General features: G+C 44.5%; 2 protein-coding genes across 4 annotated transcripts in view; both read left to right on the top strand.

Annotated features, from left to right (window-relative positions):
- Window positions 1–4,646: 4,646 nt before the first annotated feature.
- LOC121542609 (neurobeachin-like protein 2) lies at window positions 4,647–108,776 on the top strand. 3 transcript variants are annotated; one of them, XM_045226220.1, is made up of 59 exons: window positions 34,610–34,784; window positions 38,360–38,448; window positions 39,344–39,937; window positions 40,481–40,562; window positions 41,748–41,860; window positions 42,322–42,404; window positions 44,973–45,058; window positions 45,181–45,402; window positions 46,023–46,119; window positions 48,475–48,581; window positions 49,141–49,233; window positions 50,539–50,622; window positions 51,089–51,187; window positions 53,092–53,433; window positions 54,174–54,502; window positions 57,105–57,237; window positions 57,911–58,030; window positions 59,966–60,302; window positions 60,932–61,014; window positions 62,594–62,686; window positions 62,843–63,020; window positions 66,808–66,941; window positions 70,168–70,327; window positions 73,121–73,223; window positions 76,924–77,077; window positions 77,642–77,797; window positions 78,634–78,793; window positions 79,430–79,518; window positions 79,981–80,159; window positions 83,384–83,897; window positions 85,137–85,321; window positions 87,429–87,585; window positions 89,021–89,164; window positions 90,323–90,448; window positions 90,770–90,970; window positions 93,473–93,622; window positions 93,963–94,120; window positions 94,548–94,672; window positions 95,087–95,204; window positions 95,501–95,658; window positions 95,918–96,051; window positions 96,403–96,510; window positions 96,764–96,859; window positions 97,103–97,227; window positions 97,589–97,729; window positions 98,271–98,401; window positions 99,118–99,227; window positions 99,372–99,489; window positions 99,849–99,946; window positions 101,648–101,761; window positions 102,010–102,096; window positions 102,493–102,602; window positions 103,275–103,447; window positions 104,551–104,645; window positions 104,829–104,945; window positions 105,210–105,371; window positions 105,541–105,689; window positions 105,788–105,923; window positions 106,417–108,776. In XM_045226220.1, the coding sequence occupies exons 1-59, from the start codon at window positions 34,755–34,757 to the stop codon at window positions 106,522–106,524; spliced, it is 8,877 nt and encodes a 2,958-aa protein (XP_045082155.1). In that variant the 5' UTR covers window positions 34,610–34,754; the 3' UTR covers window positions 106,525–108,776. The 3 variants fall into 3 exon arrangements, with proteins under 3 accessions (XP_045082156.1, XP_045082155.1, XP_045082158.1); XM_045226221.1 differs by lacking the exons at window positions 34,610–34,784; window positions 49,141–49,233 and adding an exon at window positions 4,647–5,272; XM_045226223.1 differs by lacking the exons at window positions 34,610–34,784; window positions 38,360–38,448; window positions 39,344–39,937; ... (6 more) ...; window positions 48,475–48,581; window positions 49,141–49,233 and adding an exon at window positions 48,870–49,089.
- A 12,284-nt stretch (window positions 108,777–121,060) lies between these two features.
- The window catches only part of LOC121542610 (tumor necrosis factor receptor superfamily member 16), a 14,281-nt gene continuing 13,445 nt past the window's right edge, over window positions 121,061–121,896 (top strand). Inside the window, exon 1 of the mRNA XM_041852047.1 lies at window positions 121,061–121,580. Coding sequence (XP_041707981.1) covers window positions 121,539–121,580 — 42 coding nt within the window. The 5' untranslated portion in view covers window positions 121,061–121,538. The remainder of the gene's footprint in view (window positions 121,581–121,896) is intronic.

Here is a 121,896-nt window from a genome sequence, read left to right as displayed (position 1 = left end):
AAAGTCAAGGTATTGGAGTGGCCATCACAAAGCCTTGACCTCAATCCTATAGAAAATGTGTGGGCTGAACTGAAAAAGCGTGTGCGAGCAAGGAGGCCTACAAACCTGACTCAGTTACACCAGCTCTGTCAGGAGGAATGGGCCAAAATTCACCCAACTTATTGTGGGAAGCTTGTGGAAGGCTACCCGACACGTTTGACCCAAGTTAAACAATTTAAAGGCAAATGCTACCAAATACTAATTGAGTGTATGTAAACTTCTGACCCACTGGGAATGTGATGAAAGAAAAAATAAAAGCTGAAATAAATCATTCTCTCTACTATTATTCTGACATTTCACATTCTTAAAATAAAGTGGTGATCCTAACTGACCTAAAACAGGGAATTTTTACTAGGATTAAATGTCAGGAATTGTGAAAAACTGAGTTTAAATGTATTTGGCTAAGGTGTATGTAAACTTCTGACTTCAACTGTATGTACATGTAGGTAGGGATAAAGTGAAAATGCATAGATAATAAATAGCAGCGTAAAAAAGGGGGTCAATGCAAATAATCCGGGTAGCCATTTGATTAACTGTTTAGTAGTCTTATGGCTTGGGGGTAAAAGCTGTTTAGGAGCCTTTTGGACCTAGATTTGACGCTTCGGTACTGCTTGCCGTGCGGTAGCAGAGTGAACAGTCTATGACTTGGGTGGCTATAGACAATTGTTAGGGCCTTCCTCTGACACCGCCTGGTATAGAGGTCCTGGATGGCACAAAGCTTGGCCCCAGTGATGTACTGGGCCGTACGCACTACTCTCTGTAGCGCCTTGCGGTCGGAGGCCGAGTAGTTGCCATACCAAGCAGTGATGCAACCAGTCAGGATGCTCTCAATAGTGCAGCTGTAAAACTTTTTGAGGATCTGAGGACCCATGCCAAATCTTTTCAGTATAGCCTGTGCTCCTGAACTCTTAAAACATAATTATATTATTACACTGTCAGTCTATAATCAACACGTGAGTGAGGGTGCTTTTGTGTTCATCCTTCATATAGAGAGAGAGGCCAAGCTAGGTCACACAGAGGGCCACCCAGCCAGCACTGGGTAGTGGGTAGGTCATGTTGTGGAATGTAGGCCATTGCCATGGCAATATTACAGCTGCCTGCCTGGAGGTTCTGTTGTGGCCATCCTCCTGTTGACCAGTGTTGGCCCCATAGAATTAGGAATTAGAATACACATTTAATAGGATCTCTATGGTTGGCCCTGTGTTAAAAATTCACCTTCACACACAATCACTAACTTGTATCATACAAGAAAGATAGTTTTTGTAATGTAATAAACACAGACATTTGAATCTTGAGTCTTTATCAAAATAAATTGCTATCCAATCCTATGTATATCAGTTATTATCAGCCTCTGGGGTAGAATTCACAGTTCCTCAACAAAGATACAGTTTATGGGACAGAGAGAGGAAATTGACTGTATGATGGGTTAGATTGATTATCATAATGTAACAAGTGTAGGGTCATTGAGAGGCAGTGTTATGGCATAACATTGGCTTGAGGAGGATACCGGCCCGGGATACCAACCTCAATCCCTTCCAGTTCCCAACCCGTTTCAACAGTGTGGTTTCCCCGAAACTCCACCTTTGACTGAACAGCTTTGAGTTGGTAAGTTAAATTATCAGGATCTCTTTGAAAATCTGACCATTAAAAACACTACAAATATTGACTGGCTGAAGTAAAACTATTACATTCTTTGTTGTCTGTCTTTTGTCATTTGTTTTATGAACCATAAAGTAAGGAACCATCTGTACTGACACAATAAGGAAGCTTTTCCCTTCACTCACTGTACATGTTCAATGATATACAGTACCAGTCAAAAGTTTGGACACACCTACTCATTCCAGGGTTTTTCTTCATTTTTACTATTTTCTACATTGTAGAATAATAGTGAAGACATCAAAACTATGAAATAACACATATGGAATCATGTAGTCCCGCTCAGCCCAGTCAAAACTGTTCGCTGCTCTGGCACCCCAATGGTGGAACAAGCTCCCTCACGACGCCAGGATAGCGGAGTCACTCACCACCTTCCGGAGACACTTGAAACCCCACCTCTTTAAGGAATACCTGGGATAGGATAAAGTAATCCTTCTACCCCCCCCCTTAACCCCACAAAAAAAAAAAAAAAAAAAAATAAATTGTAAAGTGGTTATCCCACTGGCTATAAGGTGAATGCACCAATTTGTAAGTCGCTCTGGATAAATGAGCGTCTGCTAAATGACGTAAATGTAAATGTAAATGTAGTAACCAAAAAAGTGTTAAACAAATCAAAATATATTTGAGATTTTAGATTCTTCAAAGTAGCCACCCTTTGCCTTGATGACAGCTTTGCATACTCCTGTCATTCTCTCAACCAGCTTCATGAGGAATGCTTTTCCAACAGTCTTGAAGGAGTTCCCACATATGCTGAGCACTTGTTGGCTGCTTTTCCTTCACTCTGCGGTCCAACTCATACCAAACCATCTCAAACGGGTTGAGGTCAGGTTATTGTGGAGGCCAGGTCATCTGATGCAGCACTCCATCACTCTCCTTCTTGGTCAAATAGCCCTTACACAGCCTGGAGGTGTGTTTTGGGTCATTGTCCTGTTGAAAAACAAATGATAGTCCCACTAAGCCCAAACCAGATGGAGAAGGCTGTGGTAGCCATGCTGGTTAAGTGTGCTTTGATTTCTAAATAAATCACTGATAGTGTCACCAGCAAAGCACCCCCACACCATGACACCTCCTCCTCCATGCTTCATGGTGGGAACCACACATGCGGAGATAATCCGTTCACCTACTCTGCGTTTTACAAAGACACGGCGGTTGGAACAAAAAATCTTAAATTTGGACTCATCAGACCAAAGGTCAAATTTCCACCGGTCTAATGTCCATTGCTCGTGTTTCTTGGCCCAAGCAAGTCTCTTCCTCTTATTGGTGTCCTTTAGTAGTGGTTTCTCTGCAGCAATTCGACCATGAAGGCCTGATTCACGCAGTCTCCTCTGAACAGTTGATGTTGAGATGTATCTGTAACTTGAACTCTGTGAAGCATTTATTTGGGCTGCAATCTGAGGTGCAGTTAACTCTAATGAACTTATCCTCTGCAGCAGAGGTAACTGGGTCTTCCTTTCCTGTGATGGTCCTCATGAGTGCCAGTTTCATCATAGCGCTTGATGGTTTTTGCGACTGCACTTGAAGAAACGTTCAAAGTTCTTGACATTTTCCGGATTGGCTGACCTTCATGTCTTAAAGTAATGATGGACTGTAGTTTCTCTTTGCTTATTTGAGCTGTTCTTGCCATAATATGGACTTGGTCTTTTACCAGATAGGGCTATCTTCTGTATACCACCCATACCTTGTCACAACACAACTGATTGGCTCAAACGCATTAAGAAGGAAAGAAATTCCACAAATTAACTTTTAACAAGGCACACCTGTTAATTGAAATGCATTCCAGGTGACTACCTCATGAAGCTGGTTGAGCCATGCCAAGAGTGTGCAAAGCTGTCATCAAGGCAAAGGGTGGCTAATTTGAAGAATCTAAAATCTAAAATATATTTTGATTTGTTTAACACTTTTTTGGTTACTACATGATTCCATTTGTGTTATTTCATAGTTTTGATGTCTTCACTATTCTTATACAATGTAGAAAATAGTAAAAATAAAGATTAACCCTGGAATTAGTAGGTGTGTCCAAACTTTTGACTGGTACTGTATATTTTTTTCAATGATATAGCCTATGTACACACAATCTCTCATGATGCAATTATGCAAGATTTTAGTTATTTGTTTCTGAGATTAATGTGTCTTTCTACCCCTCATTTGTTCAAATACATAAATTAACAAGATCCAGTACAGGAAATCCATACAGTTCCCTGCTGAAGAGATATTTCACTGTAAGCCTGTACCTGTCAAGGTTCTATATTTGTTTAATACCTCTGCTTTTATGGCTTTAGTGCTCTGTATTTCTTACTGTCAGATATAAACATGGGAAAGGGGAGGGATCAGCTTGGATAGCTGTGTTTATAGAGGAGAGAGATCCACAAGCCAAGTGGGCAATGGGCAAGACTGAAGAGAAACACGCTATGGGGTGGTTTCCCGGACTAAAAACCAAGCTCGATTAAGAATCCCCATTGAAAATGTTTTTTTGTCCAGTATTAGGTGTAATCTGTGTCAGGGAAACAGCCTCTATATGTCTGTTTACAGCATAGAAATGGATTTCTAGCTCCATTCCAATTAACCATAGGCTGATTCAAGTAATTAGGACAAATCCATTTGGAACATTTGGCACAGAGTATAGTAATTTCCCAGAAATCCCCACATTGCCTGTCAGTTCAATATGGACATTGTTCTCTCTTTTGAAGTATAATGATGCTGTTATTTATCTTTGTTTAGTTTGATGGGGCTGTTAAGAGTGTATTTTGTGAGATGCCAGTGTTTTATTATGTTTGGGCTTCAGCATCATCATATTCTATTTGATAACATAAATATTATAACATACAACACATGTTATAACCTTTGTAAGTAATGTATAAATGTTTTCAGAACCAGATAGCCTACAGTTAGAACTTCCATATCGGATTTTTTAAAAGGTGGATGTATCTTTAAGAATATTACCTGTCAATGCCACAGTGCGCTCCCTGTCTGTTGCGAGGCCAGAGCCACAGGGTTTGTTTGAACGTTCCAAAAAGTGGATGTTTAGGAGACTTCTGCAGAACGGCGTGAAGTCAACGTTCCGTCGCTTCACTGCGCCGACACTTTAATGTAGATATGGAAGGAGATGAATAACTGTATAGTGAGACGTAAACCTTATTATAACCAGATACCATCTGACTGCTGTGTCCGTTGGAACTACTCTGTAATTGGGTAATCATCATATCCATTCGGACATGGGTTTCTTTTGCTTTGGAATTCCTGATCTGTTCTTGCTCTTGACATGATATCCACGGCAGATTGTTTTTTAACCATGTCTTTTTTAATTAATTTGGCAATCTGCTAAACTTTGGGGAGAGCTTAAAATATTCTGTCTGTCGATCACTTTGCTTTGGATACTGCGAGCTATGCTGCCAAGATGTTACAAGAGACCAATGTTTCGTCCTTTATTCTGGAAACAATCCTAACGCTCTTATCGCAAACAAATGTAAAAGTACAATGATACATTTATACTGAAACCAAGGGACTATTCATAGAAGGACGGAGGAGAATGGCTTCGAAGGAAAGGTTGAATGAGCTGTGGATTTTATATTACACCAAGGTAAGTTAAATAGGAGGGAGGAGGGGGGAGAGAGACCTGACACCTGTTGTTGATTTGCAATTGTTCTATATTAGCTTGAAAGATTTATTCGGAGGTATCAACGGAAAACATGACTGCAGTGCATGCTACAGCTGGGCAACCATATTTGAAAATGCGTGTTCTGACAGTAGGCAGGCAGAATAGTATGAGGAAGTATTTGGGATTCATGCATGATATATTTTGAGCGTGTCGACTCGTAATTTCACCTCTGTCCATAAACAGGCAGTTTTATTCAGCGATATGCCAGCCCTATCTACGGTTTAGTTTGTCTGATTTTGTGTAACATTGCTCTAATTCTATGCTAATTTAACTTGGCGTCTACATGTAGAGAGTCAGTCAACGACTCTGCATATGGGTCCTTTACCTGCTGACTGCAACCATGGTCAGGTCAGAGACGGAAGAGGAAGCGAGACACCCCACTCGTTGTTTCTTTCTGGTTCAATTAAAGTCAAAGAGCTAAGTAGACCAGACCCAGCTGCTACTGAATAAGTGTCTATGGGAGATGCACCCCGTTAAGTAGACCGGTACTGACAATTATTTTCAAATGGCTTGAGTGAACTGTCTTTATTTATCCACCATCTTTGGTCAGGTGCTTCTACTTCCTGAATGTAGTTCAGACTTGTCACATTGATGTTGTTCACTTTAGCAGAGTTGTAGGCCTATAGATGTCTATGCCTCTCTTATTTGTTTAACAGAGATGATTTATAGGCTAGCCTTTATTTGTTTCGGGATAGGGCTCATAGCATAATTTATTTGCAACATTGTATTGGCAGTGGTGTAGCACAGTTTCGCGGCCACGCGTAAGCCCTGTGCAATGGGGCATAGAGAAAAATGTGCCGTTTTATAGCTTATGTCATGGTATTTTACACATTTTGCAATGAGGCTGAGAGAAAATGTTGCAGTTTTAAAGCTAATTTCTCCAGAACTCGTGGGCCCGACATGCCAGTGTGTATTGGTATGTTCATGTGAGTGTGATACATTGTAGCCTACTGCACCAGCAAGTGCGTGTGACACATTGTACCCTACAAGAATACAACTGTTGCAACAAGTAGTAGCATTTTTATCAGCATCCCAAGACTTCTTGTCAGAAATGTCCCGACAAATTAAAATGTGAGTTTTTCTTGATATAGCCTACACACCCTAGTGGTCTGCATTGCAACCCTGAAAGATTACACCCAGGTAGGCCTAAATCAAACATTTCAATAATAGTGGTCTAAAAATACTTGTCCTTGGTTTATTTTAGATTAGGGTGTGACTACTAACTGGTCAGTCAACCATTCTTTTTCATACCTGTGGGAATCCCCTTTTCGTTCAAAACATATTGCCTGGGAATTAATGAATTATACTAAATTATTAACTCGATTTTGCAATCTGTTTCAAATGCCTAAGGAAAAGTTGCAATGAAGTACTGCAGTCTTTTCTCCTTATATTATATGCCTATTTTGAGGTGCAGTTGGTTACATTCCCTTCTACACCCACACAACCATACCTAGGCCTTTCTCTCCTCTCCCTCTTCCCTCCTCTACCTCATTAAAGGGTTAAACGTGGCAGGCATTGAGGGGTTAAACATGGCAGGCATTAAGGGGTTAAACATGGCAGGCATTAAGGGGTTAAACATGGCAGGTATTAAGGGGTTAAATATGGCAGGTATTAAGGGGTTAAACATGGCAGGCATTGAGGGGTTAAACATGGCAGGCATTGAGGGGTTAAAAATGTAGGCCGTCATTGTAAATAAGAATTTGTTCTTAACTGACTTGCCTAGTTAAATAAAGGTAAAATAAATAAATAAAATAAAAACATGGCAGGAGGCAAAGCAGATGGACCAGTTCTACTGATGACCTGTTTCAGCAGGCAGACAGAGGAACGCTCCTCCCTCACTAGGCCTACCTCCTGTCCTGTTGGTCCATTAACAGCTCATATAGGCTGCATCCCAAATGGCACCCTATTCCCTATGTAGTGTATTGCTTTTGACCATGGCCTGCATAGGGAATAGGGGGTCATTGAGGATGCATCCTCATTGCTGTTGGTTTAGATGCCCATATACAGTACATCTGGGTGGGGTCACATTTAGGGCTGGGACAATAACAGTATCGCAATATTTTTTCCATGGCAAAAATGTAAACACGAAGCAGACCCAACTCTTTGGTCCTTTAAAAACCTGCTGTATGTAAAATATTGTGTGCTATAGTTTGGAAAATAAATAAATGTGACTCTGGATGACAACAAAATGATGTTTGTTTCCAACATTAGGGCTGTTTTGCTAAAGAAGTTAAATCCGCTTTGTATTTCGTTTCCTTGCCGCGATACTAACGAGTATCGCTATTTACTGGTATCGTCCCGGCCCTAGTCACATTGGTTGACTGCATTTGTTTTCAAATGGGACATTGTTATTGTTTAATAAGTATCTGCATGCAGAATGGGTGCCAGTGTTTGAATATTATCTGATGCCTCATTCTTCTAAGTCAGTGTTTCCCAAACTCGGTCCTGGGGCCCCCCTGGGTACACATCTTGTTTTTTGCCCTAGCACATCACAGCTAATTCAAATAATCAAAGCTTGATGACGAGTTGGTTATTTGAATCAGCTGTGTAGTGCAAGGGCAAAAAACAAAACGGGGGGCCCCAGGACCAAGTTTGGGAAACCCTGGTCTAAGTGAGGCCTCATGACTCATGGTGTTTATGGTGACCCCATTCTGTCTGCAGGTAAAACCTTTTACTGGGTGTTTTTAACAACTACTGTTAGATGTACGTAGCCTATTTGACTTGTTCTTTAGACTGGCAAAACAACAAACATGATCTGATTAGCCCGTGTGAGACAAAGGTAGGCTATGCCCAGAAACATTTGATTTGATTTAGCAGACGCTTTTATCCAAAGCGACTTACAGTAATGCGTGCATACATTTTACATATGGGTGGTCCCAGGAATTGAACCCACTACCCTGCCGTTACAAGCGCCATGCTCTACCAACTGAGCTACAAAGGACCACCAGAAAATACTATTGACTAGTGTGTTCCAGACTGGGCATTGGACAATACTATTAACAGACTAGTGTGTTCTCTCTCTCTCTCTCTCTCTCCACTGTCTCAGTTGGACTACTGCTGAGCTCAGTGTTGTGTCTGCCCATCTGTGTCTAGCATCAGGTCATGACAGTCACCGCTGTACCACGTCAACCACTTCCTCCTGATCTGTCTCTCTGGTTGTGTCTCAAATGGCACTCTATTCCCTATATAGGGCACTATTTTTGACCAGGGCCCATAGAGCTCTGGTCAAAAGTAGTGCGCTATGTAGGGAATAGGGTGCCATTTGGGACAGTCGTTCTCTCTGCATTTTGGAGGACAACTGTGATGTCATCGAGCCACTTCCTTTCCTCAATAACCTTTCAGACTGACAGAGATGACTGTATTTACTCTGTTAAGCAGGGTTTTACAACACACACCCACACACACACAGGCTGGGCATCAGGTAGTTTTGCAAGGTAGTAAGATTACGTTTTGCATGTGTAGAATGGCTTGCAAATGAACAGAATCCAGCCAACACGTTGTGGGTCTGAGTCCCAAATGGCACCCTATTCCCATATAGTGCACTACTTTTGACCAGAGCCCTATTGGCCATTTCAGTATATGTCATCCAAAGTCTGTTACACTTAAATCCTTGAGGTAAATGAGGACTGACACTGACAATATGGCCTTCATTTCGCCATGGAGCAACAGAACGGTGTTCACTCACCGATGATTTCACAACATTACACCGTGTGGTGATAATCACCTGCTGTGACTGTTTCAACTCAATGAATGGACTGAGGTGAGGTAGCCTGAAAGGACAGGTGAGGTGTCACTCTACAACAACTTAACAGGTGACTTAACATTCACCAGCCCCTCCTATAGTCTCAATGAGAATGCCTTGTTCTAGGTCTTTTGTTCAGTACCTGTAAGTCAAGTTAACATCAATAGTATAATCTTTAAACTGGATGTCTGCCTACGTACCTGTGTCTGACACTCACATGTCACGCTCTCAGTATGGTGTCACTGTATGCACGAAATGGAGCATGAAGACATCTGAAACAATTAAGAAAGTATTTGAAAACCGCTGCGTCCCAAATGGTGCCCTATCTGTATATAGTGCACTACTTACTTTTGACCAGGCCCATAGGGTTCTGGTCAAAATTAGTGCACTACATAGGGAACATGGTACCATTAGGACACACAGTGTTTGAGCTTGAATTCGATTTGCACTTCAATATCAGGAGTTGACTGTATTGAAAAAAGGCTTTCTGTCAAATGCACACATGCTGAATGCATGTGTCCTAGCCATCTCTTTGCTTCTACAGAATCAGGAATAGAACATCCAACTTGCACTGGCATGTCAGTGACTGGAGCCGTGCGTCCTCTGATTGTGCAATACATTCTTTACATACAGTGCATTCGGAAAGTATTCAGATCCCTTGACTTTATCTACATTTTGTTACGTTAAAGCCTTATTCTAAAATTGATTAAATAAATGTTTTTCCTCATCAATCTACACACAATACCCCATAATGACAATGCGAAAACAGGTTTGTAGAATATTTAGCACATTTATAAAAAATAAAACACACAAATAGTGCTATGAAAAAGTATTTGCCCCCTTTCTAATTTTCTCTACTTTTGCATATTTGTGATACTCAATGTTATCAGATCTTCAACCAAAACCTAATATTAGATAAAGGGAACATAAGTGAACAAATAACACAACAATTACATATTTATTTAATTTATTTAATAAACAAAGTTATGCAACACCCAATTCCCCTGTGTGAAAAAGTAATTGCCCCCTTACACTCAATAACTGGTTGTGCCACCTTTTAGCTGCAATGACTCCAACCAAATGCTTTCTGTAGTTGTTGATCAGTCTCTCACGTCGCTGTGGAGGAATTTTGGCCCACTCTTCCATGCAGAACTGCTTTAACTCAGTGACGTGTGGGTTTTCAAGCATGAACTGCTCGTTTCAAGTCCTGCCACAACATCTCAATTGGGATTAGATCTGGACTTTGACTAGGCCATTCCAAAACTTCCAATTTGTTGCTTTTTAGCAATTTTCATGTAGACTTGATTGTGTGTTTTAGATCATTGTCTTGCTGCATGACCCAGCTGCGCTTCAACTTCAGCTCACAGACGGATGGTCTGACATTCTCCTGTAGAATTCTCTGATACAGAGCAGAATTCATGGTTCCTTCTATTAAGGCAAGTCGTCCAGGTCCTGAGGCAGCAAAGCATCCCCAAACCATCACACCACCACCACCATGCTTGACCTTTGGTATGATGTTCTTACTGTGGAATGCAGTGTTTGGTTTTCGCCAGGCATAATGGGACCCATCTCGTCCAAAAAGTTGACTCAAGTTTGCCAAAAAGCACCTGGATGATCATCAAGACTCTTGGAAGAACGTTCTATGGACAGATTATTCAAAAGTATAACTTTTTGGCGAAAACCAAACTCTGCATTCCACAGTAAGAACATCATACCAAAGGTCAAGCATGGTGGTGGTGGTGTGATGGTCTGGGGATGCTTTGCTGCCTCAGGACCTGGACGACTTGCCTGAATAGAAGGAACCATGAATTCTGCTCTGTATCAGAGAATTCTACAAGAGAATGTCAGACCATCCGTCTGTGAGCTGAAGCTGAAGCGCAGCTGGGTCATGCAGCAAGACAATGATCCAAAACACACAATCAAGTCTACATGAAAATTGCTAAAAAGCAACAAATTGGAAGTTTTGGAATGGCCTAGTCAAAGTCCAGACCTAATCCCAATTGAGATGTTGTGGCAGGACTTGAAACGATCAGTTCATGCTTGAAAACCCACACGTCACTGAGTTAAAGCAGTTCTGCATGGAAGAGTGGGCCAAAATTCCTCCACAGCGACGTGAGAGACTGATCAACAACTACAGGAAGCATTTGGTTGGAGTCATTGCAGCTAAAGGTGGCACAACCAGTTATTGAGTGTAAGGGGGCAATTACTTTTTCACACAGGGGAATTGGGTGTTGCATAACTTTGTTTATTAAATAAATTAAATAAATATGTAATTGTTGTGTTATTTGTTCACTTATGTTCCCTTTATCTAATATTAGGTTTTGGTTGAAGATCTGATAACATTCAGTATCACAAATATGCAAAAGTAGAGAATTAGAAAGGGGGCAAATACTTTTTCATAGCACTGTACCTTATTTACATAAGTATTCAGACCCTTTGCTATGAGACTCGAAATTGAGCTCAGGTGCAACCTGTTTCCATTGATCATCCTTGAGATGTTTCTACAACTTGAATGGAGTTCACCTGTGGTAAATTAAATTGATTGGACATGATTTGGAAAGGCACACACCTGTCTATATAAGGTTCCACAGTTGACAGTGCATGTCAGAGCAAAAACCAAGCCATGAGGTCGAGGGAATTGTCCGTAGAGCTCCGAGACAGGATTGGGTCGAGGTACAGAACTGGGGAAGGGTACCAAAAAACGTCTGCAGCATTGAAGGTCCCCAAGAACATAGTGGCCTCCATCATTCTATAATTGAAGAAGTTTGGAACCAGTCTGTAATTGCTGCCAAAGGTGCTTCAACAAAGTACTGAGTAAAGGGTCTGAATACTTATGTAAATGTCATATTTTAGTTTGTATTTATTTATAAATTTGATTAAAAACCTATTTTTACTTTGTCATTATGGGGTATTGTGTGTAGATTAATGAGGGAAAAAAACAATTTAATCCATTTTAGAATAAGGCTGTAACGTAACAAGATGTAGAAAAAGTCAAGGTGTCAGAATACTTTCCGAATGCACGTTACATCTTAAAAATACTCTTAGATAATCAGGCTAGATTCAGCACTTACATAAAACCTACCAATCCTTTGTACATGTACCTGCACCTTGCTGTGCATGCAGTGTCTGTGTGTCCCAAATGGCCCGTAGGGCTCTGGTTAAACTAAGTGTGTTATATATAGAATAGGGTGTCATTTGGAATCAGTGAAATATCTCACTTGTTTAGCTTGGAGGGGAAACAACAGATTTAGGCTATTTGCTGCTCTTCAGTGCTGCATATCTCAAACCTATTTTAAAGGGGAAATCTGGGATTCAAACAACAGCAAAGTGTACACCCCAATATTGTTTTGGGTTCTGATGGGGTAAAACAGTTGAGCTAAGCTGATGAGGCAGTTTTTAAACTATTTCAAGGTATCAGCACATCGTCAGTGTTGTCGTGCAGGTATGGACATACTTTGCCTTCAGAAAGTATTCATACCCCTTGACCTATTCCACATTTTGTTGTGTTACAGCCTGAATTCAAAATGGATTGAATATATATATCTCCTCACCCATCTACACACAATACCCCATAATGACAAAGTGAAAACATGTTTTTAGAAATGTTAGCAAATTTATTGAAAATAAAATACAGAAATATCTAATTTACATAAGTATTCAGACCCCTGAGTCAATACATGTTAGAATCACCTTTGGCAGTGATTCCAGCTGTGAGTCTTTCTGGGTAATAAGTCTCTAAGAGCTTTGCACACCTAGATTGTACAATATTCGCACATTATTATTTTCAAAAATTCTTCAAGCTCTGTCAAGTTGGTTGTTGATCATTGCTAGACAGCCATTTTCATGTCTTGCCATAGATTTATCAAGCCAAAACTGTAACTAGGCCACTCAGGAATATTCAATGTCGTCTTGGTAAGCAACTCCAGTGTATATTTGGCCTTGTTTTAGGTTATTGTACTGCTGAAAGGTGAATTTGTCTCCCAGTGTCTGTTGGAAAGTAGACTGAACCAGGTTTTCCTCTAGGATTTTGCCTGTGCTTAGCTCTGTTCCCTTTCTTTTTATTCTAAGAAACTCCCTAGTCCTTGCCGATGACAAGCATACCCATAACATGATGCAGCCACCACCATGCTTGAAAATATGAAGCGTGGTACTCAGTGATGTGATGTGTTGGATTTGCCCCAAACATAATGCTTTTTTGCAGTTTTACTTTAGTGCCTTATTGCAAAGAGGATGCATGTTCTGGAATATTTGTATTCTGTACAGGCTTCCTTTTTTTCACTCTGTAATTTAGGTTAGTATTGTGGAGTAAATACAATGTTGTTGATCCATCTTCAGTTTTCGCCTATCACAGCCATTAAACTTGTAACTGTTTTAAAGTCACCATTGGCCTCATGGTGAAATCCCTGAGCGGTTTCCTTCCTCTCCGACAACTGAGTTAGGAAGGAGGCCTGTATCTTTATAGTGATTGGGTGTGTTGATACACCATCCAAACTGTAATGAATAACTTCACCATGCTCAAAGGGATATTCAATGTCTGCTTTTTTTTTTACCCATCTACCAATAGGTGTCCTTCTTTGCGAGGCATTGGAAAACCTCGCTGGTCTTTATGGTTAAATCTGTGTTTGAAATTCACTGCTCGACTGAGGGACCTTACAGATAATTGTATGTGTGGGGTACAGAGATGAAGTAATCATTCAAATATCATGTTAAACACTTATTGCGCACAGAGTGAGTCCATGCAACTTATTATGTGACTTGTTAAACAAATGTTTATTCCTTAACTTTAGGCTTGCTATAACAAATGGGTTGAATACTTATTGACTCAAGACATTTCAGCTTTTCATTTGTAATTAATTTGTAAAAAAAAAAAAAAAAAAACTGAATTCCACTTTGACATTATGGGGTATTGTGTATAGGCCAGTGACACAAAATTGTAATTCAGGCTGTAACACAACAAAATGTGGAAAAAGTCAAGGGGTGTATATGAATATTTTCTGAAGGCAAAATAATGATCTGATCATTTAAAAGAGAGATTGTCGACTAGTCAGATCTTGTCAGATGGCTGTGTAGAGTTATGTGCATTCCCAAGCCTCCTTAGAGGCTGCTGTCTGCTATTGGACCCCAAGGGTATTGATCGTTCTTTGTCTCTCTTCATATAGCACCATGCCATTACTGTTAGTGTACTGTAATAACAGGTTGAAGCGTTCATGAAAGTCTGGACTGTTGCATCAATAGATAGCTATTTGAGAGAACATATAAAAATGAGGGTGGGTTCATAACCTGAGGGAGTACTCACCCACCTAAAAGCACATGTAGTCCTAAATGTTATGTACAAGACCGGAGCATAGTGATACTGACCTGAAGGTTATTTATAGTGCCTTCGGAAAGTATTCAGACCCCTTGACTTTTTCCACGTTTTGTTACGTTACAGCCTTATTCAAAAATGTATTAAATAGTATTTTTTCCCTCTTCAATCTACACACAATACCCAATAATGACATAGCAAAAATAGATTTTTATCAAATGTATATAAACAACAAAAAAAACGTAAGTATTCAGACCCTTTACTCAGTACTTTGTTGAAGCACCTTTGGCAGCGATTACAGCCTTGAGTCTTCTTGGGTATGACGCTACAAGCTTGGCACACCTGCATTTGGGGAGTTTCTCCCATTCTTCTCTGCAGATCCTCTCAAGCTCTGTCAGGTTGTATGGGAGCGTTGCTGCACAGCTATTTCCAGGTCTCTCCAGAGATGTTCGATCGGGTTCAAGTCCGGGCTCTGGCTAGGCCACTCAAGGACATTCAGAGACTTGTCCTGAAGCCACTCCTGCGTTGTCTTGGCTGTATGCTTAGGGTCGTTGTCCTGTTGGAAGTTGAACCTTCTCCCCCAGTCTGAGGTCCTGAGCGCTCTGGAGCAGGTTTTCATCATGGATCTCTCTGTACAATGCTCTGTTCATATTTCCCTCGATCCTGACTAGTCTCCCAGTCCCTGCCGCTGAAAAACATCCCCACAGCATGATGCTGCCACCACCATGCTTCACCGTAGGGATGGTGCCAGGTTTCCTCCAGACGTGACGTTTGGCATTCAGTCCAAAGAGTTACATTTTGGTTTCATCAGACCAGAGAATCTTGTTTCTCATTGTCTGAGAGTCTTTAGGTGTCTTTTGGCAATCTCCAAGCGTGCTGTCATGTGCCTTTTACTGAGGAGTGGCTTCCGTCTGGCCACTACCATAAAGGCCTAATTGGTGGAGTGCTGCAGAGATGGTTGTTCTTCTGGAAGGTTCTCCCATCTCCACAGAGGAACTCTAGAGCTCTGTCAGACTGACCATTGGGTTCTTGGTCACCTCCCTGACCAAGGCCCTTCTCTCCCGATTGCTCAGTTTGGCCGGGCGGTCAGCTCTAGGAAGAGTCTTGCTGGCCTTCCATTTAAGAATGATGGAGGCCACTGTGTTCTTGGGGACCGTAGATGCTGCAGAAATGTTTTAATACCCTTCCCCAGATCTGTGCCTCGACACAATCCTGTCTCGGAGCTCTACGGACAATTCCTTCGAACTCATGGTTTGGTTTTTGCTCTGACATGTACTGTCAACTGTGGGACCGTATATAGACAGGTGTGAGCCTTTCCAAATCATGTCCAATCAATTGAATTGACCACAGGTGGACTCCAATCAAGATTGATCAATGGAAACAGGATGCACCTGAGCTCAATTTCGAGTCTCATAGCAAAGGGTCTGAATACTTATTTAAATAAGTTATTTCTGTTTTTTATTATTAATAAATTTGCAAACATTTCTAAATATATTTTTTTGCTTTGTCATTATGGGGTATTGTGTGTAAATTGATGAGGAAAAAAATGCATTTAATCAATTTTAGAAAAAGGCTGTAGCTTAACAAAATGTGGGAAAAGTCAAGTGGTTTGAATAATTTCCGAATGCACTTTACAAGATCAGAGCATAGTGATACTGTAGCTGATGACCTCCAGAGGTAGTGATGTGGTGATGTCAGCCCTTCCACTGTTCCCCTGCCTGTGGGAGACGGAGATGGGCCCTGGTCAAAAGTAGGGTACATGGAGATGGGAAAACACCAGTTTCTGGGTGAATAGGGGTAATTATGGGAAAGTGAAGCAGGGAAGCATTGAGCTGCTGCCTGTCTGGAAAAGGAAACTGGTATAATCACTCTGTCAGTAATTATCCTGCCGACTGTTATTCTGGCTAATGACTGCCTGTGGTGTGGTGGAGCAGAGCTGTGACTGACCACGGTGACAACCCTACTGTCACTCAGCTGCTACAAAACCCTACACTACACCCTCCTATTAGACTTTACATGTGCAGTCCATAGGGCTCTGATGAGCAGAGATAAGGTATCGTACCCCCTCGACCCTCCAGCTTCATATGGCCTTCACTAGTGCTCTGGCTGTGTCCCAAATGGCACCCTATTCCCTAGATAGTGCACTATGGGCCCTGGTCAAATGTAGTGCACTATGTAGGGAATAGGGTGCCATTTGGGACACAGACTCTGATTAGGATCCCTCCTGCACTGCAGCCTCCCTGGCCAGAGTCTGTTTACCAACAAGCAGCTGAATCAAGAAACCCAAAGTTCTCTTTGTTCCCCCTCCACTGGTGCATGTCAGGAGGCCGGAGCGCCCCAGAATGTCAAGCAGTCCAGGGCAGCACAGCTGCACGGTCTGTCCCACATCCTACCAACTCCTCCCACCACCTCCCTCCTTGGCAGCCGTTACAGAGTGAAGTTTCCCCTAGGTACAGATCTAGGATCAGCTTCCCCTCCCCCAATCCTAACCTTAACAGTTAGTGGGGGAAAATGAAAAACTGACTGAAGATCAGCGTCGAGGGGCAACTTCAACCTACACCTTGGCAGCCAGATAGTAGTAGAGGGATCAGGGAGATCAGTGGAAATTAACCTTTTGATGTTAATGTCAATAGTCATGGTATACAACCGATATACTGTTGATAGTGTGGGAACAGGCTTTATAGTAGTAGTTGTGACATTCTGTTGTGAGGATGTGAAATTGGCCTACTGTTGCATTATGGGTAAGTTGTTGTCGTCTGCATTAATAATAAAGCTGTGTTTATCAAAGGTCTGGGTCAAACCAAGTCCAGGCATTGGTTCAGGGGACTTTGGCGGTGAAAAGGGAAGGGTTAGTAGGGGGACATTTTACCAGGTGTTTGGCTCAAATGACATTAACTGCTACTGTGTGGCATTGGTTGCATCCCAAATGGAAGCCTATTCCCTTTATAGTGCACTGCTTTCGATCAGGGCTCTGGTAGTGCACTACATAGGGAATAGGGTGCCATTTGGGACACCACACTGCCTTTTCTTGTACTTCTTCTACTCATTTCCCGTATCTGTAAATATAATTTAAATCACCATGTATTTGTGGTTTGTAACTTTTTGAAACGTAAGGAAGTTCTCTTTTTGTACTTCAGCTTGAAATAACGGAACTATTTGTAAGAGGAGGAGCACGGGAATATTAGGCTTTACAGTGGGGAAAACAAGTATTTAGTCAGCCACCAATTGTGCAAGTTCTCCCACTTAAAAAGATGAGAGAGGCCTGTAATTTTCATCATAGGTACACGTCAACAATGACAGACAAAATGAGAAAAAAAAATCCTGAAAATCACATTTGTAGGATTTTTTATGAATTTATTTGCAAATTATGGTGGAAAATAAGTATTTGGTCACCTACAAACAAGCATGATTTCTGGCTCTCACAGATCTGTAACTTCTTCTTTAAGTGGCTCCTCTGTCCTCCACTCGTTACCTGTATTAATGGCACCTGTTTGAACTTGTTATCAGTATAAAAGACACCTGTCCACAACCTCAAACAGTCACACTCCAAACTCCACTATGGCCAAGACCAAAGAGCTGTCAAAGGACACCAGAAACACAATTGTAGACCTGCACCAGGCTGGGAAGACTGAATCTGCAATAGGTAAGCAGCTTGGTTTGAAGAAATCAACTGTGGGAGCAATTATTAGGAAATGGAAGACATACAAGACCACTGATAATCTCCCTCGATCTGGGGCTCCACGCAAGATCTCACCCCGTGGGGTCAAAATGATCACAAGAACGGTGAGCAAAAATCCCAGAACCACACGGGGGACCTAGTGAATGACCTGCAGAGAGCTGGGACCAAAGTAACAAAGCCTACCATCAGTAACACACTACGCCACCAGGGACTCAAATCCTGCAGTGCCAGACGTGTCCCCCTGCTTAAGCCAGTACATGTCCAGGCCCGTCTGAAGTTTGCTAGAGTGCATTTGGATGATCCAGAAGAGGATTGGGAGAATGTCATATGGTCAGATGAAACCAAAATAGAACTTTTTGGTAAAAACTCAACTCGTCGTGTTTGGAGGACAAAGAATGCTGAGTTGCATCCAAAGAACACCATACCTACTGTGAAGCATGGGGGTGGAAACATCATGCTTTGGGGCTGTTTTTCTGCAAAGGGACCAGGACGACTGATCCGTGTAAAGGAAAGAATGAATGGGGCCATGTATCGTGAGATTTTGAGTGAAAACCTCCTTCCATCAGCAAGGGCATTGAAGATTAAACGTGGCTGGGTCTTTCAGCATGACAATGATCCCACACACACCGCCCGGGCAACGATGTAGTGGCTTCGTAAGAAGCATTTCAAGGTCCTGGAGTGGCCTAGCCAGTCTCCAGATCTCAACCCCATAGAAAATCTTTGGAGGGAGTTGAAAGTCTGTGTTGCCCAGCGACAGCCCCAAAACATCACTGCTCTAGAGGAGATCTGCATGGAGGAATGGGCCAAAATACCAGCAACAGTGTGTGAAAACCTTGTGAAGACTTACAGAAAACGTTTGACCTGTGTCATTGCCAACAAAGGGTATATAACAAAGTATTGAGAAACTTTTGTTATTGACCAAATACTTATTTTCCACCATAATTTGCAAATAAATTCATTAAAAATCCTACAATGTGATTTTCTGGACTTTTTTTTGTAATTTTGTCTGTCATAGTTGACGTGTACCTATGATGAAAATTATAGGCCTCTCTCATCTGGGAGAACTTGCACAATTGGTGGCTGACTAAATACTTGTTTTCCCCACTGTATATGGATGGAACATGGACGTTTCACAATATGTGTATGATATTACCAATATTCATATGGTCAGTATTCACCCATGCAAGATGGTTTGACTGTAGTTTAAGTCTGAATCACAGTGCTGTTTCAGTTTGTTAGTGTTTGTTGATAGGATGTCCCTGGTGTACAGTACAGGACCCTGTCCATCTGAGGATCTGGGTGACCCTGTCCATCTGAGTGACCCTGTCCATCTGAGGACCTGGGTGACCCTGTCCATCTGGGTGACCCTGTCCATCTGAGGATCTGGGTGACCCTGTCCATCTGAGTGACCCTGTCCATCTGAGGACCTGGGTGACCCTGTCCATCTGGGTGACCCTGTCCATCTGGGTGACCCTGTCCATCTGAGGACCTGGGTGACCCTGTCCATCTGAGGATCTGGGTGACCCTGTCCATCTGAGGATCTGGGTGAAAGGAGCATAGCCAGACATGATGTGGCTCCTCAGATCTACAGTATGTTCAAATATGAATTTGTGGTTATTATCACCTAATCTGTGTGCCCTGGTTAAGCAGAAACCTTGTGCTACCCAAATGTACAGTATGTTCAAAAGAAGGCTGTTATCACCTGATCCGATATTTTGGTTTCCACAACAGCTCATCAAAGACACTTTGTTCAAATACTTTGTGTTATCATTGAATTGAGTTGAATGATGACGGTGCAGATGTTATCTTACTTGATGTGTTTATCTTTGTCATCATTATTCAACTCAGGGCTCACCTGTAAAATAGACTTTGGTCTCAGTGTGACTCCCTGATAAAATAAAGGTTTAATAAATTAATACAAACACCAGTTACAGTATCTCATGAGAAAGGCCCTAAACTAAATATAGCCTATTCACGTCGCAGTTGGAGCGGCTATTGCGCATGTTGTTAGAAGACCAAAGCGAAAGTAATATGAAGATTGGGACACACAAGTGAAGCAATATGATAATCGTAGATGGATTTAACGTGAGCATTTCTGTCCAATAAACAAATTACTTTCATGGTTATGTTTAGGAATTTTTGTTTGACATTTGGCAATGTGAAACCAACCAGACCAGATGGGGAAAAAAAATACAATGTAACAAATAATCAAACTTTGATTCGAACTAGGCCTATAGCTCAAAACTATGTGTGAAAACTCCCTAATTCCAGGACTAGTCATGGTATGACTCCAAAGCTTTTTACAGGAAATCTGTTGTGTATAAAGCCTTGTCTTTGTCATATCATAGCTAAGTTGATTAGGCCGTGTGTCTCATACTGTAACACAGTAATCTGTGTTGTAAATCCCAGGCTTGCTTCCTACTGTTGTGGCCCAATCCAGACCCTGTAATACTTTGTTTTGGTTTCAGAAAAGCTTTGCCGTGAATAGAGCAACAACACTTTCATAATTTCCTTTGTGTCAGTTAAACCCAGAGAACACAGAAAAAGCCATTTGTTTATCAAGGCTTTTGTCATAGCAAGGTGAAGACTTTCATCCTGGAAATTGAGACACAGACAATGGTAGTAGTCATTTATTCTAGAGATTGAGAGACTTGTAAAACCAGCATGATGAAATCCCATTCAGCAGTGGGTGTGTAGAGATAATTTATGAATACAGAAAGACTGTGTTAAGTTATAAAGGAGCTGCTCCCTCTGTAATCACTCTGTAATTGCATCATAATATCAGTCAGCCAGTCTCTAGTACCATTAGTCTGACTAGTCAGCTGTGGATTTGTGGAAGGCCGTCTGTCTTACTATTGGACGGCCACTAGACTAGATACTGAACAGCTTGAGGTACGGCAGATGTAGCCTCAGTGCCAGTGTGGAAGGCCGTCTGTCTTACTATTGGACGGCCACTAGACTAGATACTGAACAGCTTGAGGTACGGCAGATGGAGCCTCGATGCCAGTCTTTTGGTGCTATTATTATGCCAACTCCTTGATGTCAGTGTCAAGCCAAACATGACAATGAGTGACAAGGGGTTGTCATGATAGCACAAACAGACTGGCACTCAGGCTACATCTGCCGTACCCAGACTGGATGCCCACTAGATACAGAACAGTTTGAATATAACCCCACTAGATACAGCACAGTTTGAATATAACCCCACTAGATACAGGACAGTTTGAATATAACCCCACTAGATACAGGACAGCTTGAATATAACCCCACTAGATACAGGACAGCTTGAATATAACCCCACTAGATACAGAACAGTTTGAATATAACCCCACTAGATACAGAACAGCTTGAAAATAACCCCACTAGATACAGAACAGCTTGAAAATAACCCCACTAGATACAGAACAGCTTGAATATAACCCCACTAGATACAGAACAGATTGAATATAACCCCACTAGATACAGGACAGCTTGAATATAACCCCACTAGATACAGAACAGCTTGAAAATAACCCCACTAGATACAGAACAGCTTGAAAATAACCACACTAGATACAGAACATATTTAATATAACCCCACTAGATACAGAACAGCTTGAATATAACCCCACTAGATACAGGACAGTTTGAATATAACCTCAGTAGATACAGAACAGCTTGAATATAACCCCAGTAGATACAGAACAGCTTGAATATAACCCCAGTAGATACAGAACAGTTTGAATATAACCCCAGTAGATCACAGTAGACTCTCTATTCTGAATCCAGGTTTAGAGTAAATGGCTCTCCATCCCAAGTGATGTCAGGTTTATTTTGGACTATGGATTGAGGGCTGCGTCCCGCGGGACCTGCGGGTCCCGACAGAGATTATAGCGGCGCGGTCGACATTTTTCATGCTGCGGACGGGAGCGGCCGGTCAGACAGACGACTTTGGGATGAAAATATTTTTGTTGTCCCGCAGATTATTTGGAAACGGTCATCTTTCTGCTTTGTATGCGTTAGCCTATCTATGGTATTAAACACACATATTTTTCACATTATTCAAACACTCAGAATTCACTGCTTCAACTTCAGTAGCCTGCCTGTCCTCTCCTAGTTGGGCGTGCGAGTTCAAGTGCGCCTAGTGTGGTCTCATTGAAATAGAGTAGGCTGCCTACATGGGCGGAGAATCACGTGGCAGTTAACTTAACAGTAGTGGTACGTGGGTAAAATCACTTTGGAAGCAATATTACTACAGTGAGGGAAGAAAGTATTTGATCCCCTGCTGATTTTGTACATTTGCCCACTGACAAAGAAATTATCAGTCTATAATTTTAATGGTAGGTTTATTTGAACAGTGAGAGACAGAATAACAACAACAAAATTCAGAAAAACGCATGTCAAATTTTTTATAAATTGATTTGCATTTTAATGAGGGAAATAAGTATTTGACTCCCTCTCAATCAGAAAGATTTCTGTCTCCCAGGTGTCTTTTATACAGGTAACGAGCTGAGATTAGGAGCACACTCTTAAAGGGAGTGCTCCTAATCTCAGTTTGTTACCTATATAAAAGACACCTGTCCACAGAAGCAATCAATCAATCAGATTCCAAACTCTCCACCATGGCCAAGACCAAAGAGCTCTCCAAGGATGTCAGGGACAAGATTGTAGACCTACACAAGGCTGGAATGGGCTACCAGACCATCGCCAAGCAGCTTGGTGAGAAGGTGACAACAGTTGGTGCGATTATTCGCAAATGGAAGAAACACAAAAGAACTGTCAATCTCCCTCGGCCTGGGGCTCCATGCAAGATCTCACCTCGTGGAGTTGCAATGATCATGAGAATGGTGAGGAATCAGCCCAGAACTACGCGGGAGGATCTTGTCAATGATCTCAAGGCTGCTGGGACCATAGTCACCAAGAAAACAATTGGTAACACACTACGCCGTGAAGGACTGAAATCCTGCAGCGCCCACAAGGTCCCCCTGATCAAGAAAGCACATATACAGTGGGGAGAACAAGTATTTGATAAACTGCCGATTTTGCAGGTTTTCCTACTTACAAAGCATGTAGAGGTCTGTCATTTTTATCATAGGTACACTTCAACTGTGAGAGACGGAATCTAAAACAAAAAGAAAGAATTCCGGCTCACAGACCTGTTAGTTTTTCTTTAAGAAGCCCTCCTGTTCTCCACTCATTACCTGTATTAACTGCACCTGTTTGAACTTGTTACCTGTATAAAAGACACCTGTCCACACACTCAATCAAACAGACTCCAACCTCTCCACAATGGCCAAGACCAGAGAGCTGTGTAAGGACATCAGGGATAAAATTGTAGACCTGCACAAGGCTGGGATGGGCTACAGGACAATAGACAAGCAGCTTGGTGAGAAGGCAACAACTGTTGGCGCAATTATTAGAAAATGGAAGTTCAAGATGATGGTCAATCACCCTCGGTCTGGGGCTCCATGCAAGATCTCACCTCGTGGGGCATCAATGATCATGAGGAAGGTGAGGGATCAGCCCAGAACTACACGGCAGGATCCAGAAAATCACATTGTATGATTTTTAAGTAATTCATTTGCTTTTTATTGCATGACATAAGTATTTGATACATCAGAAAAGCAGAACTTAATATTTGGTACAGAAACCTTTGTTTGCAATTACAGAGATCATACGTTTCCTGTAGGTCTTGACCAGGTTTGCACACACTGCAGCAAGGATTTTGGCCCACTCCTCCATACAGACCTTCTCCAGATCCTTCAGGTTTCGGGGCTGTCGCTGGGCAATACGGACTTTCAGCTCCCTCCAAATATTTTCTATTCGGTTCAGGTCTGGAGACTGGCTAGGCCACTCCAGGACCTTGAGATGCTTCTTAAGGAGCCACTCCTTAGTTGCCCTGGCTGTGTGTTTCGGGTCGTTGTCATGCTGGAAGACCCAGCCATGACCCATCTTCAATGCTCTTACTGAGGGAAGGAAGTTGTTGGCCAAGATCTCGCGATACATGGCCCCATCCATCCTCCCCTCAATACGGTGCAGTTGTCCTGTCCCCTTTGCAGAAAAGCATCTCCAAAGAATGATGTTTCCACCTCCATGCTTCACAGTTGGGATGGTGTTCTTCGGGTTGTACTCATCCTTCTTCTTCCTCCAAACACGGCGAGTGGAGTTTAGATCAAAAAGCTCTATTTTTGTCTCATCAGACCACATGACCTTATCCCATTCCTCCTCTGGATCATCCAGATGGTCATTGGCAAACTTCAGACGGGCCTGGACATGCGCGGGCTTGAGCAGGGGACCTTGCGTGCGCTGCAGGATTTTAATCCATGACGGCGTAGTGTGTTACTAATGGTTTTCTTTGAGACTGTGGTCCCAGCTCTCTTCAGGTCATTGACCAGGTCCTGCCGTGTAGTTCTGGGCTGATCCCTCACCTTCCTTATGATCATTGATGCCCCACGGGGTGAGATCTTGCATGGAGCCCCAGGCCGAGAGTGATTGACCGTCATCTTGAACTTCTTCCATTTTCTAATAATTGCACCAACAGTTGTTGCCTTCTCACCAAGCTGCTTGCCTATTGTCCTGTAGCCCATCCCAGCCTTGTGCAGGTCTACAATTGTATCCCTGATGTCCTTACACAGCTCTCTGGTCTTGGCCATTGTAGAGAGGTTGGAGTCTGTTTGATTGAGTGTGTGGACAGGTGTCTTTTATACAGGTAACGAGTTCAAACAGGTGCAGTTAATACAGGTAATGAGTGGAGAACAGGAGGGCTTCTTAAAGAAAAACTAACAGGTCTGTGAGAGCCGGAATTCTTACTGGTTGGTAGGTGATCAAATACTTATGTCATGCAATAAAATGCAAGTTAATTACTTAAAAATCATACAATGTGATTTTCTGGATTTTTGTCTCTCACAGTTGAAGTGTACCTATGATAAAAATTACAGACCTCTACATGCTTTGTAAGTAGGAAAACCTGCAAAATTGGCAGTGTATCAAATACTTGTTCTCCCCACTGTACATGCCCGTCTGAAGTTTGCCAATGAACATCTGAATGATTCAGAGGAGAACTGGGTGAAAGTGTTGTGGTCAGATGAGACCAAAATCGAGCTCTTTGGCATCAACTCAACTCACCGTGTTTGGAGGAGGAGGAATGCTGCCTATGACCCCAAGAACACCATCCCCACCGTCAAACATGGAGGTGGAAACATTATGCTTTGGGGGTGTTTTTCTGCTAAGGGGACAGGACAACTTCACCGCATCAAAGGGACGATGGACGGGGCCATGTACCGTCAAATCTTGGGTGAGAACCTCCTTCCCTCAGCCAGGGCATTGAAAATGGGTCGTGGATGGGTATTCCAGCATGATAATGACCCAAAACACACGGCCAAGGCAACAAAGGAGTGGCTCAAGAAGAGGCACATTAAGGTCCTGGAGTGGCCTAGCCAGTCTCCAGACCTTAATCCCATAGAAAATCTGTGGAGGGAGCTGAAGGTTCGAGTTGCCAAACGTCAAAATCGAAACCTTAATGACTTGGAGAAGATCTGCAAAGAGGAGTGGTACAAAATCCCTCCTGAGATGTGTGCAAACCTGGTGGCCAACTACAAGAAACTTCTGACCTCTGTGATTGCCAACAACGGTTTTGCCACCAAGTACTAAGTCATGTTTTGCAGAGGGGTCAAATACGTATTTCCCTCATTAAAATGCAAATCAATTTATAACATTTTTGACATGCGTTTTTCTGGATTTTTTTGTTGTTATTCTGTCTCACTGTTCAAATAAACCGACCATTAAAATTATAGACTGATCATTTCTTTGTCAGTGGGCAAACGTACAAAGTCAGCAGGGGATCAAATACTTTCTTCCCTCACTGTACCTACACTGTATGTGTTTCGATAATTGCGTTGCTTGCTGTTAATTCAAATGCCTTGCGACCGTGATGTATAGGCCAGACAGTGGCAGAATAAATTCAACCACAACTTTTGTTTTATCACAAAACCGGATAGCAACCTCTGTCCGGTGAAGTCCACTACGCATATTGCATGTAACAGACAGTTACATTACCTACCTACAGCATGGTTAAGCAAGTTAATGTTTCCGACATTTTCGGACCACTAAACAACTATTGATTTAGAACCACAGACAGTTACCGCAAGTCACAAAGAAAACAGGAGCTGCCTCCACTATTCCAGCACCATTTCAACTTCAACATTATCAAATCACCTCTGCTTAGTCTAAAACAGGTACAACTAAAAGATACCAAAAACAATTTAGTCCAATAAGCTAAATATCATGTGGCTGTCCATGTTTCTGATTTCTGTTTTCGCGTGTGTGTGTGCGCACGCGTTCGTGCAAGTAGAAAAACATGTTGACTCACCCTACTTGTAGAGAAACGCCAATGCCATCCTCCTCTCTTTCATGTTGACGATACAGTACACGCTTTTATTTTTTGTTATCCTAGGCTACCTTGCTAAAATGCTTGCTCGCTTGTCTAACTTCCATTCATGGGTAACGTTAGCTAGTTAACATTAGCCTTCTACATTTAGCTACATATTGAACTTCCATCCTCTCAGGCTAGGTGCACAACAATGTATGAATTAACAACCTCTCCCTCAATGTGATCAAGACAAAGGAGATGATTGTGGACTACAAGAAAAAAAAGTGGACTGAGCACGCCCCCATTCTCATCGACGGGGCTGTAGTGGAACAGGTTGAGAGCTTCAAGTTCCTTGGTGTCCACATCACCAACAAACTATCATGGTCCAAACACACCAAGACAGTCGTGAAGAGGGCACGACAAAGCCTATTCCCCCTCAGGAGACATTTGATTTGGCATGGGTCCTCAGATCCTAAAAAAGTTATACAGCTGCACCATCAAGAGCATCCTGACTGGTTGCATCACTGCCTGGTATGGCAACTGCTCGGCCTCCGACCGCAAGGCACTACATAGGGTAGTGCGTACGGCCCAGTACATCACTGGGGCCAAGCTTCCTGCCATCCAGGACCTCTATACCAGGCGGTGTCAGAGGAAGGCCCTAAAAATTGTCAAAGACTCCAGACACCCCAGTCATAGACTTTTCTCTCTGCTACCGCATGGCAAGCGGTACCAGAGCACCAAGTCTAGGTCCAAAAGGCTTCTTAACAGCTTCTACCCCCAAGCCATAAGACTCCTGAACAGCTAATCATGGCTACCCGGACTATTTGCATTGTCTCCCCCACCCCACCCCCTCTTTTACGCTGCTGCTACTCTGTTTATTATCTATGCATAGTCACTTTAACTCTACCCACATGTACATATTACCTCAATTATCTCGACTAACCGGTGCCTCCCTACTGTTATTTTATTTTACTGCAGCTCTTTAATTATTTTGTATTTGTTATTTTTTACTCATCAATTTTTTACTTAACAACAAACTGCATTGTTGGTTAAGGGCTTGTAAGTAAGCATTTCACTGTAAGGTCTACACCTGTTGTATTCGGCGCATGTGGCAAATAACATTTGTTTTTATTAATGGTTGGATCAGAATCGCCGTTATAATCATTGGCCAGTACGGAGAATTAAGTAAAACCACAAGTCCAAATCCCTATCTCCATCCATGGCTAATTTAGGAAAGGGATCATTTTAGATGGCTAGCTAGCCAGCCACCGGAGGACAACAACAACGAGATGCAACAATTCAAGTTGTTTCTGTTAATGAGGTATGTTCTCAAAGCAATTAGATAGGAGCCAAATCCAAGCTGGCTTCCCTTGACACTTTTTTTTTTCTTCGCCAGGACCATTCACAGTTGATCTCGCTCAGTTTAGCTCAACGCTGATTGGCTAATTTGTATACTTTTTTTGCCAAGGGAGTCCAAATGCTCGCTGGCTTCCCTTGCATTCAATGCTACGGGCGGCAAGAATGTCATACTCATTTGGACCAGACAGTATCAGATAGATGGCCTACACATAGAGAGACAGAGGGGCACTGTTTGCTCGCTCGGATGCTTTTTCCTGTGAGATACATTCAGCCTCTTGCGAATTGAAGGAAAATTATGAAACACAAAGAGATGAAAAAAAAAGTATGTATATATATATATAGGTAGGTAGGCTATATGCAAAAGTAGCTGTCATCATTCTGCTTCAAGTTCAGTAGCCATAGGCGCGAGATCAGGTTCGCATGTGGTCTCAATTTAAATAGAGTAGGCTATAGCCTATGTATGGGAGGAGAGGCACGGGGCAGTTATCTTTCCAAGGAAATGTACTTCCTAAATATGATTAGGCTATAGTTTACTACATTGCCTAGAAATAAATATTGATCACCCATAGGCTATTTCTCAGTTTGAAAATCTTCCCACTCCTAAAAGGTAGGCTCAGGGCCGGCCCTGGACGTTCTGCCGAACTCGGCAAGACAAACATTTCAGAAAGAGAAAAGCTCAATTAATAGGGATAGAATAGCAAAGTCAAAAATGATCTCCTCGAATATTATAGGCTGCAGCTCAGCTTCAGAATGTCATAGAGAGGAATCAATACATCCCCATATGCATCGGAGTCACGTCTTTCGCGGGCATTTTAGAGCTTGTTTGTACCATAAGGCATCACCGAGTTAAGCATCCTTATAGAACGCTTAATATAATTTGGATACGTTTTATGCATTTATTTCAAAATATAAAGCAAACAACAGATATCCTTTTTGCCCTTTTCTTTAACAAAGGGTAGGTGATACCCTCACTCAATTAGAGTCCTGGTTTTAACCAAACGCACCAAGCCCTTCCCAGGCACCGAGGTATTTAATCAGTGCATGCGACAGTATTGGAGTATTTGGCTATACCGACATCTATGGATAGCATAGTTGTGTCTGTCAAACAGGTAGGCTTACCACTTATTTTTTGGAATAGGAAGAAATAGGCTCCAATTATACACTGCTCAAAAAAATAAAGGGAACACTTAAACAACACAATGTAACTCCAAGTCAATCACACTTCTGTGAAATCAAACTGTCCACTTAGGAAGCAACACTGATTGACAATACATTTCACATGCTGTTGTGCAAATGGAATAGACAACAGGTGGAAATTATAGGCAATTAGCAAGACACCCCCAATAAAGAAGTGGTTTTGCAGGTGGTGACCACAGACCACTTCTCAGTTCCTATGCTTCCTGGCTGATGTTTTGGTCACTTTTGAATGCTGGCGGTGCTTTCACTCTAGTGGTAGCATGAGACGGAGTCTACAACCCACACAAGTGGCTCAGGTAGTGCAGCTCATCCAGGATGGCACATCAATGTGAGCTGTGGCAAGAAGGTTTGCTGTGTCTGTCAGCGTAGTGTCCAGAGCATGGAGGCGCTACCAGGAGACAGAACAGTACATCAGGAGACGTGGAGGAGGCCGTAGGAGGGCAACAACCCAGCAGCAGGACTGCTACCTCCGCCTTTGTGCAAGGAGGAGTAGGAGGAGCACTGCCAGAGCCCTACAAAATGACCTCCAGCAGGCCACAAATGTGCATGTGTCTGCTCAAACGGTCAGAAACCGACCCCATGAGGGTGGTATGAGGGCCCGACGTCCACAGGTGGGGGTTGTGCTTACAGCCCAACACCGTGCAGGACGTTTGGCATTTGCCAGAGAACACCAAGATTGGCAAATTCGCCACTGGCGCCCTGTGCTCTTCACAGATGAAAGCAGGTTCACACTGAGCACGTGTGACAGACGTGACAGAGTCTGGAGACGCCGTGGAGAACGTTCTGCTGCCTGCAACATCCTCCAGCATGACCGGTTTGGCGGTGGGTCAGTCATGGTGTGGGGTGGCATTTCTTTGGGGGGCCGCACAGCCCTCCATGTGCTCGCCAGAGGTAGCCTGACTGCCATTAGGTACCGAGATGAGATCCTCAGACCCCTTGTGAGACCATATGCTGGTGCGGTTGGCCCTGGGTTCCTCCTAATGCAAGACAATGCTAGACCTCATGTGGCTGGAGTGTGTCAGCAGTTCCCGCAAGAGGAAGGCATTGATGCTATGGACTGGCCCGCCCGTTCCCCAGACCTGAATCCAATTGAGCACATCTGGGCCATCATGTCTCGCTCCATCCACCAACGCCACGTTGCACCACAGACTGTCCAAGAGTTGGCGGATGCTTTAGTCCAGGTCTGGGAGGAGATCCCTCAGGAGACCATCCGCCACCTCATCAGGAGCATGCCCAGGCGTTGTAGGGAGGTCATACAGGCACGTGGAGGCCACACACACTACTGAGCCTCATTTTGACTTGTTTTAAGGACATTACATCAAAGTTGGATCAGCCTGTAGTGTGGTTTTCCACTTTAATTTTGAGGGTGACTCCAAATCCAGACCTCCATGGATTGATTAAATTTGATTTCCATTGATAATTTTTGTGTGATTTTGTTGTCAGCACATTCAACTATGTAAAGAAAAGTATTTAATAAGATTATTTCATTCATTCAGATCTAGGATGTGTTATTTTAGTGTTCCCTTAATTTTTTTGAGCAGTGTATATGTAATTCTATGATTATGGGCATAATTTTTTTTGGGTGCACCCGTGCACATACAGTGGGGAAAAAAAGTATTTAGTCAGCCACCAATTGTGCAAGTTCTCCCACTTAAAAAGATGAGAGAGGCCTGTAATTTTCATCATAGGTACACGTCAACTATGACAGACAAAATGAGAAAGAAAATTCCAGAAAATCACATTGTAGGATTTTTAATGAATTTATTTGCAAATTATGGTGGAAAATAAGTATTTGGTCAATAACAAAAGTTTCTCAATACTTTGTTATATACCCTTTGTTGGCAATGACACAGGTCAAACGTTTTCTGTAAGTCTTCACAAGGTTTTCACACACTGTTGCTGGTATTTTGGCCCATTCCTCCATGCAGATCTCCTCTAGAGCAGTGATGTTTTGGGGCTGTCGCTGGGCAACACAGACTTTCAACTCCCTCCAAAGATTTTCTATGGGGTTGAGATCTGGAGACTGGCTAGGCCACTCCAGGACCTTGAAATGCTTCTTACGAAGCCACTCCTTCGTTGCCCGGGCGGTGTGTTTGGGATCATTGCCATGCTGAAAGACCCAGCCACGTTTCATCTTCAATGCCCTTGCTGATGGAAGGAGGTTTTCACTCAAAATCTCACGATACATGGCCCCATTCATTCTTTCCTTTACACGGATCAGTCGTCCTGGTCCCTTTGCAGAAAAACAGCCCCAAAGCATGATGTTTCCCCCCCCCATGCTTCACAGTAGGTATGGTGTTCTTTGGATGCAACTCAGCATTCTTTGTCCTCCAAACACGACGAGTTGAGTTTTTACCAAAAAGTTCTATTTTGGTTTCATCTGACCATATGACATTCTCCCAATCCTCTTCTGGATCATCCAAATGCACTCTAGCAAACTGCAGACGGGCCTGGACATGTACTGCCTTAAGCAGGGGGACACGTCTGGCACTGCAGGATTTCAGTCCCTGGCGGCGTAGTGTGTTACTGATGGTAGGCTTTGTTACTTTGGTCCCAGCTCTCTGCAGGTCATTCACTAGGTCCCCCCGTGTGGTTCTGGGATTTTTGCTCACCGTTCTTGTGATCATTTTGACCCCACGGGGTGAGATCTTGCGTGGCGCCCCAGATCGAGGGAGATTATCAGTGGTCTTGTATGTCTTCCATTTCCTAATAATTGCTCCCACAGTTGATTTCTTCAAACCAAGCTGCTTACCTATTGCAGATTCAGTCTTCCCAGCCTGGCGCAGGTCTACAATTTTGTTTCTGGTGTCCTTTGACAGCTCTTTGGTCTTGGCCATAGTGGAGTTTGGAGTGTGACTGTTTGAGGTTGTGGACAGGTGTCTTTTTATACTGATAACAAGTTCAAACAGGTGCCATTAATACAGGTAACGAGTGGAGGACAGAGGAGCCTCTTAAAGAAGAAGTTACAGGTCTGTGAGAGCCAGAAATCTTGCTTGTTTGTAGGTGACCAAATACTTATTTTCCACCATAATTTGCAAATAAATTCATTAAAAATCCTACAATGTGATTTTCTGGAATTTTTTTTCTCAATTTGTCTGTCATAGTTGACGTGTACCTATGATGAACATTACAGGCCTCTCTCATCTTTTTAAGTGGGAGAACTTGCACAATTGGTGGCTGACTAAATACTTTTTTCCCCCACTGTATAGGAGGTCCCTTACCAGGCAGAAGGGAATTTTACTTTAACCCCTGCATCAGAGAGTTACAATGTTGCTATCACATTGCTTACCTATAGTAGGAAACCGAGTTTCTTACCTGTTATCCCACATGGAACGATCCCATAATTGTTACAATTACAATAAAAATAACACTATTATATAACATATTTAACATATATTTTAACTGTAAAAAAGAGTGAGATCATTTGAGCTTTAGAAACAAGTGCTTTCATAAATGCATGGTGGGCCTCGTTCGCTGGAGCAGTGTTTTGCTTGGAATAGACAAGCCATGGGTCTCCACTCTCTCTACGTTCGCCATCCTCCTATTGTAGTGGGCCACCAAAAACTTTAGTTGTCCCTCATCTCTTGGGAAATTCCCCTCTTTATCCTGATGTGGCCCAGCCTGCACTAACATATCCCGTAAAGATCCATTCATATATTTTGGCCACTCACCGGGATCCTTTATATTTTTTGTCTGGGAGTTGGATTTAGCAGCAGCACCACCACTGTCATCGGGGACGGGGAGCGACGAATCTGGGTCCGGGTCCAAGATAGTAGGGTCTTCGCCGGCGTTGTTTGGAGGTGTGGCTAGGCCTGGTGCAACCACCTGTTCTTGTCCAGCCAGAGAGCTGTCATCATCAGTGGAAGTGCATGGCTCGGACTCCTCTGGTTTGCCCTCTTCGCTGCTAGAATCAGCGAACGGGGGCTCGTTGTTCTCTGCGAATGAATGGCCAGTCCTCGGAGGCTTGTCATTCTCCACACTGGCTGATGGACATTGCTGCACGCTGATACAGTTCAGCAGCGAATCTCTTTGGTTTGGAGACTGTGCCTCTTTTCTCATTCGTTTATTTTTTAAATATTCGCTTCCTGATAGTTTTTTTAGACATGGTAGCAAATTGTTTCAAATCTATAGTTTACTTTTAGCTAAAATGATATCCACTAGTAGTAGCTAGCTAACATTAACAGGTTAGGCTACTGACTTCATTACTAATCGTCTTCGTCATACACAAACATAAAAAACAAAACAATCATTTAATTGGCAGATTCATTTGTATTAATGTTTCACAATTGGATAATCCCATATAAACACACAAGTCGTCGGGAACTGCAGCAACGCTATGAGCTGGTGGCTGAGGTGCCTTTGGCAGAGTAGCAGCCAATCAGGGGCGCCGGAAGGCGGCAGCCAATTGTCACAATGCCGGCCCTGGGTAGGCTATAAAAATAGCTTAAGAGAAAGGGCAAGTCTCTCCAACTCTGCTCACTTCAAACTACATCTAGCATATTGGCTGATATAGCCCAGTATTAAATACAGATAACCTAATATAATGGACCACGTGAGAATCTCTTGTAATTATACCTATTTCTTATTTCTGATATTGCCTATATGGCGAAAAATAGCTGGCAAGTGAGCTGTGTCACATACACCTAAAATAACTTTACGGGACTGCGGTTGGGTTTGGGACCAGTTCTTGCGGTAGCGGGTGGGAGTCAGACAGAAACCCAGCGGGCGTGGTGCGTTATGAAAATCTGCAGGCGGAGCAGGATGAAGAAATCAGTCCTGTGCAGACCTCTACTGTGGATAACTGACAATGATGTGACTATTTCAAGGTAATTCTATCTTCATGTCACTGAAACAGACAGTCAGGGTATGAAGTGGCTGTTGAAATGAATACAATACGCTGTGTTTATTGAGAGCCATCATGGCTAAACTTGGATCACAGATGACGACTTGAGGGCATATTATATTTGTACTGAGACTATTTACTTATTCCTTACCGTGCCGAGCAGGTACACATTAGTCAAGTACCTTGTAATGACCGTCATACTGTAGCTATAGTCAGCTTTCCAGTGAACAGATCTAACTCTTCCCAATACAAAACTCATTCAGAAACACTGTTCTTCCTCAGATGTACAGTTTGTGAAAAATACATCTATTATCACCTAGTCAGATATTTTGGGTTCCACAACAACTCATCAGACTGTTCAAACATTTTGTACACCAACTGTTCCCATTACACACATCCGAGTCATTCTGAGAAGTAGTGTGCTGAGTACATGTAGTGCTAGATAGTTGGAGGATGCTGTTGGGTCGAGCCCTTACCGACATCCCCATCTGCTTCACAAATAGCTCCAGTAACTAAAGAGGAAGAGGTTAGGCCTACTATGAGGATGCTGAGTTTGAGCGGCGCGTGGAGGAAATGTGTTTCGGTTATAGTGACTTGGCATTTCCTGGTTGCTTGACAGAAGGAGAGTGAGACGGAGCGAGAGACAGACAGACAGGCGCTAGTGCTGGTTAGGAGAGAGGGCTAGAGACACACAGGCACTAGTGCTGGCTGGTTAGGAGAGATGTGCTACTCACTACTCTAAGAGGGGCTGAAGGATCCTGTGGGCCTGGTCTGGACCTGCTGTTCTGACTCGGGACCCTGATAACCCAGGAGGGCTCACTGAGACTGTTCTGGCTCTGGACTCCCTGATAACCCAGGACCCAGGAGGGCTCACTGAGACTGGGTTCTTCTGAACCCCTTCTCCCTGCCCTACCAGACACATGCAATGAGACATGGACTGGCCCACAAATGACAGCCAACTGGTAGGCTAATATTATCATTTCATTCTAGATTGATTACAGAAAACCTGAAGAAATAAGCCTAATGTTCAGTCACACACATTGATGCACTGCACCTTACTGTATACAGTGGGGGAAAAAAGTATTTAGTCAGCCACCAATTGTGCAAGTTCTCCCACTTAAAAAGATGAGAGAGGCCTGTAATTTTCATCATAGGTACACGTCAACTATGACAGACAAAATGAGAAAAGAAAATCCAGAAAATCACATTGTAGGATTTTTAATGAATTTATTTGCAAATTATGGTGGAAAATAAGTATTTGGTCAATAACAAAAGTTTCTCAATACTTTGTTATATACCCTTTGTTGGCAATGACACAGGTCAAACGTTTTCTGTAAGTCTTCACAAGGTTTTCACACACTGTTGATGTTATTTTGGCCCATTCCTCCATGCAGATCTCCTCTAGAGCAGTGATGTTTTGGGGCTGTCGCTGGGCAACACGGACTTTCAACTCCTTCCAAAGATTTTCTATGGGGTTGAGATCTGGAGACTGGCTAGGCCACTCCAGGACTTTGAAATGCTTCTTACGAAGCCACTCCTTCGTTGCCCGGGCGGTGTGTTTGGGATCATTGTCATGCTGAAAGACCCAGCCACGTTTCATCTTCAATGCCCTTGCTGATGGAAGGAGGTTTTCACTCAAAATCTACGATACATGGCCCCATTCATTCTTTCCTTTACACGGATCAGTCGTCCTGGTCCCTTTGCAGAAAAACAGCCCCAGAGCATGATGTTTCCACCCCATGCTTCACAGTAGGTATGGTGTTCTTTGGATGCAACTCAGCATTCTTTGTCCTCCAAACACGACGAGTTGAGTTTTTACCAAAAAGTTCTATTTTGGTTTCATCTGACCATATGACATTCTCCCAATCCTCTTCTGGATCATCCAAATGCACTCTAGCAAACTTCAGACGGGCCTGGACATGTACTGGCTTAAGCAGGGGGACACGTCTGGCACTGCGGGATTTCAGTCCCTGGCGGCGTAGTGTGTTACTGATGGTAGGCTTTGTTACTTTGGTCCCAGCTCTCTGCAGGTCATTCACTAGGTCCCCCCGTGTGATTCTGGGATTTTTGCTCACCGTTCTTGTGATCTTTTTGACCCCACGGGGTGAGATCTTGCGTGGAGCCCCAGATCGAGGGAGATTATCAGTGGTCTTGTATGTCTTCCATTTCCTAATAATTGCTCCCACAGTTGATTTCTTCAAACCAAGCTGCTTACCTATTGCAGATTCAGTCTTCCCAGCCTGGTGCAGGTCTACAATTTTGTTTCTGGTGTCCTTTGACAGCTCTTTGGTCTTGGCCATAGTGGAGTTTGGAGTGTGACTGTTTGAGGTTGTGGACAGGTGTCTTTTATACTGATAACAAGTTCAAACAGGTGCCATTAATACAGGTAACGAGTGGAGGACAGAGGAGCCTCTTAAAGAAGAAGTTACAGGTCTGTGAGAGCCAGAAATCTTGCTTGTTTGTCGGTGACCAAATACTTATTTTCCACCATAATTTGCAAATAAATTCATTAAAAATCCTACAATGTGATTTTCTGGATTTTTTTTTCTCAATTTGTCTGTCATAGTTGACGTGTACCTATGATGAAAATTACAGGCCTCTCTCATCTTTTTAAGTGGGAGAACTTGCACAATTGGTGGCTGACTAAATACTTTTTTCCCCCACTGTATAGGATTTAACATCTGTTACGCTGCCACTGTTGAGTTGAAAGACCTGAAGTTACACATTAGTCAGTAGTAGTGGTCTTTAAACAGGAGGGTTTCTGAAGTGTGTTTTGGAGTGTGCCTTGGAGCCATACTGGTGCTGCTGCCTGCTGTTGACAACGTAGCTAACTTCCTCTACATGGGCCCGTGGGCGTCTTTCAGGCTGCATGCACCAACTAGGCACACTTTTCATTAGTAAACTAGTAGCAGTTGGAATCTCATGGGAAGTGCCTGACTAATTGTCAGATCATGTGCTGTCACCTGATGTTATTTGGGTGTATTGAGTCAGGCTGTCCCGTGTGGGACCTGTACTCCCTCACTCCACACACCGCCTGATGTGTGGAAAATAACACTCCTCGTTTTCTCTGAAAGAAGTCTTTGCGTCTCTTAAACCGTCAGGCTCTGTGTGAAGTCAGGGAAAGGTCTCATCTTTACCTCAACACCATGAGGTTCTTCTCTCCCTGTAGAATGATGAGCTGATGTAGCATGTCTGTATGACTGTACTGTAGCTATCAAACTAGGTGTAAAGTGTCTCTGTCTCTGTGGCGCTCTAGTTGTTTAGTGACATCAATAGTAGCCTGGGTTCCAGTCTGTTTCTGCTCTCTTGCCAACTCCTTGGCTTGACAATGACAGCAGTGGAGTAGGAAATAGCACAAACATATCTGGGACCAGGCTAGAAGAGGCTTTGTGAGAGATGGGAAACATAGTGTGACTTGATAGGAGGAGGGTAGCAGGATATGATGAGTCAGATAAGAGCTGCGATATTGACAGAACCAACAGTAGAACTATGTAAAAATGTCTCTGTGTTACAGAACCAACAATATAACTCTGATATGTATAAATGTCCCTGTTACAGAACCTACAGTAGAACTCTATGTATAAATGTCCCTGTTAAGAACCTACAGTATAACTATGTATAAATGTCCCTGTGTTACAGAACCTACAGTAGAACTCTGATATGTCAAAATGTCCCTGTCCTCCAGAACCAACAGTAGAACTCTGAGATGTAAAAATGCCCCTGTGCACCAGAACCTACAGTAGAACTCTGATATGTAAAAATGTCCCTGTGCAATAGAGTTCAAGGCCTGTCACCCTGTCCCTTTCCATTTAAAGCACAGTATTTAATAGAGTTGAGGATCGATAAGTCGATTGAGTACATGACTTAATGGGTGATTTTATTTATTTGGCCTATAAAGAAATCTATGTTGTAGCTTGTTACTTTTGTGATTAGTTTTTTTCACAAAAAAGGCTTGAATGCATTAGCTCATATGCTCCTGAATGTGCCATCACTTTCGTAAGGTTGCTGCAACTTCCTGTTGCAACAACAAGAGACGTCAGCCCCCTCAGGTTGTTGTTTTGAGTTTGAGCGCTACACACTGCATAAGTACAACCTGTTAGCACTGTGGTCAGAAAACAACAATCTCAAAACAACCACAGGGTACAATCCCTTTAAGGGAATGTTAACGTGTACTGGTCCACATGCACTGTACTTTTTCCATATTGTGACTTCAGAATCAGAAAATTGTATTGCCATGCACCAAATGTTGCCAGGAATGTCCCTTGGGATGTAGCTCAGTTGGTAGAGCATGGCGTTTGCAACGCCAGGGTTGTGGGTTCGATTCCCACGGGGGCCCAGTATGTATAAATAATGTATGCACTCACTAACTGATAAGAGCGTCTGCTAAATGACTAAAATGTAAATGTAAAATGTAAATGTGTTGTACACAGAAGCTTAAGAAGCATCAACATGCACAATCACATCAACAATCAACCCAGATCAGACTTGTGACTGGAGACTCATCCTCCATCTCTCTTCCCATCCTCTCCTCCTGCAGAAAGATGTGGGCTGCCTGCAGCAGTGGCTGGAGGCGTTTGTGGCTTCCTTTGAGAAGCTTGTTGATGTGCAGTCACTGGAGCCTCGCAGGTGAGTTGACTGATTGGCTCAAATGTATTTCATACGTCCAAAATTGCAATCTATTCCCTATATAGTGCACTACTTTTGACCAGATCCTAGATCTGTAACAAGGAGAAAATTCAGGGCTCTGGTCACACATAGGGTACCTTGTCTGATACCTTGTCATCTAAAAGGCTTAAAAGAGGAACTGAGCAATTCAATAGTTATAAAAGTACTTCATTTATTTTAAAAACTGAAAACGTAGAAAGTAAAGCACATGGCTCTTCCACATAGTCAGGAAACACCTTCCAGAAAACACAGGCCCTGATTACACATTGCAGGTACCTGTGCCAATTAGCCACTCCCACCAATTGGGCAATATAATGAACAATGCATTACAACGGGAAATGTTTGGAGATGCAGGTTATAGATTAAATGGATGAGTTGAAATAGAAAATAAATAACATTACTTCAGAGTAATCTACAGTTTCAAAATGTCAATAAAAAAAAGAGTAATTTAGTCCATAGTAAAGGGCTCTCCTTCACAGGGTGTCATTTGGGAAACACACATTGACATTTTGAAGTAACATTGAAAGTCAGATTGTAGTCTGCACATCACATTATAGAAGCATTATTAGTGTGCAGGCAGGATGTTTCTTTAATTAATCAAGATGTTACCAAATCCCTGCTGAGGGAGAGATACTGTAGGTACTGTAGGCTACAGGTGGTTTGTGTCAGACTGAGTTAGATGAACCCTGACCTTATTACCAATCCCCCTCCTCCCTCCCCTCCCCCTCCCCCTGCCTACCCCTCCACCTGCCTCCCCCTCTCCCTCCTCCTGCCTCCCCCTCTCCCTCCTCCTGCCTCCCCCTCTCCCTCCTCCCTCTTCCTCCTCCTCCCCCCCCCCCTCCTCCTACTTTCCCAGGCTGGAGGACTATATTGCGGAGGTTCCCCTAGTACCCAGGGACGTACTGGTGCTCTTCAGTGACCAGCTATGGCACAGTGCCCTGCACCTCTCTGGGGGCGACAGTAACAACAGCACACTGCACCTCTCTGGGGGTGACAGTAGCAACAGCACCCTGCACCTCTCTGGGGGTGACAGTAGCAACAGCACCCTGCACCTCTCTGGGGGCGACAGTAACAACAGCGCCCTGCACCTCTCTGGGGGCGACAGTAACAACAGCACCCTGCACCTCTCTGGGGGCGACAGTACCAACAGCACCCTGCACCTCTCTGGGGGCGACAGTAACAACAGCGCCCTGCACCTCTCTGGGGGCGACAGTAACAACAGCACTCTGCACCTCTCTGGGGGCGACAGTACCAACAGCACCCTGCACACCTCTGGGGGCGACAGTAACAACAGCGCCCTGCACCTCTCTGGGGGCGACAGTAACAACAGCACTCTGCACCTCTCTGGGGGCGACAGTAACAACAGCACTCTGCACCTCTCTGGGGGCAACAGTAACAACAGCACCCCACACCCCCTGCTGCTCATCAAGTTCTTCATCATCGTCTGCAGGTAGGCCTTATAATAAAGCCCCGGGCCTCAGTCATCATCATAAGGGTCAGGAGTTTTTCCCCTGACTATGTGAAATGACCAGGTTCTAACAAGGGCTGAGCAGAGTTCTTCCTGGTTGTGGTGAAACACCTGGCTCTGATTTTATAATCATAATGAGGGAGGAAACTAAAGTATCTGTTGTTCCTTAATGTTGTCTGTAGTGAAGAACCTGGTTAAACCGTAATCCTATAGCTGTGGTACAAGTCAGCCATGTTCTATGACCCTCAGTTCACCCCTTTGTTGAATAACTCTGCCCATCCTTTCTACCCATGACTGATGCTAGATAACAAGATAAAGAAGCTAGAAGCTGATGCTAGATAACAAGAGAATAGAAGCTGATGCTAGATAACAAGAGAATATAAGCTGATGCTAGATAACAAGAGAAAATAAGCTAGAAGCTGATGCTAGATAACAAGAGAAAATAAGCTAGAAGCTGATGCTAGAAATCAGTGAGATCAGAGAAAGATTAGTGATGATTTAATGACATGAGTCTCTGTTCTTCAGGAACATGGAAACCATTGACCAAGAGAAGACCCCAGGCTATGTCTTCGAGACCATTAAACTGTTAAACTTCTGCTTGACTCAGGTAAGACACCACCCTAGATGAATCTTTCTCACACACTTAAGCTACACATTAGACATTTTCAATAATGGATGATCTGCAACCTATACTATATCACTCATGCATAGATAATATACTGTCTATTGAGCCAGAATGATAATATACTGTCTATTGAGCCAGAATGATAATATACCGTCTATTGAGCCAGAATGATAATATCCTGTCTATTGAACCAGAATGATAATATGCTGTCTATTGAACCATAATGATAATATGCTGTCTATTGAACCAGAATGATAATATGCTGTCTATTGAACCAGAATGATAATATACTGTCTATTGAGCCAGAATGATAATATACTGTCTATTGAACCAGAATGATAATATGCTGTCTATTGAACCAGAATGATAATATGCTGTCTATTGAGCCAGAGAATGCAATGGAGATGAGGAGAATACTATCCTATAAATCCACATGACCATTTTTCCACCTAGAAGAAACAGAACTGGTTTCATGGGAATAGAGAAGTGGGTGTGTGGCTGAGCTGTGTGTTGTGGAATGTGTGTATTGTCAGTATTGTTTGTGAAGAGTGTCATAAACAGGAATGTTTATTTAGTAGAAGTGAAGAGTCATAAACAGGAATGTTTATTTAGTAGAAGTGAAGAGTGTCATAAACAGGAATGTTTATTTAGTAGAAGTGAATAGTGTCATAAACAGGAATATTTATTTAGTAGAAGTGAAGAGTGTCATAAACAGGAATGTTTATTTAGTAGAAGTGAAGAGTGTCATAAACAGGAATGTTTATTTAGTAGAAGTGAAGAGTGTCATAAACAGGAATGTTTATTTAGTAGAAGTGAAGAGTGTCATAAACAGGAATGTTTATTTAGTAGAAGTGAAGAGTCATAAACAGGAATGTTTATTTAGTAGAAGTGAAGTGTCATAAACAGGAATGTTTATTTAGTAGAAGTGAATAGTGTCATAAACAGGTATATTTATTTAGTAGAAGTGAAGAGTGTCATAAACAGGAATGTTTATTTAGTAGAAGTGAAGAGTCATAAAGAGGAATATTTATTTAGTAGAAGTGAATAGTGTCATAAACAGGAATGTTTATTTAGTAGAAGTGTATAGCTGTTTATTATTTGCTCTGAGATGTCTTTATGTCTTAAAGTCCTCTCAAGGTTAAGTAAATATAAGTGTGTGTGTTTCAGCTGAAGAAGCAGCCTGAGGATCAGTCATCCCTCCAGACAGTGATTCAGTATGGCCTGATGCTGTTGGAGAGTCTCTTTGACCCCTACCATACATGGAGGAGACGCCTGGCAGGGTAAGAGGGTGTTAGTGTGCCCTACCCATGGTTTGAAGCAGGGTGTTGACCGCCTGTTGGAATGTATGTCAGTATGTCTGTATCTTTGTGTGTGTGTGGTGAGGGACCATGTTGAGGGCAGACTGTATAAACCCAACCCTTAGAAATGACAAGGCCTTATCTCTGCATGTTCATCTGGAGTGGATGCTGGTGTTGTTGACGTAACATGAAGCTGCACCAGCTCTTATCTCCAGTCTCCTTAAGGTTGCATTCCAAATGGCACCCTGCCTATTCCCTATACAGTGCACTACTTTTGACCCGAGCCCTGTGGGGCACTACACAGGGAATAGGATGCTATTTGGTACGCAGTCCAAGTCTGTAGGCCTGCTGTAAGTGTGTGTGTGTGTGTGTGTGTGTGTGTGTGTGTGTGTGTGTGTGTGTGTGTGTGTGTGTGTGTGTGTGTGTGTGTGTTTGTGTTTTAGGGAGGAGGTGAGCATGGTGGAGAGGAGCAAGTATAAGTTCTCCCCTATCCCCTTACCAGAGGAGCTGCCTGCTCTATTCCATGGTGAGGCACCACACACACACTCTCTCACACACACACACACAGTGGATTTATCACACACTGATAAGTAACTCACATACCAGTCACAACTTCTGATTTCCTCAAAACCATACTAGTCTCTCCCCCAGACCTCCCTCCTACACCACAGTATCCTGGATAACTTCTCTCACCCAGACCTCCCTCCTACACCACAGTATCCTGGATAACTTCTCTCACCCAGACCTCCCTCCTACACCACAGTATCCTGGATAACTTCTCTCCCCCAGACCTCCCTCCTACACCACAGTATCCTGGATAACTTCTCTCACCCAGACCTCCCTCCTACACCACAGTATCCTGGATAACTTCTCTCCCCCAGACCTCCCTCCTCCCGAGTGGCGCAGTGGTCTAAGGCACTGCATCGCAGTGCTAGCTGTGCCACTAGAGATCCTGGTTCGAATCCAGGCTCTGTCGTAGCCGGCCGCGACCGGGAGACCCATGGGGCGACGCACAATTGGCCCAGCGTCGTCCAGGGTAGGGGAGGGAATGGCCGGCAGGTGATGTAGCTCAGTTGGTAGAGCATGGCGTTTGCAACGCCAGGGTTGTGGGTTCGATAAAATAATGTATGCGCTAACTGTAAGTCGCTCTGGATAAGAGCGTCTGCTAAATGACTAAAATGTAAATGTAATACACTGCAGTATCCTGGATAACTTCTCTCACCCAGACCTCCCTCCTACACCACAGTATCCTGGATAACTTCTCTCCCCCAGACCTCCCTCCAACACCGCAGTATCCTGGATAACTTCTCTCCCCCAGACCTCCCTCCTACACCACAGTATCCTGGATAACTTCTCTCACCCAGACCTCCCTCCTACACCACAGTATCCTGGATAAGTTCTCTCCCCCAGACCTCCCTCCTACACTGCAGTATCCTGGATAACTTCTCTCCCCCAGACCTCCCTCCAACACCGCAGTATCCTGGATAACTTCTCTCCCCCAGACCTCCCTCCTACACCACAGTATCCTGGATAACTTCTCTCACCCAGACCTCCCTCCTACACCACAGTATCCTGGATAACTTCTCTCCCCCAGACCTCCCTCCTACACCGCAGTATCCTGGATAACTTCTCTCCCCCAGACCTCCCTCCTACACCACAGTATCCTGGATAACTTCTCTCCCCCAGACCTCCCTCCTACACCACAGTATCCTGGATAACTTCTCTCCCCCAGACCTCCCTCCTACACCACAGTATCCTGGATAACTTCTCTCCCCCAGACCTCTCTCCTACACCACAGTATCCTGGATAACTTCCCTCTTACAGCCTATGGTCCCAATTTGACTACTCCTTCTTCAAAACAGCTTCCACTGAGTCCCACTATAGACTTCATTCAGCACCCTTGTATTCCTATATACCTCTCTCTCTATAGAACTACTCAGACTACCTTTATACTAGCCTGTTTTCCTTAGATTTTCTGTTCCAGTAATATACAGCTTTCCTCTAGGTTGCTCAAGTTGTACTTTTCTCCCTTTGGAGAAACACAGTGGGCAAGAGTCCAGTCGATATGTTCTGTCTTGATCTAAAGTTAATTATGTAATTTTTTAATTAGCAGTGTTCTCTTATAATATAATATAATATGCCATTTAGCAGACGCTTTTATTCAAAGCGACTTACTGTCATGTGTGCATACATTTTTACGTATGGGTGGTCCCGGGGATCGAACCCACTACCCTGGTGTTACAAGCGCCATGCTCTACCAATTGAGCTAGAGAGGACCACTGGGATCTTAGTTTATTAAACGCTTCTATTGATAGTGTCCTTTGATTAGCACGGTGCTAATCTCTAAACCGTGTGGGAAACCTGTCTGGACAAGTTGAGTCTGTAGATTACAGAAAGCTCAACATGACTGTTAACACCATGCTATTGAGAAAGGGCAGTGGTTGGGCTGCATCCCAATTGGCACCGTATTCCCTATATAGTGCAGTGTTTTTGACCAGAAAGTTATGCACTATGTAGGAAATAGGGTTCTATTTGGCACTCCGGACCTACTGTAGGAGTGTGGGATCAAGTGGTGTGTAATACTGCTAGCTGATGTTGGACCTATTACCAAGGCTTATGGGATCTCCATTGTCTTGATACATAGCCTTGCCTAACTAGGACTCAACCCACATCCTTCTGTTTCTCAATGCTGTCCCAGTGTGCCTTGGATTTCCACATCTATTAATGACATCACAGTATACTGGCTGTTGGTTCACAGACAGCCTGTCAAAACACCAACCATCAATGTGTGGCTCACAGACAGCCTGTCAAAACACCAACCATCATTGTGTGGTTCACAGACAGCCTGTCAAAACACCAACCATCAATGTGTGGCTCACAGACAGCCTGTCAAAACACCAACCATCAATGTGTGGCTCACAGACAGCCTGTCAAAACACCAACCATCATTGTGTGGTTCACAGACAGCCTGTCAAAACACCAACCATCAATGTGTGGTTTACAGACAGCCTGTCAAAACGCCAACAATCAATGTGTCGTTGGTTCACAGACAGCCTGTCAAAACACCAACCATCAATGTGTCGTTGGTTTACAGACAGCCTGCAGGACAGCCAGCAGATCCCAGAGGTCCTCACTCTCCGATTGGTCCATCTCCAAGGGGCCGTCATCAGTGGCAGCAAGGTAAAGCACTCCTACTGTACCTCTCTTCAGCACTGTGTGTTAACTCCTATGTATCTCCTACTGTACCTCTCTTCAGCACTGTGTGTGTGGTAACTCCTATGTACTGTATCTATGCGTTCCAGAAGAACGGCCTGCTCTCCATCACCCCCCAGTCTGTGGAGGACCTTCTCTCTGTACTCCGAGCCTGGTGCCTCCGGACCTCCTCCGACCTCAAGGACCCCAAAGACCCCAGGCTGCTACGGCTGACCCTGCAGTGCCTGACTGCAATGGTGCATATCCTCCACTCCAGTAGTCCTGCAGAGCGCCTGCTGGAGATCAGGACCGTGTTGGATGGCTACTTCCAGGTAGCAGTAGTAGTAGTAGTAGTAGTAGTAGTAGTAGTAGTAGTAGTAGTAGTAGTAGTAGTAGTAGTAGTAGTAGTAGTAGTAGTAGTAGTAGTAGCAGTAGCAGTAGCAGTAGCAGTAGCAGTAGTAGCAGTAGCAGTAGCAGCAGCTGCAGTAGTAGTAGTAGTAGTAGTAGTAGTGGTGGTAGTAGTAGTAGTAGTAGTAGTGGTGGTGGTAGTAGCAGTAGCAGTTGGATAAGTTGTAGCAGCAGTAGTAGTAGCTTGGTATTGGTGGGACAGCTGTAGTAGTAGTAGAAGTAGCAATAGGAGAAGTAGTAGCAGAATCAGTAGTAGCAGAATCAGTAGTAGTAGTAGTAGTAGTAGTAGTAGTAGTAGTAGTAGTAGTAGTAGTAGTAGTAGTAGTAGTAGTAGTAGTAGTAGTAGTAGTAGTAGTAGTAGTAGTAGTAGTAGTAGTAGTAGTAGTAGTAGTAGTAGTAATATGTAGCTGTAAGCGTCTGCTCTTTTCTATCCATTGCTTTAAGGTTGGTTTGGTGGAGGGGTTGGTTTGGTGGAGGGGTAGGAGTGTGGTTGGCACAGCGTTTGTGTTTAATAGAGGTATGCAATTGTTTCTGATACTTCCAGGTCCTGAACTGGAACCGGCCTCCAGGGTTAGGGAATGAGCAGGAGGACGGGCAAGACTGGGAGGACCACCTCATCACCCTCCAGAGTCACATGCTGAGTAAGAGGCCTCATCATCCCAAATACACTCCCCAAATATTAGTCTGGTCCACTAATGTTTGAGCCATCATGCCCATATGGAAAATAATCATGGAAAACAAATAAGAATATTGTATGGCAGAAGAAGATTATTTGTACAAAAATCTAATGTGATCTAATAAGTAATCTAATAAGTAACTGGTAAGATTTAGTATGTTTTGCCTTATGCACTATATATACAGCAGTATGTGGACACCCCTTCAAATTAGTGGATTCGGCTATTTCAGCCACACTCGTTGCTGACAGGTGTATAAAATCAAGCACACAGCCATGCAATCTCCATAGACAAACATCTACAATATAATTGTATGCTGTAGCGTTAAGATTTCCCTTCACTGGAACTAAGGGGCCTAGCCCGAACCATGAAAAACAGCCCCAGACCATTATTCCTCCTTCACCAAACTTTAAAGTTGGCACTATGCATTGGGGCAAGTAGCGTTCTCCTGGCATCCACCAAACCCAGATTAGTCTGTTGGACTGCCAGATGGTGAAGCGTGATTCATCACTCCAGAGAACTAGTTACCACTGCTCCAGAGTCCAATGGTGGCAAGCTTTACACCACTCCAGCCGACGCTTGGCATTGCACATGGTGAACTTAGGCTAGTGTGCGGCTGCTCCGCCATGGAAACCCATTCCATGAAGCTCTTGATTAACAGTTCTTGTGCTGACGTTGCTTCCAGAGGCAGTTTGGAACTCGGTAGTGAGGACAGACGATTTTTACGCAATACGCACTTCAGCACTCAGCTGTCCCGTTGTGTGAGCTTATGTGGCCTACCATTTCGCGGCTGAGCCGTTGTTGTTCCTAAACGTTTCCACTTCACAATAACAGCACTTACAGTAGACCGGGGCAGCTCTAGCATGGCAGAAATTTGACGAACTGACTTGTTGGAAAGGTGGCATCCTATGACGGTGCCACGTTGAAAGTCACTGAGCTCTTCAGTAAGGCCATTCTACTGCCAATATTTGTCTATGGAGATTGCATGGCTGTGTGCTCGATTTTATACACCTGTCAGCAGCAGGTGTGGCTGAAATAGCCGAATCCACTAATTTGAAGAGGTGTCCACATACTTTTGTGTATATGTCTTATATGACATAAACAATTCAGTACGATTGGTGAATTTCCTACGTAGATATGGGATGACATATTTGAGGCCAAATATATAAATTATAAGAGTGATATATGAATATTATAAGAAAAGTGTATGTTCTGACAATGTAACCGCTACAAAATAAATGCTTTCCTTTTATAGGTTTCACATTGTTTTTATAAGTCAACATACGTATAAAAAACATACGTATAAAAAACCATGACAGTTACTACCATTTTGTATATACATTTTCAGGTATGAGTTTCCCTGTTTAAGGCTGGGCAACACCTCCTACTGGACAGTTGATCTATCTACAGCTATGCCTTTGGTCTCCCGTCCAGGGTTTTAACCAAGCCCAGATTAGCTTTAATATTTGTCACTGACTACTACCGATGTGCTATCATGAGATTGTTGAGGGATCGCCACTTAATAACAAAATAAATTCACTGCTGTTATCGAAGCCATTCCCCCTCCTCCTCTCCCTCCTCCTTCTCCCCTCCTAAATGTTTTAATTTCCCTCTTTCTCCCCCTCCTCCTCTGCTCTCCTCCTCCTCCCCTCCTCCTTTCCTCCCCCTCTCCTCTCTTCCTACTCCTTTCCTCCCCCTTCTTCTGCTATCCCCCCTCTTCTCCTCCTCCTCCTGCTCACAGCATACTTTTCTTATCTCTTCAGTAAGAATGACAGTGGCATGACGTCAGACAGTGGCATGACGTCAGACAGTGGCATGACATTGCTTTGAAATGTGTATGTGAGACCTCAGAAGGCTTAGCTGATGTTTTTTATATAATACATGCAGCATGTCTGTGTCTAAATGTTACCCACCCATATAAGTCAGATATTACAAGAATCTTCTATACATCTTGGATGTGTATTTGCTGCAATATGTATTACTTCCAGGTAAAACATACAGGAATCTTGTTTAAGTCTTCTATATCTGTTCCATACGGAGCTGACTTCATTGGTGTCCTTCTCAAGCTAAACATGGCATGATAATGAGTGACACAGTGTTGGCATGATAGCATCAACAGACTGGCACCCAGGCTACCTAAAGGATGACATTTGTCTTTACTCCTTCTCTACAAAACACCTTCAAATTACAGCTCAAAACATGAGACATATCTCTTTTATATGAAGGGTTTATCTCTGAAGCCCAGGTATGTATTATTGTTGTAATTGTGACTAACAAGTTATTGATCATGTTGTTGATGATGAGTCGTATTGTCCTCAACAGCTTCGGTGCCTGAGATCTTGCAGTGTTCAGACAGGCCGGTGCTGCAGGCCATCTTCCTCAACAACAACTGCTTCGAACACATCCTCCGACTCATCCAGAACAGCAAGGTCTGTCTTTCTGTCTATCCATCCATCCGTTTGTCTGTCAAATGTCAGTTGTTATAAAAGGTGTGTTTCCATGCATATCCAGAACTAACTTATGACATTCAGTTCATGCAGCAGGTGTGTTCTTCATGCAGCAGGTGTGTTCTTCATGCAGCAGGTGTGTTCTTCATGCAGCAGGTGTGTTCTTCATACAGCAGGTGTGTTCTTCCTGCAGCAGGTGTGTTCTTCATGCAGCAGGTGTGTTCTTCCTGCAGCAGGTGTGTTCTTCATACAGCAGGTGTGTTCTTCCTAAGCAGGTGTGTTCTTCATGCAGCAGGTGTGTTCTTCCTGCAGCAGGTGTGTTCTTCCTGCAGCAGGTGTGTTCTTCCTGCAGCAGGTGTGTTCTTCCTGCAGCAGGTGTGTTCTTCCTGCAGCAGGTGTGTTCTTCCTGCAGCAGGTGTGTTCTTCCTACAGCAGGTGTGTTCTTCATACAGCAGGTGCTGCCACAATGGAGAGCCAAACATGGTCCTCTGTGAGTTGACATTGTGTCTGTCTGTCCATCTATGTGTGTCCTGTCCTGCAGCTCTATCAGAGTAGCAGGTGTAGGTCGGAGCGTGAGGGTGTGTGTGACCTCACCACACGTTTGCTCACAGATACAGAGGTGGAAGTGGACCAGGTACTTTCCCTTCATGATGATGTTGAAATATGTCTGACTGTCAGCAGAAAACTCAGCCTCTTCTCTCTCTCTCTCTCTCTCTCTCTGCTCTCTCCTCCCCCTCCCACCTCATAGTCTATAGCTACGTAGTATAATTGCACTACCTGCATAATTAAAAAATGAGGTTGACTATCCAGACTTCCTGTTAAAGACGCTTCCTGTTTAAGGAGCTCAGAGAGATGGAGGGTGATCTGTGTACTGGACTAGTAGCTCTCTCTTCTTCTTTTGGTTGACAATTAGTTTATAGTTTTTCTACAGAACTCAGTCTAGTTTAAACTCAGTGTCAATATACATCTTCCCCCTCCCCCTCCAAAATCTACATACATTAATTCTCACAGAGGGATCCACAAACAAAACACTAAGGCAAAAAAAACGATCCAAAACAAACTGACATTCACTTACAGAACCACAACGGCCACTATACAGAACATTCTGTAAGATGGTCCACATAGGGTTTCCAGATTCTGTCAGATATGTCTGATTTTATAATATAAATAGTCTAATGGTATGTAGCTAGATAGTTCAGTCCTCCAGTTTGTTACTGCGGTTGGATATGAGGCTCCCTCACTGTTCTTATACCTCATATTCACTAATAGAGGCTGAGTGTCCTGCTGTCATCAGTAGGTCAGATGTTGTGCACATTGTGTGTGTGTGTGTGTGTGTGTGTGTGTGTGTGCATGTGGGGTCATCTCTCCAAGCATGTATCTCATCACTGTTTCGAGGCTACTTTTGGGATCTTCCTCCTCCTGCGTGTCCGGTGGTGTGGTATCTTTCACGTCGTCTTGTGGTTGTAGATGTGTAAAGGAATCTTTGATTTGGTGTATTTATTTTTTATTTTTTTTTGGGGTCATTTAGCAGACGCTCTTATCCAGAGCGACTTACAGGAGCAATTAGGGTTAAGTGCCTTGCTCAAGGGCACATCGACAGATTTTTCACCTAGTCGGCTCGGGGATTAGAACCAGCGACCTTTCGGTTACTGGCACAACGCTCTTACCCACTAAGCTACCTGCCGCCCTAGTTAGTGTATCCTATGCACCACTCAGGTATTGTGTAACAATGGGTTTTGCTTGTGTGTCACATTCTTTTTTGGCAGAAGGCTTTTGCAATCGTATTAGTTGGGTTGGGTTCTGCATGTCAGCACCTGTCAGTAATTGACACAGTTGTTTTGGTAACTTCTGTCTTTTCCCTGTGTGTGTTTCATGTAAATATGTCCCCTTGAGTTAGTTCTGTGGTGTCATGTCTTATTATGTCCCCCTGACTGTGTAGGTTTTGGAGAAAGGTTCTGACTGCATCACAGTCCATGCCCTCGGAGTCCTCACATCCATCATGAGTAACTCCCCTTCTGCCAAGGTAAGGATTTATAGACCTGGTATGGCCTACTGGGTATTGAACCCCAGTCATCCATTAGCCCTCCCAGCTAAAACCTAGGTATTATTTCTGGGAGCTTACTCAAGTCTTCAGGTCTTAGGCTCTTCATCACACAAGCATAGTTCTAGCATCATCTTCCTCTGTCTGACACACAGACACACACACATTTTATCAGAACAGAAAAAGAGGCTGATGATGATTGACTCTATTTTCATTCTTGTTTGGACAGTCCCATTGTCCTACTGTCTGTTGTGAGGCGGTGTGGCTGTTTGCCAGGGAGGCAGTTCTTTTAATTCTATCTCTGTCCCAAATGGCACCCTATTCCCTGTATAGTGCAGTGTTTTTGACCAAGGCCCATAGGGCTCTATATAGCGAATAGGGTGCCATTTGGGAGACAGCCTGTGTCTCTGTAGATTACTAGCCTGTCTGTTTTTGTGTCTCCCTCCAGGAGGTTTTCAAGGAGAGGATCGGCTACTCCCAGCTGTTTGATGTGCTGAAGAGCCAGGGCCAGCCCACTAAACGCCTGCTGCAGGAGCTCATGAACATGGTGAGTACAACAACACTCCCTCACTTCATCTGGTTAACGGATACTAATGTAGAGTGTAAAGGGACATCATGCTGTCATGAAGATGAGAGAAGATAATGTTGTCATGAAGGGGAGAGAATATCATGTTGTCATGAAGGGGACAGAATATCATGTTGTCATGAAGGGGACAGAATATCATGTTGTCATGAAGGGGACAGAATATCATGTTGTCATGAAGGGGACAGAATATCATGTTGTCATGAAGGGGACAGAATATCATGTTGTCATGAAGGGGACAGAATATCATGTTGTCATGAAGGGGAGAGAAGTTAATGTTGTCATGAAGGGGACAGAATATCATGTTGTCATGAAGGGGACAGAAGATAATGTTGTCATGAAGGGGAGAGAAGATAATGTTGTCATGAAGGGGAGAGAATATCATGTTGTCATGAAGGGGACAGAATATCATGTTGTCATGAAGAGGACAGAATATAATGTTGTCATGAAGGGGACAGAATATCATGTTGTCATGAAGGGGACAGAATATCATGTCATGAAGGGGAGAGAATATCATGTTGTCATGAAGGGGACAGAATATCATGTTGTCATGAAGGGGACAGAATATCATGTTGTCATGAAGGGGACAGAATATCATGTTGTCATGAAGGGGACAGAATATCATGTTGTCATGAAGGGGACAGAATATCATGTCGTCATGAAGGGGACAGAATATCATGTCGTCATGAAGGGGACAGAATATCATGTTGTCATGAAGGGGACAGAATATCATGTTGTCATGAAGGGGACAGAATATCATGTTGTCATGAAGGGGACAGAACATCATGTTGTCATGAAGGGGACAGAATATCATGTCGTCATGAAGGGGACAGAATATCATGTCGTCATGAAGGGGACAGAATATCATGTTGTCATGAAGGGGACAGAATATCATGTTGTCATGAAGGGGACAGAACATCATGTTGTCATGAAGGGGACAGAATATCATGTCGTCAGGAAGGGGACAGAATATCATGTCGTCATGAAGGGGACAGAATATCATGTTGTCATGAAGGGGACAGAATATCATGTTGTCATGAAGGGGACAGAATATCATGTTGTCATGAAGGGGAGAGAAGATAATGTTGTCATGAAGGGGACAGAATATCATGTTGTCATGAAGGGGACAGAATATCATGTTGTCATGAAGGGGACAGAATATCATGTTGTCATGAAGGGGACAGAATATCATGTTGTCATGAAGGGGACAGAATATCATGTTGTCATGAAGGGGACAGAAGATAATGTTATCATGAAGGGGACAGAATATCATGTTGTCATGAAGGGGACAGAATATCATGTCGTCATGAAGGGGACAGAATATCATGTTGTCATGAAGGGGAGAGAATATCATGTTGTCATGAAGGGGACAGAATATCATGTTGTCATGAAGGGGAGAGAAGATAATGTTGTCATGAAGGGGACAGAATATCATGTTGTCATGAAGGGGACAGAATATCATGTTGTCATGAAGGGGACAGAATATCATGTTGTCATGAAGGGGACAGAATATCATGTTGTCATGAAGGGGACAGAAGATAATGTTATCATGAAGGGGACAGAATATCATGTTGTCATGAAGGGGACAGAATATAATGTTATCATGAAGGGGACAGAATATCATGTTGTCATGAAGGGGAGAGAAGATAATGTTATCATGAAGGGGACAGAAGATAATGTTATCATGAAGGCCATTAGTCATTTACTTTTCATGTCTTTCTGTGGGTTAGATATATTTAGACTTCCACAAAAGCCTCTCTCATTCTCTCACTCTTTCACTCCTTCTCCATCATTGCCCCTCTCTCCCCTCTCCTCCTCTTCTCTCCCCCCCTCTCCCTATCCTCCCTCCCTCTCCCTCTCTCCACTAGGCGGTGGAAGGGGAACACGCCCACGCCCATCACCTGGGTATCAGTAACGACCAGCCCCTCCTCCTCCTCCTCCAGTGGTTGCCTGACCTGGGCCCCCAGAGGGACCTGCAGCTCCTGGTAGCCCAGTGGCTGACTGCGGTCTGCGGGAGCTCCCTGTCCTGCCGTACGGTGGCCGTGGAGGCTGGCCTGGTGGGGGCTGTGCTCCATGTCCTCTCCCAGCCACAGAGACTGGACCGCCAGTGTGCAGACGCCCTCCTGGGGCTGTTACAGGACCTGGGGTCTCTCTGTCTGAGGCCTGCTGAGCTGAAGAGTCTGTTGAGGCTGCTCCGACCCCCCGACCAGGTATTTGATTTAAAATTGATGCTCTGTAATGCTTTCAATTTGTTTAATATACTGTACAGTGACCTCCGTAATTATGAAGCATTTAAAAAAATTATTTTGGCTTTATACTCCAAATATCATAGCCCCCAAAAATGCTAACCTCCCCTGTTATTGTAATTGTGAGAGCTTAGCATGTCTTGGTGGTATGATATTTGTGTGTCTGTAACTTTCTCACTCATCATTATTCACAATTCATTCAGGATTATCCGTAATCCTGGTAGCATCCACATTAATGTAGAAGTGTTTAGAAACATATTATATTCTTATTTACAATAATAATGACTCCAAAATGACACAACACATTATTTACCATTAATTTCTACTGGGCACAAAATAATCTGAAACACAACCAAAACAAACAGCAAATGCATCCAACAAATGTGTAGTCACAAGCTTGATATAGTCATTGTGTGCTATGAATATGGGACCAAGTACTAAACGTTTGACTACTTTAATACACATATAAGTGAATTTGACAGATATCACCCTCTATACAGATATCACCCTCCAGACAGATATCAGCCTCTATACAGATATCACCCTCCAGACAGATATCAGCCTCTATACAGATATCACCCTCCAGACAGATATCAGCCTCTAGACAGATATCAGCCTCTAGACAGAAATCACCCTCCAGACAGTTATCACCCTCCAGACAGATGGGCATGACCACCCTTAGATAAAATTCTCTCTCTTACCAGGGCCAGGATGTGTTGGCAGGGAAGGGGACCGGGACACACCCCTACTGCGCCCGCATCATCCGGGTTCTGGCGGCGATGGCGGCCAGGGAGGGGAGGGAAAGCGCCCTTCAGTACTTTGACCTGACCCATCCCCTGGCGGGGATCATGGTGCCCACGGTCCAGCGCTGGCCAGGCAGCGGGTTTTCCTTCCACGCCTGGCTCTGTCTCAACATGGACTTCCCTCCATTCCCCTCAGAGTTCTCCACCCCCAGCACACGCTCGTCTACTGGGGCACCAGGGGCGGCGACCCGGGGTATGGGCAAAGGCCCCCGCAGGAAACAGCTGTACAGGTACCAGACTGGAGAGATGGGGACACACCTAAGACCACACTACTGCTTGATGTGTGCTGGCCCAATGAGAGAGCCGGTGCTGTCCCAATGAGAGAGCCGGTGCTGGCCCAATGAGAGAGCCGGTGCTGGCCCAATGAGAATTAACAAACAAAAGCCCCCCCCACGTCTCTCAAGCACTTTAATTCTACAACCACAATAAACAATGGTTTTCAATATGGGCCGTTTGATTTTCAGGCAATGTTGTTGAAGGTAGGTAGGACTGTTGTGGGGACTGTATTACCACCACACCGGCAGTCATGAATTATGACCGCAGTAATATTCCACGTGACCGTTAAATCACGGTAATCTCCTTTTATGCACTCTGGACATGCTTTGATAGTACCCAACTTGCTAACTACCATCAGGTCCTAATGGCCTGGTACTCAGGGCTCTATTGTCCCTCTAACCACTCTGACATCAATGCAAATGCAATCGAAAATCACATCAAACAGTGACAGTATCCTGCTTTTAAAACTCACCTCACTGTGATGATCCATTTGAAGGAAGAAGTTCAACAGCAGGTTGAAACAGTGTAAAACATGGTCGTTGTGGCCAAACACAATGAAATGGACAGCACTTTCTAAGGTGATGATTAATTCAAAACACCCACACGCATATTAGAGCTTATGCATACGCTTATGGACCCAAGCCTGAAAAAAAATTCTAAATTAAAATGATGGTTGTGCCTTATACAATACATAGCTTAACACATATTCCACATGGCAGAAAAACATAAAACAAAACTTATTTAAGATGTCTTTGGTACATAATTGGTCTAGCCAATGCTCCAAAATTAAACAAATTAGAGTGTGGACTGTATCATTATGCATAGTGGATAAACTGGTTACCTTATGCTACGCTCCAAAATATCTATCCACAAGTCTGGGAGGGAACGTAGAGCCCTAGGCGATGCTGTTGGTTCATTGATTGTGCAGGGCGGCTTACAGTTAGCCTACAATTATAGTGAATTTGTATTTGATTTTGAATAGCCTAGTAATGGGGGATTATTTATATTTTCATAATTAATTGGGTGACATTACCTTTACCTTTAGCTACAGAATATCTCACCACCATGATATTTCATCTCCTCCTCTCTCTCCTTTATTCCTTTCTCGAGCGTGCAGAGGGGCTGTCAACAGTTTAATGAAATATGTTTTGTTGCGAAAACATGTTACCATCGATGTTCCCAAAACAGATTTAACTTGGTTTCCCAAAGTAAGCATTGGGTAGCTGCAGGAACAGGGTTGGAGAGCCCATGGCATACAGAGTACTGGGTAGCTGCAGGAACAGGATTGGAGAGCCCATGGCATACAGAGTTTGGGCGGAATATCAGCTGTCGCGCAGCGAAAGCATGCTCCTCAAACAGTGGTTGATGCAGGGAGTGAAATAAGTGTTTATTTCTGAGCTGCTCATATTAAACACAGCTCCGCTATAAAACCGAAGTAGCCTACCAGGCATCATTGAAAAATTGACTGGCGCGAAAGCGCTCAGCCTCCATTCACTATTAGAGTGCATACAGATAATAATAATAATAATAGTAATAATAATAATAGTCATTATTAGTATAGTTTTTTTGAATGTATGGGTGGTCCTGGGGATCGAACCCACTACCCTGGCGTTACAAGCGCCATGCTCTACCAATTGAGCTACAGAGGACCACAATGACATGTATTTTTCCCCCCTGCCCCTCCCCATTTGATAATGGGCCATTCTAAATAGAAACAAATTGTACATATTAGTAAAGACGAGATTAAATTGAGAATAGTCTGATGGGTGAAAATGAGATCACTTGACGAGAGAACAGCTGTGCAGCCTGAGGCAAGTAACAGAGCGCAAGCTTTTTTTTGCGACTTTCTCAGATCATCAATAGCCTATAGTCGCATCATGCAGCCCGTATATGTTTTGATTTCAAAGACATTCTAAGGTTTGTATCATTCACAACTAAAGTTGCGAAATAACTCTAAATCTAGCGTATAGGACCTGTTTCAAATGATCACTTTTACGCTCAACATACTAACCATATACACACTCGCTCCGGAATGGGAAAAATATCCTTTCTAGTTCAATTATATTCTTCTTACTATAAAATCATAAAATAATGGCACGGGACGTATAAGCATATCTTGTCAGCTAAATGAACAAGCCTAAAGCCTATGGCATGGAGCAAAGCCAGATAACATACAGTAGGCCAACTCATATTCTGTTCTTCTGAAATACATTTTCTTCATATAATGTTTCTTTAGACCTGACTAAAATAAATAATATATTTATTTTGATGGTGTCTATCACATTGATTTATTATTAGATGTTCCAAAGGCGTATTATGTTCATTACCGGTCAATTACCGTGAGACCGGCAGGCTTTGGCATAACAATAACTGGCTGGCAAAATGTCATGACCGCCACAGCCCTAGTTGAAGGAAATATGATTCAAATATATGACCGGCAGAGTAACTTAATATTGCTACCAGTCATCAGTTGGATCAAATTAAATTCCATTCAGTAAACTTTACTGATCCCCAAGGGGCGGTTATTGATGTGTTTCCTGTCTCCTTGGTGCTTAGCCTGTTGACAGCCAGTGGTACAGGTCTGGAGGCTTTCTTCACCTTGGAGGGAGTGCTGGTTGTGGCCGTCTGCACTAAGAAGGACTACATGGCTGTGTCCCTTCCAGAACAGCCTCTAACAGACTGCTGCTGGGTAAGGTACACACAGAGATATAGGGACAGAAGATGGGTACCTAATTGCACCCTATTCCCTATACAAGGTCAAATGTAGTGCACTATATAGAGAATAGGGTGCAATTAGTATTTATTATGGATCCCCGTTAGTTCCTGTCAAGGCAGCAGCTACTCTTCCTGGGGTTTATTATGGATCCCCGTTAGTTCCTGCCAAGGCAGCAGCTACTCTTCCTGGGGTCGAGCAACATTAAGACAGTTATATACAATTTAAAATATTACATGACATTACATTTCATAACACTTTTCACAACACATTAAGTGTGTTCCCTCAGGCCACTACTCCATTTGGGACGCACGCAGAGACCGAGACACAGGCTCTCAATACGGAGTTGTTTCCCCATCTTAACTGACAGCCCTGATGTAAGCTGGGATCACCTAGCTAGCTGCTGTGCCATCTGCTCACCACAGCTGTGTTGTAACTCTAATGAATTATAATTGTCAGGGACTGTTTAATAATGGATGTTTAACTAGTACTTCAAGACACACTCATGTTTCTAGATTCTGGAGAAAGCACAATACTCTAGAAGTAATATTTTACCTGCAGTATACTGAATAAAGACTATTTTCTCTCTCTCTCTCTCTCTCTCTCTCTCTCTCTCTCTCTCTCTCTCTCTCTCTCTTCCTCCCCACAGCACTCTGTGGACATAGTCCACATTCCCGGCCGCCGTCCCTTCGGTCAGAATCTGGTCACCATCTACATCGATGGAGAACAGTGCAAGATAGCCCAACTCCGCTTCCCCTCGCTCAACGAGGTGAGAGACTGAGACAATGGGGTGAAGGACATTACTAAATGTGGAAAGCAAAATATGGTTGGAATAGGACATAATTTGGTTGGAGTATGACAAAATATGGTTGGACTAGGACATAATATGGTTGGAATAGGACATAATATGGTTGGAATAGGACAAAATATGTCTGGAATAGGACATAGGTTGAGAGCAAAGTGCAAAAGACAGACAGAAAATTAAAAGACAATTGTTTACGATTATCAGTTCTCTCTTGTTAGATAAAAAATAAAGTTTTACAACTGTTCTGTGTTCATGGTAACTGTTGATGGGTCCATTACTGCTACATTAGCCATCCTGGGTCCATTAATGCTGCATTAGCCATCCTGGGTCCATTACTGCTGCATTAGCCATCCTGGGTCCATTACTGCTGCATTAGCTATCCAGTGTCCATTACTGCTGCATTAGCCATCCTGGGTCCATTACTGCTGCATTAGCCATCCTGGGTCCATTACTGCTGCATTAGCTATCCTCGGTCCATTACTGCTGCATTAGCCATCCTGGGTCCATTACTGCTGCATTAGACTTTGACTTTAGACTGATGACTTGAAATGATCTGGCCAGGTTTTGTAATGTTTTGCCACTCATTTTGTGCCACAGTCTATGTGGATTACTCTACAGGCAGACCGAGACAGTAGCCGCAGCATCACCCTTGCAAAACAAAAAACTGCAGCAGATTGGCTAGTGAAATGCACACTCAGCATTCTGATTGGACCAGCAGACTGTCAATCAACACAAGTCGGTATGAGCTAGCGAACAGATGGCTGATTGGCTGTACAGCTGTAGGATCGGGTGCAGCGCAAACGTCACATTGTAGAGAGAGAGGATTGCCATAATGTGGTCCTCTGTAGCTCAGCTGGTAGAGCACGGCGCTTGTAACGCCAAGGTAGTGGGTTCGATCCCCGGGACCACCCATACACAAAAATGTATGCACGCATGACTGTAAGTCGCTTTGGATAAAAGCGTCTGCTAAATGGCATATTATTATTATTATTATTATTATTATTATAATAAATAAACATGCAGCTCCAAAAATTGTTTGGTGATCAAGAATATTAACTGTTGACTTTGCAAGCTCACCAGCAATGGGGCATCAATTACTAGCATAGGCCTACTGGTCTTCTGGTAGGTAACAATAGCTGGACATTTATAATTTACTTATAAAGCTTGCATTTGGAATGTGTTGTTAAAATGAATTATTACTGTGGCGAAGACGCACCATAGGAGTGGAGAGGGCTTTTTTTTCCTCTTGTTGGTACATCTACTTGTATATTTTTGAATGATATGGCGCTTTCACCATTGGATCACCAAGACCTGTAAATAAATCTACACACTGAGCACGTCAACCTGCCTTGCCTTCTGCTGGTTTCATGCCCTTATGACTGCTACAAGGTCCATATTTTACAGTTACATAGGGTAATAAAGATATGTTGTAGACTAAATAATGAAAAGGTCAGTCTGGTAGCCTCAATAAATAGACAAAAATGTGTAGTTGGAACAAGCTGTTGCATGTATATTTTTTGTTTTTACTTGACTTGCTCTTAGAATGCACGACTTGGACTTGACTCGAGTCTTGACCCATTCAGACCTTGTGACTTGAGACTTGCTTGTGACTCCAATAATAGTGACTTGGTCCCACCTCTGGTTTCAGAACCATGACAAATAGCTGTAGAATGGGTCTGACTGGGTAGATAACTAACAGAAACACTATTATCTTATGTCTAACTTTCTCCACCCTCCCTCCCTACTCCCTCCCTCCCTACTCCCTCCCTCCCTATTCACTCCCTCCTTACTCCCTCCTTCCATACTCCCTCCCTCCTTACTCCCTCCAACCCTATTCACTCCCTACTCCCTCCCTCCCTCCCTACTCCCTCCCTCCCTCCCTCCTCCCTCCCCCTGTAGCCTTTCACCTCCTGTTGCATTGGCTCAGCAGGCCACCGCACCACCACCACCACCACGTCGCCCACCCTGCCTCCCCCCTCCCTCCCCCCGGCAGAGATGGCCTTCCCCGCCCACGCCCCCCCCATCACCCGCTCCCAGTCCTTCCCAGCCTCCTTTGCGGCAGGCCGCTGGGGGCCTGGGCCCGGGCCTCTGCATGACGCTCTCGTCCACACCATCCCAGCCGGGCTGCAGGACACGGAGTGGGGCACGCCCACCTCACTGGACGGGCTCCTGGGGACCGCCTTCATCTGTCATGAGGCCCTGCAGCCAGCGCACACCAAGGCCCTACACACTGCTGGTACATATAAACACACACACCAAGGCCCTATACACTGCTGGTACATATAAACACACACACCAAGGCCCTATACACTGCTGGTACATATAAACACACACACCAAGGCCTTATACACTGCTGGTACATATAAACACACACACCAAGGCCCTATACACTGCTGGTACATATAAACACACACACCAAGGCCTTATACACTGCTGGTACATATAAACACACACACCAAGGCCCTATACACTGCTGGTACATATAAACACACACACCAAGGCCTTAGACACTGCTGGTACATAGACACACAAACCAAGGCCTTATACACTGCTGGTAGGATTAGGATTTACTTTATTGTCCCGAGGGGTAATTGGTCTGCTTTTTATAAGAACCCCCCTTCCCACCCACACAAGGCTGTGACTTGGTGGTCAGTTCCACATGATTTAAGGCCTACTGGCCAGAATCCAGTTGTTGTCTTCTACCTCTGTCTCCCTACTAGTTAGTCCTTTTATTTACAGGGACAAAGCATTGTATACAGTAACACCCAACACTGGCCACACACACTAGGGCCCTATATTCTGCAGGTATGTACACACACCCAACACACTATATATAGTAACCTTGTAACCCTCCCTCCCTCCCAGGCCCCAACCATGTGTCCCTGTTCAAGGCGGATGGAGAGCTGTCAGACCTCAACAGTAAACTGCTTCTCTACTACACTCCTCAGGTGGGTGGCTCACAAACAGGCTCCTCCCAGACACAGGCTCCTCCCAGACACAGGCTCCTCCCAGACACAGGCTCCTCTCAGAAACGGGCTCCTCTCACAGGCTCAAAAGCAGCTTACTGCAAGTAGTGTACTTCAGAAATGGGAAAAAGTCAACATTTATGGACTGAATACCTTGTGGTCAAAAGCAGCCTACATCAGTGTAATCCAGTCACATCAAGTAGTAACACTGTAGTAACAATGGGTAGTAACGCTGTAGTAACAACAGCTAGTAATGCTGTAGTAACAACCGGTAGTAACGCTGTAGTAACAACCGGTAGTAACGCTGTAGTAACAACAGGTAGTAACGCTGTAGTAACAACAGGTAGTAACGCTGTACTAACAGGTTGTAACGCTGTAGTAACAACAGGTAGTAACGCTGTAGTAACAACAGGTAGTAACGCTGTAGTAACAGCAGGTAGTCACGCTGTAGTAACAGCAGATGGTCACGCTGTAGTAACAACAGGTGGTCACGCTGTAGTAACAACAGGTGGTCACGCTGTAGTAACAACAGGTGGTCACGCTGTAGTAACAACAGGTGGTCACGCTGTAGTAACAACAGGTGGTCACGCTGTAGTAACAACAGGTGGTCACGCTGTAGTAACAACAGGTGGTCACGCTGTAGTAACAGGTAGTAATGCTGTAGTAACAACAGGTGGTCACGCTGTAGTAACAACAGGTGGTCACGCTGTAGTAACAGGTGGTCACGCTGTAGTAACAACAGGTGGTCACGCTGTAGTAACAACAGGTGGTCACGCTGTAGTAACAACAGGTGGTCACGCTGTAGTAACAACAGGTAGTAACACTGTAGTCACACTATAGTAACAACAGATAGTAACGCTGTACTAACAGGTAGTAACACTGTACTAACAGGTAGTAACGCTGTACTAACAGGTAGTAACGCTGTACTAACAGGTAGTAACAACAGCTAGTAACGCTGTAGTAACGCTGTAGTAACAACAGGTTGTAACATGTAGTTACAACAGGTAGTAACGCTGTAGTAACAACAGGTAGTCACACTATAGTAACAGGTAGTAACGCTGTAGTAACAACAGGTAGTCATCCTGTAGTAACAACATGTAGTAACGCTGTAGTAATCCTGTAGTAACAGCATATAGTAATGCTGTAGTAACAACAGGTAGTAACGCTGTAGTAACAACAGGTAGTCACGCTATAGTAACAGGTAGTAACGCTGTAGTAACAACAGGTAGTAATCCTGTAGTAACAACATGTATTAACACTGTAGTAATACTGTAGTAACAACATGTAGTAATGCTGTAGTAACAACATGTAGTAATGCTGTAGTAACAACATGTAGTAATGCTGTAGTAACATGTAGTAACGCTGTAGTAACAACATGTAGTAACGCTGTAGTAACAACAGGTCGTAACGCTGTAGTAACAACAGGTCGTAACGCTGTAGTAACAACAGGTCGTAACGCTGTAGTAACAACAGGTCGTAACGCTGTAGTAACAACAGGTAGTAACACTGTACTAACAACAGGTAGTAACAATGTCATTAAAACACGTGTATTTTGTCTCAGGCCTTCAAGAGTCAGATCTGTGTGGACCTGTCTCCTAACCTCCAGTATGATGGCAGACTGACAGGCCACAGGGTGGTGAACAGGGACATCAAGGTGTGTTGATCCTCATTCTCCAACAGTTGCTACTGTCTTTGTTAACCAAGAGCTCAGTAAACTAGTTTGACCTGGGTCTTACAACATCACTGTGCCTTGAGTGACAAGACTTTGAGTGACTGTGTGTGTGTGTGGTGTGTGTGTGTATCCCTGTAGGATGTGTTGAACACGGTGGGGGGCATGGGGGTGCTGCTGCCCCTCCTGGAACAGGTGTGTGAGGCAGAGCAGGCGGAGGGAGGAGGTCAGGAGACATCAGACCTGCTGGGACCAGAACTAACCTCTAGCTCCTCCCGGGGGCCTGTCGACATGCTGCTGCCACTGGGCAGGTCCTCCGGTCAGTAGCCTGTACAGTGTGTGTACTCCTGTATGTGTGTGCTGGAGACAATAGAGAGACAGATATTATACTGTATTATAACTGGGTAGTTTGATTCCAGGATGTTGATTGGCGGAAACAGCATTGCAGCCGTGTGTATATCAGACAATCATAACCACAGGTATACTTGTTTACTGCTCTAATTACCTTGGTACCCAGTTTATAATAGCAATAAGGCACCTCTGGGGTTTCTGGTATATGGCCAATATACCATGGCTAAGGGCTGTATCCAGGCTGTACTCCGCTTTGGGTTGTGCCTAAGAACAGCCCTTAGCCGTGGTATATTGGCCATATACCACAAACCCCCGGGGTGCCTTATTGCTATTATAAACTGGTTACCAACATAATTAGAGCAGGAAATGTTTTGTCATACCACGGCTTTCAGCCAATCAGCATTCAGGGCTCGAACCACCCAGTTTATAATGGCCAATATATACAAAAGTATGTGGACACCCCTTCAAATTAGTGGATTCGGCTATTTCAGTATAAAATCGAGCACACAGCCATGCAATCTCCATAGACAAATATTGGCAGTAGAATGGCCTTACCGAAGAGCTCAGTGACTTTCAACATGACACTGTCATAGGATGCCACCTTTCCAACAAGTCAGTTCGTCAAATTTCAGCCCTATTGTGAAGTGGAAACGTCTAAGAGCAACAACGGCTCAGCCGCGAAGTGGTTGGCCACACAAGCTAACACAACGGGACCACCGAGAGCTGAAGCGCGTAGCACGTAAAAATTGTCTGTCCTCGGTTGAAACACTCACTACTGAGTTCCAAACTGCCTCTGGAAGCAACGTCAGCACAATAACTGTTCGTCGGGAGCTTCATGAAATGGGTTTCCAAGGCCGAGCAGCCGCACATAAGCCTAAAATCACCATGCGCAATGCCAAGCGCCGGCTGGAGTGGTGTAAAGCTCGCCGCCATTGGACTTTGGAGCAGTGGAAACGTGTTCTCTGGAGTGATTTTTTTTTTTTTTTTTTTTTTTTTTTTTTTCACCTTTATTTAACCAGGTAAGCCAGTTGAGAACAGGTTCTCATTTACAACTGCGACCTGGCCAAGATAAAGCAAAGCAGTGCAATAAAAACAACACAGAGTTACATATGGGGTAAAAAAACATAAAGTCAAAAATACAACAGAAAATATATATACAGTGTGTGCAAATGTAGCAAGTTATGGAGGTAAGGCAATAAATAGGCTATAGTGCAGAATAATTACAATAGTATTAACACTGGAATGCTAGATGTGCAAGAGATTATGTGCAAATAGAGATACTGGGGTGCAAAAGAGCAAAATAAATAACAATATGGGGATGAGGTAGTTGGGTGGGCTAATTTCAGATGGGCTGTGTACAGGTGCAGTGATCGGTAAGGTGCTCTGACAACTGATGCTTAAAGTTATTGAGGGAGATAAGAGTCTCCAGCTTCAGAGATTTTTGCAATTCGTTCCAGTCATTGGCAGCAGAGAACTGGAAGGAATGGCGGCCAAAGGAGGTGTTGGCTTTGGGAATGACCAGTGAGATATACCTGCTGGAGCGCAGACTACGGGTGGGTGCTGCTATGGTGACCAATGAGCTAAGATAAGGCGGGGATTTGCCTAGCAGTGATTTATAGATGGCCTGGAGCCAGTGGGTTTGACGACGAACATGTAGTGAGGACCAGCCAACAAGAGCGTACAGGTCACAGTGGTGGGTAGTGAATGGGGCTTTGGAGACAAAACGGATGGCACTGTGATAGACTACATCCAATTTGCTGAGTAGAGTGTTGGAGGCTATTTTGTAAATGACATCGCCGAAGTCAAGGATCGGTAGGATAGTCAGTTTTACGAGGGCATGTTTGGCAGCATGAGTGAAGGAGGCTTTGTTGCGAAATAGGAAGCCGATTCTAGATTTAACTTTGGATTGGAGATTCTTTATGTGAGTCTGGAAGGAGAATTTACAGTCTAACCAGACACCTAGGTATTTGTAGTTGTCCACATACTCTAGGTCAGACCCGTCGAGAGTGGTGATTCTAGTCGGGTGGGCGGGTGCCAGCAGCGTTCGATTGAAAAGCATGCATTTAGTTTTACTAGTGTTTAAGAGCAGTTGGAGGCTACTGAAGGATTGTTGTATGGCATTGAAGCTCGTTTGGAGGTTTGTTAACACAGTGTCCAATGAAGGGCCAGATGTATACAAAATGGTGTCGTCTGCGTAGAGGTGGATCTGAGAGTCACCAGCAGCAAGAGCGACATCATTGATATACACGGAGAAAAGTGTCGGCCCAAGAATTGAACCCTGTGGCACCCCCATAGAGACTGCCATAGGTCCAGACAACAGGCCCTCCGATTTGACACACTGAACTCTATCTGAGAAGTAGTTGGTGAACCAGGCGAGGCAGTCATTTGAGAAACCAAGGCTATTTAGTCTGCCAATAAGAATGCGGTGGTTGACAGAGTCGAAAGCCTTGGCCAGGTCGATGAAGACGGCTGCACAGTACTGTCTATTATCAATCGCGGTTATAATATCGTTTAGGACCTTGAGCGTGGCTGAAGTGCACCCGTGACCAGCTCGGAAACCGGATTGCATAGCGGAGAAGGTACGGTGGTATTCGAAATGGTCGGTGATCTGTTTGTTAACTTGGCTTTCAAATACTTTCGAAAGGCAGGGCAGGATGGATATAGGTCTGTAGCAGTTTGGATCTAGAGTGTCTCCCCCTTTGAAGAGGGGGATGACCGCGGCAGCTTTCCAATCTCTGGGGATCTCAGAAGTTATGAAAGAGAGGTTGAACAGACTAGTAATAGGGGTTGCGACAATTTCGGCGGCTAGTTTTAGAAAGAAAGGGTCCAGATTGTCTAGCCCAGCTGATTTGTAGGGGTCCAGATTTTGCAGCGCTTTCAAAACATCAGCTGTCTGAATTTGTGTGAAGGAGAAGCGGGGGGGGCTGTGATGAATCACGCTTCACCATCTGGCAGTCCCACGCACGTACCTGGGTTTGGCGGATGCCAGGAGAACGCTAGTGACAACTGTAAAGTTTGGTGGAGGAGGAATAATGGTCTGTGCTGTTTTTCATGGTTCGGGCCAGGCCACTTAGTTCCAGTGAAGGGAAATCTTAACGCTACAGCATACAATGACATTCTAGACGATTCTGTGCTTCCAACTTTATGGCAACAGTTTGGGGAATGCCCTTTCCTGTTTCAGCATGACAATGCCCCCGTGCACAAAGCGAGGTCCATACAGAAATGGTTTGTCGAGATCGGTGGGGAAGAACTTGACTGGCCTGCACAGAGCCCTGACCTCAACCCCATCGAACACCTTTGGGATGAATTGGAACGTTGACTGCGAGCCAGGCCTAATCGCCCAACATCAGTGCCCGACCTCACTAATGTTCTTGTGGCTGAATGGAAACAGGGTTCCAACATCTAGTGGAAAGCTTTCCCAGAAGATTGAAGGCTGTTATAGCAGCAAAGGGGGGACCAACTCCATATTAATGCCCATGATTTTGTAATGAGATGTTCGACGAGCAGGTGTCCACATACTTTTGGTAATGTAGTGTTCCACATCCCCTCGGGCATTATTGCTTAATTAACATCCTTTACAAGGTCAGTGGGTGTTGAAGCACAATGTTACTGGGAATACTGTCTGAACTCAATAGTTTGGACATGGGTGGGACATTTTCATTGTGGAAATGGTGCTCCGTGAATGAACACTGATGAAGCGGTATCGTACTCAATAGCCTTATTTTACATAATTGAACTTTGTGTGTGTGTGTCAGATGGTCGGCTGGAGAGGAACAGTGTAGCAGCCTTCCTGCTGATGGTGAAGAATCTGATTCGTCATCACCCTGCCAACCAGGAGAGCCTACTGAACTGCCACGGACCCAGCATTATAGGAGCCATGCTCACTAAGGTACTGGCCCATTCTAGGAGCCATGCTCACTATGGTACTGGCCCATTACAGGAGCCATGCTCACTAAGGTACTGTCCCATTACAGGAGCCATGCTCACTAAGGTATTATCCCATTACAGGAGCCATGCTCACTAAGGTATTATCCCATTACAGGAGCCATGCTCACTAAGGTACTGTCTCATTACAGGAGCCATGCTCACTAAGGTACTGGCCCATTACAGGAGCCATGCTCACTAAGATACTGTCCCATTATAGGAGCCATGCTCACTAAGGTACTGGCCCATTCTAGGAGCCATGTTCACTAAGGTACTGGCCCATTACAGCAGCTAAAACCTGGGTCACGTTATTGTGTGTAGTGGCTAATGTACAGACCAGAGCCATCATCATCCTACAGTACTGTAGTGGCTAATGTACAGACCAGAACTATCATCATCCTACAGTACTGTAGTGGCTAATGTACAGACCAGAGCTATCATCATCCTACAGTACTGTAGTGGCTAATGCACAGACCAGAACTATCATCATCCTACAGTACTGTAGTGGCTAATGCACAGACCAGAACTATCATCATCCTACAGTACTGTAGTGGCTAATGTACAGACCAGAGCTATCATCATCCTACAGTACTGTAGTGGCTAATGTACAGACCAGAGCCATTAACATCCTACAGTACTGTAGTGGCTAATGCACAGACCAGAGCTATCATCATCCTACAGTACTTTAGTGGCTAATGTACAGACCAGAACTATCATCATCCTACAGTACTGTAGTGGCTAATGTACAGACCAGAACTATCATCATCCTACAGTACTGTAGTGGCTAATGTACAGACCAGAGCTATCCTCATCCTACAATACTGTAGTGGCTAATGCACAGACCAGAGCTATCATCAGCCTACAGTACTGTAGTGGCTAATGCACAGACCAGAACTATCATCATCCTACAGTACTGTAGTGGCTAATGTACAGACCAGAGCTATCATCATCCTACAGTACTGTAGTGGCTAATGCACAGACCAGAACTATCATCATCCTACAGTACTGTAGTGGCTAATGCACAGACCAGAACTATCATCATCCTACAGTACTGTAGTGGCTAATGCACAGACCAGAGCTATCATCAGCCTACAGTACTGTAGTGGCTAATGCACAGACCAGAGCTATCATCAGCCTACATTTACATTACATTTACATTTTAGTCATTTAGCAGACGCTCTTATCCAGAGCGACTTACAGGAGCAATTAGGGTTAAGTGCCTTGCTCAAGGGCACATTAACGTCATTTAGCAGACGCTCTTAGCCAGAGCGACTCACAAATTGGTGCGTTCACCCTATAGCCAGTGGGATAACCACTTTACAATTTGGGGGGTTAGAAGGAACACTTTATCCTATCCCAGGTATTCCTTAAAGAGGTGGGGTTTCAAATGTCTCCGGAAGGTGGTGAGTGACTCCGCTGTCCTGGCGTCGTGAGGGAGCTTGTTCCACCATTGGGGTGCCAGAGCAGCGAACAGTTTTGACTGGGCTGAGCGGGAGCTATGCTTCCGCAGAGGAAGGGAGCCAGCAGGCCAGAGGTGGATGAACGCAATGCCCTCGTTTGGGTGTAGGGACTGATCAGAGCCTGAAGGTACAGAGGTGCCGTTCCCCTCACTGCTCCATAGGCAAGCACCATGGTCTTGTAGCGGATGCGAGCTTCAACTGGAAGCCAGTGGAGTGTGCGGAGGAGGGGGGTGACGTGAGAGAACTTGGGAAGGTTGAACACCAGACGGGCTGCGGCATTCTGGATGAGTTGTAGGGGTTTAATGGCACAGGCAGGGAGGCCAGCCAACAGCGAGTTGCAGTAGTCCAGACGGGAGATGACAAGTGCCTGGATTAGGACCTGTGCCGCTTCCTGTGTAAGGCAGGGTCGTACTCTCCGAAAGTTGTAGAGCATGAACCTGCAGGAGCGGGTCACCGCCTTGATGTTGGCGGAGAACGACAGGGTGTTGTCCAGGGTCACGCCTAGGCTCTTCGCACTCTGGGAGGAGGACACAGCGGAGTTGTCAACCGTGATGGCGAGATCATGGAACGGGCAGTCCTTCCCCGGGAGGAAGAGCAGCTCCGTCTTGCCAGGGTTCAGCTTGAGGTGGTGATCCGTCATCCATACTGATATGTCTGCCAGACATGCAGAGATGCGATTCGCCACCTGGTTATCAGAAGGGGGAAAGGAGAAGATTAGTTGTGTATCGTCAGCGTAGCAATGATAGGAAAGTACAGTACTGTAGTGGCTAATGCACAGACCAGAACTATCATCATCCTACAGTACTGTAGTGGCTAATGTACAGACCAGAGCTATCATCATCCTACAGTACTGTAGTGGCTAATGTACAGACCAGAGCCATTAACATCCTACAGTACTGTAGTGGCTAATGCACAGACCAGAGCTATCATCATCCTACAGTACTTTAGTGGCTAATGTACAGACCAGAACTATCATCATCCTACAGTACTGTAGTGGCTAATGTACAGACCAGAACTATCATCATCCTACAGTACTGTAGTGGCTAATGTACAGACCAGAACTATCATCATCCTACAGTACTGTAGTGGCTAATGTACAGACCAGAGCTATCATCAGTAGGACAGATGATACAGTACAAACACACCTCGGTACCTCTGATTCTCCCTACAGTAGGACAGATACAGTACAAACACACCTTGGTACCTCTGATTCTCCCTACAGTAGGACAGATACAGTACAAACACACCTTGGTACCTCTGATTCTCCCTACAGTAGGACAGATACAGTACAAACACACCTCGGTACCTCTGATTCTCCCTACAGTAGGACAGATACAGTACAAACACACCTTGGTACCTCTGATTCTCCCTACAGTAGGACAGATACAGTACAAACACACCTTGGTACCTCTGATTCTCCCTACAGTAGGACAGATACAGTACAAACACACCTTGGTACCTCTGATTCTCCCTACAGTAGGACAGATACAGTACAAACACTTCTACATCTTGTAAAACTCTTGTCGTGTTACATGGAGCATGTTATGCGAAGCAATTTTTTAGAAAGCAGAGAAAATACAATCTCATCTCCTCTACCCAACTCTCTCCCTCCCCCATCTGTCTCTCCCTCCCCCATCTGTCTCTCCCTCCCCCATCTGTCTCTCCCTCCCCCATCTGTCTCTCCCTCCCCCATCTGTCTCTCCCTCCCCCATCTGTCTCTCCCTCCCCCAGGTCCCAGGCTGTATGATTGATATGTCTGTGCTGATGGCGTGTCAGTTCCTGTTGGAGCAGGTCTCCAGTGAGGAGAACAGTCCATTGCTCCTGCAGCTCTACCAGCACCTGTTGTTCGACTTCCGCATCTGGAGCAGCAGCCACTTCGCTGTGTGTCTGGGTAAGAGCAGTCAGCCACTGGTAGCCAGTTGTGTAGGCCTTTGAACATCAGAGCAGTTGTTGGCTAAATCACAAACAGCTGTGGGAGGGTTATGTCTAGCGTGTCGTCCCTACAGTGTGCAAGACTAATCCAGTAACAACAGACTTTGGTCGGCTCTGTCAAAGCTAACTCTGCCCCTTTCATATGCAAGTAGAGGCTCTGTCAAAGCTAACTCTGCCCCTTTCATATGCAAGTAGAGGATCTGTCAAAGCTAACTCTGCCCCTTTCATATGCAAGTAGAGCCGCTGTCAAAGCTAACTCTGCCCCTTTCATATGCAAGTAGAGTCTCTGTCAAAGCTAACTCTGCCCCTTTCATATGCAAGTAGAGGCTCTGACAAAGCTAACCCTGCCCCTTTTCATATGCATGTAGACTGAGGCATAAGCCTTTGGTACAGAGGGAATATATTATCATTATCATTATTATTACCCACTGATACTGTATGAATCAATACCCTCCAGGATGTAAGTCTGTGCTCATGTAACATCATATAAATGCATGCTGTTTTCCTGTGGTACATTTTCAGACTGCATTGTCAGTCAATAACATACAGTGAGGGAAAAAAGTATTTGATCCCCTGCTGATTTTGTACGTTTGCCCACTGACAAAGACATGATCAGTCTATAATTTTAATGGTAGGTTTATTTGAACAGTGAGAGACAGAATAACAACAACAAAATCCAGAAAAACGCATGTCAAAAATGTTATGAATTGATTTGCATTTTAATGAGGGAAATAAGTATTTGACCCCTCTGCAAAACATTACTTAGTACTTGGTGGCAAAACCCTTGTTGGCAATCACAGAGGTCAGACGTTTCTTGTAGTTGGCCACCAGGTTTGCACACATCTCAGGAGGGATTTTGTTCGACTCCTCTTTGCAGATCTTCTCCAAGTCATTAAGGTTTCGAGGCTGACGTTTGGCAACTCGAATTTTCAGCTCCCTCCACCGATTTTCTATGGGATTAAGGTCTGGAGACTGGCTAGGCCACTCCAGGACCTTAATGTGCTTCTTCTTGAGCCACTCCTTTGTTGCCTTGGCCATGTGTTTTGGGTCATTGTCATGCTGGATTACCCATCCACGACCCATTTTCAATGCCCTGACTAAGGGAAGGAGGTTCTCACCCAAGATTTGACGGTACATGGCCCCGTCCATCATCCCCAAAGCATAATGTTTCCACCTCCATGTTTGACGGTGGGGATGGTGTTCTTGGGGTCATAGGCAGCATTCCTCCTCCTCCAAACACGGCGAGTTGAGTTGATGCCAAAGAGCTCGATTTTGGTCTCATCTGACCACAACACTTTCACCCAGTTCTCCTCTGAATCATTCAGATGTTCATTGGCAAACTTCAGACGGCCCTGTATATGTGCTTTCTTGAGCAGGGGGACCTTGCGGGCGCTGCAGGATTTTAGTCCTTCACGGCGTAGTGTGTTAACAATTGTTTTCTTGGTGACTATGGTCCCAGCTGCCTTGAGATCATTGACAAGATCCTCCCGTGTAGTTCTGGGCTGATTCCTCACCGTTCTCATGATCATTGCAACTCCACAAGGTGAGATCTTGCATGGAGCCCCAGGCCGAGGGAGATTGACAGTTATTTTGTGTTTTTCCATTTGTGAATAATCGCACCAACTGTTGTCACCTTCTCACCAAGCTGCTTGGCGATGGTCTTGTAGCCCATTCCAGCCTTGTGTAGGTCTACAATCTTGTCCCTGACATCCTTGGAGAGCTCTTTGGTCTTGGCCATGGTGGAGAGTTTGGAATCTGATTGATTGATTGCTTCTGTGGACAGGTGTCTTTTATACAGGTAACAAACTGAGATTAGGAGCACTCACTTTAAGAGTGTGCTCCTAATCTCAGCTCGTTACCTGTATAAAAGACACCTGGGAGACAGAAATCTTTCTGATTGAGAGTGTGTCAAATACTTATTTCCCTCATTAAAATGCAAATCAATTTATAACATTTTTGACATGCGTTTTTCTGGATTTTTGTTGTTGTTATTCTGTCTCTCACTGTTCAAATAAACCTACCATTAAAATTATAGACTGATCATTTATTTGTCAGTGGGCAAACATACAAAATCAGCAGGGGATCAAATACTTTTTTCCCTCACTGTAGAAGTGAAGGACATGCGTCCCAAATAGCACCCTATTCCCTAAATAGTGCACCACTACTTTTGGTAGTGCACTAAATAGGGAATAGGGGATAGGGTGCTATTTGGGACGCAACCAATGTGCATGATGTGTTATCTGAAGGCCATGTCCAGTACCTCATATTGATGTGTTATCTGTGAAGGCCATGACCAGTACCTCATATTGATGTGTTATCTGTGAAGGCCATGTCCAGTACCTCATATTGATGTGTTATCTGTGAAGGCCATGTCCAGTACCTCATATTGATGTGTTATCTGAAGGCCATGTCCAGTACCTCATATTGATGTGTTATCTGAAGGCCATGTCCAGTACCTCATATTGATGTGTTATCTGAAGGCCATGTCCAGTACCTCATATTGATGTGTTATCTGAAGGCCATGTCCAGTACCTCATATTGATGTGTTATCTGTGAAGGCCATGTCCAGTACCTCATATTGATGTGTTATCTGAAGGCCATGTCCAGTACCTCATATTGATGTGTTATCTGTGAAGGCCATGTCCAGTACCTCATATTGATGTGTTATCTGAAGGCCATGTCCAGTACCTCATATTGATGTGTTATCTGAAGGCCATGTCCAGTACCTCATATTGATGTGTTATCTGTGAAGGCCATGTCCAGTACCTGTCATTTGTGATCAAGGACGGGAATCAGCGCATGAGGAAGAAGTATGGAGTACAGTACATCCTGGATACCATACGGACACACTACAGGTACCTCAATAACCCTTTACACTACAGGTACCTCAATAACCCATTACACTCCAGGTACCACAATAACCCTTTACACTCCAGGTACCTCAATAACCCTTTACACTCCAGGTACCTCAATAACCCTTTACACTCCAGGTACCTCAATAACCCTTTACACTCCAGGTACCTCAATAACCCTTTACACTCCAGGTACCTCAATAACCCTTTACTATGGTAATCATCATCTTGATGACACAAATTATGAATTGTGACTTACCTATGCTTCTTAAAATGTAGATGGCAAAACATGTATGATAGATTTACAGTGGGGGAAAAAAGTATTTAGTCAGCCACCGATTGTGCAAGTTCTCCCACTTAAAAAGATGAGAGAGGCCTGTAATTTTCATCATAGGTACACGTCAACTATGACAGACAAAATGAGAAAAGAAAATCCAGAAAATCACATTGTAGGATTTTTAATGAATTTATTTGCAAATTATGGTGGAAAATAAGTATTTGGTCACCTACAAACAAGCAAGATTTCTGGCTCTCACAGACCTGTAACTTCTTCTTTAAGAGGCTCCTCTGTCCTCCACTCGTTACCTGTATTAATGGCACCTGTTTGAACTTGTTATCAGTATAAAAGACACCTGTCCACAACCTCAAACAGTCACACTCCAAACTCCACTATGGCCAAGACCAAAGAGCTGTCAAAGGACACCAGAAACAAAATTGTAGACCTGCACCAGGCTGGGAAGACTGAATCTGCAATAGGTAAGCAGCTTGGTTTGAAGAAATCAACTGTGGGAGCAATTATTAGGAAATGGAAGACATACAAGACCACTGATAATCTCCCTCGATCTGGGGCTCCACGCAAGATCTCACCCCGTGGGGTCAAAATGATCACAAGAACGGTGAGCAAAAATCCCAGAACCACACGGGGGGACCTAGGGAATGACCTGCAGAAAGCTGGGACCAAAGTAACAAAGCCTACCATCAGTAACACACTACGCCGCCAGGGACTGAAATCCCGCAGTGCCAGACGTGTCCCCCTGCTTAAGCCAGTACATGTCCAGGCCCGTCTGAAGTTTGCTAGAGTGCATTTGGATGATCCAGAAGAGGATTGGGAGAATGTCATATGGTCAGATGAAACCAAAATAGAACTTTTTGGTAAAAACTCAACTCGTCGTGTTTGGAGGACAAATAATGCTGAGTTGCATCCAAAGAACACCATACCTACTGTGAAGCATGGGGGTGGAAACATCATGCTTTGGGGCTGTTTTTCTGCAAAGGGACCAGGACGACTGATCCGTGTAAAGGAAAGAATGAATGGGGCCATGTATCGTGAGATTTTGATTGAAAACCTCCTTCCATCAGCAAGGGCATTGAAGATTAAACGTGGCTGGGTCTTTCAGCATGACAATGATCCCAAACACACCGCCCGGGCAACGATGTAGTGGCTTCGTAAGAAGCATTTCAAGGTCCTGGAGTGGCCTAGCCAGTCTCCAGATCTCAACCCCATAGAAAATCTTTGGAGGGAGTTGAAAGTCTGTGTTGCCCAGCGACAGCCCCAAAACATCACTGCTCTAGAGGAGATCTGCATGGAGGAATGGGCCAAAATACCAGCAACAGTGTGTGAAAACCTTGTGAAGACTTACAGAAAACGTTTGACCTGTGTCATTGCCAACAAAGGGTATATAACAAAGTATTGAGAAACTTTTGTTATTGACCAAATACTTATTTTCCACCATAATTTGCAAATAAATTCATTAAAAATCCTACAATGTGATTTTCTGGATTTTTTTTTCTCATTTTGTTGACGTGTACCTATGATGAAAATTACAGGCCTCTCTCATCTTTTAAAGTGGGAGAACTTGCACAATTGGTGGCTGACTAAATACTTTTTTCCCCCACTGTATGTACATGTGGATGTCTCTGTTGTTTGTATGCCTCCATATGTACATACAGTGGCTTTCGAAATTATTCACCCCCCTTGGCATTTTTCCTATTTTGTTGCCTTACAACCTGGAATTAAAATGGATTTTTGTGGGGGTTGTATCATTGGATTTACACAACATGCCTACAACTTTGAAGATGCAAAATATTTTTTGGGGTGAAACAAACAAGATCTTGAGCGTGCATAACTAATTACCCCACACACACACACACACATTGTAGAGCCACCTTTTGCAGCAATTACAGCTGCAAGTCTCTTGGGGTATGTCTCTATAAGCTTGGCACATCTAGCCACAGCGATTTTTGCCCATTCTTCAAGACAAAACTGCTCCAGCTCCTTCAAGTTGAATGGATTCCGCTGGTGTACAGCAATCTTTAAGTTATACCACAGATTCTCAATTGGATTGAGGTCTGGGCTTTGACTAGGCCATTCCAAGACATTTAAATGTTTCCCCTTAAACCACTCAAGTGTTGCTTTAGCAGTATGCTTAGCGTCATTGTCCTGCTGGAAGGTGAACCTCCGTCCCAGTCTCAAATCTCTGGAAGACTGAAACAGGTTTCCCTCAAGAATGTCCCTGAAAATTCTGACCAGTTTCCCAGTCCCTGCCGATGAAAACCATCCCCACAGCATGATGCTGCCACCACCATGCTTCACTGGGGATGGTGTTCTCGGGGTGATGAGAGGTGTTGGGTTTGCGCTAGACATAGCGTTTTCCTTGATGGCCAAAAAGCTCAATTTTTGTCTCATCTGACCAGAGTACCTTCTTCCATATGTTTGGGGAGTCTCCCACATGCCTTTTGGCGAACACCAAACGTGTTTGCTTATTTTTTTCTTTAAGCAATGGCTTTTTTCTGGCCACTCTTCCGTAAAGCCCAACTCTGTGGAGAGTATGGCTTAAAGTGGTCCTATGGACAGATACTCCAATCTCCGCTGTGGTGCTTTGCAGCTCCTTCAGGCTTATCTTTGGTCTCTTTGTTGCCTCTCTGATTAATGCCCTCCTTGCCTGGTCTGTGAGTTTTGGTGGGCGGCCCTCTCTTGGCATGTTTGTTGTGGTGCCGTATTCTTTCCATTTTTTAATAATGGATTTAATGGTGCTCCGTGGGATGTTCAAAGTTTCGGTTATTTTTTTATAACCCAACCCTGATCTGTTCTTCTCCACAACTTTGTCCTTGACCTGTTTGGAGAGCTCCTTGTTCTTCATGGTGCCACTTGCTTGGTGGTGCCCCTTGCTTAGTGGTGTTGCAGACTCTGGGGCCTTTCAGAACAGGTGTATATATATACTGAGATCATGTGACAGATCATGTGACACTTAGATTGCACACAGGTGGACTTTATTTAACTAATTATGTGACTTCTGAAGGTAATTGGTTGCACCAGATCTTATTTAGGGGCTTCATAGCAAAGGGGGTGAATACATATGCACGCACCACTTTTCCGTTATTTATTTTTTAGAATTTTTAGAATTTCACTTCACCAATTTGGACTATTTTGTGTATGTCCATTATTTTATTTTTTTACCTTTATTTAACTAGGCAAGTCAGTTAAGAACAAATTCTTATTTACAATGACGGCCTACACCGTCACCGTCATTACATGAAATCCAAATAAAAATCCATTTAAATTACAGGTTGTAATGCAACAAAATAGGAAAAACGCCAAGGGGGATGAATACTTTTGCAAGGCACTGTATCTGATTGTTAATCGGTGTGTGGTGTGTGGTGTGTGTGTGTGTGTGTGTGTGCGCGCCTGCCTGTGTGTTCTCAGTGTGGAGAAAGATGGCAGTCCTCTGTCTGATGAAAAGCAGACTGTTCAGATCTCTCTGTTCTCTCTGCTGAGAGACATCCTCCTCAAGTCTCCTACTCCTGAAGAGCTCCACAGCATCTTGGCCTACATCCTGACTATAGGAGAGGAGCAGCAGGTATGAACGCACACACATAGACAGACTTACTCCCTGTCTTTATTAAGAGGCTTTTTGGATCTATCCCTGTCCTCTCTTGAACCCTGTAATTCCACTCACATGTCCCCTCCCTCTCTTTCCTTCCCTCTCTCATGCTTTCTATCCTCTGCATCTCCCCTCTTCTCAACCTCCCACCTCTATCTCTCCTCTTCTCAACCTCCCACCTCTATCTCTCCTTTTCTAAACCTCCCACCTCTCTCTCCTCTTCTCAACCTCCCACCTCTATCTCTCCTCTTCGCAACCTCCCACCTCTATCTCTCCTCCTCTCAACCTCCCCCCTCTCATCTCTTCCCCTCTCTCCCCACCCCTCTCTCTCTTCCCCTCTCTTCCCCACCCCTTTCTCCCCCTCTCTCCCCACCCCTCCCCTCTCTTTCCCACCCCTCTCTTCCCCTCTCCTCTCTCCCCTCTTTCTCTCTCTACTCCCTGTATTCATCCCAATCACTTACTCTCACCATCCTGTTCTCTCCCCCCACCTCTCCCCCCTCCCTCCCTCTCCCCCCTCCCTCCTCTCCCTCTCTCCATCAGGTGGTGAGTGCGTTAGATGTGGTTTACAGTCTGTTGAAGAGCACCCCTCCCAGAGAGCAGGTCCAGGCTGTGCTGTTGGAGTGGGGAGTAGAACAGCTCTACTGTCTGCTGCTCAAAGACAGATTTGGAGATGAGGCCAGGGAGAGAGTCTTCAGGGTTAGTCAGTCTGCTGCATCACACCACCACACCACATCACCACATCATCACACCACCACACCACATCATACCTCCACCACATCACCACCACATCATACTACCAACACATCACACTACTACACCATTACACCACCATACCACCATTACACCACCATACCACACCACCACACCATTACACCACCATACCACACCATTACACCACCACACCACCATACCACACAATTACACCACATCACCATACCACACCATTACACCACCACACCACCATACCACACAATTACACCACATCACCATACCACACCATTACACCACCATACCACACCACCATACCACACCATTACACCACATCGCCATACCACACCATTACACCACCACACCACCATACCATACCATTAAACCACCACATCATCATACCACACCATTACACCACCATGCCACACCATTACACCATCACACCATCACCACCACCGCACCATTACAACACCACATCACACCATCACCACCATCACACCACCACCATCACCAAACATGCCACATATTAGACCCTCTGTCAGTCAGTATTTTGTGAAAGCCACTGCTGGGGTTGCAAAATTCCAGTAACTCCTGAAATAAGCAGGAAATCTGGAATCCTCCAACCAGGATTTCTGGAAAACCTGTGCATGTTGGGGAAGTTACCCAAGATACTGCAACTATACCCATTCTGTATTCAGAGTTTTACCTAGCCATACACTCAATACACAATCTCCCCATCTTTCCTAGTTTATCTGAGCCGTAGGTCAGTGTTGTTGAAATCTCATCAAACACATCTCCTGCTCTCCTCCTTGGTCATTGGTCAGGTTCTGTTCAAGATCCTGAAGAGTGAGCGAGTGTCTGAGCGCGCCAAGCAACGTGTCAAGTTGAAGGATTTTGGATACCTGGGTCTTGTCTGTTTCCTAGGAGACGTCCCCGTAACCATGTCCACCGTGCGCTGTCTGTACGAGCAGGTCCTCGCTACAGGTAGGCTTCAGATATAGCCTCTGACTGTGTCCCAAATGGCACCCTATCCCCTTTATATTGTATAGTGCACTAGTTTTGACTAGGGCCCATAGGGCTCTGGTCAAAAGTAGTGCACTATATAGGGAATAGTGTGCCATTTGGGACACTTCCTCTGAAGGGACAGACAGGGGAATACTGAGAGGAAGGAGGTATGACGTACATTATGTAGTTGCTAAGTAATGAGTCCATTTAAAATTCCAGGTCTGTTTTTGGCCTGTTTGTCTGTACAGTCATCATTTTACAATGCATTTTATTCTTGTATTGATGGCTAGTCTTCAGAAAGGCTTTAGAGCTGAAATGTCAACATTAAACAGTCTCAACTATAACCCCTCTCCTTGTTGCTCCTATAGTATGTATCCCTATAGGGGATATACTTTACTGTGTATAACCCCTCTCCTTGTTGCTCCTATAGTATGTATCCCTATAGGGGATATACTTTACTGTGTATAACCCCTCTCCTTGTTGCTCCTATAGTATGTATCCCTATAGGGGATATACTTTACTGTGTATAACCCCTCTCCTTGTTGCTCCTATAGTATGTATCCCTATAGGGAATATACTTTACTGTGTCCTGCTGAATCTCATTGTTTTGTCTAGATGCCACTCCTAACTTCAGAGACCTGCTGGCTGTGGTCTATCTGTCCCACCGTGCTGAGCTCACTGTCCGTCTGGACGTCTGTCGCAAGGTCAGTCCCTACCTACACTAGTCCTCTTTCCCCTCCGCTGTCCTCTTTCCCCTCCGCTGTCCTCTTTCCTCTCCGCTGTCCTGTTTCCCCTCTGCTGTACATCTTCACATTCACTCAGGTCATTACTAAGTATAGTACAATTGAAGCTAAAGGTATAGGCTATTGGGCAGATAAAGGTATAGACTATTGGGCAGATAAAGGTATAGACTATTGGGCAGATAAAGGTATATGCTATTGGGTAGATAAAGGTATATGCTATTGGGCAGATAAAGGTATATGCTATTGGGCAGATAAAGGTGTAGGCTATTGGGCAGATAAAGGTGTAGGCTATTGGGCAGATAAAGGTGTAGACTATTGGGCAGATAAAGGCTTGATTGTTGCCTGTTTTCCTCTCTCTCTCTCTCTCTCTCTCTCTCTCTCTCGCTCCTCTCTCTCTTGCTCCTCTCTCTCTCCCTCTCCCAGCTCTTCAACCTGATCTACAACAGTGAGGACTGTGTTCGTCAGCTGGCCCGTCAGCCAGGCTGGCAGGGTATGTTAACTAAGCTCTATATGAAGTCCTATGAGTCCCGTGGTGCCTCCCTGGCCAGCTCCAGCACCCACAGCTCCCTGGACCCCTCCTCCTCCTCCCGCCCCCCTCTCAGGTAGGGATGAGTTCCATTAGTCGATTGAGGGAATCTGTATCGATTCGAAAAGTTGGGAATCAATAATAACAAACTTAAGTGATATTTTAAATTTCTGGACAGAGTTGAAATAAACAATATTTATTTTTTGATTCAGCTGTTTACCCCTGCTATAGATCAGTTAACATGTGTTCAGCTCTTTACCTCTGCTATATATCAGTTAACATGTGTTCAGCTCTTTACCTCTGCTATAAATCAGTTAACATGTGTTCAGCTCTTTACCTCTGCTATAAATCAGTTAACATGTGTTCAGCTCTTTACCCCTGCTATAGATCAGTTAACATGTGTTCAGCTCTTTACCTCTGCTATACAGTGGGGCAAAAAAGTATTTAGTCAGCCACCAATTGTGCAAGTTCTCCCACTTAAAAAGATGAGAGAGGCCTGTAATTTTCATCATAGGTACACGTCAACTATGACAGACAAAATGAGGAAAAAAAATCCAGAAAATCACATTGTAGGATTTTTAATGGATTTATTTGCAAATTATGGTGGAAAATAAGTATTTGGTCAATAACAAAAGTTTCTCAATACTTTGTTATATACCCTTTGTTGGCAATGACACAGGTCAAACGTTTTCTGTAAGTCTTCACAAGGTTTTCACACACTGTTGCTGGTATTTTGGCCCATTCCTCCATGCAGATCTCCTCTAGAGCAATGATGTTTTGGGGCTGTCGCTGGGCAACACGGACTTTCAACTCCTTCCAAAGATTTTCTATGGGGTTGAGATCTGGAGACTGGCTAGGCCACTCCAGGACCTTGAAATGCTTCTTACGAAGCCACTCCTTCGTTGCCCGGGCGGTGTGTTTTGGATCATTGTCATGCTGAAAGACCCAGCCACGTTTCATCTTCAATGCCCTTGCTGATGGAAGGAGGTTTTCACTCAAAATCTCACGATACATAGCCCCATTCATTCTTTCCTTTACACGGATCAGTCGTCCTGGTCCCTTTGCAGAAAAACAGCCCCAAAGCATGATGTTTCCACCCGCATGCTTCACAGTAGGTATGGTGTTCTTTGGATGCAACTCAGCATTCTTCGTCCTCCAAACACAACAAGTTGAGTTTTTACCAAAAAGTTATATTTTGGTTTCATCTGACCATATGACATTCTCCCAATCCTCTTCTGGATCATCCAAATGCACTCTAGCAAACTTCCGATGGGCCTCGACATGTACTGGCTTAAGCAGGGGGACACGTCTAGCACTGCAGGATTTGAGTCCCTGGCGACGTAGTGTGTTACTGATGGTAGGCTTTGTTACTTTGGTCCCAGCTCTCTGCAGGTCATTCACTAGGTCCCCCCGTGTGGTTCTGGGATTTTTGCTCACCGTTCTTGTGATCATTTTGACCCCACGGTGTGAGATCTTGCGTGGAGCCCCAGATCGAGGGAGATTATCAGTGGTCTTGTATGTCTTCCATTTCCTAATAATTGCTCCCACAGTTGATTTCTTCAAACCAAGCTGCTTACCTATTGCAGATTCAGTCTTCCCAGCCTGGTGCAGGTCTACAATTTTGTTTCTGGTGTCCTTTGACAGCTCTTTGGTCTTGGCCATAGTGGAGTTTGGAGTGTGACTGTTTGAGGTTGTGGACAGGTGTCTTTTATACTGATAACAAGTTCAAACAGGTGCCATTAATACAGGTAACGAGTGGAGGACAGAGGAGCCTCTTAAAGAAGAAGTTACAGGTCTGTGAGAGCCAGAAATCTTGCTTGTTTGTAGGTGACCAAATACTTATTTTCCACCATCATTTGCAAATAAATTCATTAAAAATCCTACAATATGATTTTCTGGATTTTTTTTCCTCAATTTGTCTGTCATAGTTGACGTGTACCTATGATGAAAATTACAGGCCTCTCTCATCTTTTTAAGTGGGAGAACTTGCACAATTGGTGGCTGACTAAATACTTTTTTTCCCCACTGTATATCAGTTAACATGTGTTCAGCTCTTTACCCATCCTATAGATCAGTTAACATGTGTTCAGCTCTTTACCTCTGCTATATATCAGTTAACATGTGATCAGCTCTTTACCTCTGCTATAGATCAGTTAACATGTGTTCAGCTCTTTACCCCTGCTATAGATCAGTTAACATGTGTTCAGCTCTTTACCTCTGCTATAGATCAGTTAACATGTGTACAGCTCTTTACCTCTGCTATATATCAGTTAACATGTGTTCAGCTCTTTACCTCTGCTATATATCAGTTCACATGTGTTCAGCTCTTTACCCATCCTATAGATCAGTTAACATGTGTTCAGCTCTTTACCTCTGCTATATATCAGTTAACATGTGTTCAGCTCTTTACCCATCCTATAGATCAGTTAACATGTGTTCAGCTCTTTACCTCTGCTATATATCAGTTAACATGTGATCAGCTCTTTACCTCTGCTATAGATCAGTTAACATGTGTTCAGCTCTTTACCCATCCTATAGATCAGTTAACATGTGTTCAGCTCTTTACCTCTGCTATAGATCAGTTAACATGTGTACAGCTCTTTACCTCTGCTATAGATCAGTTAACATGTGTTCAGCTCTTTACCTCTGCTATAGTTCAGTTAACATATGTTCAGCTCTTTACCCATCCTATAGATCAGTTAACATGTGTCCAGCTCTTTACCCCTGTTATAGATCAGTTAACATATATTCAGCTCTTTACCCATCCTATAGATCAGTTAACATGTGTTCAGCTCTTTACCTCTGCTATATATCAGTTAACATGTGTTCAGCTCTTTACCCCTGCTATATATCAGTTAACATGTGTTCAGCTCTTTACCTCTGCTATATATCAGTTAACATGTGTTCAGCTCTTTACCTCTGCTATAGATCAGTTAACATGTGTTCAGCTCTTTACCCCTGCTATAGATCAGTTAACATGTGTTCAGCTCTTTACCTCTGCTATAAATCAGTTAACATGTGTTCAGCTCTTTACCCCTGTTATAGATCAGTTAACATGTGTTCAGCTCTTTACCCCTGTTATAGATCAGTTAACATGTGTTCAGCTCTTTACCCATCCTATAGATCAGTTAACATGTGTTCAGCTCTTTACCTCTGCTATATATCAGTTAACATGTGTTCAGCTCTTTACCCATCCTATAGATCAGTTAACATGTGTTCAGCTCTTTACCCCTGCTATAGATCAGTTAACATGTGTTCAGCACACACAACTTACTATATGTTGAACTCCTCCCCTCTCAGGAGAGACCACAACATGGTCATAGAAGACTCCCAGGACGCTCGCACAGACGTCTTCCTCCCTTACACCTCGCCGGAGGAGGAAGAGGAGGAGGAGGGAGATGGCGAGGGCCTGGGAGGGAGGAATATCTCAGAGGGTTTCTCCGACCTCTCTCAGTCTTCCCCTAACAGCAGTGGAGGCACGTTGAAGGACTTTGCCGACTCTCTCCAATTGAAGTCGTTTGACACGTTGAACACCGTGGACATCCCCTCCACTCGGTTCCAAGGGGAGGCCCCCTACCACCCTCTGTCCCCATTCGGCACCTCGCCCTTTGAGCTGGAGCTGGGGGGTATGAGGGGCGAGACGGGGACAGGGAACCACACCCCTGCAGACACCCCCTCCCCCCTGGAGCACAGCCGGCCGTTCCCCTCTCTGAGACCCAGGAAGAGCTCCAGTCTGTCCAACGTGCTGGACGACACCAACTATGGAACTGACCCCCAGGCAGCTGACACCATCTCCAACACCTCCAACCCACAGGTACTGCTGCCCTGCCCTGCCCTAACCTTAACCCTAACCACAGGTACTGAGCATTCCTAGGAGGTATGTTGCGTAGTTTTTGGATAAACTGCACCAAATGTGCCGAATATGAAGTCAAGACCTGTGTTTTGGGAAGTGTCCCATATTTATAATGCTAACCGATTTTTTTGGAAATGTGTCAGTCAGAAAACCGCAAGTATTAGCACCTTTAAGCATATTTCAGAGTCCACAGCCGCAGAGCCGTGATAGTCTGGCAGACTCTGTGACCCCCATCTGCAGGGGTCGCACAGCCCAACATAATGCATCCCAAAAACTCTCAACCTACATGGCTCCTATTCTACCAACGTGGCTCAGTGTACATGGTTCCTATTCAACCAGCATGGCTCAGTGTACATGGCTCCTAGTCAACCAACGTGGCTCAGTGTACATGGCTCCTAGTCAACCAACGTGGCTCAGTGTACATGGCTCCTATTCAACCAACGTGGCTCAGTGTACATGGCTCCTATTCTACCAATGTGGATCAGTGTACATGGCTCCTATTCAACCAACGTGGCTCAGCGTACATGGCTCCTATTCAACTGAATGTGATGAGGGATAGAGCCATTATGAGAATTAGAAAACTATGAAAACCTACAGTCCAATATCCTAGAATACGGCTGTGTTGACGTGGTTTAGTCCGTCTCCGACCCAATGTACTGTAACTGTGTGTCTAACTGTGATTATGATGCGTGTGTGTGTCTAACTGTGATCATGATGTATGTGTGTGTGTGTGTGTGTGTGTGTGTCAAACTGTGATTATGATGTGTGTGTGTGTCTAACTGTGATTATGATGTGTGTGTGTGTGTGTGTGTGTGTGTGTGTGTCTAACTGTGATTATGGTGTGTGTGTGTAACTGTGATTATGATGTGTGTGTGTGTGTCTTAACTGTGATTATGATGTGTGTGTCTAACTGTGATTATGATGTGTGTGTGTGTGTGTGTGTCTTAACTGTGATTATGATGTGTGTGTTTGTGTGTGTGTGTGTGTGTGTGTGTAACTGTGATTATGATGTGTGTGTGCATGTGTGTGTCTAACTGTGATTATGATGTGTGTGTGTGTGTCTAACTGTGATTATGATGTGTGTGTGTGTGTGTGTGTGTCTAACTGTGATTATGATGTGTGGGAGTGTGTGTGTGTGTAACTGTGATTATGATGTGTGTGTGTCTAACTGTGATTATGATGTATATGTCATCCTTTCAGCAGACACCAGAGGAGGAGCTGTGTAACCTGCTGACTAACATCGTGTTCTCTGTGCTGTGGAGAGGCAGTGGGGCGGAGGGGGGGGGGGACGCCGTGTGGAGGGAGAGGGGACAGGTCTTCTCTGTCCTCACCAAGCTGGGCTCCTCCTGCCAACTGGTCCGCCCGCCTGACGATATCAAATGCAGGTCAGCCAGTCAGTCAGTCAGTCGGTCGACAGCCAGCCAGTCAGCTATTCAGTTAGTCAGCCAGCCAGCCAGTCAGTCAGTCAGTCAGTCAGACAGTCAGTCAGTCAGTCAGTCAGTCAGTCGGTCGACAGCCAGCCAGCCAGCCAGTCAGCTATTCAGTTAGTTAGCCAGTCAGTCAGCAAGTCAGTCAGTCAGCTATTCAGTCAGTCAGTCAGTCAGTCAGCCAGTCAGCTAGCTATTCAGTTAGTCAGTCAGTCAGTCAAGCCAGTCAGTTAGCCAGCCAGCCAGCCAGTCAGTCACTCCCACTGTCATTGATATGCAACTCCCTCTGTCTTATGTCAGTATATAGATTCATTAAGGTGACTTCAAATCCAATTGTATTTGTCACTTGCTTGGTAAACAACAGGTGTAGCCTAACGTTAAAATGCTGACTGACAGGCCCTTCTCAACAGTGCAGAGAGATAAATAATAATAAGAGGAATAAATACACAGTAATGATAACTAGGCTATATACACGGGGTACCAGTACCGAGTCCATGTGCAGGGGTACGAGGACATTGAGGTAGCTATGTTCATATAGGTTAAAGTGACTAGGCAACAGGATAGATAATAAACAGTAGCAGCAGCGTATGTGATGAGTTAAAAGAGTTAGTGCAAAAAGGGTCAATGCAGATAGTCCGGGTAGCTATTTGGTTAACTATTTAGCAGTCTTATGGCTTGCGGGTAGAAGCTTTTCAGGGTGCTTTTGGTGCATTGGTACCGCTTGCTGTGCGATAGCAGAGAGAACAGTCTGTGACTTGGGTGGCTGGAGTCTTTGACAATTTCTAGGGCCTTCCTGTGACACCGCCTGGTATAGAGGTCCTGGATGGCAGGAAGCTCGGCCCCAGTGATGTACTGGGCCGTAGGCACTACCCTCTGTAGCGCCTTGCGGTCAGATGCAGCCAGTCAGGATGCTCTCAATGGTGTAGCTGTAGAGCTTTTTGAGGATCTGAGGGCCTATGCCAAATCTTTTCAGCCTCCTGAGGGGGAAGAGGCGTTGTCGTTCTTTCTTCATGACTGTGTTGGTGTGTGTGGACCATGTTAATTCCTTAGTGATGTGGACACCAAGGAACTTGAAGCTCTTGACCCTCTCCACTACAGCCCCGTCGATTTGAATGGGGGTGTGCTCGGCCCTCTGTTTCCTGTAGTCAACGATCAGCTCCTTTGTGTTGCTGACGTTGAGGGAGATGTTGTTGTCCTGATACCACACTGCCAGGTCTCTGACCGCCTCCCTATAGGCTGTCTCATCGTCGTCGGTGATCAGGCCTACCATCGTCGTGTCGTCAGAAAACGTAATGATGGTGTTTGAGTCGTGCGCGGCCACGCAGTCTTGGGTGAACAGGGAGTACAGGAGGGGAGTACAGTACCTGAAGGGCCCCTGTGTTGAGGGTCAGTGTGGTAGATGTGTTGTTGCCTACCCTCACCACCTGGGGGCGGCCCGTCAAGAAGTCCAGGATCCAGTTGCAGAGGGAGGTGTTCAGTCCCAGGGTCCTTAGCTTAGTGATGAGCTTCGAGGGCACTATGGTGTTGAACGCTGAGCTGTAGTCAATGAACAGCATTCTCACATAGGTGTTCCTCTTGTCCAGGTGGGAGTGGGCAGTGTGGAGTGCAATAGAGATTGCATCATCTGTGGATCTGTTGGGGCAGTATGCGAATTGGAGTGGGTCCAGGGTGTCTGGGATGATGTGAGCCATGACCAGCCTTTCAAAGCATTTAATGTCTACAGATGTGAGTGCTACGGGGCGATTGTCATTTAGACCGGTTACCTTGGCGTTCTTGGGCACAAGGACTATGGTGGTCTGCTTCAAACATGTAGGTATTACAGAATGGGTCAGGGAGAGGTTGAACATGTCAGTGAAGACAGTTGCCAGCTGGTCAGCAGGCTCTGAGTATGTGTCCTGGTAATCCGTCTGACCCTGCGGCCTTGTGAATGTTAACCTGTTTAAAGGTCTTACACACATCAGCTACAGAAAGACTTGAGGAAAGTGAAAAAACTTAACTTAACTATTTTGCTGTTTTGGGTGAGGAAAATGTAGCCCTAAATGTTAACTGTCTTTTTGTCTCTCAGTCTGTTAGAGATGATGCTGGAGTCTTCTCTGTCAGACCTGAGGGACTCCCAGGGTGTGTTTCTGCCATTCTTCCCCAGTCTGCTCCGCCTCCTCAGGCTGCTCCAGGACTTCCTCTTCTCAGAGGGAACAGACAACCAGGCACTGTGGAGCGAGAAGGTACAGTACTGCACCATGGTCCAAACGTTGTCTGCATCTCAAATGGCACCATATTTCTATGTAATGCACTACTTTTGACCAGGACCCATAGCGCTCTGGTCAAAAGTAGTGCACTATGTAGGGAATAGGGTGCCATTTTGGATGCAGACAATATCAACCATGCACAATTATTTGGGAGTGTAAAATCTGTGATCTGGTGGTATCCTTTTGCATAGGGTTGACCTTTCTACCCAACACCTGAGAAAGAGAGACTATGGATATGAGTATGTGCCACTGAGATGAGAGTTTGTCAGTGCAAACTGTCCACTATATAAACCATAGGTTGAGGATGTCTGCACTTGATTGCAGGAAATGAATGCTCAACTCTTAGATGTAAAGTCTCCTGTTTAGGGGACCTGCGTGTTTCTGGTACCGGTTCCGACTGACATTTTCACTTAGAAATCCATCTGTGGACACCGTAGATCGAAATTGCTTGCATTGAGCATTAGCCCTGGTTCCCACGAACACAGTAGTATATTTTTTGCGCCTGTGTAACGTAGGATGTGAAATCTGAAACCACTTGAAGCTGGGATGTCCCTCCTACCATTTAATCAGGAGGGTAGCTCTCCGGGAACATGGACAATATTAATATGAGACGAAAAGCGAGTTCCTAACGAGTTCAGGAAGCCAAGCTAAAGCTCTGTTTGTCATTCACAGCGATGGGGGCAGATGTTTTGATCAAGAGAGACCTTTAGACAATATGCACATTTTCTGTAACACTAAAAATACAAATATGTGTATTTTACAGTTGTAAGGAAGGTGAAATCTTATAGTTAGTGGTTTTATAATCTGATTATACTATATTTAGAAAGCATATATGTAATTTCAAGCCTTATTCATACAGTTCTGTTGAATAAGAAATGCGTCATAAGCTTTTTCATATTTTCATATTTGTATCATATTTGTACTGTGTACTTGAGCTTGTGTCCTCGAAAGTGACTACACCTCAGCAATGTATAACTATTTTTACCAGAAAGGTGAGATTTTAACCTTTCTTGGAGTATGCAGTATTACTAGTTGTTGTTTATGGTCCTCTCATGATAAATAATACATTTTCGGGGATTACGTAGATTACATTTTAGATTACATGCAGTTACATGTATTAATGGTACAGCTACTTCCTGTTATTGTGAAGGTATGTGTGTTTAATGTCCGTGGATGTGTCTTGTCTTGCATGTTTGCTTTAGCTTGGTTACTGTTTTGAAGGGTGTTCTAGCTATATCATTAATATGATAACAGGTGTGGTAACAGGTCTTGACAGTTGAGTTATCATCTATGTTCATTGTTATTTGTTTTTTCCACGTATCTTCACTCATGCCTACATCATTGCCCCTTGTGGGAATTGAATTGAATTCAAATGTGTTGTAGATTGTTCACAGGTGTGTTGTCGTTGTAGATCTTTGAGGGGGTGGTGAATCTGCTGGACAGACTACAGGCCTGGCACAGCACCCCTGTTACCCCTGGGGGTGTGGATCTCAGAGAGATGGCTCAGATCGGCCTGCGCATCATCACCGGCTACATCCAGCAACAGGACTCACAGGTCAGTCACCTATGTTACGCTACGCCCACCTCCCTCTAACCAAACTAGACTGTCTCAAACTCTGACTGCATCCCAAATGGCACCATATTCCCTATATAGTGTACTAGGTTTGACCAGGGCCCATAGGCTGGAATAGGGGTGGAGTAGAGCCATTTGGGACTCAAGTTCTTTCTCCAAACTACATCCATTGAGGGCATTAGTCAAAGCGTGGGTTTGAAACTTTAAACTCCAAATGTTGTGGGACCAATCCCAATGCTCTGTCTGTCAGTACACATTTACTATCAAATAAAGGTTAGGTTTGATAGACCTTTTGAGGGAAAGCGTATTTACAATACCAGTCCTTCTATGGTTATCTATCAGTGCACAGAGACATAGCTAGCATTCCTCCCAGGGAGTGTTGTGTAGGATGGGGCAGCTCCTCTCTGAGTTATAACTACTGCTGAGCTGCGTCCCAAATGGTACCCTATTCCCTACCTAGTGCACTACTTTCTGGCCAAAGGTTGTGCACTATGTAGGAAATAGGGTGCCATTTGGCACTCCGGACCTACTGTAGGAGTGTGGGATCAAGTGGTCATAAATAAATGGTCCAAAGTGTTCCTTTTAAGCGCTGGGATTAAAAATATATTTTTTTGAGGATTTTTTTTCTCCATCAACTTGAATTGCTGTTGTGCGTTTTTGTTAGTATTACTCCAGTACACCACTTCAAAAATCAATCAGCTGAGGAATAATACTATTAGGTTTGTGTACTGATGAAACATTTACTGGGACTTCTGTTGAATTTAAGACCTATGAGAGTACTTTTGAAGTGGAGCATAATTTGCTTTTTGACCAAAGAATTTCTCTCTCTCTCTCTCTCTCTCTCTCACGCTCTCTCTCTCTCTCGCTCACTCTCTCTCCTTCCTCTCTCTCCTTCCTTTCTTCCTCTCTCTCTCTCTCTCCCTCTCTCTCTATCTCTCATGCTCTCTCTCTCTCGCTCGCTCACTCTCTGTCCTCTCTCTCCTTCCTTCCTTCCTCTCTCTCTCTCTCTCTCTCTCGCTCGCTCGCTCGCTCGCTCGCTCTCTGTCCTCTCTCTCTCTCTCCTTCCTTCCTTCCTTCCTCTCCCTCTCTCTCTCTCTCTCTCTCTCCCTCTCTCTCTCCCCCCTCTCCCTATCTCCCCAGGTGTCTGTAATGGCCTGCGTTAAACTCCACAGCCTCCTGCAGACTGTTCTGTCTCTGGGCTGGGATGAGGTGTGCTTCCTGCTGGGGCGACTCGGTGCCCCCCTGTGGCCCGGCGGGGTAATGGAGGTACATTTATGTTTTACATTTTGGTCATTTAGCATACCACCTTTATCCAGAGCGGCTTAAAATCAGTGCATTCAACTAAGCTAGGTAAGACAACCACATAACATAGTCATTGCAATTAAAACGTTCCTTTAGCTATTTGATAATTCAGTGCTAGTGTGAGACCTTTTATTGTAAGAACATAATGGAATTTGAGACTTAATGGGACTTTTATTTTGACATCCATTATTCTGGTGTTTCCATTCTTATCACCGGCCTTACACTAGTAAATTCAGACAAGTGTAAGAAAGACAAGTACAACAGTAAGGTGTTTATTTTTTTAAGGCGGGCACCAACGGAGGGCACACAGAGACATTTTCTCAGCTGGTGCCCATCGTGCGTACCCTCCTGGACCAACACGCTGACCCCGTGACCCTGCACGGCCTGCTGCCCAGCCTGCCAGTCACCAACGGCAGCTCCACCTTCGCCCAGGACCTCCAGAGCTACTGCCATACAGTAGAGTGGCTGGACTTCTGCCAACGCCATGTCAGTACTACTCAACCTTCATTTATGTATCTTCTTGTTTATATAGGCTGTGTCCCAAATGGCATTTCCCTATACAGTGCACTACTTTTGACCAGGGCCTTATAGACGGGTTGGTTGTTTAGCAACAAAACCAACGAGTGCGCAACTATGGGGCAAAACAGACGGGCTTGGCTTAGATTGTTGACAACATATTACAACTATATTTTGTCTCCAACGTTTATTGAAGCTGAATATACATTTGCACAATGAGCACTTTTTATTTCTAAAATCCTTCGTTACAGTTGTTGGTTAGCTAGCTAGGGAATTCGAGCCGTATTAGCATAGACGTGACATCAGTCAAAACACCTCAAAACAAAACAAAACATGGTATCAAGAACAACATAAAACTATCTGAAACGAGCCACCTACGATTCCCCCACATGGCAGCTTCTTGTCATTGTTGCTAGCCATCGGACCATCCAGAATCACAACATCACACGGCCTTCTGCCCCATTTGAAGTGTGCACATGGTTTTGGTGACGTTGTCAGCTAAGCCATCTATGGGGGTATGAAGAGAATAAGGTGTTATTTGGGACCTGATTTATTTCACACGGACAATGAATAATAATGGTATTTTCTTAAGGAGTGGGTGAGTCCCACTACTTTCTTTAATTGTTGAGTTTGTTTTATTGAAGAGATAGTAAACTGTTGGAAAGACGGAGAAGGTTGAGTCAAAGGGCAGTGGGACAGATTCGAACCCATGCCGACTCTGGCATACATGTGTGCTGTAACGGCTGGACCACACAGGCCTCGGACAATGCATTATAATCAACGTCTCAGACAGTGCCGTAGTTAGCTGGACAGCTCATTTTCATCCGTAGTCCCTTGGTCGTCCCTGGACAGGCTAAAAACATTAGCTTGTACACTTCTCTTCTTTAGTTCAGAAACTGAACGGATTCTGTAGGTGCTGCTACTGAATGCGGTGTTGCTATTTGTCTCTTGTCTCAGGCTAGTATTTCTAGACCGGCTGAGGCATCCTTCTTTCTGCCTCAGAGTGAAAACTAAACCAGGGACAGATAATCTGTCTGTTCAGTGTCATCCGCATTGTGTTCTCTGGTCCTCCTCTCACTATTTACCTCCTAGTCTACACACTGGAGGTACGTGGATGGAAGACCAGGACTTTTTTCCCAAGAGAGTGACTCCTCTCCCAGTTTAGAAATGAGAACAGAATCTGAATGCTTACCTTTTCTTTACCGTGTGAATGTAATGGAAGAGAAGCCGCCTAGCAGACCAAGAGGTTTGATGATATGAAGCCAAACAGACGTCTCCCCCTTAGTTCAGCTGAGGATTTATTATGAATGTGTGTGACAGTGTATAATCATAAATCTGTTTTGTTTAGATCTCTTGTATATAGAAATTACAGAATATATTAGCATGTCATAGATCTGGCAGTAGAGCCCAGTTTTGACTTATGCTCCCAGTCTTTGAGCAACAGTGTGTGTGTGTGTGTGTGTGTGTGTGTGTGTGTGTGTGTGTGTGTGTGTGTGTGTGTGTGTGTGTGTGTGTGTGTGTGTGTGTGTGTGTGTGTGTGTGTGTGTGTGTGTGTCTGTTCGTGCATGCTCGTGTGCGTGTGCCCGTTTATCAGCTTATGTTAGCATTATGTCCATATATAATGTATAGGTGGTATATAACATTACTGTATATAATGTGTGTATGTAATGTGTAGGTGGTATATAACATTACTGTATATAATGTGTGTATGTAATGTGTAGGTGGTATATAACATTACTGTATATAATGTATAGGTGGTATATAACATTACTGTATGTAATGTATAGGTGGTATATAACATTACTGTATGTAATGTGTGTATGTAATGTGTAGGTGGTATATAACATTACTGTATATAATGTATAGGTGGTATATAACATTACTGTATGTAATGTATAGGTGGTATATAACATTACTGTATATAATGTGTGTATGTAATGTGTAGGTGGTATATAACATTACTGTATATAATGTATAGGTGGTATATAACATTACTGTATGTAATGTATAGGTTGTATATAACATTACTGTATGTAATGTGTAGGTGGTATATAACATTACTGTATATAATGTGTGTATGTAATGTGTAGGTGGTATATAACATTACTGTATGTAATGTATAGGTGGTATATAATATTACTGTATATAAAGTATAGGTGGTATATAACATTACTGTATATAATGTATAGGTGGTATATAACATTACTGTATGTAATGTATAGGTGGTATATAACATTACTGTATATAATGTATAGGTGGTATATAATATTACTGTATATAATGTATAGGTGGTATATAACATTACTGTATATAATGTGTGTATGTAATGTGTAGGTGGTATATAACATTACTGTATATAATGTGTGTATGTAATGTATAGGTGGTATATAACATTACTGTATATATTGTGTGTATGTAATGTGTAGGGGGTATATAACATTACTGTATATAATGTGTGTATGTAATGTGTAGGTGCAGCCCACCATGGAGCAGTATGAACTGGATACGTTTGGCAAGAGTCATGACCTCATGTCTAACTTCTGGAACTCATGCTTTGATGACCTGATGAGCACTGCCATACAGCGGGACAAAGAGCGGGCCTACAGCAAAGACAAGTTCCAGGTAAATGATGCTAGTAGCATTTGTCATCCTCAGACAGACTCTTTGGTGGAACTCTTATGAAGTCATAGTACAGCCCACTGTTGTCCATTATGAAATTACCTCTATTATGACATCAATATCAAGTCAATATTATGTGGCTTGAAACTTGTTTTATTTAGCATCTAGTTCTACTGTATTCATTCTATTATGGTGATCTAGAGGTATTTTGAGGCAGTGTATTATCAACCCAGTAGAACTTGGTTTGTGCTTGTATTGCTGATTGGTAACTAACCTACAGGTATTTCTGTGTCTGCGTCTGTGTGTGTGTGTGGGGGGGGGGTCTCTGTGTGTGCTCATAAAGGAGGTGATATTGGACCCGTACCTGAGGCGGGTACGCAGTGAAAACAGTCGTTACCACAGTGGTCAGAAACAGAGCTCCGGCCAGCAGGGGGTGGTGTGGCGCCACTGGAAGTCCCTCCGCAGGCTGCTCACAAGCGAGAGAGGGGCCTGGGCACACAGGTCTGACTCTATCGTATCTGTATCTGTGGTTGCGTCCCAAATGGCACCCTATTCACTAGGTAGTGCACTACTTTTGACCAAGGCCCAAAAATAAATAAACATGCTCACATCACTTCCATTGATTTTTAGCTAGTGGTGGCTAAAGTTAGCTTAAGTTTGTAATGGCTGTTTAAAGAAAACTGAACCCTGGATTACAGTTTCTCCTGGCTCATAGGCTACTTTCAAGGTGAGGAACCATCTAACATCATGTGGTAAAATAGTGAACAACTCCTTTAACCATTAGGGGTTAAAGTGCAAAACTGACCCTAGATCAACATATAATGGAAGCTTTGCCCTAAACCGGATGGACTCAACCACTAATGTCACATTGTAAGCTTTGTTGTGGTGCTTTGTGCCTGACCAGAATCTACTGTGATTTCTACCTCAGAGTCCCACTAGAGGTGAAATGGAAGTTGTCCAGTGCGGAGACGTATTCTAAGATGCGTCTGAAACTGGTGCCCAACTACCACTATGACACTCACCTGGAAGCCAGCGCCTCCAGAGACAATATGGGTATGCCTTATGAGATGAGAAATATACATCGTATGCTAGGAGTTCATGTGCTTGCCATGTTATGACGTTGTAGTCATGTCTACAACATTTCAGTAAATTGCTTTCGTTGAGCAGAAGCAAGTTTCCAAACTTAAATTGGTAGGTGTTCTGTTTTCGTGTGCAGGTTAGCTCAGGGCACTGCTGTGTTTTGAAGATGTGTTTAAAATCTGTGTTCAGGTAACATTCGATGACATTAGATTAGAATACCTTTATTTTAAGATTGGAAAATTTGTTTGGCATTTTAAGCTTCACAACATCATAAAAAGTAAATAAATAAAAATGTCATCACGAATATCTGCTCAGGTAATATAGGTTTGTGAGAGTGTGTTCAGGTTCAGTAGAAATGTATTGTCTGTCTGCTTCTCTCCACATCAGGAGCTGATAGCCCTCGCAGTTCAGAACCCCTCCCATTGGCTGTTGCCAAGGAGGCCAAAGTGAGTGACATGGAGGACGACCAGTTAGGAGAAGAGGACATTGTCTTTCTGGACAACAAGTGAGTGACTTGATCTCCACCCCCTATCCACTCCACATATCAATCTCCGCACCTGATTCAACTAGTAAAATGATCAGCAAGCCCTTGGTTAATTGAATCAGAAATGCTAGTGGTGGAATATTCATACCCTTGGTTAGTTGAATCAGAAATGCTAGTGGTGGAATATTCATGCCCTTGGTTAGTTGAATCAGAAATGTTAGGTGTGGAATATTAATGCCCTTGGTTAGTTGAATCAGAAATGCTAGTGGTGGAATATTAATCTGATACAACAAATGTTTTGTCTATCTGTTCGTCAGGGTGGAGGGGGAGGACGACAGTCAGAAGGAGAAGCTGGTTCTGTCGGAGGACTGTGAGCTCATCACCATCGTGGCGGTGGTTCCGGGTCGGCTGGAGGTCACCACACATCACCTCTACTTCTACGACGCCAGCAGTGAGAAGGAGGAGACGGAAGAGGGTGAGGACTGAGACGTCTGGCAATGGACACTATGGGGCAGTTTCCCGGACACAGATTAAACCTAGTCTGGGATCGTAAAGCTATATCAATGGAGATTCTCCATTCAGCATGCTTTCTAGTCCAGGACTAGGCTTCATCTGTCCAGAGGATCGTATTTGTGTGTGCATCATTCTCCAGTTACATTAAAGAACAGTCACTGCTGACATCATGATACAATTTAATCTGAAAGAGTTGTTGTTGACAAACGTCTTCTATCCAGGAATTGGGTTTGATTTCAAGCGGCCCCTGTCTCAGCTGAGAGAGGTGCACCTGAGACGATACAACCTGCGTCGCTCTGCTGTGGAGATGTTCTTCATCGACCAGTCACACTACTTCATCAACTTCAAGAAGAAGGTGTGTCTTTAGTCTAACTGATACAATTCAAGGGCCTGCGGTCTTTGAAGGCTAATGAGGGGAGGACGGCTCCTAGTAATGGCTGGAATGGAGGGAATGTATTGGTATCAAACACAAAGAAACCATGTCTTTGTGTCTGATACCATTCCATTCATTCCGTTTCCAGCCGAGCCCGTCCTCCGATTTTAAGGTGGCACCAGCCTCCACTGTCTTTGTACCACAGTGTTGACCCCAATACCTGTAAAAGATGTGGAATTGTATCATTATTTGACACCAATGGTAATGATAATGTGAAGTGATTTGAAAAGGACCACTGTAAGAGACATCTATAACCTGTCCCCGACCCCCCAGGTGAGGAACATGGTGTACTCTAGGATCCTGGGGCTGCGGCCCCCCAACCTCTTCTATTTCGGCTCCCGCTCTCCTCAGGAGCTCCTCAAGGCTTCTGGACTCACACAGGTACAGCTGATAACTGCATCCCAAATGACACCCTATTCCCTATATAGTGCACTACTTTTGACCAGGGTCCATAGGGCTGTGGTCAAAAGCAGTGCACTATGTAGGAAATAGGGTGCCATTTGGGATGCAACCCGTGTGTTACAATAGAAAACTATATTACCTCAGTAATATGTTATTGAATGAGTCTCAGATGATGATGTGTCAGAAATGTCTGCTAAACTAAGAGGAAGCTGCTGTTTGTGTGTGTCATTAGAGATGGGTATGCAGAGAGATTTCCAACTTTGAATATCTGATGCAACTGAACACCATCTCTGGACGTACCTACAACGACCTGTCTCAGTACCCTGTGGTAAGTCCCTGTCCAGTAAACCAGTGAGTGAGGGAGGAATGGATGGATGGATGGAGGAACGAATGAATTAACGAATGAATGAATGAACGAAGGAATAAATGAATGAACGAATGAATGGACAGAAGAATAAATGAATGAATGAATCATTGAATCTATGAATGAATGCAGGAACAAACGAACTAACAGCATTTATGCTGTAGTCCAGTGTAATCTAATGGTGTCCCTGTGTTGGGTTGTGTCCAGTTCCCATGGGTGCTGAGTGACTACACCTCTCCAGTTCTGGACCTGGAGGACCCAGCCGTGTTCAGAGACCTGTCTAAACCCGTCGGAGTAGTCAACTCCCGCCACGCACAGAACGTCAGGGAGAAGTGAGTACTGCAGTAACCTCACACAGAGAACCGCAGAGCTCTGTCCCAGATGCCACCCTATTCCCTATGTATGTCACCATTTTTAACCAGGGAATATGTGGCTCTGGTCAAAAGTAGTGCACTATGTAGGGAATAGGGTGCCATTTGGGACGCAGACTAGATCATCTCCAGTTCTCTTAAAACACAAGCTTACCCTATTATATCTGTTGTGTTATCTGCATTTAGTCTGGTTTATTATGACGAGTATTATACACAGTATACATGCTCCACAAATACACTTTGTTACTGCATGTGTTTAATGTTTAAGTCATTGTTATTCCTATTAATGCATGGCACCATTTTCATCATCTTGTCTGATCAGGTATGAGAGCTTTGAGGACTCAACCGGCACGATAGATAAGTTCCACTATGGAACACACTACTCTAACGCAGCAGGAGTCATGCACTACATGATCCGTATGGAACCCTTCACCACCCTCCACATCCAGCTGCAGAGCGGCAGGTACAGTAACCCCTCCACATCCAGCTGCAGAGCGGCAGGTACAGTAACCCCTCCACATCCAGCTGCAGAGCGGCAGGTACAGTAACCCCTCCACATCCAGCTGCAGAGCGGCAGGTACAGTAACCCCTCCACATCCAGCTGCAGAGCGGCAGGTACAGTAACCCCTCCACATCCAGCTGCAGAGCGGCAGGTACAGTAACCCCTCCACATCCAGCTGCAGAGCGGCAGGTACAGTAACCCCTCCACATCCAGCTGCAGAGCGGCAGGTACAGTAACCCCTCCACATCCAGCTGCAGAGCGGCAGGTACAGTAACCCCTCCACATCCAGCTGCAGAGCGGCAGGTACAGCAGGGGTGTGTGGATGTGGGTGTATATTGGGTTGTGTGAAGACACAAGTGTGTATCAGGGTGTATGGAGCTGTGGAAGGGAGTGTGGTAGTCTTTGAAGTTGTATGAGGATGTAAAGTATTAATCTAACACTTCAAGGTGTGTGTGTGACTGTTCCATTTGAACAGTGTGCTTCCTGGCTGTGTGTGTTGCAGGTTTGACTGTGCAGACCGTCAGTTCCACTCTGTAGCAGCAGCCTGGCAGGCTCGCATGGAGAGCCCCGCTGACGTCAAAGAGCTCATCCCTGAGTTCTTCTACTTTCCAGAGTTCCTGCAGAACATCAACGGTGAGTAGCACTCCCTTCACGTGAGGAAGACTAAGGCTGTGTTCCCTTCACGTGAGGAAGACTAAGCCTGTGTTCCCTTCACGTGAGGAAGACTAAGGCTGTGTTCCCTTCACATGAGGAAGACTAAGGCTGTGTTCCCTTCACGTGAGGAAGACTAAGGCTGTGTTCCCTTCACATGAGGAAGACTAAGGCTGTGTTCCCTTCACATGAGGAAGACTAAGGCTGTGTTCCCTTCACATGAGGAAGACTAAGGCTGTGTTCCCTTCACATGAGGAAGACTAAGGCTGTGTTCCCTTCAAATGAGGAAGCCTGTGTTCCCTTCACATGAGGAAGGCTGTGTTAGCGAACTCACTCTGGAGTGTCACTCTGGGCATTCGTAAATTCAGAACATTGTCAGATTGTCCGTTCGTAAATTCAGAGCGTATTGCTCTCGGATTCATCAATTAACTAATCAATTATTCTGCTCTGGCACTCTCAAACCAGAGTGCTCTAAAATCTAAGTAGATTTCCAGAGTGAATTTACGAAAGCACCCTAAGTGGAATGCAACGATTTATGTTAATTCCTATTCACAAGGCATTTGTTACACAATATATAAACACAACATAAATATGGCCTATCATAGTGTTTTCATACAGCCTCGTATCCTACCAAATGTTGGATACTCTGTTTATGTAGCTGAGGAAGGATTGACTGTCTCTGTGTCTGTTTACTGCAGGGTTTGACCTGGGCAGTCTGCAGATGACCCAGGACAATGTGACTGATGTTCTGTTACCACAATGGGCCTTGTCTAGAGAAGACTTCATCAGGAAACACAGGAAGGCTCTGGTGAGGCCTCCCGCCTGGAAAAAAATATTTGGGAAACACTGGTGCAACCCCCACAGCCATGCTGCACTCTCTGATTGGACACATTTTAATCAAGTAATCAAATACATTTCCTTTTACAAATGCATTTGTCCCAATATTGTGTAGGAGTGTGAGCATGTGTCCTCTCACCTCCATGAGTGGATTGACCTGATCTTTGGCTGCAAGCAGAGAGGGGAGAAGGCTGTGGAGGCTCTCAATGTCTTCTACTACTGTACCTATGAAGGTAAGGAGAATGGCACCCTATTCCCTATATAGGTCACTTCTATTCCCTAGATAGTTCACTACTTTTGACCAAAGCCCTATGGGTCCTAGTCAAAAGTACTGCACTATATATAGGGAAAAGGGTACAATTTGAGACTCACAACATCTCCCAATGTGATATGAGGAATAGGCTTCCCTCCATCCTCACTCAGACCCTACGATGTATACCAGGTACATTTCCATATCAGAGTTGCACAATAGAGTTCTGTTATGTTCTGTTCTGTTCTGTTCTATTCCGTTCTGTTGTGTTCTATTCTGTTACGTTCTGTTCGATTCTGTTGTGTTGTGTTCTATTTGATTCTGTTCTGTTATTTTGTGTAGGTGCGGTGGATCTGGACGCCATAGCCAATGAGACGGAGCGCAAGGCCCTGGAGGGCATCATCAGTAACTTTGGACAGACGCCCTGTCAACTACTCAAGGTGTGTGTGTGTGTGTATGTCAAGGTCTGACCCCTGTCACATTGAATTTACAGTCCTGCTTGATTTGTTAAACACTCCCTCAATTTATAGTCTCCCTCCATAAGCCAGAGGGAATAGTTGTATTGAGTCTGGAGAGTAGAGTATGTATGACTCCTGCTGTCTGCCAGTGTGTGTGTGTGTGTGTGTGTGTGTGTGTGTGTGTGTTTGACTGAATGACACGGTTTATCAGTCTGTGAATCTGACTGTCTGTAGCTCCCTGACTGTGTGTCTGTAGCTAGCTCTCTGGGTGTCTGTAGCTAGCTCTCTGGGTGTCTGTAGCTAGCTCTCTGACTGTATGTAGCTAGCTCTCTGACTGTCTGTAGCTAGCTCTCTGACTGTCTGTAGCTAGCTCTCTGGGTGTCTGTAGCTAGCTCTCTGTGTGTCTGTAGCTAGCTCTCTGACTGTCTGTAGCTAGCTCTCTGACTGTCTGTAGCTAGCTCTCTGACTGTCTGTAGCTAGCTCTCTGACTGTCTGTAGCTAGCTCTCTGACTGTCTGTAGCTAGCTCTCTGGGTGTCTGTAGCTAGCTCTGACTGTCTGTAGCTAGCTCTCTGACTGTCTGTAGCTAGCTCTCTGGGTGTCTGTAGCTGTCTGTAGCTAGCTCTCTGGGTGTCTGTAGCTGTCTGTAGCTAGATCTCTGGGTGTCTGTAGCTGTATGTAGCTAGGTCTCTGGCTGTCTGTAGCTAGCTCTCTGGGTGTCTGTAGCTAGCTCTCTGGGTGTCTGTAGCTAGCTCTCTGGGTGTATGTAGCTAGCTCTCTGGGTGTATGTAGCTAGCTCTCTGGCTGTCTGTAGCTAGCTCTCTGGGTGTCTGTAGCTAGCTCTCTGGCTGTCTGTAGCTAGCTCTCTGGCTGTCTGTAGCTAGCTCTCTGGGTGTCTGTAGCTGTCTGTAGGTGTCTGTAGCTAGCTCTATGGGTGTCTGTAGCTAGCTCTCTGGGTGTCTGTAGCTAGCTCTCTGGCTGTCTGTAGCTAGCTCTCTGGCTGTCTGTAGCTAGCTCTCTGGCTGACTAGCTGTCTGTAGCTAGCTCTCTGGGTGTCTGTAGCTAGCTCTCTGGGTGTCTGTAGCTGTCTGTAGCTAGCTCTCTGGCTGTCTGTAGCTAGCTCTCTGGGTGTCTTGTAGCTAGCTCTCTGGCTGTCTGTAGCTAGGTCTCTGGGTGTCTTGTAGCTAGCTGTCTGTAGCTGTCTGTAGCTAGCTCTCTGGCTGTCTGTATGTAGCTCTCTGGGTGTCTTGTAGCTAGCTCTCTGGCTGTCTGTAGCTGTCTGTAGCTGTCTGTAGCTAGCTCTCTGGCTGTCTGTAGCTGTCTTGTAGCTAGCTCTCTGGCTGTCTGTAGCTAGGTCTCTGGGTGTCTTGTAGCTAGCTGTCTGTAGCTGTCTGTAGCTAGCTCTCTGGCTGTCTGTAGCTAGGTCTCTGGGTATCTTGTAGCTAGCTCTCTGGCTGTCTGTAGCTGTCTGTAGCTGTCTGTAGCTAGCTCTCTGGCTGTCTGTAGCTAGCTCTCTGGCTGTCTGTAGCTAGCTCTCTGGCTGTCTGTAGCTGTCTGTAGCTAGCTCTCTGGCTGTCTGTAGCTAGCTCTCTGGGTTTCTAGCTGTCTTAGTTGTCTGTAGCTAGTATCTCAGTGGGACATTGTGACTGACTCAGTGTGCCCTGTCTCTCTCTCCCTCTTGTTAGGAGCCACACCCCCCTCGTATGTCATCAGAGAGTGCCTCTAGGAGGCAGGCCCGCATGGACACTCTACCCCCCAACCTGTTTGAACAGCTCGACAAACTACGCCCTTTTATGGAGGTAGAGAGGAATCCTTCTCCTATATTTCATCAGAATCATAAAGTTTCTCTAGTAGTCTATATCATTGCCCCTACATTTAATATTACAATAGCCACTTCAGTATTCAAAATTGGATTGTGTGTGTGTGTGTGTGTGTGTGTGTGTGTGTGTGTGTGTGTGTGTGTGTGTGTGTGTGTGTGTGTGTGTGTGTGTGTGTGTGTGTGTGTGTGTGTGTGTGTGTGTGTGTGTGTGTGTGTGTGCGTGCCTAGGTGGTGTGTGATGGGCGGCCTCTGGTCCAGGCGGTGGTTCCCAGGAACCAGAACCGCTCCTTTATCATCCAGGGCTCTGACGTACTGGTAAGAACACAATCACAGACACACTAGAGAAGGGACACACTGATACCTCACTGACACCAGCCTCTCATACACTCAACACAGCTACATCAAACAACACATTCACACACAATAAGGTGTGCTAAAGGCATTTCACCTTTCTGCTTGGTTGAAGGGGTACAGAGGTTCAGCATAGGGTTGCAAAATTCCACTAACTTTCCAAGGTTAACCAGAAATCCCAGTCGGTAGATTCCTGGAATGAGGAGGAAATAAGCTGTAAGTCTGGGAATGCTGCTACCAGGACTTCTGGAAAACCTGGGGATTTTGGGGAAAGTTACCAGAATTGTTCAACCCTAGTGCATTATGGGGCTTCTTTTGACTGTCCCCCCCCTCCCCCTCTGTTCCCTTCCTTCCCTGTAGGTGACAGTGAGTTCTAACGGTCTGATTGGGACCCACAGCTGGCTGCCTTACGATAAGAACATCGCCAACTACTTTACCTTCACCAAGGACCCCACCGTGGCCAATCCCAAGTAAGTTAATGGCCCTACAGAATGCCTGTCAAGAAATGACAGATGTAAATCCCACTCTAAACACAGAGAGAAGGATAAGGAGGAACCCCAACACAGCGTGGCTGCATCCCAAATGGCACCCTATTCCCTATATAGTGCCCTACAGGACCCTATGGGCTCTGGTCAAAAGGAGTGGGCTAAATAGGGAACAGTGTGCCATTTGGGACTCCGGCTGTGTAGTGTGTCGCCAGCCCATCTGGTCCCCAGCTCAGCTGCTTGGTTTTATTAATGTGACTCCAAATCAGAAGTTTGAATTGATGGAGAAGTCTGTTTGTGTTTTATGGGACTGGAGCGTTAGAACTACAGTGGACGTATAAACATGTATCTTATTGGGATTAGTCTGAATGGGAAACACTTGAGTTACTTTTCATTGGTAAACAACATCTTTCTGCTAGAAAATGTTAAAGGACAAATCACCATTTGTTAATATTAACATGGCACAACTATATAAACATATTGGTTTCAACAACCTCTCTTCCTTCAGTTAAAGGCCCGTTATTGTAAATTATTACTAGGTTTACTCAACTCCCACCTCCTCTCTTAACTCTCTCCTCTCTTAACTCTCTCCTCCCCCTCCTCTTACATTTCTTCCTTTCTCCCTCTCTTCCTACCATCCCTCCCTCCCTCCTGCAGAACCCAGCGGTTCCTGAGTGGTCTCTTATTCCCAGGGGTAGAGCTCAGTACTCAGGTGTTGGTGGTGTCTAACGATGGCCGTCTGCTGTTCAGTGGAGGACACTGGGACTGCAGCCTCCGAGTCACCCAGCTGGGAAAGGGCAAACTGGTGGGCAAGATCTGCCGACACATCGGTGAGCTACAAGATAATGATGGGAGGGAGGACGGGGAGGGAGGGAGGATGAGGAGGGAGGGAAGACGGGAGGATGGGAGGGGGGAGGATGGGGAGGACGGGAGGATGGGGAGGGAGGACGGTGTGGGAGGGAGGACGGGGGGACGGGAATGGAGGACGGGGAGGGAGGACGGGAAGATGGGAGGGAGGACAGGAGGATGGGAGGGAGGACAGGAGGATGGGAGGGAGGACAGGAGGATGGGAGGGAGGGAGGATGGGGAGGGAGGACGGGGAGGGAGGACGGGGAGGGAGGACAGGAGGATGGGAGGGAGGACGGGGAGGGAGGACGGGGAGGGAGGACGGGAGGGAGGGAGGATGGCGGATGGGGGACGGGGAGGGAGGGAGGGAGGACGGGAGGAAGGACGGGAGGATGGGAGGGAGGGAGGACGAGGGGGGAGGGAGGATGGGGAGGGAGGGAGGATGGGCAGGGAGGACGGGGAGGGAGGACAGGAGGATGGGAGGGAGGACGGGGAGGGAGGGAGGACGGGGAGGGAGGGAGGGAGGACGGGGAGGGAGGACGGGAGTATGGGAGGGAGGATGGGGAGGGAGGGAGGATGGGGGACGGGGAGGGAGGACGGGAGGACGGGAGGATGGGGGGGAGGGAGGATGGGGAGGGAGGGGGGAGGGAGGATGGGGAGGGAGGACGGACGGGGAGGGAGGGAGGGAGGACGGGGGAGACCATGTATCACGTTTGTCAGAGTAAGAGTGCTGATTTAGGATCAGTTTGACCTTTTAGATCAAAATCAGTATGGTTACAGGGGGGGATCTGATTCTAGATCAGCCCCCAAAGAGATGACATAGTTCTATTGTATTCTGTTGGCCAGATAGAGATGAGAGTTACTGTCTGTTCTGTCTGTCCTATCTTTCCTGTCTGTCCTGTAGACCTGCTAACATGTCTGATAGTGATGAGAGTGTCCTGTCTGTCCCGTAGACCTGGTAACATGTCTGATAGTGATGAGAGTGTCCTGTCTGTCCCGTAGACCTGGTAACATGTCTGATAGTGATGAGTGTCCTGTAGACCTGCTAACATGTCTGATAGTAATGAGTGTCCTGTCTGTCCTGTAGATGTGGTGACTTGTCTGGCTCTGGACCTCTGTGGTATCTACCTCATCTCTGGTTCCAGGGATACATCCTGTATCGTGTGGCAGGTTCTACAGCAGGTAAGACTTTCCTCTTCCACAATCGCGAGTCTTAGAAAATCAGTAGCACTAGTAGAATAAGCAGCATAGAAATGATCTTGTAATTATCTTCATATTTGTACTTTCTCTGTAAAATGGTCTTCTGATGGAGAGTCAAAAAGGTTTAATCTCTCTCTCTCCATCCCCTCCTCTCCCCTCTCCCAGGGTGGGTTCTCCAGTGGTCTCTCTCCTCGTCCAGTGCAGGTCCTCTGTGGACACGACCAGGAGGTCACCTGTGTGGCAATCAGCACCGAGCTGGACATGGCTGTCTCTGGGTCAAAGGTGAGAGGTCAGGGGTCAGAGATGGTGTGTTAAAGGGGCAATCTGTGATTTGAGAGAGCCCTTCAATCCAGTTTAAGTGAAATGATCCAGGGTATAGACTGTCACATTTGGTTTCTTACTCTCTCTCCCCCCTCTCTCTCTCTCTCCCCCTCTCTCTCTCTCTCTCTCTCTCCCCCCCTCTTTCTCTCTTTCCCCCCTCTCTCTTGCCCCCCTCTCTCTCTTTCCCCCTCTCTCTCTCTCTCTCTCTCTCCCCCCCTCTCTCAGGATGGTACTCTGATAATCCACAGTGTACGTCGTGGCCAGTTCCTTCGTACCCTGCGTCCGCCCGGTGAGAGCTGCCTGCCTGCCCGGGTCACTGAGCTGCAGGTGGGCATGGAGGGGCACATCGTGGCACAGACCGCCCTGGAGGGACTCACTGCTGGGAAGGTACGGAACACACACACACATTAATTTACATGCACACAAGCACACACACACACTCAACCATATTTATATTTCATTTAATTGGATCTCTCTCAATAATCCCCTCTTCCCTCTCTTTGTGTGTCTCTCTCGCTCTCTATCTCTCTCTCTCTCTCTCTGTCCTGTATTAAAGGAGAAGTACTCCCTCCATGTTTACTCTGTGAACGGCTGTCTGCTGTCATCTGTCAGCCTGGAGGAACAGGTGACAGCTCTCTACCTGGTCCCTGATTACATCATCCTGGGAACCCAGCAGGGAAACCTACACATCAGACACCTGCACAGGTGAGACATGCAACACAGTGTGTATGGCCATCATCAGTAATACACTTCAATTAGACTACACCACCTTCCATAACATTGTGTGTGTGTGTGTGTGTCAGTCTGGTGCTGGCTGTGTCTCCCCTGGCGTTGAAGGTGGCTGTGAGGAGTGTGTCGGTGACCAAAGAGAGCAGCCACATCCTGGTGGGCCTGGAGGATGGAAAGCTCATCGTGGTGGGGGCCGGGAAACCAGAGGAGGTAACGTCTGCATCCCAAATGGCACCCTATTCCATAAGCAATTGCACCTAATTTTCTATCCCATATGTATTTCATGTTAGATGATAACAAGGATCTTTAGTTCAATAACATCCCTGATAGTTACATTCTCCTAGTTTCAACACATGCTCAGTCAGTGCTCAGAGACCTGTTGTCCTCTCTCTCTCTCTCTCTCTCTCTCTCTCTCTCTCTCTGTATCTCTCTCGCTCTGTATCTCCCTCTCTCTGTATCTCTCTCTGTCTGTCTCTCTCTCTCTCTCTCTCTCTCTCTGTATCTCTCTCTCTGTATCTCTCTCTCTCTCTCTGTATCTCTCTCTGTCTCTCTCTCTCTCTCTCTGTCTCTCTCTCTGTCTGTCTCTCTGTCTCTCTCTCTGTCTCTCTCTGTCTCTCTCTCTCTCTCTCTCTGTCTGTCTCTCTCTGTCTCTCTCTCTCTCTCTGTCTGTCTCTCTCTCTCTCTCTCTCTCTCTCTCCCCTAGGTGCGCTCGGGTCAGTTCTCCCGTCGGCTGTGGGGCTCAACACGCAGGATCTCTCAGGTTTCCTCAGGAGAGACAGAATACAACCCCACTGATACTTCTGGGAAGTGAGGGTCGCCATGAAAACATACAGAAGGCAATATTATCGTAGCATATTAGGTTCACCCGAGGCTTGGTTAGTGGTTGATGGCTGGCACCCAATTCCTATATAGTGCCTATTGGGTTCTGGTCACAAGTAGTGCACTATATAGGGAATAGGGTGCAATTTGGGACATAGACCTTTTTTTTTATTTGCCAGCAGTGGATTTGCTGGATCAGAATGAAGGGAGTAGAGACCCTGGATGTTGGTGTCAGAAAGCCCACCCAGAACTTTACTGGACTGACTGACCGTTAAATGGACTGTAATCTCCAGCCTCCCCAACCTCTATGGGTCCAAACCTCTATGGGTTCAAGCCACTGAGCTCTCCGAGAGACACACGATTAAACCAAGGCTTTTTTTTTCTACACAAGGGAAAATAAAGTATTTCTTTATTTAGGTGGTTTTATACTCTGTTTTTAAAAAGGCATCATTCCAAAGATTACTTGTGTTTTGTAGACAAGAGAGGAGACCTTGTTTTATGTGGTTCCCGACCCCTTTTACTGGGTTGTTCCAAGGCCAGTTGTGTGGCAATGGCACCTTGTCTAAAAGTCCTAGAAACTTGAAAACTATAAACGTTGCAAGAGATTCCCATGGTGAAGTACCAGTGGATCCCACTAGAGGGCTGGATTTCTCTCTCTACATGTGTGCTGGAAATAGAAAAGCATTAACTGTTTGGAACGGTCCAGACCAGTGTTTCCCAACCCTGGTCCTCCAGTACCCCCAACAGTACACATTTATATTGTAACCCTGGACAAGCACACCTCATTCAACTAGTCAACTAATCATAAAGTCCTCAATGAGCTGAATGAGGTGTGTTTGTCCAGGGCTACAACGAAAATGTGTACTACTGGAGGACCAGGGTTGGGAAACACTGGTCCGGACAGTATGTGTGGTTTGTATTGTCATATTGTCACATGATGGATGGTGACGTTCACAACAAATGAATCACTGTTGCCTTAAATAGGAGAGAAGAGATCACTGTTTTATTACGGTAAATAGCATCTGAATGTGCAGATCATATTACTGGTTTAGATTATTGGTTTGATTGGTTTTGTTTGTTCCTGATGTATTGCCTGTGTTGCATTTATTGATGACTCATTTAGTTTGTCAGTGACCTTCATCTTCACTCCTTACACAGATACTATTTTCCAGCAGAGAATACCTTATTATAACTGTTCTTATTGTTGAAAACGTGTAACTGAAAAGTGCCTTTCATCTTTTCCTCGAACACTGATTTGCACAAGATGAGATGATCCCATCTTATTTTTCAGTCTCTCCATCTGCCTGCCAGCTTTTCCCCTGCATTCCCCTCCTCCTCCTCCTGCTCTGTCCATCACTTTTACTTCTGTAGTAGGCTGGTGTTTTACAGTTGCTCCAGTCTTCATAAGGACCTACGTCCTCCACACCAAATCACTTGTAACTAACAGTCTTATTGTTAGGACACTGTTAGACAGACAGCTGTTAAAGTGTCCTCATCTGTCAGGGCTAGGCTATTTAACCTTTATACTGCTATTATCTTATTATTTTCTGAAGCACTGAACCCTTTTGAACCAGAGATGGTATGTGTCCCAAATGGTACCCTTTTCCCTATATAGTGCACTACTTTTGATCAGGGCTCTGGTCAAAAGTACTGCACTATATAGGGAATAGGGTACGATTTGAAACGCTGTCGTGGTGTCTGTAGAACACATGGGTGGAAAGACAGACTGGGCTCCCAACGACCCAGTAGAGGAATGTACTTCCTGTGAAACCCCCGCCCCCCTTGTTGCGGCTGGGTTGGAGAGAGTCTATTGTTATGCACTGTCATGATGGGATGGGAGAGACGCAAAGGGAGCGTCCCAAATGGCACCATGTGTAGTGCACTACTTTTGACCAGGGCCCATATATGGTGGCATTTGGGACTCACACACAAAGACAAAGGGAACCGTTGGGAAAATGCCATGGCAACAAAATGGCACCTACCGGCTAACGTCTCTAGTCTCTACTAACAGACTGCAATCTGTGATTGGATGGAGAGTGAGAAAAAATTTAGAATATTGCTGTAATCTTTTCCACCAGCCGGCTCTCTCAGTAGCACTTGAGCCTGGGAACGAGGTTAATGTTGCTGTAACTTTTGATGGTTGTTTTATAGCGTGTCGCTATGCTATGTGTTTAAAAGGTCAAGGGTCACAATATATGGTAATGTATTATTACATGTTTATTTTAATGATCTGGCTGTGATGTTGATAGAGTTTCTGGGTTTTATTGAAAAAGGTATGCCTGAAATGCCTGCAGAAATTATAAGTGTCTGTTTGCTTTGTCTATTGTCAATCGTGTCTCTATTGGCCCTGGTCCAAAGTAGGGCACTATAGAGGGAATAGGACCTATGGGATTCTGACTTGTTTTCATAATCAGTTCATTCGCTTTTCTTCTCCTGTCTGATCTCTCATCAGACCTGCGTTCAAATACTATGCAGAATAATAAAACAAAAATACGTTATCTGAGCTTCATTGAGCATGCCTGGTTTAATGGACCAATAAAATTGTCCCAAAACGGGAAAAACCCTGTCCGTCTGACATTCTTGGCAGGCTAGAGCAAACGCTCAAAATATTTGAAAGATTAAAAGTAGTATTTGAACCCAGGTCTGTGTCCCATACCACAGTCCCTGATCCCCAGGACACTATTGCTGTATAAAGAGCTCCAGGTAGAAGTTGCCCCTAGACACTGATCTAGGATTAGATTCCCCCCCAGATCCTAACCTTAACTGTCAATGGGGAAAATTAAAAATGTATCTAAAGGCTTCAGCAAAGCCTGGCCGAAGTCGGCTAGCCGAACCGAACGAGCATCCTCGCATATGCCCTTAAAAGACCTTCGCTTGAAAAACCAGAATAATGCAGCAATAGTACTGTTTGTCCATTTTGAGATGCCGTAGTCCGTATACACTTCCTCAAAATAGTCTGAATTAATCTAAGATAACTCAAGAAATCTGTCATTAATTTTTAAGTTTTTGCCGAGGAGATCTTAGTTAGTCGTGCAATTTTACAGTGGTGGAAAAAGTACTAAATTGTCATACTTGAGTAAAAGTAAAGATAACATAATAGAAAATGACTCAAGTGAAAGTCACCCAGTAAAATCCTACTTGAGTAAAAGTCTAAAAGTATTTGGTTTGAAATATACTTAAGAATCAAAAGTAAATGTAATTGCTAAAATATACTTAAGTATCAAAAGTAAAAGTCAAAATCATTTCAAATTCCTTATATTAAGCAAACCAGACGTCACAATTTTCTTGTTGTTTTAATTTACGGAGAGCCAGGGGCACACTCCAACACTCAGACATCATTTACAAACGACGCATTTCTGTGTAGTTAGTTCGCCAGATCAGAGGCAGTAGGGATGACCTGGGATGACCATTTTCCTGTCCTGCTAAGCATTCGAAATGTAACGAGTAGTTTTGGGTGTCAGGGAAAATGTATGTAATAAAAAGTATATTCTTTTATTTTCTTAAATAGTAAAGTACAAATACCCCCCAAAACTACTTAAGTAGTACTTTAAAGAGTTTTTACTTAAGTACTTTACACCACTGCAATTTAACGTCTAAGATGTTTGGTGCAGTATTTTTCAATGAAAAAATGTGCATGAAAATGAGTTGTTTCACATTGAATGACAACAAAGACTTTATAGAGCCTCACAGTGGAGGTGTCATAATACCCAGAAAACCTAGCGGTCAAACAGGGAAATGGTTCCAATCGTTTTTCCACCATGAATTTTTCCCATAGGGGATTTTAGAAACACTTAAAATAAGGGCTGTGTTTCGTGTAGGCTTACCCTGGCGTAACATTTTGATAACCATGTAAATCTCTCTCGGACAAGTTGACTTTTATCAATATATTCGGCTCTATTTACTCTCAGATTCAAAAATGCTAATTAGCATCAACGTAGACATCATGCAAGACTACAAATCCCTGCAAGCTCCTGCACGTCATCTCTAGCTGATACCTTTGCTAACAGGTGTGTCAATTTAAAACATACGCAAGACCGTTCACTGAATATTCCATTTTTAGAAATTTTGCCAATTTATTCATTAGTACATTTAGCTAACATTAGATAGTTCATCCAGAGATTCTTACCTTTGCCTCGATTCAGCAGTCTCGTCCAGATCATCATGGCATTTGTAGTTCTTTATGATAGCCTAATTAGCATTACATTTTGGGGGGGTAAATCACCTTGATAAAAGTAATCTTGTCCTAGAGAGATTTGCACGGTTATCAAAACATCACGCCAGGGTAAACTTACACAAAACACAGCCCTTATTTTAAGTGTTTAAAAAAAAAATGATGGGAAAAATGAATGGTGGAAAAACAATTTGGAAACATTTTCCTGTTTTGACCACTAGGTTTTATGGGTATTATGACTCATACTGTGGTACTCTATTGAAGAATCCCTACTGCTGACCAATCACAGACGAAGGGGCGTAGATTTTGGCTCCAAACTTCGGCTTGACTCCAGAAAATGTTTTGTTTGCCTGAACAGCCGAAAAAGAACCTCACCGAAGTCCAAAACTAACAAAAAACATCACAAATAATACAGTATATGCACAAACACTTCCGAACTGTTTTGGCTGAGAAGCATGCGGACGCCTTAAGATCAGCGTCTGGGGCAACTTCACCCTACTCCATGTTTACGTCCCTAATGGCACCCTATTCCCTACATAGTGCACTACTTTGGGCCCTGGTCAAAAGTAGTGCACTACATAGGGAATAGGGTGGCATTTGGGATGCATCCCATATAAATACTGTACATATCTGAGAGAGACTAAAAAAGTGTGCTCATTTGCACCCAGCACAATCCCAACTGAAGCCTGATGTGAGGTGATGTGAGGGCAGGCCTGTCTTGGTTTGGACCTGTTCTACTGCTTCTGAACTACTGTTTTGGTGTCTCTAATGTTCTTCTAAGATGTTGAAATAACAAGCTTTTCTAATCAAACTGCTTGTCTGTCATGTGTAACTTTTCAATAAGCACACAGCTCACGTCCTCAAGATGATTATCTGTGAGATTATTATTTACTCCAGTGTGATGATCCTCAAAAGCAATCAATCAAATGTATTTATAAAGCCCTTTTTACATCATCAGATGTCACAAAGTGCTATACAGAAACCCAGCCTAAAACCCCAAACAGCAAGCAAGGCTGTTAGAAAGATGTGGCATATAGAAGCAAACCGGATGGACATCATGAAAATGATCGGAGAGGTTGAGAGTAGAAGAAGTTCAGGAGCAAAAACAAATAAAATTGAATTATTGTAAAATTGAATGTGCCCATAAGGTGTAGATAGTAAGTATAGGCTGGAAGTAGAGGCCTGGGCATTGTTGTTCACTAAGTAGGGAAAGGATGGCGGGGTTGAAAAGTAATAAAGGGGAGTGTATATATATATAGTGATGCAGACAATTACATCGATGGAAGTTACAATCTATCTGCAATATTAAGCTGATCTACCCCCCCAAAAAAAAAAAAAAAAAAAAAAGCAAGGCCGTGCCGATCTGATGTTACTTCTTCAACTCAGCCCATTTTGTTGTCAATTTTATTTTATTTATTTATTTTATTTTACCTTTATTTAACTAGGCAAGTCAGTTAAGAACAAATTCTTATTTACAATGACGGCCTACACCGGCCAAACCCGGACGACGCTGGGCCAATTGTGCACTGCCCTATGGGACTCCCAATCACGGCCGGTTGTGATACAGCCTGGAATCGAACCAGGGGGTCTGCAGTGACGCCTCAAGCACTGAGATGCACTGCGCCACTCGGGAGCCCAGAAGATCATTCATTCACATGTATTCCTTCACTCAGAGAGGGAGAGACTGCTTATTCTACCACTCATCTCAACTGTTTTTCTCTTGTAGATTATTATTATTTTTTTTTTTTTGAAAAGGTCACAGCAGATAGGCCACATTTACTTACTTAAAGAGGATCCTTTGATCCAACATCCAGTCAGCTAGCCTATAAACACCTCAAGGGCACAATTCAGCAGGCCATAGAGGAAGGGGGGGATAAAACAGGCCTGTAGCCCTTCCAGTCAATTCAAGCAGAGAAAGAGAATGAGAGGGGGGAAGTCAGGAAGGAAGAGCGGGATGGAGGGGAGGAGGGATACAGAGGCTATTCTCCCTCTGATGTGGTCCTGTTGACAATGGGAGGAGGGCTTGACACCTTGCTCTCGGTTCTAGCAGGTAGATAGCTCCTCCTGTCCTATCCTGACCTCTCTAGTCCTGAGTGGAGACCGATGGTGGTGGGAGAAGGAGGCTGTATCCCAAATGGCACCCTATTCCCTATGTAGAGCATTACTTTTGACCAGGGCCCATAGTGCCATTTGAGACACAGCCCTGTCCTCTCCTGAGGAGAGACCCTCCCTCCCTGTGTCTCTCCTCTCGCTGCCTCGCTCCCTCCCTGTCTTCTTCTCTCCTCCCTCCCTCCCTGTCTTCTTCTCTCCTCCCTCCCTCCCTCCCTCCCTCCCTCCCTCCCTCCCTCCCTCCCTCCCTCCCTCCCTCCCTCCCTCCCTCCCTCCCTCCCTCCCTGTCTTCTTCTCTCCTCCCTCCCTCCCTCCCTCCCTGTCTTCTTCTCTCCTCCTTCCCTCCCTCCCTGTCTCTCTCCTCCCTCCCTCCCTGTCTTCTTCTCTCCTCCCTCCCTCCCTCCCTGTCTTCTTCTCTCCTCCCTCCCTCCCTCCCTGTCTTCTTCTCTCCTCCCTCCCTCCCTGTCTTCTTCTCTCCTCCCTCCCTGTCTTCTTCTCTCCTCCCTCCCTGTCTTCTTCTCTCCTTCTTCCCTCCCTCCCTCCCTCCCTCCCTCCGTCTTCTTCTCTTCTCCCTCCCTCCCTGTCTTCTCCTCCCTCCCTCCCTGTCTTCTTCTCCCCTCCCTCCCTCCCTCCCTCCCTGTCTTCTTCTCTCTCTCCCTCCCTCCCTCCCTCCCTCCCTGTCTTCTTCTCCCCTCCCTCCCTCCCTCCCTCCCTCCCTCCCTCCCTCCATGTGTCTTCTCTCCTTCCTTCCTCCCTCCCTCCCTCCCTGTCTTCTTCTCTCCTCCCTCCCCGTCTTCCCTCCCTCCCTCCCTCCCTCCCTACATGTCTTCTCTCCTCCCTCCCTCCCTACATGTGTCTTCTCTCCTCCCTCCCTCCCTCCCTCCCTACATGTGTCTTCTCTCCTCCCTCCCTCCCTCCCTCCCTCCCTCCATGTGTCTTCTCTCCTTCCTCCCTCTCTGTGCCCCAAATTGACACCATATTCCCTATATAGTGCACTACTTTTGACCAGAGCACTATGGACCCTTGTCAAAAGTAGTGCACTATATAGGAAAAGGGTGCCATTTGGGACGCAACCCCTGTGTCTTCTTGGCTGTAGGACAGACCAGGGTTTTATTGTGTCCTTTACACTGAGCTGCTATTTCTCACCCTGGTATGATGACCACGGCCTGACCACTGACCACCACCCCAGCCGCTGGACAATATGAGGATACTGATGGTCTGGAGAACCTAGTCATCGCTGACAAAGTCTGTGTCCAAAATGGCACCCTATTCCCTACGTATCGCACTACTTTTGACCAGAGCTCAATGGGCCCTGGTCAAAAGTAGGGTACCTCATAGTGATAGGGTGCCGTTTGGGATGCATCCCTAGTAATCACTGATATCTACACTGATTGAAGTGGATTTAACAAGTGACATCAATAAGGGATCATAGCATTCACCTGGTAAGTCTAGGCGTTCTTAATGTTTTGTATACTCAGTAGAATTCATACAGTATTTCACTGCAAAGAGTAATTTTAGAAAAAATGATTTACAGGGCTGGTTGGAAAACAGAGCTGAGCCTGAGAGAATCACACAGGTGGATGGTATCTGTTCTGAACTAACCAGTAGAGCAGATGAAGAGAGAATCATACAGGTGGATGGTATCTGTTCTGAACTAACCAGTAGAGCAGATGAAGAGAGAATCATACAGGTGGATGGTATCTGCTCTGAACTAACCAGTAGAGCTGATGAAGAGAGAATCAAAGGGCCTTCCCCAAACTGTTGACTCAAAGTTAGAAGCACAGAATTGTCTAGAATGTCATTGTATGCTGTAGCGTTAAGATTTCCCTTCACTGGAACTAAGGGGCCTAGCCCAAACCATGAAAAACAGCCCCAGACCATTATTCCTCCTCCACCAAACTTTACAGTTGGCACTATGCATTGGGGCAGGTAGCGTTCTCCTGGCATCCTCCAAACCCAGATTCGTCCATCGGACTGCCAGATGGTGAAGCGTGATTCATCACTCCAGAGAACACGTTTCCACTGCTCCAGAGACCAATGGTGGCGAGCTTTACAAATCAAATCAAATCAAATTGTACACTGCTCAAAAAAATTAAGGGAACACTTAAACAACACAATGTAACTCCAAGTCAATCACACTTCTGTGAAATCAAACTGTCCACTTAGGAAGCAACACTGATTGACAATACATTTCACATGCTGTTGTGCAAATGGAATAGACAACAGGTGGAAATTATAGGCAATTAGCAAGACACCCCCAATAAAGAAGTGGTTCTGCAGGTGGTGACCACAGACCACTTCTCAGTTCCTATGCTTCCTGGCTGATGTTTTGGTCACTTTTGAATGCTGGCGGTGCTTTCACTCTAGTGGTAGCATGAGACGGAGTCTACAACCCACACAAGTGGCTCAGGTAGTGCAGCTCATCCAGGATGGCACATCAATGCGAGCTGTGGCAAGAAGGTTTGCTGTGTCTGTCAGCGTAGTGTCCAGAGCATGGAGGCGCTACCAGGAGACAGGCCAGTACATCAGGAGACGTGGAGGAAGCCGTAGGAGGGCAACAACCCAGCAGCAGGACCGCTACCTCCGCCTTTGTGCAAGGAGGAGCAGGAGGAGCACTGCCAGAGCCCTGCAAAATGACCTCCAGCAGGCCACAAATGTGCATGTCTGCTCAAACGGTCAGAAACAGACTCCATGAGGGTGGTATGAGGGCCCGATGTCCACAGGTGGTGGTTGTGCTTACAGCCCAACACTGTGCAGGACATTTGGCATTTGCCAGAGAACACCAAGATTGGCAAATTCGCCACTGGCGCCCTGTGCTCTTCACAGATGAAAGCAGGTTCACACTGAGCACATGTGACAGACGTGACAGAGTCTGGAGACACCATGGAGAATGTTCTGCTGCCTGCAACATCCTCCAGCATGACCGGTTTGGCGGTGGGTCAGTCATGGTGTGGGGTGGCATTTCATTGGGGGGCCGCACAGCCCTCCATGTGCTCGCCAGAGGTAGCCTGACTGCCATTAGGTACCGAGATGAGATCCTCAGACCCCTTGTGAGACCATATGCTGGTGCGGTTGGCCCTGGGTTCCTCCTAATGCAAGACAATGCTAGACCTCATGTGGCTGGAGTGTGTCAGCAGTTCCTGCAAGAGGAAGGCATTGATGCTATGGACTGGCCCGCCCGTTCCCCAGACCTGAATCCAATTGAGCACATCTGGGACATCATGTCTTGCTCCATCCACCAACGCCACGTTGCACCACAGACTGTCCAGGAGTTGGCGGATGCTTTAGTCCAGGTCTGGGAGGAGATCCCTCAGGAGACCATCCGCCACCTCATCAGGAGCATGCCCAGGCATTGTAGGGAGGTCATACAGGCACGTGGAGGCCACACACACTACTGAGCCTCATTTTGACTTGTTTTAAGGACATTACATCAAAGTTGGATCAGCCTGTAGTGTGGTTTTCCACTTTAATTTTGAGGGTGACTCCAAATCCAGACCTCCATGGGTTGATACATTTGATTTCCATTGATCATTTTTGTGTGATTTTGTTGTCAGCACATTCAACTATGTAAAGAAAAAAGTATTTAATAAGATTATTTCATTCATTCAGATCTAGGATGTGTTGTTTAAGTGTTCCCTTTATTTTTTTGAGCAGTGTAGGATAATTAGGATGTCACTATATAATATTGTAACCTAGCACTTGTAATACCAGTAAGTAGGCTAAGCTCTACTGTAGTAGCCTATCGAAGCACAAACACTGACATTTAGCTTAGGCCTATTAGTTAGAATCAGAGGTCATCCATTTTATGGGTGTGACCCAGGCATGCAGAAAGTAGCAGCATTTAAAGTTAATGTTAGATCTTTTAAAGGATTCAAAGGATTTATAAGATAAACATTGGGTGAATGACACACCTTGTAAATAGTTAAGAAGACACCACATGGGGGTCCTGTGACTTCAGAGGGGGACAAATGAAGACATCTCTCAGACACAATAGCAGTAGCACTTCAAAGACTGTCTGCCTGAAAGAGACAGAAGAGAAGAGACAGCCAGGAAAGGAAAATCAACAGAGAAGGTCACTGATATGTTACAACTCTGGTAAGCTACCGTTGGTACGTCCCAATGGCACCCTATTCCCTATCTACTGCACTACATTTGACCAGGGCACTATATAGGGAATAGGGTACCATTTGGGACGTAACAATAGGCTACTGTAATGTAGCCTAGACTACATTCTAGGCTACTAAAATTAAGAAGTAACTGATAGGTAACGGAAATAATTGATGTATAGAGGTAGCTTGTCCAAAAACCAAAAATATAGAGGCTATACCATATGCCTTCCCTGAATATTTGACATCAGTTGAAATAATGTCTGGGCTACATGTATATTCCAGTCATTAGCAGAAGCTGTTATCCAAAGCGACTTACAAATAGTGCATTAATTAAATAGGCCAGACATTATTTAGGCCTTAGCTAAATGTCAGTGTTTGTGCTTCGATAGGCTACTACAGTAGAGCTTAGCCTATTTAGCGGTATTACAAGTGTTAGGTTACAATATTATACAATACCAGTCACAAGTTTGGACACACCTACTCATTCAAGGGTTTTTCTTTATTTTTACTATTTTCTACATTGTATAATAGTGAAGACATCAAAACTATGAAATAACACATCATGTAGTAACCAAAAAAGTGTTAAACAAATCAAGATATATTTTATATTTGAGTTTCTTCAAATAGTCACCCTTTGCCTTGATGACCGCTTTGCACACACTCTTGGCATTCTCTCAACCAGCTTCACCTGGAATGCTTTTCCAACAGTCTTGAAGGAGTTCCCACATATGCTGAGCACTTGTTGGCAGCTTTTCCTTCACTCTGCCGTCCGACTCATTCCAAACCATCTCAATTGGGTTGAGGTCGGGGGATTGTGGAGGCCAGGTCATCTGATGCAGCACTCCATCACTCTCCTTCTTGATAAAATAGCCCTTACACAGCCTGGAGGTGTGTTGAGTCATTGTCCTGTTGAAAAACAAATGATAGTCCCACTAAGCCCAAACCAGATGGATGGCGTATCGCTGTAGAATGCTGTGGTAGCTATGCTGGTTAAGTGTGCCTTGAATTCTAAATATATCACAGACAGTGTCACCAGCAAAGCACCCTCACACCATAACACCTCCTCCTCCATGCTTTACGGTGGGAACTACACATGCGGAGATCATCCGTTCACCCACACCGCGTCTCACAAAGACACACCGGTTGGAACCAAAAATCTCAAATTTGGACTCCAGACCAAAGGACAAATTTCCACCGCTCTAATGTCCATTGTTCATGTTTCTTGGCCCAAGCAGGTCTCTTCTTATTATTGGTGTCCTTTAGTAGTTGTTTCTTTGCAGCAATTCGACCATGAAGGCCTGATTCACACAGTCCCCTCTGAACAGTTGATGTTGAGATGTGTCTGTTACTTGAACTCTGTGAAGCATTTATTTGGGCTGCAATTTCTGAGGCTGGTAACTCTAATGAACTTATCCCCTGCAGCAGAGGTAACTCTGGGTCTTCCATTCCTGTGGCGGTCCTCATGAGAGCCAGTTTCATCATAGCGCTTTATGGTTTTTGCGATTGCACTTGAAGAAACTTTCGAAGTGCCATCACTAATACATTAGAGGCTTCTGCTGCCTATTGAAATCACTGGCCACTTTAAGAAATGGAACACTAGTCACTTTAATAATGTTTACATATCTTGCACTACTCATCTGATATGTATATACTGTATTCTATTCTATAATATTATACTGTATCTTAGTCCATGCCGCTCTGTCATTGCTTGTCCATATATGTACAGTGGGGGAAAAAAGTATTTAGTCAGCCACCAATTGTGCAAGTTCTCCCACTTAAAAAGATGAGAGAGGCCTGTAATTTTCATCATAGGTACACGTCAACTATGACAGACAAATTGAGAAAAATAAATCCAGAAAATCACATTGTAGGATTTTTAATGAATTTATTTGCAAATTATGGTGGAAAATAAGTATTTGGTCACCTACAAACAAGCAAGATTTCTGGCTCTCACAGACCTGTAACTTCTTCTTTAAGAGGCTCCTCTGTCCTCCACTCGTTACCTGTATTAATGGCACACGGGTGACCTAGTGAATGACCTGCAGAGAGCTGGGACCAAAGTAACAAAGCCTACCATCAGTAACACACTACGCCGCCAGGGACTCAAATCCTGCAGTGCCAGACGTGTCCCCCTGCTTAAGCCAGTACATGTCCAGGCCCGTCTGAAGTTTGCTAGAGTGCATTTGGATGATCCAGAAGAGGATTGGGAGAATGTCATATGGTCAGATGAAACCAAAATAGATATTTTTGGTAAAAACTCAACTCGTCGTGTTTGGAGGACAAAGAATGCTGAGTTGCATCCAAAGAACACCATACCTACTGTGAAGCATGGGGGTGGAAACATCATGCTTTGGGGCTGTTTTTCTGCAAAGGGACCAGGACGACTGATCCGTGTAAAGGAAAGAATGAATGGGGCCATGTATCGTGAGATTTTGAGTGAAAACCTCCTTCCATCAGCAAGGGCATTGAAGATGAAACGTGGCTGGGTCTTTCAGCATGACAATGATCCCAAACACACCGGGCAACGAAGGAGTGGCTTCGTAAGAAGCATTTCAAGGTCCTGGAGTGGCCTAGCCAGTCTCCAGATCTCAACCCCATAGAAAATCTTTGGAGGGAGTTGAAAGTCCGTGTTGCCCAGCAACAGCCCCAAAACATCACTGCTCTATAGGAGATCTGCATGGAGGAATGGGCCAAAATACCAGCAACAGTGTGTGAAAACCTTGTGAAGTCTTACAGAAAACGTTTGACCTGTGTCATTGCCAACAAAGGGTATATAACAAAGTATTGAGAAACTTTTGTTATTGACCAAATACTTATTTTCCACCATAATTTGCAAATAAATTCATTAAAAATCCTACAATGTGATTTCCTGGAGAAAAAAATTCTCATTTTGTCTGTCACAGTTGACGTGTACCTATGATGAAAATTACAGGCCTCTCTCATCTTTTTAAGTGGGAGAACTTGCACAATTGGTGGCTGACTAAATACTTTTTTCCCCCACCTAATATATTCTTAAATTCCATTCCTTACTAGATTTGTGTGTATTGGGTATATGTTGTGAAATTGTTAGATATTATTTGTTAGATATTACTGCACTGTCGGAGCTAGAAGCACAAGCATTTCGCTACACCCGCAATAACATCTGGTAAACACGTGTATGTGACAAATAAAATTTGATTTGATTTGAAAGTTCTTGAAAATTTCCCTATTGACTGACCTTCATGTCTTAAAGTAATGATGGACTGTCGTTTCTCTTTGCTTATTTGAGCTGTTCTTGCCATAATATGGACTTGCTCTTTTACCAAATAGGGTAAATCTTCTGTATACCCCCCCTACCTTGTCACAACACAACTGATTGGCTCAAATGCATTAAGAAGGAAAGAAATTCCACAAATTAACTTTTAAGAAGGCACACCTGTTAATTGAAATGCATTCAAGGTGACTACCTCATGAAGCTGGTTGAGAGAATGCCAAGAGTGTGCAAAGCTGTCATCAAGGCAAAGGGTGGCTATTTGAATAATCTCAAATATAAAATATATTTTGATTTGTTTAACACTTTTTTGTTTACTACATGATTCCATATGTGTTATTTCATAGTTTTGATGTCTTCACTATTATTCTACAATGAAACATTGTAAAAAAAAATAAAGAAAAACCCTTGAATGAGTAGGTGTGTCCAAACGTTTGACTTGTAGTGTACATTGATATCCTAATTATCCTATATACTTTATATACAACATATTATAATTTTATAAGCATGTACTTGTTTACCTATATACAAAAAAATATAGGTTGCTATTTGTGTTATTTATGTTAATAAGAAAGACGGTGACAGGGAGAGTATTAGCCACAAATATTAATTTCGGTAACCCCCTTGGAAAAATAACAATGGTTTTAAAAATTAAGACCGCAAAATACAGCCTAGGCTACATCAAAGTCCGACCTTCCATTTTTTAAACAGAATCCAAAGGCAATTTCCGGAATTTATCCCCTTTATTTATTACAGGGTATCAAGTTTCTTTACCGTTTGAATATCACTTCAATGTGTTTATTGCCGTCGCGTATCAGCCAATCACAAAGCGAGGACGGGGCTCCAGCTGTATAGTGAACCAAGCGCTTGACGTTTAGGGCCAAAACGCTGCGCTTCAGACTCACACTGCAAGAGGAACATGCCAACAAAGATTGAAGTGTGACTCAACTGTAGGGAATGTAACAAAGAAACTGTCTACGGTAAAAGTAGATTGTGTGTAGCCTAAAGTAGAGGATTGTTACTATTTTCCTGACGTTTTCTTTCATGAAAGTTGATTTCACTGATGAGAAGCGGCACTCCGACTAACGTTAGCTGTTGAGTTTTGGGGCAATTTTTCTTCTACGGTATGTGTAGGATACTTTGATGCTGTTCAAAAAATGCTGTCATTTTGTCGTGTTCTTGTTACATTTCAAAGTGGTGGCGTGACAGCTGCGAATAGTTTTTAGGAACCGAGGTGCGCTTTTTTGGCATTTATCTGTGTTACGTCTCACGGAGTAGGCGATTGAAGTCTTCTTGGATCCCAAATACTTTTGAAAGGGTATAGCCAACTCATTGTACGGGATTCTCTATCGGTGAAGAACCGTAATATGGCTGCGGCTTTTGTCTGCACACTTTTTCTGCTCGTGAAGGTAAGTGTCATGTCGCTCCTATTCCTGATATACATAGGCTGTAACTCACTAATAGATCTCATAGGCTACTGTACAGTAATACACGAATAGATCAATTCCGTCCCTGTTATTTTCTGCTGACAGTGCAATGTATAGTAACGTACATTACCATCCAACACGAGGTGAATTCCGTAATGTGCGTAAAGCGATTGATTTTGGCTACATTGTAACGACGTTGGAATTACGCGCGCGCTACATTGCAATTACATGCCTTGCATCTTGATTGTGTTACATTGTAATCTAGCCTACTCACACTCTACGTTGACAATGTTCTGTA

Source organism: Coregonus clupeaformis, chromosome 17 (genome assembly GCF_020615455.1).
Source record: "Coregonus clupeaformis isolate EN_2021a chromosome 17, ASM2061545v1, whole genome shotgun sequence".
NCBI lineage: Eukaryota > Metazoa > Chordata > Actinopteri > Salmoniformes > Salmonidae > Coregonus > Coregonus clupeaformis.
Note: the sequence above shows the minus strand (reverse complement) of the source record. Positions and strands in the feature narration are given on the sequence as shown.

What these genes read in the sequence shown, in the direction of transcription:
- LOC121542609 (XM_045226220.1), top strand. Translation starts at nt 34,755, where the DNA reads ATGGACTGGCCCACAAATGACAGCCAACTG. An exon ending in GAAGGAGGAGACGGAAGAGG is followed by an intron (nt 95,659 to 95,917) that starts GTGAGGACTGAG and finishes TCTTCTATCCAG; the next exon opens with GAATTGGGTTTGATTTCAAG. An exon ending in AGGGACTCACTGCTGGGAAG is followed by an intron (nt 105,372 to 105,540) that starts GTACGGAACACA and finishes CCTGTATTAAAG; the next exon opens with GAGAAGTACTCCCTCCATGT.